Source organism: Podarcis muralis, chromosome 7 (genome assembly GCF_964188315.1).
Source record: "Podarcis muralis chromosome 7, rPodMur119.hap1.1, whole genome shotgun sequence".
Classification (NCBI taxonomy): Eukaryota; Metazoa; Chordata; class Lepidosauria; order Squamata; family Lacertidae; genus Podarcis; species Podarcis muralis.
Genome location: NC_135661.1, coordinates 3352099 through 3493109, shown reverse-complemented (window position 1 = coordinate 3493109; position 141011 = coordinate 3352099). Strand labels below are relative to the sequence as shown.

Below are 141011 nucleotides of genomic sequence, written 5' to 3'. Positions count from 1 at the left end.
ATAGCAGCCTGCTGCCTGGCGGGTGGGGCGCCCTGAAGCAGAGCGCCCCTCGCGCCAGGCAGACATCCGCAGAGTGGGGAGGCTTGCAGGAGTTCCCGACAAGGCTCCCCACGCTGCGGATAGCAGCCTGCTGCCTGGCGGGTGGGGCGCCCTGAAGCAGAGCGCCCCTCGCGCCAGGCAGACATCCGCAGAGTGGGGAACCTTGCAGGAGTTCCCCACAGGGCTCCCCACGCTGCGGATAGCAGCCTGCTGCCTGGCGGGTGGGGCGCCCTGAAGCAGAGCTCCCCGCCCGCCAGACAGACATCGGCCAGCCCCACAAGCTTGGGGGACAGCAGGGAGGCGCAGCGCCACTATCCCGCTGTTCCTCGACCTGGTTCGGTTTCCCTGACCTGCTTTTGGGGGGGAAATAAAGGGGAAATTTTTTTCCTTTATTTCCCCCCAAAAAAACTAGGTGCGTCCTATGGTCCGGTGCGTCCAATCGTGCGAAAAATACGGTAATTCAGCAGAGATGTGAGGAAGTGCAAAGAAAGGGAAAGAGCCTGGCTTCCCTCCACCCTCAGCTAAGCAAGTAGCCTCTCCCAGGGCATGACTTTAAGAACAGCAGAAGCAGCTGGGAAGGGAGAAAAGAAGGGGCGAATAGTTTTATAAGTTGTGTGTTGTTTCTCAATTTGATCCTTTTACATGGTTTTGTATGTATTGTGGTATTTTATGCATTGTGACGCAGTTATTTCTATTGAATAATTTCTAGTAATTATTTATTGTACTTGTTAAGAGTGAATTTCTGTTCAATATTATTTGCTGATGCTTTGAGAGTTAATTTTATTGTGTACTATTATATTCCAATAGATTGTTGAATATTACTTTCTTTGATATGTCATTCCACTTTAAAGTTATGTTTTATGATGACTTTCTGTATTATTATAAGGTGTGCGTTCTTTGCTATATATTTTGTTGCTGTGTAAGCCACCTTCTACACACTAATGCAGAAAGGCAGTATACAAAATAAACGTGAAATGGAAAAATGAAAGGGAAATGTCCCTGAATATCAGTTGCCAGGAATCACAAGTGGGGGAAGTTGCTGTCTAATTCCTGCTTGTGGGCTTCTTAGAAGCATCTGGTTAGCCACTGTGAGAACAGGATACTGGACTAGAAGGGTCTTTAGCTTAACCTAGCAGGCTCTTCTTGTGCCCTCACCAGTTTGTCCTCATCAGTTTATTGCTCACTGAGCAACAGTATCCTGTTGCTCAGCTGTCATTCCAGTTGCACAAAGTGAACAAGAAATTGTCAGAAGTGTTGTCAATGATGAGTGTTATATTTGGACTGATACAGCAGGGCTCCTCTTACGTTCTTAATGTTTGAGGAAGGTGGACAAAAGCTTCAAACCTTTTTCCCTGTTTGAAAAGCCTTTTACAAGAATCTCCATACTGCTCTTTAAATCTACAAGACCTGGACATTCAAAGAGCAGCTTGAGACTGTTTGCAAAAGGGCTTTTAAACAGCCCCATGCTGTTCTTTGAACCTTTGAATAAAACGCAAGAACAAATCTGGGATAATATTGCTATGACAGAAATGCGACAGAAACAATTACATTTAAAATTCAGAGGAGTAGAGGAAGAGACAAATGAGAACATAAAGGAAAAGATGACCAAAGAGTTAGCAAAATGGTTAGATCTGAAAGAGGAAGATGTCGCATACACAATTGAAAACTCTTTTAGAATAAAAATGAGAATAGTCCAAAATAGGATAAAAAGACCTCTTGGAGACTGTTTAGTAATATTTAACTCAATTGAGATGAAGAATTTAATATTAAAAACGAGTTATCATAAAAAGCTAATAATTGGTGGCAGGCCAATAATTGTTCTGAAGGAAATCCCAGTTAGAATTTTACGCAAAAGAGAGGGATATAGACAAATAGTAGCAGTCCTGAAAAGAAACAGGATACGATACAGATGGGAATTTCCTGAAGGAATTGCTTTCTTCTTTAAGGATAAGAAATTCAAGTTGACAGACCAACAGGAAGTGGAAAAATTTATGAGGAGATATGAGAAAGAACTTGGCAAGGCAGAGGACAATACCAGAGACAGAGAAGGAGGTGGGGGTGGGAGGGGGGAAGGAGGGAGAGGGCGGGGGGGAGGGGAATGAAGAGGGACTAGAGAGCGGCGAAGAAGCGGAGGAAGCGGAGGAAGAAGGTTAGGAAGAGAAAGAGGAGCAACCAGAACTTAGTTTTAGTAATGTCTTTGAAGTTTTTGTCCTGGAATGTAAATGGCGTAAATGAAAAATCCAAAAGGAATAAAATAATGAAAGTTTTGAGGAACAAAAATTATGATGTGATATGCTACCAAGAGACTCATATAGCTAAAAAACATAAACATGTATTGATTAATAAAAAGTTGGGGGTGGAATTTATTAATTCTGATGTCAGCAAAAAAAGAGGACTGGTGGTTTATGTTAAAGAGAAATGGGAACCGACACTAATATGTAAGGATGAAGAGGGAAGAATTCTGGGAGTTCAAATTAATCATCAAGGAGAAAAATTTAATGTAATAACGGTCTATGCCCCCAATACAAAAAAAGCAGAATTCTTTAAAAAATTGGAACAAATGTTATTAGAATTAGAGAGCCACAAATTAATTCTTTTAGGAGACCTAAATGGAGTCCCCGACCCTGAAATGGATAGGAGTGAAAAAAAGAGAAAGACGAACCAAGGGAAACTCCCAAAATCTTTTAAAGATTTACAGGAAAATTTAGATCTGATTGATATTTGGAGGTACAAAAACCCAACAATAAGACAATTTACACACTTTTCAGATGTACATCAGAGTTGGGGCAGAATCGATCAGATTTGGATTTCAAGAGAGTTATCATTAAGAACAAGGAAATGTGAGATAGAACCTAGAACACTCTCCGATCACAACCCAATTATTTTGGAAATAAAAAGTAGATCACTGGGACAGTACAGGTGGAGAATGAACGAATACCTATTAGAAAACGAAGAGATTATTGAGAAAGCAAAAAACACCCTGAAAGAGTATTTTGAATGGAATTTAAACGAACCAAAATTGACATAGTCTGGGAAGCAAGTAAAGCAGTCCTCAGGGGATTCTTGATTCAGCAGAATAGTTATAGAAGGAAGTTAAGAGAATTAAAAAAGGAAGAAATAGTGAAACAACTGAAAGAATGTGAGGAAAAATTAATAATAAACCCAGAGGATGAAAAGATGAAACAAATAGCCAAAGTGCTGCAAACTCTATACTCAACATTATTAGGGCAAGAGGTAGAATGGAGGATAAAATCAATGAAACAAAAATACTTTGAGTCTGCAAACAAGACGGGGAGATTGTTAGCATGGCAATTAAGGAAAAGGAAAAAACAAATGGTGATTAATAAGATTAAAATAGAGGAACATATAATAGAAGACCCAAATGAAATAAAGGAAAAGTTTCTTCAGTTCTATGAAACCTTGTACAAAAGAAAGGAGGATGAAGATACAATAGAAATAGAAAGATATTTGGAGAAAAATGGGGGTGAGCGGCTGACAGACGATGAAAAATCCCATCTAAATAAACCAATAACGACGGATGAGGTTAAGGAGGCTATTAAAAAAATGAAACCAGGGAAAGCTCCAGGTCCAGATGGTCTGTCACAAAAATATTATAAAGTCCTGGAGGAATATGTAACACCTGTCTTATGTGACGTATTTAATAATATCTTACAGGGAGGGAGGATACCAGACTCGTGGAGAGAGGCCCATATTACCCTAATACCAAAACCGGAGGCGGATAAACTTGACGTAAAAAACTATAGGCCGAGATCACTACTCAATAACGATTATAAAATATTTGCTGAGATAATGGCAAAAAGACTGAAAAAATATTTGATAAAATCAATTCATAAAGACCAAGCCGGTTTTTTGCCAGGCAGACAGCTGAAGGACAACATAAGAAATATAATAAACATCATTGAATATTTAGAGTTTAAAAATGAAATTCCTGCAGCTCTGGTATTCGTCGACGCCGAAAAAGCTTTCGACAATGTATCCTGGTGTTTCCTTGTAAAGTGTATGGAAAGGGTAGGGATAGAGGGGCCCTTCTTGGAGGGTATCAAAGCAATTTATTCGAGCCAAAGAGCGAAATTAATTATTAATAATAATTTAACAGACTCATTTATGATATCAAAAGGTACAAGACAGGGGTGCCCTCTGTCCCCCCTCCTGTTTATTATGGTACTGGAGATAATTGCAAATAAAATAAGGGAAACACCGGAAATAAGAGGAATTAAACTTGGAGTGAAGGAATATAAATTAAAGGCATACGCCGATGATCTAGTGATATCATTAGAAGAGCCACTAAAAAGCGTGGAAAAAGTCTTGGAAGTGCTTGAGGAGTTTGGGAAGTTATCTGGGTTTAAGTTAAATAAAAATAAGACAAAAATACTGACTAAGAATTTGGCGGAAGACTTAAGAAATCAATTAGAACAACAAACAGGAATTAAGGTAGTGAAAAAGGTGAAGTATTTGGGTATTTGGGTAACTACAAAAAATATAAATTTAGTGGAAAATAATTACAAAAAAACCTGGAGTGAGATTAAAAAAGATTTAGACATCTGGAGTAGATTAACACTCTCCTGGGAGGAACGAATGGCAGCCATAAAAATGAACATCCTTCCAAAAATATTATTTTTATTTCAGAATATTCCAGTAATCAGAGGAACAACAATGTTTAAGGAATGGCAGAGGACCCTGTCCAGGTTTATCTGGCAGGGGAAGAGAGCAAGAATTAAGTTTAAACTGCTCACAGACAGGAGAGAAAGAGGGGGGTTTGCCGTCCCAAATTTGCAATTATATTATGAGGCTGCATGCCTATGTTGGGTTAAGGACTGGATAGTTCTGGAAAACTTAGATGTGTTAGACCTGGAAGGATTTGATGCTAGATTTGGCTGGCATGCCTATTTATGGCAAGATAAAGAAAGGGTGCATAAGGGTTTCTCCCACCACATTGTTAGAGGAGTGTTGTTAGAGGTTTGGAATAGAACTAAAAGACTGTTGGAAAAGGGTATACCTTGGTGGCTATCTCCAGTTAATATCTCATCCCTTAAAAATTTAAACACGAGAAGCCAAAGATGGACCTACGAAGATCTCCTGACCAAATCGGATAAGGGGTGGAGAATTAAATCATTTGAAGAACTAAAAGATAAATCAATAGGGTGGTTACAGGTTCACCAAATTAACGCCCTATGGAATGAACACAAAAAAATAGGGATGAATGAGAAAAAATCAAAATTCCAAGTGGAAATATTAGAAGGAAAGAGTAAGCTTCTATCCAAAATGTACAATCAATTACTGGAATGGGATACAAAAGACGAGGAGGTGAAGGAGGTCATGATAAAGTGGGCCATAGATTTGGGATATAGTTTAGAATATGAGAGATGGGTGAAACTTTGGACTAAGGACATGAAATTTACAGCATGCGTTAGCTTCCGTGAAAATATGGAAAAAATGATGTATCGTTGGCATATTACTCCTGTTAAGCTTGGAAAAATGTACAAGACTGGAGACAAAAGATGTTGGAAATGTAAAAAAAAAAAGAGGGCGACTTCCATCATATGTGGTGGTCGTGTGAAGAAGTGAAGAGGTTCTGGGGTTCTATCTATGATGAATTGAAAAAGATACTGAAATACACATTTCCTAAAAAACCAGAAGCATTTCTTCTGGGAATGGTCGGTGAGGAGATTAGAAAAGAAGACCAAACCATGTTCCAGTATGCAACGACAGCAGCAAGACTGCTGTTGGCACAGAACTGGAAATCATCTAAAATACCAACTATAAGTGAATGGCAAAACAAGCTATTTGAGTACTCTGAGCTAGCAAAAATGACACAGAAGATCAGGCATCAGAGTAATAAAATCTTTATTAATGATTGGAACAAATTTATATCATACATGGAGAAAAACTTAGGTAATATTAAAATAACAGTAGGTGAATTATAGAATCTGCGAAGTAAAGATAAAGGTAGAAAGAAGGAACTGCAAGAAGGGTATCAATGGGATATAGCTTAAATCGCGGTGGAGGGAAGTCAGAATGATGTTATGATAATTAATACTTTCGGAGAAATGTATTTACGTCTTGATATTTTATTGTCTACATCTGTTTATTTTGCGATGTCTTTTTTTTCTTTTCTATTGTGATTTTAAAAGAGTGAATATTGGAAATAAAAGTTATAAAAAAAAATAAAAAAAGAACCTCCAGCAAAGGAGCAGTTGGGACTTCACTTTAAGCTCCTGATTGTCCCTTTGAACACCCATGCTTACATGCTGCACACCTGATATCATGTATGCTGTCGGGTGTAATGTGGGTGGGCTTGACTTGCCCAAAATGGTCTTGTGGGCCTGGCAGACCAAGTTCAACAGGGAGGGGGCTTGGCTGACTGCAGCTGGAAGAGGGGTTCCTCAAAATTGGACTCACTAATGTGAATGGATATATGCCATGCATCTAAGCCATTGAAGACCCCTAACAGTGACTCCCTCAAGCATCTCAGTAATTGGGTAGGGATATAAGGAATTATGTAGTCCTAACCCTAGCCCCAACTCTGGAATCAAGTTGTTAAGGGCCTCATAAATGAATACAAGATCCTTGAACCTGGCCAGGTAATGTATGGGCAGACAGTATAAGCTTTTGAGCACCAGAGTTATGTGCTTGTGATAGTTTGCCCCATTTTGCACCAGCTGGAGTTGCCAGACCAGACCCAGGGGTAGCATACCCACCAACATTTCTTTGATAAAAATAGGGATGTCCTAGTCCATTATAATAATTTCATATGACTGGTTTGCCCCAGCCACTCTAGGTGGCTTCCAACATATATAAATACATAGTAAAACTATACAGGGCTGCCTTCAGATGTCTTCTAATGGTTGTATTGTTACTTATCTCTTTGGCTCGGGAGTCACACAACTCCATATCTGCCAACATTTCTCTAATGAAAATAGGGACGTCCTAAGGAAAATTGGGACATTCCAGGATCAAATCAGAAACTGGGACAGCTTCAGTAAATCTGGGACTGTCCCTGGAAAATAGGGACACTTGGAGTAATTAAGTTCTTACCCCGAGGTACTACTGTATACAAAACAGTTGGCACTCTATTTCTGAGTTAGCGGAGTCTGTAAACTGAAGCGTCTGTAACCTGAAGCGTCTGTAACCCGAGGTACCACTGTACCTTCTTATCATTCTAGTTGAAGACACTGGAGAGTGGTACCTCAGGGTTAGGGTTAGGGTTAGGGTTAGGGATCATGTAAAAGGATCAAATTCTTACCCCAAGGTACCACTGTAAACAAAACAGTTGGCACTCTTTAAAGCAGAGATAGTGAGCTCTGGCCCTCCAGATGTTGCTGGATAATAACTCCCATAATCCCTGACTATTAATGCTGACTGGGATAGATGTGAGTTGGAAGTCCAACAACATTTGGAGAGCCACAGGTTCCGCACACTTCATTCTTCCAAAACTAAAAAGCCTGTCCCAGGAGAGCCACGTACTATCGTTTTGCAAAAACATTGCTGGCCAACTATTTATTTCTTGCGTCACTGATACAAGTGGGCTGTGTGCGCCCCTGCTTGTGATGTTTGCCAGCTCTGCCTACCCCCATCACTAACCTCCCTTTACCCCAGCACCTTTCATTACCGTTCACCCCCATTATATTTTATTAAAGTTTTTTCATAATACAATAAAAGAAAAGAAACCACTATGTCTGAGCCTGGAGACCTCTCAGAGACTTAATCTAAATCCATTCCAGACTGCACTGACCCTTAACTGTCTAGTGTCTGATTGCCCTCATCCAGTCCAGACCACAGATAGGGAGCCTGTAACCTTCCAAATATGGTTGGACTCCCAACTCCTTACAGCCCTAGCCGAATAACCAATGGTCAAGAATGATGGGAGTTGGAGTCCAACAATCGTCTGAAGGACCAAAGGTTCTCCACCACTGGTCTAGACCTCTGAAGTTGATCTTCAAGTCAAATATACACAGCCTTAGTCATAGTCAGTTTAAAATGCTGCCACTCGCCCAGGACTCATCATGAAGTGGTATATCACAAAGGGCAAGGGAGGACGGATGCACTGTGCTCTTGAGCACTGACTCAGGCTGGCCTATAACCTGCTCTCTGAGGGGGAGGAAGAATCAAGGAAGTTTGGTTCATGGTTGCCTAGGAACCCCTCAAAAAACAAGCTTCAAGGAAGCAAACCAACCAGTTACACATTCCTCATCTTCTTTCTGTTAAGTTGTGGGTGAACATATCAGATGACACAGAGATTCTTCAAACAGCTCTTGTTTATTCACAGGTCAGAACTGAACTGAACTGAAGGGTTCAGCCAGCCTGCTTATATAGAACTCCACTACAACACAACAGTAACCACTTTCTGTAACTATCCAATCACTGAACGTCACTTTTAATCCCTTATTTGCATATGTGGACCTGAGTGAAAACTAACTACAGTATCCCCCTGCTGGCCCAGGGTGAGAACTTCAGTACATAACACCCCTCCCCACCGAGATAAGGCGTTAGTTGCAATCGTAATGGTTTCCTTATATACAGCACTACACGTAATGGTTCAATTAGGCACAAAAGCATATCGTTTCCATTTCACTTACTTCCATTAGACCGACAGTGTTACATGTCCAACAACATAGTCCTTTAAATAAGTTGGGCACTTGGAAACTCTGCCAGACCGCCGGGGTCCGGGGGGGCACCTGATTCTTGCTGAGGCTGTGGTGCAACCCTAAGTGGCGTTGAAACCAGGTCCCCTGGATCCACTGCTGTGGGTGGAACCTCCGCGAGTGGAGTTGGCGGAATGTCAGGCGGAATGTCTCAGTGGTCTGAGTCTGTGGGAAGCCTGGCAGACCCTCTAAAGCAACTTGGTTCGGCTCCACACCCGCAGTTTGCAAGAGAGGTATAGGTGGAGCCTCGCCATCTGTAAGTGTCTGTTCCGGAGCCACGAGCACAGTTGGGGGTACCATAGTAGTGTCCAAGTCCCCAACCCTGCACCTAAGCTGGTCTATGTGCCGGCGCCACAAACGTCCATTTTCAAGTGCCACCTGGTACGAGCGAGGTCCAGTGACTCCCAGTACTGTGGCTGGAACCCAAGGAATGTTCCCTACAAAGTTCCAGGCGAAGACCTGGTTGCCTGGAACAAATGACCGTGGCGCGTTGGCACAGCCCGGGGGTTCAGCCACAGCAAAGTCTGGGTGCAACCGGTCGAGCGGGGACCTGAGGCGGCGGCCCATAAGCAGATGTGGAGGCCACAGTGGCAGCCGATACAGGTGCTGCCAGAAGATCCTCAGTCAGGAGGAGCGATGAAGCAGGAGCCAGGTCTTCCACAAACACTGGAAGAGGGCAACGGCTGAGGGTGTCAGCATGGCCCATTGATTTTCCTGGGCGATGGACGAGCTGGTAGTGGTAGGCAGCCAGGAAAACAGTCCATCTCAGTATGCGCGGCGAGAGGACCGATGTAGTTGGTCGATCACCAGCAAGGAGGCCCAGGAGAGGCTTGCGGTCGGTGATGAGGTCGAAAGTCCTGCCGTAGAGGTATTCATGGAACCTCTTCACTCCAGCCACAAGTGCCAGTGCCTCCTTGTCGAGCTGGCTGTAACTCCATTCGGTTGGAGATAGCGTCCTGGAAAAGTAGGTGAGTGGTGCTTCTCTTCCGTCTGGAAAACGGCGACTGAGGACAGCGCCGATGCCAAAAGGTGAGGCGTCGCAGGCAAGGACCAGCGGCCTGGCTTCACTGTACTGTACCAGCACACGGTCCGATGAAAGGAGAACCTTGACCACGTTGAAGGCCGCCGTCTCCCAATGACCCCAGGACCAAGGCGTCTTCGTGCTGAGGAGTCTCCACTTCCATCGTTCTGCCCAGACACTGAGATCCAGTGCTGAGGGCCTTCTGGCGGTTCCCTCACTGTGAGAAGCCAAGTTACAGGGAACCAGGCAGAGGGCCTTCTCGGTAGTGGCGCCCGCCCTGTGGAACGCCCTCCCACCAGATATCAAAGAGAAAAATGACTATCAAACTTTTAGAAGACATCTAAAGGCATCCCTGTTTAGACAAGCTTTTAATGTTTAATAGGATATTGTATTTTACTGTTTTGTTGGAAGCCGCCCAACCTCAACCCACCCAGGTCGACTTGGCCTGCCACACCCACCCCTTCCCCCACACACCCAGGCCTGTCACCCACTGCCTGCCACCTTACATTCAGCACCCTGCCACTGCCACCACTGCAAGACTGCCTTGGCAAGGCCGCTGCCTCCTCCTCTGTGAAGCCCAAGGCTTTCTGCTCCATCTGCTTTGACAATCGCCAAAGTGATCCCAGAAGGCACTCTGGCACCAGTCTGCCAGTCTTAAATGGGACATTCTGGGATCCAGAAGCCACACTTAAAATGAAACAGCAATCCCTCATTTATCTCAGCTGTTTTGTTTCCTCTGTGAAATGTGTGGGGCTGGGGAGTTGGGCCAAGAGCCAAGTGTAAGCATAGCCCGAGGGTCCCTTGCTCTTTCCCAGGATCAGCTTCTGAGTCAGGAAGCAAATACTTGTGTCTTGTTTATGAGCTTCGATCCTGCTGGAACCAGAAACTGACATCGCAGAATGCCTACAAGCATCATTAACATTCAGTCTGTCTTGAAGTTAGACACGGGCCCTGTGTATCAACTCTTGGTGCCAAATCTCCCTAGGTAAAGGTAAAGGACCCCTGACAGTTAAGTCCAGTTGCGAACGACTCTGGGGTTGCGGTGCTCATCTCGCTTTACAGGCCAAGGGAAACTTCCCTGAACAGGGCTGCCTTCAGATGTCTTTTAAAAATAGGATAGCCACTTATTTCCTTCACATCTGAAGGGAGGGTGTTCCACAGGGTGGGCGCCACTACCGCCACTGTCTCATTTTCTCTCCAGTTCCAAATGTCTAATGTTGCATGCTGTTTCAGTTTATCGTGCAAAGTTATTTATGGTGTAGCTGTCAACGCACCATCACCTTATTGAGGAAGCATGGATAAAATTAGCTGGCCATGTGCAGGCAGCCCACACCCAGACGCAAGGAGATGTCCAGTGGAAAATAATTAATGGAAGCGTGCAGCAACTGCAAGCAGGAAGTATCCTGGACAGGTCTTTTCCTCTTTTTATTATATGACGCACCCTGACAAAAGACCCTGCATTGTTTCTGAAGACTTTCTGCCCTGCCTGATGCACACCCTGACAGACACAGAGTCTGGCCTTGCAAGCACTCAGGAAGAAATCAGCACAATACACGTAACTTGCCATTAAACCACTGGCAGTATTAAATTCTAAACATCTGGTTTCTTGGAGTAAAATAGGGCTTTTGTAAAGCTCTACATTCTTTTAGGGAGAGCCATGGTGCAGTGGCAGAGCAAACATTTTATATGCAGAAGGTCTCGGGGTTTAAGCCACAATATCTACATGTAGAGCTGAGAAATTTCTGGGCAGCCTCTGCCAATCAGTGTAGATGATGCTGAGATAGATGGACCACTTGTGTGGTTTGATACAAGACAGTTTCTTATCTTCATCTTATTCCACAGTGTGGTTTTGTTTGTGGTTGCTGTTTTAGTTTCAATATTAATTGAAATAACTGCTGGTTCTATTTACATTTTGATACATTTCACTCCTATTTGTTTGTTTTTATTGGTATTTTTAATGAGTATTTTATAATGTTTAGGTTTTTATTGATTAAGTGGCGTATAAATCTTGTCAAGTAATTACATTTTAAAAAGTTTTAAGTTGTTTAACTGTTGATGGGACACTACAATTTGAAGAGAAACCAAGAAACAGTTTATTCTGCAAATACAGTGGTACTTCAGGGTAAGTACAGTGGTGCCCCACAAGACGAATGCCTCGCAAGACGAAAAACTCACTAGACGAAAGGGTTTTCCGTTTTTTGAGTCGTTCCGCAAGACGAATTTCCCTATGGGCTTGCTTTGCAAGGCGAAACGTCTTGCGAGTTCGTTTCCTTTTTCTTAAAGCCGCTAAGCCGTTAATAGCCGCTAAGCCGTTAAGCCGTTAATAGCCGCTAAGCCGCTAATAGCCGTGCTTCGCAAGACGAAAAAACCGCAAGACGAAGAGACTCGCGGAATGGATTAATTTCGTCTTGCGAGGCACCACTGTACTTAATTCGTTCCGGAGGTCCATTCTTAACCTGAAACTGTTCTTAACCTGAAGCACCACTTTAGCTAATGGGACCTCCTGCTGCTGCCGTGCCGCCGGAGCATGATTTCTGTTCTCATCCTGAAGCAAAGTTCTTAACCCGAGGTAATATTTCTGGGTTAGTGGAGTCTGTAACCTGAAGCATATGTAACCTGAAGTGTATGTAACCCAAGGTACCACTGTAATTAGAATGAAATGAAAATGCACCGGTGGAGGCCAAGGCTCGAAAAAGACCCAACATGGAGGCCTACTGGCCGAAATATTGGGAAATAATTGAAAAAATTGGAGACAACTGGAGGTTGCAGAGCCAGGAGAAATTAAAAAATAAGGTGCGAGACTGGCTACACTATGCTCAAATTCAAGAGGTTTTTAAAATAGATAAGAAAGTTGGTTTCCAGGTGGAAAAATCGAAACTAGAGACGGAACTGTTAGAACTAAAAACTAAGACACTCTCGAGAATGTACAACTTGCTGCTTAAATGGAATACACAGGATGAGACAGTAAAATCCGCCATGATAAAGTGGGCACAGGACATTGGGCATAACATTATGTTTGAGGACTGGGAAAGGTTATGGAACACCGGAATGAAGTTCACGGCATGTAATGCCTTGAAGGAAAACATTATGAAAATGATATACCGGTGGTACATGACTCCAGTTAAGCTGGCTAAGATATATCACCTGTCTGATAACAAATGTTGGAAATGTAAGGAGGCGGAAGGGACATTCTTTCACCTCTGGTGGACCTGCCCAAAAGTGAAGGCCTTCTGGGAAGTGATTTACAATGAGTTAAAAAAGGTATTTAGATATACCTTTCCCAAGAAACCAGAGGCCTTCCTCCTGGGCATGGTGGACCAGAAGGTGTCAAAGAAGGATAGATCTTTGTTTATGTATGCTACTACAGCAGCAAGAATCCTCATCGCAAAGTACTGGAAGACACAAGATTTACCCACGCTGGAGGAATGGCAGTCGCAGTTGATGGACTACATGGAATTGGCTGAAATGACTGGCAGAATCCGAGATTTGGGAGAGGAAATAATGGAGGAGGACTGGAAAAAATTTAAGGACTATTTGCAAAAACATTATAAGCTGTATGAATGTTAAGAATGTGTACGATTAGGAAACTTTTGCTTCAGCAACCTGATTAGGTGAATTGGAAACTAAGTTATAAGAAAGACGAGGTGGACAACATGAAATAATTATACTATGTTTATTTTAAGGTACAAACAACTGAGATACAGTATTTTGAATTTAGAAACATGGTATTTGAAAGATACAGCAAGATATGAAATAAGGTAACAAATTGCTGATGCTTTAATTGCAAAGAACGCAGGGTTCGGAAGATGTGGGGAAGTTCAGTTGGAATGGTAAAAATATTCTGAAAGTTGGTTTTTATGTATTTCTTTTTCTTTTCTTTTTTATTCTTTTTTTTATTCTTTATTCTGTAAATTCCTGACTCTTTGAAAAGAAAATCTAATAAAATATTTAAAAAAAAATAGAATGAAATGAAAATGTACAAATGATTGGTCTCTACATGTGAAACCTTCTCTTTCAGCTGGTTTGTGCATACACATGGGGGGAAGGTATCTTTGTCACATTCTACCTTTACTACCAGAGGCAGGAAGCTTCTGAATGTCAGCTGCTGGGAATCACAGGAAAGGGGAGCGCTATAGCCCTCCAGTCCTCCTTGTGGTCTTCTTTCTTAGAGGCATCTGGTTGGCACTCTTGAGAACAGGATGGTAGAGTAGATGGGGGTTTGCCTTGATCCAGCAGGGCTCTTTTATGTCCTTGTTTTCTAATGTCCGGCACAAGATCTCCAACATGTATGAGCTTATTAATTCAAAGAACCAATTCATGCAGAATCTTGGGTCTGTGTGCAGCACATTCACCATTAGGTTTATGGTAGAGATGGTACATATTTTCACCTTAACCATGCAAATTAAGTGCTTAGGTACCCAACATGTTGCCTCCATATACTGTGGACTACAACTCCCATCACTCCTGACCACTGACCCTGCTGACAGTTGGAAGTCCATAACAAGTGAAGAACACTCTCATCTTACGCACATTTCAACCAGGTGTGGTTGAAGGCTGGCTGGCTAAAAAAAAGGTAAAGGTACCCCTGCCCGTACGGGCCAGTCTTGACAGACTCTAGGGTTGTGCGCTCATCTCACTCTATAGGCCGGGAGCCAGCGCTGTCCGGAGACACTTCCGGGTCACGTGGCCAGTGTGACGAAGCTGCTCTGGCGAGCCAGAGCCACACATGGAAACGCCGTTTACCTTCCCGCTAGTAAGCGGTCCCTATTTATCTACTTGCACCTGGGGGTGCTTTCGAGCTGCTAGGTTGGCAGGCGCTGGGACTGAGCAGCGGGAGCGCACCCCGCCGCGGGGATTCGAACTGCCGACCTTTCGATCGGCAAGCCCTAGGCGCTGAGGCTTTTACCCACAGCGCCGGCTAAAATGGCACAAATAAAGTCCCAAGCAAGGCAAATAATCCAAAAGCCCTTTTCATGCTGGGTCCACTTGGGTTTACCTGTCAGGGAAAGAGCTTTGAAGCTCTTGGCCTTGCTCGTGGGCCAAGGCCTCCTCAGCACAGCAGCTCCGGGAGCTCTGGGGATGAAGCAGACGGAGAAGCCAGTGCAGGGCACCCACTCCTGCCACCAGGGAAGCAGCAGAAGCTTCTGGCATGGTCTCACTCACTGCCACTATTGTCATTTCTCCTGTAGGGTTGCCAGCCGTCCCTTAGAAAAACGGGACAGTCCTGTTTGGGGGGTAAGAGTCCCCTGTCCTGTCTGGCCCCAAATTTGCCCTGTTTTTTTTAAGTCACACAAATAAAAAAAATTGTTTGGCACAAATTTGTTTGGCAAATTTGTTAGATGCTTGAGCATTTAATTTGTTGAGCCCACCCTCTCCTCCAAAGCTGGCTGATTGACGCTCCAGGCTAGCCAATAGTAGAGCAGCAGCCTTTTCAAAGAGAAACAGCACGGCCAGCTGAAGCAGGGAGGCAGAGCAGGGCGGAGCTTCCGTAAGGAGTCTGCTGATTTATTTTTGTTTGCAAGATGAAACACATGAAACGCATTTGTTTTGATGCACTACCTTTTTAATATTAGTGTTATTAATATTAGTGTTTTGTCCCAGAAGCTCTGGTGTGTGTGTGATCACTGATCAAATGTCCTCTATTAATCCTGCCAATTAATTGTTTTTTAAAGATTCTCTCCCCCCCCCCACCCTTCTGACACACAAAATTAAATGCATATTTTATTATGGCACATGCCACCTGCAATTGTTAGAATTGGTTGTGGGATTTTTTAAAAAGTCATTTCCCCCCAACACTTATTATACCCCTCTATTGCAGACCAATAGAGGGGACGCGGGTGGCGCTGTGGGTAAAAGCCTCAGCGCCTAGGGCTTGCCGATCGAAAGGTCGGTGGTTCGAATCCCCGCGGCGAGGTCCACTCCCGTTGTTTGGTCCCAGCGCCTGCCAACCTAGCAGTTCGAAAGCACCCCCGGGTGCAAGTAGATAAATAGGGACCGCTTACTAGCGGGAAGGTAAACGGTGTTTCCGTGTGCGGCTCTGGCTCGCCAGAGCAGCGATGTCACGCTGGCCACGTGACCCGGAATTGTCTCCGGACAGCGCTGGCCCCCGGCCTCTTGAGTGAGATGAGCGCACAACCCTAGAGTCTGTCAAGACTGGCCCGTTCGGGCAGGGGTACCTTTACCTTTACCTTTTATTGCAGACCAACCTTGTTACCCCCTATATTATGCAGGGGGTGGAAGCAGAAAGAATTGTTAGAACTTAGTGACTTTCCTCTAGCCAAATGCTGAAACCCCCAATGGTGACCTGCTATGGGAAGCCGTTCCTGTTTGTTTAAATAGGTTGGCATTTTGCTACCTGAGAAAGAACAGTGGTATAGCAATCAATCGTCCATCCCAGAGGTCTCTGTGTATTATATCTCTGGGAAATGAATGTGGGGAGGGGGTATCCAAACAAACTAGGATTCTTTAGGAGACTCCATGACTATTAATGTGGTATAAGAGTGCTTTAAATGATGCTTTAGCTGAGATCCCCGCATTGCAGGGGGTTGGACTAGATGACCCTCAGGGTTTCTTCCAACTCTACAATTCTATGATTCTATGAATGCCTATAGATAACAGATGAGGGTTTTTTTAAACACCAGGTGGTTGAACTTGACTGATAATGTGTGTGTGTGTGTGTGTGTGTGTGTGAGAGAGAGAGAGAGAGAGAGAGAGAGAGAGAGAGAGAGAGAGAATGAATTGGCATTATCAGCTATATGGAAAGGGATGTTGGAGGCAAAGCCCTGTTTGCAAGAGAAACAGAATTTCTCTTCCTTCCTCCCTCCCTCCCTTCCTTCCTTCCTTTCTTCCTTTCTTTCTTTCTTTCTTTCTTTCTTTCTTTCTTTCTTTCTTTCTTTCTTTCTTACTTTCGCTGGGTTTCCACATTTACCAGTATTTTTGGTCCCCCAATTCTCCCCTGACTCGTCCCATATTTTGCCTATCCCATCGCTTATTTTGCCCAACCAATGGTGGCAACCCTACCTGTGGCAGCCGGATGCCCACTGCCCACCTCACTACCACTGGAGAAGCAAAGAGAAGTGACTGTGACTTCTGAATGACCACAATATCTCGTGGACCCCTCATGAGATTTCGCTGGAAGACGCAGCCACGTGACCCCATAAGCAAGGCTGTTGCAGAGGAAGAATAGAGGGGGGTCAGCATCTTCACTCAGGTGGTGAAATGGGATGGGCAGCACGCCTGTGGTATATGTAAGATGGGGAATATTATTCCTGTTGTACAGAAATGAATCTATTTGCTGTTCCTTTACTGCTGGAAGAACAAATTTCACATTTAGACTAAGAAGTTCTAAGACAGAGGGCTGATATTTCAGTCAGCCTTGATGCTCTGCCGCTTCCCATTTAGCAAATGCATGGCCACCAGTTCCAGGCCTGCCTCCTTTATGCTCTGTAAAGCAGAGAGTTGCCCAGTCTCCACGAAGATGCAGAGAGCTGGCCTGGTGTTTGGCAGATCAGGAGGTGAAGCCTACTGGTGTGTAATTTTAGACATACAACATTCATCTAAAACTGGGCTCATCCAAGACTTGCTTTTGTGACACATTCCTAGGCACAGGTCTGTACTTCAAAACTTCCTGTCCGAATGTACTGTTTTTTGCCCTGGCACTTGCTCAACAGAAACCTGTTCTCTACCACTGAATCAGAGCAAATGGCAATCCATGGAAAACACAAATCAGCGTTAAATAGCAAGTTTTCCCGGGGAAAGCAGATGGGCAAAGAAAAAAGCACTCAGACATGGACCAGGAAAGCATGGACCTGTGCCTAGAAAGTGCAGGGCAAAAGGTGAGTGTGGATGAACCCTCAGAGTTAGTTCTACAGTTAGACTATGGGGCAATACTTAGGGTTACCACTCCACTCAGAGGGTCCAGCATCATTCAGGAGGGGAAGCAACCCCCCTTTTTTTAAAAAAAAAGGCTTTGGCATCTACCTTACTTTAAATAGGAAGCAACTGAAGGTTGTTGCACCACTGGTGCTGCTTAGGGATAGAAAGGAAATTTGATTCAGTTCACATTTAAAAGCAAATCTAACTGATTTGCACTTTCTGGAACGATATGTGAACCGAAAAACAACCATCCTTAAAAATTCACATTTCTTAGAATTTTGCAATGCAGTTCTCCAGACAAGTAACGTGTTCTAAAATGCATCTACTAAGGTAACTTGTATGCATAGGTTAGTTTTTTTTAAGATTTTCACAAATATTAGAGAATAAATTTTATAGAAAATATGCTTTGCATACAAAATGTGTGAATTTGCACTAAAAGGTGTAGGCTACAGCTTAGGGTCAATTGGTATGTTATGTTGGGGGTTTTAGGTCTACACCTAATAATTGTCTATGTATAGCTAAGAATGTGAAGTTTGAGTACAACCAAGCACATGAATCAGTGTACACTCACCTGGAAGCCAGGATTGGGTATGACTCCCACACTGTACCTACTTTCTGGTCCCTGATAAATCACTTGCCTAATTTTTGCTTTTGTGGGGATCCTGATCATAATTCTGAATTTCAGTTGCTAGAGCTTTCATTTGCTAAGCTTTCTTTCCCCCCCAGCCCCAGTTAAATTTCAGAATTGGGGGAGTAGATGTATATTGTCTCTCAACATAAATGGATCTAGATGTATGTGTAAATGAATACCAAGGCACTATGCATTTTACAGTCTGCCATTACTGTCTGTGAACTGTCCTGAGACCTCCAGGAGTAGGGCAGTATATAAATTTAATAAATAATAATTACAATAATTACACCCAATGCAGTTGCTGAAATATGCTCAGAAATGGCCACCTGGAGCTCAACAGAGCTAATCTGAAAACAAAAGGTGAGCTTTAGCAAGCCCCAAAACTCTCAGGAGATTGCCCTTCTCTCTGCAGGGGCAGATTTGGAGAGTGGGAATAACTCCTGTGGGTCCTCCTCATTCACCCTCTGCAGTCCATTTCTAACCTCCCCCATAGGTGAAACAACAGTAAAGAGCCTGCAGATGTATAATTAGGGAGTAGGAGCAGAAGGACAATTCTATGGGTCATCAGTGGAGAGGGGGTAGATTTCTGCTTTCACCTACCCAATTTTGCCCATCTCACCCCTTTGAAAATGAGACTGCTGAGATGAGCACAATTTTTCAAAGACCCTCCTTTGGCTCAGAGAAAAATTCTAAACTTTTCCAATTTACCTCTACTGTCAGAGGCAATATGCCTCTGGATATCAGTTGCAGGGAACCACAAGTGAGGAGGATGCTATTGAGCTTGAGTTCTGCTGCAGACTTCTCACACTTGGTTGGCCAGTGTGAGAACAGGAATTCTGGACTAAATTGGTTTTTAGCCTAATCCAGCAGGGTTATTTTTAGGATCTTTTTTGCTGTGGAAGAACTCGGGCAGTTTCCAACTTAATTTGAGGGAAGCATTGAGAATCTCACTCACTTCTTTAAACAAGAGCAAGACCAAAGTAATTGAGAAAAATCTGGATAATGAAGAAAGGAAACTACTACAAGAAAAACCGGGCCTAGATTTTGTGAAAAAGGTTAAATATTTGGGGGTGAACCTGTCTGGAAAAAAATTGAATTTATATAAAGATAACTATGAGAAATTATGGAATGAAATTAAAAGAGAATTGGAGGTATGGTCAAACCTAAAATTGTCATTAATGGGCCGGATTTCTGTGATTAAGATGAATGTGCTGCCAAAGATGCTCTTCTTGTTTCAAGCCCTCCCAGTTATAGATAATGCGAAATGCTTTAAATAATGGCAAAAAGCACTCTCTAGATTTATCTGGCAGGGGAGGAAACCCAGAATTAAATATAAATTACTTACGGATTCTAAAGAAAGAGGGGGATTCTCCCTGCCAGATTTAAAAATCTATTTTGAAGCTGCTGCACTTTGTTGGATTAAAGAATGGATGCAATTAGAAGATACAGATCTATTAGATTTGGAGGGATTTGATAACGTGTTTGGTTGGCATGCATATTTATGGTATGACAAGGTAAAAGCCCATAAAGCATTTAAAAACCATGTAATTAGGAAATCGTTGTATAATGTTTGGATAAAATACAAAGATCTTTTAGAAAGAAAGACGCCCAGATGGCTCTCACCAATGGAGGCAAAGGCCCAGAAAAAATTAAATATGGATACCAAATGGTTGAGATATTATGATTTATTAATAGAGGAAGAGGAAGGTTACAAATTAAAACCATTTGAGCAAGTTAAAGATAAGCTAAATTGGCTACATTACCACCAGATTAACGAATTGTATAAACTGGATAAGAAAAATGGTTTTGCTTTTGAAAAATCCAAGTTGGAGACGGAGTTGTGGGATACTAAAGGTAAAAATTTATCTAAAATGTACAAGCTTTTGTTGGAGTGGCATACAAAAGATGAAGGACTTTAGATACCTACTAGGTCCACAAAGTGACCTTTTGCTCCAAGATAGGAGTAGGAACAGGAATATCCTTTTATGGTCAGGAGTGCAGGAAGGAAGATCCTTTTATGGTTGAGAGTACCAGAGCAGGAACATATGTGATGTCAACCTGTGTACGTACGCCGACGTGGTTGGGCTCCTAGGGGAGGAGTGAGAGGGTGCCTGGAGGATATATATAAACTGCATGAAACCTGTCATTTCTTTGTACTTGCTGTGGACTTGATCACGCAAGTGCCTTCTGCTATCCGGAGAGCAGAATAAACTCTTTCTTTGAACCAACCTCGGTGTCATTTTGACTTCCTTCCTCCTGTCCCGGAGCAACGCAGACCCAATTGGTGAACTCCAATAAGGCTACACTTCTACCAACAGTAGAAGAATGGCAGATGAAGATGATGGATTTTTTGGAGCTAGCCGACCTGACCGGAAGAGTCCGTGACCAGAAGGAGGAGGAATATCAGGAAGAATGGAATAAATTTAATGATTATTTAGTTAAATTTGTTAAGTTAAACTAACCAGAAATAGCTTGCAGATACTTAATGGGCTTAGGATTTTATTTATGTTAAGTGATAAATTAATATGTTTATAAGGAGAAGATTTAAGGATGTTAATGTTTAAGTTAAATTTCAAAAAAATTGGGATTTGGAAAACCGTTACAAGGACATGCAATGAAATTCAACCAAGGGGAAGCGAGGAAGTCATTTAACAAAGTTAATAACTGTAATTTTCAATAAGGCTATGATTTATGTTTGTTATTTTTGTTTGTCTAGTGTGTTTGTTTGTTTATAATATTGTAAAAACCAATAACAAAAAAAATTTTTGGGGGGGAGAGAGAGAATCTCACTCACTTCTACTGATAATATACAGTACTGTAGGAAATCATCTCCCCTTAGCATATGTTTAACCTGAAGAACACCCATGCACTTATCTTTTAAATCAGTGGGAGAAAGGCTCTTACAACATACGTGGACTCAATATAGAGCAGAGAAGATAGCAACAGGGGTGGGGGTGGGGTGATCCTTGGCATGAGAAGAGGGATGGCACAAGCATGTCCCTATCATGTTTGGAAATGTTGGAGGATATGGACTCCCAGTCAAGCATACATTTAACTTCCAAAGCTGGGTTTGCTGCCACATAAAGAGTGAAAAATCTCTCTGTTTCAGGTATGATTAGTGGCAAAAACTAGTTATGTACACTGTTAAATGGTCCCCAAAAGAAAAAAGAATGAGAGATTGCTCAGTTGGTAGAAGACAAGAATCTTAATCTCAGGGTGGTGGGTTTGAGCCCCACATGGGGCAAAAGATTACTGCATTACAGGGGTTGGACTGCATTACAGTGGTATCTCGTTACAGATGCTTCAGGTTACAGACGCTTAAGGTTACAAACTCTGCTAACCCAGAAAAAGGTTAAGAACTTTGCTTCAGGATGAGAACAGAAATCGTGTCTGATTACATTTGTAGGTTTGCAGGAAGTTTTGTAAGGGGAATAATTTGAATTATTGCCTTATTGAATGAAAAGGTTGGTATTGGTTATGATTTTTAAAGGTAATATAAATTTAAGAAATGCAGGAGAAACTATAAAGACGGAAGAGGAGCTGATGGAAGTCCAAAAGATTGTATAAGAGATGGAAATTTGTAAAATGTATGACAATATAAATGTTTTTAAATGAATAAAAATTATTTTAAAAAAGAGAGAGAACAGGGGGGATTGGGAAATATGGACAAATCTGAAGTTGTTATTGTTGGGCCAAGTTGTTGTGGTGGGGATGAGGGTTGCTGTGTTGCCGGGGATGTTGCTTTTGTTTCAAAAAGTGCAAGTTTTGGATGGGATGGATTGTTTCAGGAGGTGGCAGAGGGATGTTTCTGGATTTGTTTGGCAGGGCAGGAAACCATTCAAGATATTGACGGATGCCAAAGAAGGAGGTGGACCTGCCCTGCCAGACCCCTAAACCTTGTTGTGAATCATCTGCTTTTTGCTGGCTGAGAGAATGGCTGCTTCTTGAAAGCACTGAAGTGTTGGATAATGGCAGATGAAGTTGATGGACTAGATGGAATTGGTGGAAAAGACTGGCAAGATCCGAGACCAGGGAGAAGAGTCAGTGGAAGAAGACTGGGAAAAGTTTAAAGACTATTTATAGAAATATTGTAAAATTAATGAATGTTAGAAGAATGTTGGAATGAAGTTATATGGCTTTAGTAGAAATGTTATAAGGAATTAAGTATAAATAGATTAATAGAGTATTAAAGGGAAAATAAGGTTAAAATGTGTTAAGATAATTATAGGATAGAAAACAGGGGAAGATGGAAAGGAATTGCTGAAATAATTAATAGAAGTGGAATACAAAAAGGGAGGTGTGAGGAAGCTGTGGAAATATGTGAAAGAAAGATAAGATATTGGGGGGGGGATTTCTTCTTTTGATGTGTTTTCAAAGTGTTTTTGTTTTGTTTTGTTAATTTTTATGTAGTGTTTTTGTATTGTAATGTACTGTTTTTTCTTTGTTTGTTTTTTTTTTTGGTAAGTGTTTAAATTGTTGTAAAAGTAATAAATATTATTAATAAAATAAAATTAAAAAAAGAGAGAACAGAAATCGTGCCGCGGCAGGAGGCCCCATCAGCTAAAGTGGTGCTTCAGGTTAAGAACAGTTTCAGGTTAAGAACGGACCTCCAGAACAAATTAAGTTCTTAACCCGAAGTACAGTACTGTACAACAAAGGAGGTTGCTCTGTGCTAGAGGGCAAATGGGTGTGCCCCTTTCCTCGCCTGGCTGGGAGTGAGAAATACAAAAAGCTAGAGTTGTGTGTGATAGCTGGAAACAGGCTGCAGGCAGAAGCAGAGAGTGAGAACCGTGCTTGATTTCTGTTTGAATCCTAGACTGTGGCTATGGGAGAAGCAAGACCTTTAACACACCAGTTAATGCTGGTTAAAGCCCCTCCATTGTAGGCTCAAGTTGTACTGTTGTTGTTGTTGTTTAGTCGTTTAGTCGTGTCCGACTCTTCGTGACCCCATGGACCAGAGCACGCCAGGCACCTCTGTCCTCCACTACCTCCCGCAGTTTGGTCAAACTCATGCTGGTAACCTCGAAAACACTGTCCAACCATCTCGTCCTCTGTTGCCCCCTTCTCCTTGCGCCCTCCATCTTTCCCAGCATCAGTGTCTTCTCCAGGGAGTCTTCTCTTCTCATGAGGTGGCCAAAGTACTGGAGCCTCAGCTTCACAAACTGTACATATGTGCAAATAAACCATATATCCCAGAGACACTGAGGTCTCCCCTGTGCCTCATTCTAAGGGAACCAGGCCCTGGGTAAGTAGCTGGAACCTCTGGAAACCCTCAGCACTTAGAGACTGGGGTGGCAGGTAGATACTACATTAACTACGGTACTTTGTACAATAAAAGCTGAAAAGATCCACTGATAAAATTCTGCCTCTGGGGCCAATTACCTGAATGCATGGTCACCTGGAAGAGTCTGCAAACTAGAAACTTTTGCCCCTAACCTCTGGTGCACTAAAGTTCCTGATGCTTCTCAATAGTAAACAGAATGTGCTTTGCACATGCTCAGAGGCACTCCTAGCTCTGTTCTACACAGTATTTCAGAGCTGAGCCCTAGCACTGTAAATAAATTCTAGGATTAAGCCCTGGTCCTAGATGGGAAACCTGTGACCCTCCAGATATTGTGAGACTTTAGCATTCATCACCCCTAGCAAGCATGGACAACAGTTGAGGGAGTAAGTAAAAAGGGGGTGGAGAATGTAGGTGCCATGGATATGCCATCCCTATTTTTGGTTGCAGTAAAGCATTTCAAGCCAAGCGCACTTATACCAACTTTATAATTTATTTGCTCTGAATGTGCAATAAATCAATGGGAGCATTACTTACAGCATTATTATAAAATATCACCATAGCTGGTTGCCAGTTAAATTCTTTACAAAAAGTAAAAAAAGTAAAAAATGCCATTGATGCAAAAAAAGAACTCAATGTTCCAAAGAGAATTTAAGTCTGTTCAATCAGTTCAGGACAAAACTTTACATTTAAACAACAACAACAACAAAAACATATTTCGTGCAATTAGTTGAACAACCCACTTCTGCTTGTAAAAGTCATTGTAAGACTAACAGAGTTGCTTCATGCATCCTGAAACAAAGTTTGCTCTGTGAACTGCACGTAGTGTGAACTGCACGTAAACAAAAGAAAGCACGTACTTTAAACACTAAGATGGTGTGTCTTTTCAACAAAAGCAAACGGGCAGTTACTGATCATTCCCCATTCCCTTTTGTTCCAGAAGAAAGCAGGGAGCTCTTCTGGCTTATGGAAGGCTTTGCACATTCAATAAAGAAGTGTCAGGACAGATTGCCAAACAGACAGCTAAAGAAGGAAAATAATCTAGTCTCTCATTAGCCAGGAAAAGTTGAGTCTGAACCAGTGACTGTTTCACCGCCTGCTCCATCCCCGTGACTTGTGGCTGGATTTCTCAGTTGTTCACAGGCCGATTCCCTTACTCACTCCAGCATGCAAGTTTGAGTCAACCAAGGAAGTCTTTTGCTGTGAACTTTGAAGTGTGCAAAAATGGGGCTGAATGCCAGCATCTCTTGCCACACCAGTTTCAAAGCAGCCGGAGGTGCTCTTGTTCAAAAGTGAGGAGTCTGGCTGAATAACTTTGCTCCTTTCATCCCGTCCTCTCTTTTAAAGGAGCCTCAGTGGACTTTGATGGTGTGTTTCCCAAACTTCAGGAACTGGAAGAGTTTCTCTCTTGTCCTCTGCTTCAAAGCCATGAGCGACCTTGCTTTCTCCTCCAGGTCCTGGTCGGTGGCCAGGATGATCTTGGCCCTTTCCTCTGCTTTCTGGTCCCCGGAGTCCCTGAAGAGCTTCTGCAGTGACTCTTGATCCAGGCTTTCAAAGATGTCGGCCACCCCTTTCTTGCGCAAGGCCGTGTCAAATCGATAGCCGTGGACAGAAGGACTCACCCGCAAGGAGCTGGACATGCTGCCCACCTGAGGGTTCCTCGTTGCTTTCGCAGATGTCACAGGGCAGCAACGGGATTTGCCTTGGAGTCTTTCCCTGGAGCTCCTGCAGAGAACTCTCAGTCTGGGCAGGGCTATTTAAAGGCAATTCTGAGCAAAACCTGGAAGCAACGCTGAAGGCTCAAGTTACACCAATGACATCAGACTGTGAGCACAACGCCCAGTAACCACAGAGGCCAGATTAACAGTGAAATTGCCGGGGTCTCTTGTGTTGTGACTGCTCCTTCTGCAATGAGGCATTGCTTATCAAATATAGGTACAGTATTTGGTCTGAAGGGTTTGGTCATTTTTCCCCAGAGTATTTAGTTAAGAGGCACTAAATCAAGGCAGGCTTGTGAAAGTGATTTAAAAAACAAATCTATTTTATCCAAATGTTAACATGAAACATGGGCATAGCCAGGGGGGCAGCTGCCCCATCAAGTAAATAAATAAAAATAACTAACTGACCATTTGCATTGAAGATAATTTGGTTCTGCCCCCCCCCCCCCAATGCCTACCTCTCCTAAAATAAATCCTGGCTATGGCCATGACATGAAATGTGTTATCACCATGCCAAATGAAGGCTAGGCATTTTAATCTGCATCACCCCCATGTCCTGTTCAAGCTGCATGAAGGTTTATAGTTAAACACAGATTTCATAATATATTTTATTTATAAATGTGCTTTTTAAAGCATGCTTTGATTATTTGTGTGTGCCAGTAACTGCATGAGAACCAGTGGTGGCACCAGAAAATATTTTTGTGCATTGGGGAGGCACAGAAGAGTCAAGGTAAATTTCTAGGTCCGTGAGATGTTCTCTGAAAGAAAAAGATTAGTATGACTTACCGTAAGTCTGGCAAGTGTGGGGGGAGAACTTGTCCCCTGCCTTCCCCCTGATGTTGCTCATAATAAGAACATTTAGGAAGTGTGAAAACCAGCTGATAATTGTGTTCCAACGTGCATATTATGAAGGATGCACACATCATGTCATTTTATACAGTTAGCGACCGATTTGCATGGGGATTACGTTCCTGACTCCCGTGCATGTCGGAAAACATGGGCATAGCCAGGATTTTTGTGGGGGGGGGGGAGCAGAACCTTAGATTTGTATTGATTTTTATTGATTTAGGGGGGGCAGCTGCTTGGCTATGCTCATGTTGAAAGGGCCAGTGTAAGGCTGCCCCATCCTGCTCCTGTCCAACCCCTTTTTGTGATGTTTTGGGGTCATTTCCGGGTTCAGTGCAATGCAGTCGCTCACATATCAGATGCTCCCCAAACAGTTGCTGCCTGTATAGGAGTTCATGGTTAGTTGATACTTCAGCATCCAGGGACATATTTTGATTCTATATACATTAAATCCTGTTGGGATGAGCAGACATGCCCAGAAGATTCCCTGGTACACTGGGAATAACTGCTGCTTGTGCATATATATTGTGCATATATACCTCACAGGGCTGTTGCAAAGATATAAAGGGGGATGGGGAGGATAATGTTCACAACTTTGAGCTCCTGGGAGGAAAAGCAAGATAAAAACATGCAACAACATACAACAAATACTCGAAGAGCATGTGCAGTTTCACAACTCTCAGTAAAACACATACTATCAATTTGGAAACCTTTATAAGCAAAGTAAGTGTCCTTGTGGGACGCGGGTGGCGCTGTGGGTAAAAGCCTCAGTGCCTAGGGCTTGCCGATCAAAAGGTCGGCGGTTGGAATCCCCGCGGCGGGGTGCGCTCCCGTCGTTCGGTCCCAGCGCCTGCCAACCTGGCAGTTCGAAAGCAGTCCCGGGTGCAAGTAGATAAATAGGGACTGCTTACTAGCGGGAAGGTAAACGGCGTTTCCGTGTGCGGCTCTGGCTCGCCAGATGCAGCTTGTCACGCTGGCCACGTGACCTGGAAGTGTCTCCGGACAGCGCTGGCCCCAGGCCTCTTAAGCGAGATGGGCGCACAACCCTAGAGTCTGTCAAGACTGGCCCGTATGGGCAGGGGTACCTTTACCTTTACCTTTAAGTGTCCTTGTATTGAACTCTGGTCTATAGGAGTCATAACTTACTCCTGTTATAGCGTGTTTGATGATTTTATGATTGTATTTGCTGATTTTGTATTTTATATTTTTATTTTATGGTTATTATTATTACTGTGTATTAATAACTAACAGCCCAGTGGTGACAAACAGACCAGTGGGCAGGGAGAGAGACATGGAAAAAATAGGGGACATTGCATTTTTACCATTTTTTTCAGTAGGAAGGAAGCCTCATCTATTTAAAGGAAGGTATGCTGAGTATAACATACCAAAGCCAGCTGGTTGTGTTTTATACTTAGAGGCAGCACTCTTGGGGAGTGAATGAAACAATGTCGGCAAGGAGCAGTGCTGTGTGGGTTGCCAGTACCCAGGTTCACATGGGGGGGGGGGGAGCGGATGGAGTATGCATGCACATTCAACTGCCTAACAGCATCTGTGTCACCCAGGAGATCGCAGACATGGAGATAAGAAAAGAAGGGTTATTCCATTGTCTGGAGAGATCACTTCCTGGTTTCACATGCAGAAGCCATTTTCAATGGAGCCCAGCAACAGAAGCATGCAGCTGTATTGAGGCAGCACCAGGTGTTGAATTTTTGCATCCCTAACAATTTTGTGCCCAGGGCAGCTGCCCCTGTGTCCCCCCCACCTTACCCTCCAACATTTCTCTGATAGGGATTATTATTATTATTATTATTATTATTATTATTATTATTATTATTCCCCCCATATCTGACTGGGTTGCCCCGGCCACTCTGGGTGGCTTCCAACATAAGTAAAAACTTAATAAAACATTAAACATTCATAAACTTCCCTATACAGGGCTGCCTTCAGATGTCTTCTAAAGATAGTATAGTTACTTAGCCCCTTGGCTCGGGGACTACATAACTCCATGATCGAAGAAAATAGGGATGTCCTACCATTTCCTCAATGAAAATAGGGATGTCCTAAGGAAAAGTGGGACATTCTGGGATCAAATCAGAAACCGGGACAGCTTATGTAAATCTGGGACTGTCCTTGGGGGGTCTGCAAGGAGAAAAATACTTACGCAAACATGCCCCAACTCCTCTTTTTCTTCTCCATGTCAGGATCAGTGAGGGAAAGGCTAAAGGGGGCAAGGGATAATGTTTGCCTTACCTTACAGGACTGCCTCCTGATCCCACAACTATCCTCAGCAGCTGCTGCCCATGATCCAACCACTGGTAGCAGCCTCTTGCTCTCTCCCTCCCTGCCCAGATTCAGGGCATGATTTAGGACAAGGAAGGAGTTCCCACCACCCTAGAACCTGCCTGGGTTGTCTAGTGGTGGTGGCTAGAGTGCCCTCAAACAAAATAAACCCTTATATGGCAAAGGGACCAGAGCTTATATGTCAACCTGCCCAACCTGGAGCTATATCACAGCTACATCTGAGGGGGTACAAGTTCCTCACCCCCGGGCAAGGCTAGAAATTTGTTCTCTGTCAAGCCAAAAGCTTGGGACCCAGCTCCTGACTTAGAGTTCCAGCAATAAGCTATTCCAAGAAGAAATTCACAGTACTTGTGGCAACATGGGCATTTCCACTGACTCAGCACATCAGGAGTTTGCTATGCTTCCCCTACATTTCAACGAAACATCCCAAAATGATTTAACAGACCAAGACGCCACTCTGGCTGGCTCCTTTGCAAGGATACTAGAAGGACACACGGAGGGCCTGGCAGGCAGAGGGGTGGGTAATGCAGACTGGCGGTGGACCACTGTGACCGACATCTGTGTCTGCTTCCTGCTATTCATATTATGACGCTAGCAGAGAGCTGCTAACAATGAAAGCCAGGCAGTTGGATTCCCTGGCTCTGCAGCCAAGCATTTTGACTTCCTCCAACACCCAGGTTTGGCCTCTTTGTTTGTCTTTCTACCTCATGAAGAGGATCACGTTGTTTGCTCAATCAGAAGATGCTCTTTTACTAGCCACTGTGCAACCCCTCCAGGTTTATATCTTTTTATTTCTTTATGGAACACAGGAAGCCTCCTTATGCCAAGTCAGACCATGAGAAAGCCTCACTGGGGTTTCAGAAAGACTTTCTCCAGGCCCACCTAGATATGTCAGAGACTAAACTGGCTGCCCCACTCTTCCCAGATTTATCTCCCTATATCATTATTTAATGTTTTTACATTCTGCTTTTCATCAAAGTGGTTTACATAAATAAATCATAGCACTGCAAATAACAAAACCCTCTTATTTTGGCATAAGAATCTGTAGATCTGGCTATTGCAGAGAAAATAACTCACAAATTATGTGTTTATAAGAAGACATTTCTATGCCATTTGGGGGGGATTTCATTTCTTATGTGTCAGATACAAAAAACTCTATTCCCCCACCAAATCATGAGATATGGCTTTCCTGATGTATCTTATTTATTTATTAAACTTTCATACTGCCCTATACCCGTAGATCTCAGGGTAGTTCACAACATAAAATTACAACATAAAATTGCATACTTTTATTTTTCTACATTATCTACTGTCTGTGAGTTCCAGCTGAAAAAAGCCCTGCCTTGTGTAATTATTATTATTATTATTATTATTATTATTATTATTATTATTTACCACTTATGCCCCACCCATCTGGCCGGGCCTCCCCAGCCACTATGGGCAGCTTCCAACAGAATATTAAAAACATGATAAAACATCAAACATTAAAAACTTCCCAAAACAGGGCTGCCTTCAGATATTTTCTAAAAGCCAGGTAGTTGCTTATTTTCTTGACATCTGATCGGAGGGTGTTCCACAGGACAGACGCCACTATCATGAAGGCCTTTTGCCTGGTTCCCTGCAACCTCACTTCTTGTAGTGAGGGAACAACCAGAAGACCCTTGGCGCTGGACCTCAGTGTCCGGGCTGAATGATGAGGGTGGAGACGTTCCTTCAGGTATACTGGGCCGAGGCCATTTAGGGCTTTAAAGGTCAGCAGCACCAACATTTTAAATTGTGCTCGGAAATGTACTAGGAGCCAATGTAGGTCTTTCAGGACTGGTATTATATGGTCTCGGCGGCCACTCCCAGTCACCAGTATAGCTGCCACATTCTGGATTAGTTGTAGTTTCCGGGTCACCTTCAAAGGTATCCCCACATAGAGTGCATTGCAGTAGTCCAAGCAGGAGATAACTAGAGCATGCACCACTCTGGTGAGACAGTCTGCAAGCAGGTAGGGTCTCAGCCGGTCTACCAGATGGAGCTGGTAGACAGCTGCCCTGACACAGAAGTGACCTGTCCATAGGCAGCTGTGAGTCCAAAATGACTCCCAGGCTGCGCACCTGGTCTTTCAGGGGCACAGTTACCCCATACAGGACCAGGGAGTCCCCCATACCTGCCCAACCCCATCTCCCAAAAACAGTACTTCTGTCTTGTCAGGATTCAACCTCAATCTGTTAGCCACCATCCATCCTCCAACTGCCTCCAGGCACTCACACAGGACCTCCACCACCTTCACTGGTTCCAATTTGAAAGAGTATTATCTGCATACTGGTGGACACCCAGCCCAAACCCCATGATGATCTCTCCCAGCGGATTCATGTAGATGTTAAAAAGCATGGAGGAGAGGACAGAACCTTGAGGCACCCCACTAGTGAGAGCCCAGGGGTCTGAACACTCATCCCCCACCACCACTTTCTGGACACAGCCCAGGAGGAAGGAGAGGAACCACTGTATAACAGTGCCCCCAGCTCCTAGCTTCCCTAGAGTATGCCCCACGGAGTATGCCCCACGGAGGACCTTAAGGTCCATAAATAGCAACACCTTAGAGGTCCTGGGCCCTAAGGAAGTTAGATTAGCCTCAACCAGAGCCAGGGCTTTTTCAACACTGGCTCCGGCCTGGTGGAACGCTCTGTCTCATGAGACCAGGGCCCTGCAGGATCTGATTTCTTTCCGCAGGGCCTGTAAGACAGAGTTGTTCCGCCTGGCCTTTGGCTTGGAGTCAATTGGATTCCCTCCCCCCTCTTTCTTTGTTCCTTTCTCCTCCTGTGATGAGGCTGCATTTTAATGTTTTAATGTTGTTTTTAATTTTGTTTTTTAAGTTGTATTCATTCAACTTGTTTTTATTATGGGTTGTTAGCCGCCCTGAGCCCGGCCTTGGCTGGGGAGGGCGGGGTATAAATAAAATTTTTTATTATTATTATTATTATTATTATTATTATTATTATTATTATTAGAGTCTAGACGGTCCAGAAGGATGGCATGGTCGATGGTATCAAAGGCCGCTGAGAGATCCAGCAGAACTAGGAAACAGCTTTCACCCTTGTCCCTAGCCTGCCAGAGATCATCGACCAGTGCAATCAGGGCAGTTTCAGTCCCATTAGGAGGCCTGAATCTTGATTGGAAGGGATCCAAATGGTCCACACCTTCCAGGCATGCCTGGAGTTGTTCAGCAACCACTTTGTCCAAGAATGGAAGATTTAAGACTGGGCAATAGTTGGCCATATTGTAATCCACTGAGAGCAGTCAAGTACAACATTCCTTGTTTTCCTAGAGTGGACGTACAAAGGAATGTTTGGTCCAGCCAGTTGAAACTTCCTGTTCCTCCTGGCCTGGAGCATCCTTCCTTGCATGTGACTAGTGGGTGGGTGTGACCTTTCCAGACCTGGTAAAAGGACAAGGCATGCTGCCACTCTCTCTCCTGTGGTGTCTTTATTCTTTTAGGAGGGATTTAAAAGGGGATCTTACCAGGAACATACAATTCAATCTGAGGCAGACTGAATTGCTTAATAGTTCTAATGAGCCTGCAACAAGTTTTCTACTATGTAAAGGGGAATGCACTCTGCTAAGTAAAGGAACTTTCTAGCGCAAGTTAGGTAAAGGTACCCCTGCCCGTACGGGCCAGTCGTGTCCGACTCTAGGGTTGTGCGCCCATCTCACTTAAGAGGCCGGGGGCCAGCGCTGTCCGGAGACACTTCCGGGTCACGTGGCCAGCGTGACATCGCTGCTCTGGCGAGCCAGAGCCGCACACGGAAATGCCGTTTACCTTCCCGCTAGTAAGCGGTCCCTATTTATCTACTTGCACTTAAGAGTGCTTTCGAACTGCTAGGTGGGCAGGAGCTGGGACCGAACGACGGGAGCTCACCCTGCCACGGGGATTCGAACCGCCGACCATACGATTGGCAAATCCTAGGCGCTGAGGTTTTACCCACAGCGCCACCCACGTCCCTAGCGCAAGTTAGGAAGGATATTAATAAACAATATATCCTTTCCTGCCACTCTGAACATTCCCACAAAGGGTTATTGGACCAGCTTTGCATTATTTTTGAAGGACTGAAAAGGATTGAGATCCTAAACTAAAGAGTATTTTTCTGAATGTACTTCCTGGTAAGCACATGGTCTTTTGTTCCATTGTGTAGAGGAGATTAAGCAACACCCCCCCCCCCCTTCCCACAGTGCCCAAGGCAGTGAAGAGCTGTTTGTTTGTTTTTTACTTTTGAGATTTAGATTTTGAAATTTTGGCAAATTTTTGAAATTTTGATTTTTTTCAAATTTTCAAATTTTGAGATGGCTAGTGTAGCTTTTGTCAGAGATGCAGGGTGAGGAATGCCTGTGCTGAATGAACACAATTTTGTTCACTGGAAGCAACGTCTGATAGCACTCATAGAATCAAGGGAAGTTTTGGGTGCTATTGAAAATCCTAAGCCTACTGGCTCAAGTGAAGAGGATTTTGCAAAAATTTGTTTATGGAAGCTACAAAAGAGCAATGCCAAGACTATTATTTTTAATGGACTCCGAGATAAGCAGCTAACAATGATTCTGCAGAGGTGATACATCTCAAATTTTAAAGGATTTAGAGCACATGTATGGAAACACTAATTACGGGTCTAGGCAGTTTACAAGGCCCAAAGATACACCCAAGAGGGTCGTTTGTTTTAATTGCAGTAAAGAGGGCCACGTTGCAAGGAACTAAGGCTCCAAAGGCGCAGAAACCCCTCCCCTCCCTTTTCAGCCAAAAGGAGAAAAGAAGGGGAAATTTGAACACACCATGCTGTTGCAAGAAGAGTTTAACTGTTCAGAATTATGAAAATAAATCCAACAAGTGGATTCTAGATTCTGGAGCATCTTCCCACTTTGCGTATAAAAGGGAATATTTAAATGATATTAATGATATTGTAGAGTCTCATATTAAAATTGCAGATGGCAATGTTGTTAAAGCTAAAGGTGCAGTTTCAGTAACTTTCAAGTGTAATGTAATGCAATGTAATGTAAAGTGTAATGTAAACAACTGTACAAAGAGTTTTATATGTTCCACAGCTGAGCTGTAACATGCTTAGTGTATCCAGTTTAGACAGAAAAGGTTTTCAGATTATGTTTGGCAACAGAGAATGTAACGTGACAAAGAATGGTGCAAGGTGAAGCCAAGTTAATAAATGGCATATATGAGGTTGATCTTTCAGAGAAAGAGTCTGCTAAGGTGGAAAGATGAGGCGGACCTGGAGCTGTGGCACAGAAGGCTGGGACACAGAGACACCAGCGCCATTCTGGATCTACAGAGAATTGAGCTTGCAAGGGGACTGCAGGTAACAAAGAGCAACACAGCACCAACAAAATGCATAAGTTGTGTTACTCAGAAAGCCATTAAGCCTTCATTTCCTCCTTACACAGAGCAGAGAAGCACAAAGTGCTTGACATAGTCTACAGTGACTTATGTGGACATGTGAATGTTCCCTCAATGGGGAAAAACAGGTACATTCTTGGCGATTTCTCAAAGTATTGTGTAGCATATTTCAACAAGGAAAACAGTGAAACGCTGGAAATGTTAAAGGACTACCTTACTATGGTGAAGAACAAATTCCACAGAGCTCCAATTATGCTAATGACTGACAATGGGGGTGAGTATTGCTCACATGACATGTAATCTCTGCTAGTGAAGGAAGGAATTGAACATGTGACCACAATTCCTTACACCCCACAACAGAACTCTATAGCTGAAAGAAAGTTTATGTCCATTATGGAGATGACAAGGTGCATGTTAAAGGATGCATTCCTACCCCAAAAGTTGTGGGCAGATGCAGCAAGCAATGCAGTATATACCGTATTTTTCGCTCTGTAGGACACAATTTTTCCCCTCCAAAAATGAAGAGGAAATGTGTGTGCGTCCTATGGAGCGAATGCAGGCTTTCGCTGAAGCCTGGAGAGCGAGAGGGGTCGGTGTGCACCGACCCCTCTCGTTCTCCAGGCAGCTATCCGCAAGCTCCAGGAGTGGCAGCGAGGTTGCGTGCAATCTTGCCGCCACTCCTGGACCTGTTTTAGGGGCTGGGGTCCCCCCAATGAAGCCAAGACAGAAAGCGGGATCCATCCTGCTCGGTGTCTTAGAATCATAGAATCATAGAATACTGCCAAAGCCGTGCGCAGCCTCTCCCGGCTGGAGAGGTTGCGTGCGGCTAAAGAGGAAGCCAAGACAGCCAGCCCCCTTTATTCCCCCCCCCCTAAAAACTAGGTGCGCCCTATGGTCCGGTGCGCCCTATGGAGCGAAAAATACAGTATACAGAACAGAGTGCCAACCAAGGGAGCTAAACGTACACCTTTTCAGTTTTGGCATGGGAGAATTCCCAACCTGTCACACATTCATGTATTTGAAAGTCTATGTTACAACCCCGTTTCCAGAGAACATAGACACATGCTTGATCCAGAGCGCAAGCAGGTATTCTTATGGGATATGCCACTGGAGGAAAGGTATACAGAATAATGGACTTACAAACAGGTAAAGTAAGTGCACATAATGCAATTTATTTTGATGAGCAAAATAAGGCTTACAGTAAAAATAGTGTGCTGGGTTTTTCTGAGGAATCGGAAGAAGTCCAAGAACTTGTGTATTTTCCTTCTGTAAAAGTAAAGTCCTGATCTGCCTTCCAGTGTCATAGCCCTCTCTACAGGCGATGCTCAAGAAGACTCAGACGACCAGACTCCTGGCGGCAGCAGAGTCGAAGAGGAGGATGCATTTGGAGACATGCCAGAGTTGGATGAGGATGCTGATGCGGTCCCATAACCACAGGTCAGACGCTCATCCAGAACCAACAGAGGTGCTTCGCAGGGTCAGCACTACCTCAAGAACCTTCTACATGGGAGGAGATAGAGCAGATGCCAGCTGCAGAAGAAGCCAGTCTCTGGAAGAAGGCCACACAGGAGGAGATGGATGCACTGCATCAAAACATGGTGCACTGCATCAAGACATGGACACTTACTAACCTACCTCCTGGAAAGAAGGCCATAGGAAGTAAGTGGGTCTTTAAGAAAGGAACAGAAGGGGAAGTGCAGCGCTACAAAGCCAGACTTGTAGCACAATACTTTTCTCAACACTATGGCAAAGATTATGATGAAGTCTTTGAGCCAACTGTGAGGTGCAGCAGCGTACAAATGCTTTTGAGCATTGCAGCCTCCAAGCAAATGGAAGTTAGGCACACTGGCATTGCCTTTCTTCACAGGCAAATTTCATAATTTACATTACACACTTTTGTTCCACCAAAAGTCAATTTATCAGGGGGAAGACGCTTGGTAGTCCGTGTGGCCCTCCTAGGAATAACCACTGGGCTTTCCTTCTCCCCCCCCCCCCCCCGGTTCATCATTTTGTTATTCCTCTGATTCACTGTTTGTGGCACTTTGCAAGTCAGAGTCTGAAAACAAATCTTCCCCACTTTCTGGCATACATCCCTCAGTTCTGCATCTAGGCATGGCAAATAGCATGTACTTATACCTGAGATTGGGCAATGCCACCCATCAGCAAGACAAATGCTGCCTTTGCCTTTTGGCAATTTTGTGAGTGTTGTAAAACAGTCAGGGCTGTTCATTATGATCCTGGCAGAGCCAGAATCCAAAATGTAGCTGTCTGTGCAATTTGTCCTTTACAGGCATCAGCTTGGGGACTATTAAGACATCCATTGCTATGGCACTCAGTGTCTGTAGCTACATCAAATGCTTTTTTAAAGAAGAGAGGCCAAGCAACACTTGTTAATGTTCCAAGTTGCTAGATGTGTTGTTTTTCCCAGAGAAGAAGCCAGAAATAGGTCAACGGCAAATACTTCAGTTGCGTTTGCCACTGAGGTGATGGTGTGTCACACTTTTCTCGTGCTCACAGTCTCTTGTTAACTTCAGTGCTGTACCAACCAAAGGCAATCCACACTAAGGGCTCACCTGCTGACCACATTAATAAATAATAATACCAGGGGCATTGTTACATATTTTTGTATTTTTATATTGTATACTGCCCTGTGATCTTCAGATGAAAGGTGGTATAGAAATTTAATAAATAAATAATAGGAAGGAAACAGTTAGGGAGCTGGGACCCTGCCTGAAACAGATTTAAGTGAGTAGAAATGATTCATCTACTTCCCACAGCTTCCATGGCCAATGAACCCCTGTTTAGTGATCTACAAGGACCAAAGAGCTTGCAGGGCAGCAGCTGAAGGAGGAGCAAAAGGGTCCCTCTGTCTCTCTCTCCTTCCTTCCTTTTATTTTATTTTTTAACTATCAATTTTTAAGCTTTGTTTTCGCTTATTTCACTTCACCCAAAAAAACATGAAACGAAATATTCTCAGCGGCAATAGGTTGGACTCTTCGTTGCTTTTGGCCAATCACAGGCTTAGGGTTGGGTTAGGGTTAGAGTTGTGTTAGGGGTAGGGGTAGGGAACTCTGAGAATTGTAGCTTTGGGAGGGAAACTCTCTTAACAACTCTCGGCACCGTTTTCAAACTATAGCTCCCAGATTCTTTGGGGAAGTCCTGTGTGAGTGCCTGGAGGCAGTTGGAGTTTTTAAAAGATGATTTTGCAAGTTGCCTTCCCGCATTGGGGCAGAAATACAGCTAATATGTGAATCGCAAAGATACGGCTCAAAGGTGCAAATGGCTACACATAACACAGGTTCCCAACACGCATACTAACACAATGTAACAGCGCTGGGAATCAGAGCTGAATCAACGGAAATTGCTAACGCTTATTGTGAATGTTTTAAACATGAAATGAGGTTATGATGTACATGATTGATGAAAATTGAAATCATTTGTTTGAAATGTTATAAATACCACCGCCCTTGGGCGGGGTCAGTGGCGTAGCGTGGGGGGTGCGGGGGGGGGCGGCCGCACTGGGCGCGACATCTGGGGTTAGGGCAAGTCCACGGGTTAGGGGGCGCAAATTACTTGCCTTGCCCCGGGTGCTGACAACCCACGCTACGCCACTGGGCGGGGTTGCAGTTTTGCAAAACAATTTAGCCTATTGCCTTGCAATAAACAACAATGGACCCCTAACACCTCTTGTCTCTGAGTTTTATTGGCGTAAACTCAGAAGTTAAGCCATTTTTTACTTACAACAAATCCATGTCTCAAAACAAGGATTGGTGATGCCTCCCCAGATGCTGCCATTGTCTGTGGGTTGACTGTGATGCCACAAAAACATTTGGCAGTTTCTTAGCACCCACACTGTAAATTGTAAAATAAAACATTAAAAATGGCACCCTCAGAAACCCTCCTTAGCACCAAGGCCCCCTGACCCTCCCATTTTTAAAAAGTTTCCTCAAAATCTGTTAGTTTTTACAGTGCTGCAACACCCTTTAAAAATGGGTCAGGGGGCCTTGGTGCTAAGGAGGGTTTCTGAGGGTGCCATGGAGTCCACGTGCCACACTGGGAACCTCAGTCTGGACCCTTAAGTTGAAGCGAATCACCAGTCTCTACATAATGGGAACACCACATTAACCCCACAAGAGAGGTTGGTCTTTGTTCTCGGCTGGGAGCAGAGGTAGCAATTGGGAGAGTGAGGAGCTGCAGGCACAGCAGGTGAGAGATGCTCTCAGGTTGTCCTTGTTGCAATCCAAAGGGCTGGGACATGCCTCCTCATCCAGCTCCCCAATGCCACCTGCATGACACATACCTCCCAAAGAAGAGAATTCCATTTTGGGAGAAGCTTCTCAAAGGAATATTTGCTCCCTTACGGGTGATGGCTTACCTCTCTCTTCTGTTTTAGCTGATTCTGGAAAAACAAAACACCGTGGGTACAAAAAATTGGATTGTTGATATTCTCCTGTGTTTTCGCAGGTGAGTTCATCGGAGTGTTAAATAAATTTATCTCAACAACACAAATGAGGGATGTGGTTATTTAGCAAATGCAGGGGAAGGCTAAGTGGACAAGAGTTTTCCTATTTGTTCTTTGACTGTTTGTGCATTAAATTGTGTAGAGTTGTGATGGAAGTTTATAAAATGAGACATGGCCTGGAGAACGTGGATAGAGGAAAGTTTTTCTCCCTCTCTCATAATGCTAGAACTCACAGAGCTGAACGGTGGAAGATTCAGGACACATCAAAGAAAGGAAGTCCTTCTTTATGAAGTGCACACTATGGAACTCCCTGCCACAAGAGGCCACCAATTTGCAACTTCCACTCAGGATTTTCCCAAGGCTAAGCCCACTTCAGAGAGCATACTCTGCACCCACCTCAAATGCTTTGGCCTGGTTGGGAGGTTTCCTTGAATGGCGATTCTCCATCTTGCCCTGTGTTATGATTCCATGCTTCCCCCCACTCTTCCGGTGGTGCTAACGTCCCCCTGGCCTCAAATGCCCCCTGACTGCTCACCACAACCCCGTACGTCTCCGCCGTCACCTCAGCCACGCAGCCACTCGGCAGGCACTCGCCTGGGGTGCAGCTCCGGGGACCTGGAAATGTTGGGACGGTTAATGGGGAGCCTCCAAGCCCTGGGGCAGTCTATCTGGTCGGCCGGGTTTCGGGGAGGGGAAAAGAAAGCCTTACTTTGGGGGTCACAGTTCCTAAACTGCATGTTGTCCAATGCCACGCCTGGCACTGAGGTCACCTTTGGAGGGGGAGGCAGTGCTCTTGACATCCTCCGGATAAGCAGCCGTCCAGGGAGGACGAGGAGTCCAAGACCCACCTGGAAAGGGCCACCAACTCTTCCGGTGTAGGCCAGCTTGCGTGTTACGTTTCTGGTGATTTCTTCTTTTCCTTGTGTTTGTTCAGTTTGGAGTGGTTCTGCTTCTATTCATGATTTTGACGTTTTTTCTTTGTTTTGGCTTATTTTTCTTCGTTTCGTGTTTTTGGGTGAACATGCTGTCATGGTTTTCCATTGTTTGTGTTTGGGTACTGCTTCATTTCGCGGGGGGTGGGGAAATGTTCTATTGTGTTATTGTCAATATTGTGTCAATTTCATGTCAGTGATAATTTTGAAAAGCAAGCAGACCACCCCAAACCAAGGAAACACCAGAAATGCAGAAAATTCACTAGAAATGCCCACTGTATAGTAAAATGCTATGTATTGCTTGTGTGTTATGTTTCTACTGAATTTATTTTCAGTATTTAACTTGTTTTTTGGGTGGTTCTTTTCAAATAATTTATGCGTTTCTGGTGGTTTCCTTGGTTTGAGGTGGTTTCCTTCCTTTTTAAAATTATGAATAACTTATAAATGACACGATATCACCAGAAACACAAAAATTGGAACCCCCTCCCAGAAATGACAAAACACCAGAGGAGACACAAAAACAATGAAAAACCACCACCACAATGCTGAATTCACCACAAAACATGAAAGAAACAAATAATTCAAACCAAAGTAATCATGAAAGCCAATTGGGGAGAAGCAGAATCACCCTAATCTGAAGACGCAACACAGGGAGAAGCAAAATCTCTAGAAACGTAACATGAATGCAACACATAGCATATCAGTTTAGCCTGGTTTGGGGGTTGCTAGTGAATTTGTTTTTCAGTACAGTATTTTGCTTGGTGTTCACAGGACCACAAGGTGACTGTTAGGTGTCGCACTCCAGTGGCACCTTTAAAGATATTTATGTATAGGCACTGGATCGAGGCCTCTACTGCACCTGCAAGCATACTTTGCAATCAATTTTTGCTGACTGGAAACAGAAGAATTACAGCTGACACAGCTTCCCCGGGATAATTTCCCTCCCACGAAAGGGTGCTGGCGGCGCTTTCTGCCCTCTTCCAACATGGAGGCCGTTCCGCTGCCCTCTCCTAAAATGGCGCCGGCGGCGCTTGCTGCCCTCTTCTATTATGTCCCGTCCCTCACAGCCTGGCTTGAAGCAGGGACCGCCCAGGCGCTGGGCTTCCTTCCATCTTCTTCATGTCCCCGGGGGCTCTCTTCAAAAACCTCTTTCCCCAGCCCCAAGGAGCGTGGCAGGCTGCATTGGCCCTTCAAGGCGCTGGGGCTGCCTTGGGCTGCCAGGTGGGACTGGCTCCAGGGAACCTTGGCTTCCTTTTTTGGGGTGGGTGGGGGGGTTGCAATCGTCTCTGGGATCCGAGGTGCCACCTTCTCTCCGTCCTGCCCCTGCAACTCCGTGCACCAGGCATCAGACTCGGGGCAGCAAGTCTTTCCGTTTCGCATCTCCCCGGAAGGTAGTACTTTGGTTGCGATAAGGTCGTATTTCCAGAGCAAATATTCAAAGTACAAATTCTTTAACCTGAGAAGATTGGCTAGAATGTAGGTGACACATCCCCCCCCATATGATTTTATGGTTTTTACATAGTAATTTGGGGGAGGTGTTTACTATTGATATTTGTGAAGTAATGTGCTGTATGCAAGGTCTCTTCCTGGTACAATGTATAATTTCTTAAGATCACTCCCTTTCTTGGTCCCAAAATAATCTGCCAGGTGGTCATGGCCAGTGATAATGCTAATGACCTACTGTGCTAAATTTTACCAAGACTAAAGAAAAATGCATTTTAAGAACAGGGGGGGCTAATTTGGAAGCTCTCTGGCAAATGGAAAGCTTGCCTTTTCCAGACTTTAGAACTTTCTCTCTCTCACACACACACACATATTTAAAAATGGTATTTGATGGTTAAAAAGATAATCATACGGAGCTTTAAAAGCAGGGTGTTTTTTTCTTTAAAAAATGAACAGCCCATATTAAGTATGGGGAATGGCTAAGGCCAGCAACTGAACCAAATTTCAATTTTCCGGTAATTTTAACAGTCATTCAAATTGCTGAACTAGGATTCTGCAACAACAGCTCGTGCCACAGCTTTGGAATCCATTATCCGTTCTCAGAATATAGGAAGCTGCATTTCAGAATTATTAGTCAACCCAAATAAAAATTGCCAACACTGACTTGCTCTTCAGGCAAAAAAGATTCCCATAGAGATGCTGGGGATTGAATCTGGGATCTTTAGCTTGCAAACACAGTGAGCTACAACACTTCTGCCTCTTTTTATATCCTCACTGTGGTAGGTATCTGAATCCTCCCCCCCCCCCTTAAAATAAACAACTTATTAATATTGAACAAAACTATTAAACTTGTTTGCCCAGTACTCTGGATACAAATATTGTAAGCAGAACTGACAATAAGCTGCTTGAAGTAGATTAAAAAAAGAGAGAACAAGAGCAGGAGGCAGCTTTCTTTCTTTTTATATGTTCCCCCTTCCCTATTTTGTATGCATAAAGATGTCCATACTCCCCCAATTCCTGTTCTTGTTTCAGACCTTACTTGTACTTATCCTAAGGTTACCAGATGTCCCTGTTTTCCAGGGACAGTCCCCGGATTTACAAATCAGTCCCCTGACAAAATCCATCTATTTAATAGGAAGTTGAAAAGTGTCCCCGGATTCATTGAAAAAATCTGGTAACCTTAACTTATCCCCCTTTCCCAACTGTCTCACTGGCGCAGCTTACTTCACAATTTTATTTCAGAAAGAAGCAGAAGCAGAGTGACAGGTCAGACTTTATTGTCCCCAGACCATATAGGAGGTCTCAGGACCCCAGGTCTTAGGCAATTAAAGCAAATGGTGCACAAATGGTTCAGTCTCAGTTCCCTGTTAGAATTGATCAGGAACCCTAAATGCCCTCCCTCCAACTGGCCTTTAGAATATTTGAGAAAACACAAAACTCTTTTCTCTATGCGTGCAAATATCCATGTCAATTTATAATAAAATATCTGTTTTTCTGTAACTAGTTTCAATACCCAGGATGAGTTATAACTCTTCCTTCTTGAGTCTTGTACAGAATGTGGATCTTTCCAAAATGTGTTCATGAGAAATTGTGGGGAAATTTTACGATTTTGAACAGCATTTGCATATCCTCTTGTATTTGATCCACTGCAAGTAGATAGCTCCCTTTCATGATGCTGCTTTTAACTGTTCTGTGGAGGCAGATTTTCATATTTCCTAAAACTAGAATTAGGGAAAGAGCCCCTAAAATAAATAAGAAGAAAATGAGAATAGAAATGACTGGACAAGTAAGTAAGTAAGTAGTAGCAGCAGCAGTAATCATCATCATCATCATCATCATCATCATCATCATCATATACCCCACCCATCTGGCTGGGTTTCCCCAGCCACTGTGGGGCGGCTTACAGCACATAAAAAATTGTAAAACACTAGACAATAATTTTTTTTTTATACAGGGTTGCCTTCAGGTTTTGGTTAACCAAGGTGGTTCCCTCCAAATGTTGTTGGACTATCCCATGATAACTGAGGCTGACAGTCCAACATCATCTGGAGTGAACCACACTGGCTACCCCCGTCCTATGCTGTATTTTGCTATGGTTATTGGGCATGTGGGGGAAAGGGTGTTTCTTATACCTTGAAATACTCTCACAATAGGTTTATACAGCTCTGGGATCTTCCTCTCAATCATTGGTCTGAGGTTCTCTTTCAACTTGTTGTAGTTCTTTTTCAGTTCTTGTTGATATTCCCTTTGGTCAGCAGTAATCAGGTATTTATTCTTCTCCACTGCTTCACCACATCTGTTCCCCAAAAATGAAGAAAACAATTTTGTTGATTAATATAACCGCACAGTATTGGACCATGTGCATCTTGTAATTAAGTTTGGCTGGGACTGAACTTGAAGTTCAGTCAAGACTTTTTAGTCTTGTTACTAGGATCAATTTAGTGTTCAATGGGACAATAATTTCACCAGAGGCTGCATTACATGCTACAGTGGGGATTGTGTGATTTGTTTATATCTTTGCTGTGAAGCCAGCTAACGCCTAAGAATGTGCCGACATAGATTTAGTGTAATTGCAATTTTAACAGATTTTACTTTGCCACTTTACTCACCTCATTTACTCACCTTAACTTGCTGTGATGTCGATAAAGTTTTAGATCCTCTGGAATTTCAGCCAGGAGCACTTGAGCTACTTCTAGTGGTCCCTTATAGAAGAACATAAAATTGTATTACATAAAGCATATTTCTTGAGGAAAGGATGATCAGGTATCAACCAGATCAGGCATCAACCAGAATTACTATCATGTGAAACCCAATAAATGGCAAAACAGTAATCTAGTCAGATATCAGGAAGACACAACTTTCAGGGCAACTCAGTTGCAACAGGAGGGAGTAGGAGAGGAATTCAGTGGGACAGTACAGTGGTACCTCGGGTTACATACGCTTCAGGTTAAATACGCTTCAGGTTACTGACTCCACTAACCCAGAAATAGTACCTCAGGTTAAGAATTTTGCTTTAGGATGAGAACAGAAATCAGCGGGAGGCCCCATTAGCTAAAGTGGTGCATCTGCACATGCCATTTTAATGTTTTGCTTTTGCTGCTAACATGCAGAGAGAAGAAAAGAAGAGGAATCAACAGTATTCTGACAATATATCTGATTTACTGTGGCCCCCACAGAACCTTGAAGCACCATCTGCAGCATTTTGGGATCTGGTAGCACCTGTCTGGTAGCAACAGCCAGTTCAAGCGTTTTCTCTTGCATGTATTCAATAGCTACTTCAGCTGGCATCAAAACAAACTGTAATTACAGAGGGACAGGTAGGTTGCAACTCTTTAACATAGAAACTTCAGTTGGCACAAGGATGATAAGCTGTTTTTATGTGGTCATCTTCTGAGGGTTGTTTTTTAGCCAAAAGTAGATAGCATGGTCTTGCCACTCTCTGCCACTTGATAAAAGACTGGCAAAAAAGTGAGAGGAAGTTAAATGAACCACTCCCATCAGATAACATAAATGAAACAGGAGGGGAAGAAGGGTAGGGAAAGCAGAAATGACAATGTTAAGAGTGTCCAGTCCCGCATGCTGTAGCTCAGTTTTTTGAGATTTAATATTCATTTGGTCTCAACGTGGATGATCCCATTGAATCTTGTATGATTCCTGCACATTTTGTTTTAGTTCTATTACTTTGGAAGCAGACATTACTTTTGAATGACATTGATTCTAGTTTTGATGGGGAAAGCATGCATTGTAGTCAATATGGTCCCCCTCTTATACTGCTCACTCGGTTTTCCTCGTGGGCGTCCATCCTGAGTTAAAGTACATACATAAATCGTCAGAGGTTGAAATTTTTCTCAAAATTGGTCACTCTGTCTTTTATCTCATAGTTATCAAAATAGAGTTCCACAAAGGTAATTTGTATGTAGGCCTGGAAAGACGGGGAAGTGGAAAAATCTTTTATATGTAAGCTTATGTCAATAAAAATTATTTAAGCATGAAGCTGAACCTGCAACTGAGAAACACATTATGCTGCTCACACAACAAACTTGATCTGTTTAGATGGAAGAATGAAGGTGCCCTTCTACAAACAGTCCCTATAAGCAAAGAAGCTTGAAGTGCTGGCTTGCCGCTTGATTTTCCCTATGACACCCTAGTCATTTGTGCCCCAAACTGAGAGCAAGCAAGGCAACTGCTTCCAGTGGGAGCTTGTCTTTCCATAGCCAAACCGAACTGCAACTGCCAGGGCTAAATGCTCTAAAGCTGATTTGCACAAGCTCTGCTTATTGGAGGAGTTTGGAGGACTACCTATCTGAGGACAGCAGCCTACACTGCAACCCTGGTTTCTTCTCCCCCTCATTATAAAAATCTTGTGTGGTTAAGTGAAGATAAGGAGTTTGAGGCAAACAACAGAAGATAAAAGGTTTTGCCAGGAATGACTGGACAATAACCTCTGTCAGCTGGGACAGTTTATAGAAGGAACCAGGACTTCTTTATTATATACAAGCAGAGAAGAACGAGTGTAGCCAGGACGTGTGCACTGCACTGGGCATCCAAGAGGCTAGCTACTCCGCTGCCTCTGACAAGTGTGATATACATGTAAACCATGAGCTATATGTGGGAACTAAGACATGTACCCAGTCCATACATGCAACAGATGCAACAGACACTGGCACACATGTCTGTGACCTATTGTCTCATTTTCTTGTCATTTGAACTATGCTGCATATGCCTTTCACATATGTATAAGTGTGTTGCAATTGTGTTTATAGTATGCTTTTGTCACACACATTACAAACATGATAGTGTGATGGATTATATTTCACCCATGCTCCTTTGAAATCTTGCATCTATGCATAAGAAATTCAAATAATTTTGCCTTTGGTTGATAAAATCTTTTGCAAGTTTTTCAGGGGGAAATTGTTGCAGTGAAACATTGTTGAGCTTTGTGGAAAATGTCTATTTCCCTAAGAACTTGCCAACACGAACCAAAATTGACCTACTGAATATCCCAGGAGCTTTGGCTGACAACTGATGTGGTAAAATGTGAAAAGCAAGTGATGTTTTTCTGTGAGTTTAGCTGGCAGCTTAATTTTCACTACTTCATAGAAATCAGGAGATCTACATTTGAAAACATAAAATAAAACAAACATATGTAGCAGTATTAAGGCCAAGTAGTGGAATTCCAACTTGATCAAGGAGGTGGAGAGGAGCCTGTGAACCTGCAGCCTTCTCCTGGCTTTTTAAGCACTATGCAGTCATGGTACCTACACTGTACCTTCATCAGCCACCTCTGAGGATTTCAGTGTCACTATTTTGTTCAAAAAATCTTTGGTGGATCAGAAGAAGAACTTTATTGGATCAATTTCACCACTCCTTTTGCAGAAATATTTGCTATTCAGGAAGACAGATTCATGCACCTTGTTCACCAACACAACCAGCTCCACCAAACTACTCAATATCCATCACGAAGATTCTCCATCAAGCAGTTTCCAAGTGCCCCTGCCTGCCTTTGCGATGGCACTGAGGACTGCAGCGATGTGAGCGCCTGCAGTCGGGGGGGGGGGCATTTGAGGCTGGGGTGAAGTTGGTGGCATTCGGGAAGGGCAGCTTCCCTCTCTCACTCCCGCTCCCCTTCGTTGTGGGCAGGCCCAATCTGCAGCAGCAGGCAGTCTTCCTTCCCTCTGTTTCTCACAGAGCGAGGGCAGGAGGACTGGAAGGGGAAGAAAGGGTGGAAGAGCTGCCACTGCCATGTTGGGTGAGGACCGGACAGAGGCACCACCGGAGGAGAGGCAGGCGCACCTGAAGGGGGTGGAGGGCGGAAGTGACGCCAGCACTGCCATGTTGGACGAGGATAGGGGGCAGTTTCTGTAAGTTCCTTGTGGCTCAAACAGTTTTCTCTGCAGATTTAAGACAGCTATTAGGTTTTAAGGCATCTTAGTTTCTATACTCCTGTGCATGGAAAGCACTAAGATGCAACACACGGACTAAGCTGCATCCTCATGTCTGTGGATGCAGATTCCAAATCACAGCCTGCTAGATTTGTAACCTCATTTTTTAACTTCAGCAGCTCTATTTCCTTCCTGTTCCATGGTATTTTTCTTCCTCATCTTCAACTGCATTTGTATTTGTTGATGCCTCTCCTTCCTTTTCCTTACTCTTAACTAAAAGGGCATTTCAATTTCTCCCCCTCAAAAAGAAAACATAACTTTTCTGTTTCACTGTTGCCTCCTCACTTCAAATACTTTTTACACAGGGTTTCTCTTTGTCGGCAACCATGACAAAACAGGGACGCACAAGAAGTTGTCACACTTCTTCACCAACTCAGTCCTGCAGTGCTGTAGTTGCTGCCACCACCTCTCCACTTATTCCTGCAGCCACAGATGGGAGGGAACCAGGTATGCAGGAAAACAATTACTTTTTAAAAGGTCCCCAAATCAATGCCTCGGCACTTCTCAATGCAAGTTGCACCTTTGGAGTGTAAAGGCGCCATGTATTTTCTCTGAACTTCTCCCAGTCGCCAAAAGAGTGCGCTGGTCACTTACAACACCAACCCTAAACTCCCAGGAGCCCAAATGCCAACCATCTAGGCATGTGGGGGATCCTCAAACCCAGAGGTGGGCAACCACACACACTCCATGGTCCAATTGGGAATAAAAGGTAGGGAGAAAGAATACAAAACAAAAACAAAAAACCTGGGCACTATAAACACAATCGGCCCTAAACTCAACACTCACTGTTCCAGTTTACTCACATAAAATCAGAAAAGCTGGTCAGCTCCGTCATGGCTCCGTGGCTTGTTGGGAGGGGAATGGAGCTGCAAGAAGTAGCTGAGCATTTTAAAGGCTCTTTTCCCACTCATGGGAGGGGAGAGCCTTGGTTCTTTCTCCTCGCCTTCCTCAGTTGTTGTTGTTTAGTTGTTTAGTCGTGTCCGACTCTTCATGACCCCCTGGACCAGAGCACGCCAGGCACTTCTGTCTTCCACTGCCTCCCGCAGCCTCGGTCAAACTCATGCTGGTAGCTTCACAAACATTATCCAACCATCTCGTCCTCTGTCGTCCCCTTCTCCTTGTGCCCTCCATCTTTCCCAACATCAGGGTCTTTTCCAGGGAGTCTTCTCTTCTCATGAGGTGGCCAAAGTATTGGAGCCTCAGCTTCACGATCTGTCCTTCCAGTTAAGTACCCACTTTGCTTATGAATAGACTTGGCAGGAGATGGTGGGCAGCTCAGCCCCCTCCTTCACCATCTTTGCCAAAACAGAAGAATTGAGGAGGGGTCTTTCAGGAGAGCTTGAGAACAAGAGGGGTATGCCTGGCTGGGGGGTGGGCGGGAGACGCAGAGTTCCCCCTCCACGCTTGCCACGCAGGGGCTCTTGTTAAACGGACCTTTGGAAAGCCCTCAAGGGCTGTTTCTGTACAGCTGCTTTGCTGTACAGCCTCTGGGCGCGGAGGCTCCACTCTGCTCTCCTAACTTATACCGATGGACAGAACTCTTCTCTGCCGGTTTTCTGGAACTCTCTTTGCTGCCATGGAGCCTGAGGGCTTCGAGCTTTCTGGACGGGGCGAGAGCGACAATGGGTGCTAGTGCCGCCTGGAGCTCGTTGGAGACGAATTGAGAAGTCGCAGTGGAAGGCTCGCCTTGAACGTCTGTGCAAGTGTATCTATTTTTCTCTTTTTCACATTAAAAATCCATTGTGGAAAAAACAAGGGGACTAGAACAGCAGGTCTGTGTGCAACTGTATTTGTATTTTGTTACTACTTTTTTTTTATATGCCTGTTGTCTTTGTCCATGGAGTTTTCTTGGCAAGGATACTGGAGTGGCTTGCCGGTTCCTCCTCCAGGTGGATCACGTTTGGTCAAAACTCTCCACTATGACCTGTTCATCTTGTGTGCCCTGCTCGGTGTAGTTCATAGCTTCTCTGAGTTCTTCAAGCCCCTTCGCCACGGCAAGGCAGTGATCCATGAAGGCTCCAGTACTTTGGCCACCTCATGAGAAGAGAAGACTCCCTGGAGAAGACACTGATGCTGGGAAAGATGGAGGGCACAAGGAGAAGGGGATGACAGAGGCCGAGATGGTGGGATAGTGTTCTTGAAGCTACCAACATCAGTTTGATCAAACTGCAGGAGGCAGTGGAAGACAGGAGTGCCTGGCGTGCTCTGGTCCAGGGGGTCACGAAGAGTCAGACACGACTAAACGACTAAACAACAACTACTTTTTTGGGGGGCCTCGGGAAGCGCAGCGCCTCCTTCCCCCCCCACAGCTGAGGGAAAAGCAAGGCGAATAGAGGCGCCTCAAACTCTTATCGATCCACACACCCGACACCCTCCCGCCGCCCACCTCCCGGGTCTCGCCCAGGCAGCTGGCGGAGGAGGAGAGCCGGTTGGGACGGAGGGAGGGAGACCGGGGCCCGGGCAGCGACGGCACACGTCGAGTCTGGCGGCCGTGCTGAAGAGACCCACCACGCAGCCCAGCCTCGAGCGAGGGAGCGCCCAGGCCTTCTCTCGCCCCACCCCCTCCGGCCGCCGTTTGCCTCCATGGCTGCTGCTTCCCTATCTCCCCTCACAAACCCGGTTTCCGCTTCAGCACTGCCCACCAAGGGGGGATTGAAAGGAAGAAGGGCCGCCTTTCTCGGCGCTCCCTCGTGGATATGGCGGGGTTGGGAGGGGGAGAAGCAGCCGGGTCTCCCAACAGCCAGAACATGGAAAGGCCTCCCCAAAATTTTTAGTTTGGAATGTATAATTGGCTTTATTGTTTGTATTATGATGTGGCAAGAATTGATTTGATTTGTTATCATTAGAATGTTACTAATGGAGAATTAATTTAAAAAATATTCAATCCATTAAGAAGTTCTTAGTTCATCTTCAGTGAAGGTTTGCTGGATCATAAATCAGCAAATAGTATGTAAATAGAAAAAGAGATGAGCAAGAGGTCTCTTTTCCACTGACATCATCATTCCATCATGTTGTCATAGTGCTGTGACATCATGTCTCCAGGGGCTCGGGGGCCCTTAGCAACGCTGGTACACAGCGACCTCCATAGAGAGTGAGTGTGTTTTCTTTTTCTCCTCAAAGTCAGTGTGGTATATTTAGTTTTAATTTGGCATTTGTGTTCCCTTTTAATAAGAATAAGAATAAGAATTAGAATTTTTTATTTGTATCCTGCCCTCCCCGGCTGAGGCCGGGCTCAGAGCGGCTAACATAAAAAACCCCCAGGAAGGACCTTTTAGGCAGAATTTTGTTCCAAAGCCAGAACCATTCAGCTCTTTCAGGGGCTGGCCAGGGTAAAATGTAGAAATTGGAGACAGAGGCCTGTTCAGAGCTATTTGTGGTGGTGTCATTACAACCCATGGAATTCCTTACTAATTAAACGTCTCCCTGATTTCACAAGAGGAATAACCATGCTCTATATAGCTCATGTCTGGGAAAAGGTGGCATTTTCCCAAGGTCTTACCATGAGGGTGCAGTAAATGAGAATTGGTCCCTAACAGCTTGCTTGGTTCCCTCCCCTGTACGTTTTAGGCTCACGCACCCTTTTTCTCTGGGATGCGGTGCAGGCCGTGATTTGGGCTGACTTCCCAGAGAGCCTCTGTTGTAAATAAAAATTGCCCTTTCCCCTTATGGGGTATCCAAGAGCCCATATAGAGTCCTTACATAGGTTCCCTATTGGTAGGAGAAGATAACAGAGGCCAACCAGAGAATATTGAGAAGCAAGGCAGCTAGTAAGCTTGATCTTTACTGATCTGTTGCAACAGGGTGCTCCCCTCACAAGCAGGAGAGGAGGAGGGACCCAGAACAATGGTGTGCAAGGCCTTATATGGACTCTTGAAATTGCCACCCTGTAGACCAAGACCACCCCCTGGAACATCATACATACATCACAGAAGGGGTGTAACCTAAGACCACCCCTCAGATACATCACACCTACATCACAGAAAAGGCGGTCTAAACAGAAATTTAATGTTTTTGTCCTTGTTTATCTCCTGTCTGGCAGGTTACTTGATTGGATTGCCTGGGGAGCCTGACCAGTCTTTTGTAATGATAAATACTTAGTTCCTGGGCCAGGTCACAGGCTCATACCCTATTCAAACACAGACATGCCCTTAAGACAGGGTTTGTGAAGGAAAAGACAGTGGGAAGGCTTTTCCAGTTTGACCTTGCAGAGAAAACATTTGCTCAGTTTAGGAATCAAAATGGCTTCAGGTCGGTCTTCCTGTGCTGATCTATGTACGTGCGCCTATCACACCATCACATGAGCGGTGTGAGTTTTTCAACCGCATTCTAAATGACATACAGCATTACCAAACCAATAAACAGAATATCTAGTCAATCTTCAGTACCTATAAAAGAACTTCAGGGATAGGACCAGAAGCATTAGCCTCATCCTTAGGATCAGAAGCTGAGGCTCCCACAGAGAGTTGTTGTTTTCAACACAACAAAGCCACTTCCGAACCTGGCGAGAAGTTGGGGTTGCGGGCTTCATGCCCACTCCATGTGCGCGGGGGCTGGTTCCAGCCCCCGTGAGACCGAGGGAATCCCGGCCGTGTCGTCAACCCAGCCAGCCAGTTGGGTGGCTGGGGGGCATAGCCTGCCCTGTTTAGGGCCAGCGCGGCCGGGACTCGCCCTCTTCGCCTCGCCAGCCATCCCGCTTTGGTTTGTATTAAGGTTGTTTTGTCTCTTGCTTACCTTTTCTTTAGGCTGTGTATCTCAATTCCTTCGGTGATCGATTTTCACTTGGATTTACCCGCGCATCGGTGTTGTGCCTCCCATTGGATTGCCTGCCTCAAGCCCGCCCGTGTTCCAGGCAGCCGCTTCAGCAGCCAGAGCCATTTAGCTCCGGAACAGCAGGGCTGAAACCGCGCTGGAAAACCCCATCGACCGGGTGTTCCCTTCTCTCTGGGTGGCTTCTCTGCAGTGGAGCTTTGCGGAATGCGGTTTGCACGTTCAGCGCCAGCCCATCACCGTTTAGTCCTTTTATTTGGAAGCGCACAGCTTGCCCGACGGATCAGGTTTGGCTGGGGGTTCTTATTTCTAGCCGCATTCGCAGGGTGGTGGGGCACCTTTAACGTTTGTGGGGGGCTTGGTGAAGCAAAAGGAGGGAGGCTTAAAAGGACACGTCTTTGTCGCTACCCCTTTGCATTAGGTACTGGCCGCGTTGCCTTTGCGTTCCAACGGTTGCTTCTTCACCATTATACCTTTCCAAGAACTTCAGCCAGACTTCCAGATCGGATTTTACCTCTTTAGATAGGCGAACCCTGTGATGGGGTGACCGCAAGCCTGCTGACAACCTTGCGAGGCGGCCGCAAAATGGGCGGCCTGGGGAAACCACTCAACAAGCAAAGTTCAAATGGCCTAACAACGACTGAATCTGCCTGAGCGTAACTTTTATAGAGGGAGAAGTTGCTGAATGAGGTCCCTAAGCGCAACCAATTTTTCACTAGGAAGTTTTGAGGTTTGGGCGACTGTGTCCAACTCAATGCCTAGGTAAACCATAGTTGTAGCTGGGCCCTCCATTTTATCTGCAGCCAAAGGTACTCCCAGCTCTCCTGCTAAAGATGTGAAGGCTTCCAGAAGGGCCGAGCACTTATGCCTACTATCAGCTACGAGAATAAAGTTGTCCAAGTACTGCGACACACCCTCAGAGCCTGTTCTAAAACGAAGCGCCCAGTCCAAAAAGGTACTAAATGCCTCAAAGGCTGCACAGGCTACTGAGCAACCCATAGGCATTGCTTTGTCTACAAAGTAAGTAAAGGTACCCCTGCCCGTACGGGCCAGTTGTGTCCGACTCTGGGGTTGCGCGCCCATCTCGCTTAAGAGGCCTGGGGCCAGTGCTGTCCGGAGACACTTCCAGGGCACGTGGCCAGCGTGACGAAGCTGCTCTGGCGAGCCAGCACCAGCAAAGCACACAGAAACGCCGTTTACCTTCCCGCTATAAAGTGGTGCCTATTTATCTACTTGCACTTAAGAGTGCTTTTGAACTGCTAGGTGGGCAGGTGCTGGGACCGAATGACGGGAGCTCACCCTGCCACGGGGATTCGAACCGCCGACCATACAATCGGCAAGTCCTAGGCGCTGAGGTTTTACCCACAGCGCCACCCACGTCCTGTGTCTACAAAGTATGCCCCGTCAAATTTAAAACCCAGCCACCGGAAATCTTCCGGGTGGACTGGCAGGAGTCAGAAAGCAGACTCTATATCACATTTTGCCAGCAACACGCCTTTTCCAAATTTGCGAATAAGTTTAACCGCTTGGTCAAAGGAGGCATACCTCACAGAGCAAAGTTCCTGAGGTATCGCATCATTGACGGACCCTCCCTTTGGGTAGGATAGGTTGTGAATCATGCGAAACTCACCGGGTGCCTTTTTGGTGATGATGCCTAATGGGGATATATGCAAACTCTCTATGGGAGGGACGGAAAAGGGGCCGGCTACCCTCCCTGCCTTAAATTCTTTAAGTATTTTCTTGCTTTGGGCATCTCTCTAACTGATTTCTGATTTGGTGGGTCACCTGAATTGGGGGGGACAGCAGCTGGGATCCTAAAACCTAAACTAAAACCTTCCCAGAGAAATAATGCAGCTGTTCTGTTCGGACAGAGATCCAAAAGGGTTTTTAAGGCTCACGTACCCTTTTTCTCTGGGATGCGGTGCATGCCATGATTTGGGCTGACTTCCCAGAGAGCCATCACATGAGCGGTGTGAGTTGTTCAACCGCATTCTAAATGACACACAGCATTACCAAACCAATAAACAGAATATCCAGTCAATCTTCAGTACCTATAAAAGAACTTCAGGGATAGGACCAGAAGCATTAGCCTCATCCTTAGGATCAGAAGCTGAGGCTCCCACAGATGAGAGTTGTTGTTTTCAACACAACAAAAGGGATGGCGTTTCACTCCTGCATCTGCTGGAGAACCGCCCCCCCCCCTTTCCCAACTAACTGAAAGTACAACCTGGGAATATACACAGAAGCCCAAATGATTATTTGGAGGCGGAACAGGTACTGCTCGCAGCTGATGGGGTGCGGCTCTTCCCATGCGTCGGCTTCTTGAGAGCGGATCGGTGTCCTGAAGCGACTGTCTGTTGTCCATGCCTTCCCCTTTCTCCGGGGGGGGGGGGGCGGGGAGAAGCCAGGGAATGAAGGAGGTGAGGACAGGTGACCCCCCCCCCCAGGCCCAAAGTCACCCCAGGCCTCAAAACCAAATTTCCCCTTTCTCTCGTCTACAACAGCTTTTCTCTGCTCTTCTCTGCTTTCTCACAAGATGCTGCTGCATAAGCAAAAGGTTATTTTTTATCAGTACAAGAAGGCTTCAAAAAGCTAATGAATAGGCTCTGTCAATGCCAGGAATAAACAGGCCTGGGAACTGAGTCTTATCTCATCCAGTTGCAACACATATTGGACCCGCTGAACGCAAGGCTTCTTCAACCCCCTTGGCTTCTCATCCCCCTTTCCTGGGAAGGGCACCAAGAGTCCCAAGAGTCCCAGGACAGGAGCTTTCTGTTCATGCTCAGGGAAACTCATGAGGCAGGACTCCTGAGGAGGGGGAGAAGGTGGAGGGAACTGGAGGGGAATATATGCTCTGTGCAAATGGCTGTGAACTTGTGCTTGTTTGTGAAGTTATCACACTAGCTCCTTCTACCAACCCCGGATGGCAGAAATAAAGCTTTTTCTCTGAAATTATCCCTTGAGTGCCTGTTTGACTCCCCTTTCCCTCTCCCGGGTGCAATGCTCTTCCCATCCGAGGGCAAAGCCTGAAAAGGCCACAGGAGTTGTGGCGTCCTCAGGCACAGAGGTTTTCCAGGTAGCTAGTCCCAGGGTCCACTTCTGCAGGCAGCGCGCCTCCACCCGCACACAAGAGAAGCCGCCTGCAGGAGTCGACTCCTGCAAAGTGGCACAGCAATGGGAGATCCTTCCAGCAAAGGTTTCAGGGCAGACCTTCAGCCAGACCTAGTCTGTCCTGGGATCCACCCATAAGGAGAAAACGAAAACAAAACTGTTCACACAAAAGGCAGGCCTTACATCCAGGCTTTTACTGACCGTACATTAAAAGACCTTTTCACAAGAGATATTGAAGTTAATAAAACACAACACCCAGAATTAGGAAGAGATAACCAGGCTGGAATAGTAGATCATGTCAGATCATTTTCCTCCACAAATTTTACAATATTCTTCCGCGGTATCCACTTCCTCCCCCCTTGGATCTACATGACCTTGCTATTTCAAGGTCTGTCAAATATTTGGTCATCCTTCTCACTCTGAGTAAAAAGACTTCCTCATTTCAATGTTTACAAATAAAAATACAATACCAAGTACTTTGAATCATTCCCAGATTCTGTCAATATCCAGGATAATATTTCCCAATTGCTAAATTTCCAGCAATCAAAACTGGAATATCATATTCCAGTCAATGACATTTTCTTATCCAGAGATTCTATTTATTTTTAAAAAATAATTTTTTATTGATTTTTCCATGGATTCTACTTCTAACACTATATCTTTAACAAGTTTTCATATTTCGACCCTCCTCCCCTGGACTTCCCTCGTACTCATATTTTATTTCCCTATTGTTCTCCTTGCGTATTTGATGTTTCCCCAAAATTTCCTCAATACATATAGTTCTTATTTTTTGTTGTAGACAGTTGTGATTGTCCACTCAAACCCTGCCAATGAGTCCATTTCTTTATGTTGCCTCTTCATATACGTTGTAAATGGTTCCCATTCTCTTTTAAAGTCTTTGTTGTCCTTTTCATGTAATTTTTCTGTTAGTTTTGCCGGTTTTGCATATTCCATAAGTTTCCATTGCCATTGTTCTTTCGTTGGTAATTTCTTCTGTCTTCCAAGTTTGTGCTAATAAAATTCTTTCCGCTGTTGTTGCATACATAAATAATTTCCAATTTTCTTTTGCAGGATGGCTTTTTTTCTAAAAAGAAAAAAGAAAAACAAGATCTACCCCTCATACGAGGATGAGGCCCCTGCCCTACTGCCGCCATTGGCGAAGCCTTCAACATCAGCCACAGAGGGCAGGAGGAAAAATCAAGTTGCACCCAAAAACAAGATCTACCCCTCATATGAGGACGAGGCCCCTGTCCTACTGCCAGCATTGGCAAAGCCTACACCATCAGCGGCAGAGGTCAGGGCGGCAGAGGCCAGACCCCTAGTCTTGCCAGGGCTGGTGAAGCCCCAGACCAGCAAGCAAGACCCAAGCCAGCAGCGGCCCTCAAAAAAGAAGAGCCTTGAGGACTCTGGGCCAGCGTTCCCAGGTGAGTAGGCAGAACCAGATCCCTTTTGGGTTCCCCTTGGCCTTAGACTTGGTGTTTACCTCTACGGATGTTGGTGATCTGACACTAACTAAAAGCGAAACCAAAGAAGTGCCATGGTCGGATCACTTCCTGGTGCAACTGGACTTCTCCGCGACCCTTCCCCTCTGCAGGGAGGTGGGACCGATTCGGATGGTCCGCCCCCGCCACTTAATGGATCCAACTGGCTTCCAGAGAGTGGTAGGGGATGTTTTATCCCAAGTTGATGGCCTCTCGGCTGATTCCCCGGTGGCCCGTTGGAATGTGGAGTTAACCAGGGCTATTGACTGTCTGGCTCCGAAGCGCCCTCTCCGATTGCATGGAGCCCGGACAGCCCCGTGGTTTTCCACAGATCTGAGGGCAATGAAACTTCAGCAGCAGCTGAAGAAGGAACAAAAAGGGTTTTCTTGTGTGAGTTTCTTGTGGCTGATTAGCAGTTTGATCCATATTTTAGATTTAGGGGAGCTAGTCTCAAACATTTGTTGGGGGAGACCTAGGTTTTTTTGGGGGGATTTATTTGTCCTGTCTCCACACTTTTTATGATAGAGGACCACTGTAGTCACCCCCAACGACAAGTTCTCAAGATGGAGGGTGAGGGAACAGCTGCAGTCGCCTGTGGTTCCTGCGCAATGTTTGCCATCTTGCCAAAGGTTGCAGGCAGCTTTACCTGCAGCAATTGCATGTTGATTGCCCTCTTAAAAGACAAAGTCCAGCAACTGGAGGAACGTGTAGCTACGCTCCAAAGAATTAGAGACCTGGAACTCTTCTTGGAAGCAACAGAGCACACCGTTTCCACCAAGGAAGAGACAGGGGACTCCCCTGAGAAGGTGGCTAGTTCACCAACACAGGAGCCAGATATATGGAGAAACGTGACTCAAAGAAGTAGGAGGCCCAGGGTTCGCTCTGATTGTTTAGAAATACGCAATCGCTTTGAGGTCCTTTCCCCTACCATGGAAGACGAAGAGCAGACTCCATTTGAGGATCTCTCCCTCATTACAGTCGATCAGGTATATGAAGATGAGCAGCAACGGCAGTCCTCAGGGAATGTCCAGGCGACCTTGGAACGGACAGCTCACAGAAGAACCCCGACCAGACCTAAGAGGAGGCATGTGGTGGTGATAGGGGATTCCCTACTGAGGGGAACAGAAGCAGTGATCTGTGGGCCTGACAAGATGTCTCGGGAAGTGTGCTGTCTCCCCGGGGCTAAGATCCAAGATGTAACTGAACGACTGCAAAGAATCATAAAACCCACTGACAAATACCCCTTCCTCTTGGTTCATGTGGGAACCAATGACACTGCAAGCAATAGCCTCCAGAAGATCAAAAGAGATTACGAGGCTCTGGGCAGGAAATTGAAGCAATTAAATGCACAGATTGTCATCTCATCTGTCCTCCCAGTTGAACGACGTGGCCCAGGGAGAGAGGGAAAAATAGTGGAAGTGAACAACTGGCTTCGCAAATGGTGCAAACAGGAACGGTTTGGATTCTTAGATCACGGACTGCAGTTTCTTGAAGATGGACTTCTGGCAAGCGATGGGCTGCACCTCACAACGGTTGGGAGGAATGTTTTTGCAAAAAATCTCAGAAACCTCATCAGGAGGGCTTTAAACTGACTAATGTGGGGGAGGGAGACAGTGCTCCTGAAGGTAGGAGTCTATCAATTGATGAAGATGATCATCCAAATGTCATAGACCGAATGGAGCAAAGAGCATGCAGACCTAGTGGTGGGAGGAAAAAATCCTTAAATAAGAGACACGGGGGAATGATTAATGGACTTCAATGTCTGTACACTAATGCGCAAAGCATGGGAAATAAACAAGATGAGCTTGAGCTCCTGGTACAGCAAACTAAATATGACATAATAGGAATCACTGAAACCTGGTGGGATAAATCCCACGATTGGAATGTAATAATGGAGGGATACAATCTATTTCAAAGAAACAGACCAGACAAGAAAGGAGGAGGAGTGGCGTTATATGTCAGGGATGTGTATACCTGTGAAGAGATCCAAGATTTAGAACCTCAAAGCCAAAGTGAGAGCATTTGGGTGAAAATTAAGGGAGAGAAGAATAACAGTGACCTCGTTGTGGGAGTTTACTATAGATCCCCAAGCCAAACGGAGGACATAGATGATGCCTTCCTGGAACAGATGGCCAAGCATGCAAAAGGAAGGGAGATAGTAGTAATGGGGGACTTCAATTACCCGGATATTTGTTGGATGTCAAACTCAGCCAAGAGCATAAGGTCAAACAGATTCCTCACTGCCCTTGCAGACAACTTCATTGTCCAGAAAGTGGGAGAAGCAACAAGAGGAACAGCCATTTTAGATCTGGTCCTAACCAATGTTGAGGACCTGGTTAGTGGGGTAGAAGTGGAAGGATCATTAGGCGCGAGTGATCATGCTCTTCTGAAGTTTACTATACAGCGGAAAGGAGCAGCCAAGCATACTAGGACTCAATTTCTCGACTTTAAGAAAGCCGACTTCATAAAGCTTAGGGAAGTGCTGGGTGAGATCCCATGGACAGTAATACTAAAAGGAAAGGGAGTTCAAGATGGCTGGGAGTTTGTTAAGAGGGAGATAGTAAAAGCACAACTTCAGGCAATACCAATGAGACGGAAACATGGAAGGTGCCTAAAGAAGCCAGGGTGGCTATCTAAAGAACTTTTAACTGAGTTAAGATTAAAAAAGGATGTGTACAAAAAATGGAAAAGGGGGGAAACCACCAAAGAGGAATTCAAACAAATAGCCAGCACGTGTAGACACAAAGTCAGAAAAGCTAAAGCACAAAATGAACTCAGGCTTGCTAGAGAGGTTAAAAGCAACAAAAAAGGCTTTTATGGGTATGTTCGTAGCAAAAGGAAGAACAAAGAAACCGTGGGGTCACTCAGAGGAGAAGATGGTGAAATGCAAACAGGGGACACAGAAAGGGCTGAACTCCTCAATGCTTTCTTTGCCTCAGTCTTCTCCGATAAAGAAAACAATGCCCGACCTGAAGAATTTGGAGCAAATGATTCAGCAGAGGAAACACAACCCAGAATAACTAAGGAGATAGTACAAGAATACTTGGCTAGTTTAGATGTATTCAAGTCTCCAGGGCCAGATGAACTGCATCCAAGAGTATTAAAAGAACTGGCAGATGTGATTTCAGAACCACTGGCAGTCATCTTTGAGAATTCCTGGAGAACAGGCGAAGTCCCCGCAGACTGGAGGAGGGCAAATGTTGTCCCTATTTTCAAAAAGGGGAAAAGAGAGGACCCAAATAATTACCGCCCAGTCAGTCTGACATCAATACCAGGGAAGATTCTGGAGCAGATCATTAAGCAAACAGTCTGTGAGCACCTAGAAAGGAATGCTGTGATCACCAATAGTCAGCATGGATTTCTGAAAAATAAGTCATGTCAGACTAACCTGATCTCGTTTTTTGACAGAATTACAAGCCTGGTAGATGAAGGGAACACAGTGGATGTAGTCTACCTTGATTTCAGCAAGGCATTTGACAAGGTGCCCCATGATATTCTTGTAAAGAAGCTGGTAAAATGCGGTCTTGACTATGCTACCACTCAGTGGATTTGTAACTGGCTGACTGACCGAACCCAAAGGGTGCTCATCAATGGTTCCTCTTCATCCTGGAGAAGAGTGACTAGTGGGGTGCCACAGGGTTCTGTCTTGGGCCCGGTCTTATTCAACATCTTTATCAACGACTTGGATGATGGACTCAAGGGCATCCTGATCAAATTTGCAGATGACACCAAACTGGGAGGGGTGACTAACACCCCAGAGGACAGGATCACACTTCAAAACGACCTTGACAGATTAGAGAACTGGGCCAAAACAAACAAGATGAATTTTAACAGGGAGAAATGTAAAGTATTGCACTTGGGCAAAAAAAATGAGAGGCACAAATACAAGATGGGGGACACCTGGCTTGAGAGCAGTACATGTGAAAAGGATCTAGGAGTCTTGGTTGACCACAAACTTGACATGAGCCAACAATGTGACGCGGCAGCTAAAAAAGCCAATGCAATTCTGGGCCTCATCAATAGGAGTATAGCATCTAGATCAAGGGAAGTAATAGTGCCACTGTATTCTGCTCTGGTCAGACCTCACCTGGAGTACTGTGTCCAGTTCTGGGCACCACAGTTCAAGAAGGACACTGACAAACTCGAACGTGTCCAGAGGAGGGCAACCAAAATGGTCAAAGGCCTGGAAACGATGCCTTATGAGGAACGGCTAAGGGAGCTGGGCATGTTTAGCCTGGAGAAGAGGAGGTTACGGGGTGATATGATAGCCATGTACAAATATATAAAAGGATGTCACATAGAGGAGGGAGAAAGGCTGTTTTCTGCTGCTCCAGAGAAGCGGACACGGAGCAATGGATCCAAACTACAAGAAAGAAGATTCCACCTAAACATTAGGAAGAACTTCCTGACAGTAAGAGCTGTTCGACAGTGGAATTTGCTGCCAAGGAGTGTGGTGGAGTCTCCTTCTTTGGAGGTCTTTAAGCAGAGGCTTGACAACCATATGTCAGGAGTGCTCTGATGGTGTTTCCTGCTTGGCAGGGGGTTGGACTCGATGGCCCCTGTGGTCTCTTCCAACTCTATGATTCTATGATTCTATGATTCTATGAAACAATCGTTGAGACGACTAGAGCGCTGGTGGTGGAAAACTCACTCTGAATCAGACCGGACACGGGCTAGAGCTCAACGTCGAGCCTACCAAGTGGCAATGGCAACGGCGAAGAGGGCCTTCTTCGTCGCCTCCATTGCATCTGCAGAAAACAGCAGCAGGAGACTTTTTCAGGTGGTTCGCAATCTATCGGAACCACCTGCACCACCGGGGCCTGGTAGGGATCCCAAGATCTCCTGCAATGCTTTTGCAAAGTTTTATGCAGATAAAGTCACTCAGGTTCAGAAGGAGGTAGACTCCACCATGGGAGCAGGGCCAGGGCGGGAGAGTGCTAGAGTTCTGTCTAGTCCTGTTACATGGGATCAATTCCAATCTGTTACCTCCGAGGATGTGGACAGGCTGCTTGGACAAGTGAAACCGACCACCTGTCTCCTTGATCCTTGCCCATCCTGGCTGATAAAAGCAAGCCGGGAAGGGCTGGGCAATGGGCTCTGCGGGGTGCTGAATGCTTCTCTCTGTGAGGGAGCCTTCCCAGACCCGCAGAAAAAGGCGGTCATTAAACCACTTCTTAAAAAAACATCTTTAGACCCAGCCAGTTTGGCCAACTATCGCCCTGTCTCAAATTTACCATTCTTGGGCAAGGTGATTGAGCAGGTGGTTGCCGAACAACTCCAAGCACGCCTGGAGGATGCAGACCATTTGGATCCCTTCCAGTCGGGATTCAGGCCTCACCATGGGACTGAAACTGCCTTGGTCGCGCTGGTTGATGATCTGCAGCGGGCTAGGGACAAAGGTGAAAGCTGTTTCCTAGTTCTGCTGGATCTCTCAGCGGCCTTTGACACCATCGACCATAACATCCTTCTGGACCGTCTTGAGGGGCTGGGAGCTGGAGGCACTGTTATACGGTGGTTCCGCTCCTTTCTCCTGGGCCGTGTTCAGAAAGTGGTTTGGGGGATGAGTGTTCAGATCCCTGGGCTCTCACTTGTGGGGTGCCTCAGGGTTCCGTCCTCTCGCCCATGCTTTTTAATATCTATATGAAGCCGCTGGGAGAGATCATCAGGGGGTTTGGGCTGGGTGTTCATCAGTATGCGGATGACACCCAGCTCTACCTCTCCTTTAAATCAGAACCAGTGAAGGCGGTGAAGGTCCTGTGTGAGTGCCTGGAGGCGGTTGGAGGATGGATGGTGGCTAACAGATTGAGGTTGAATCCTGACAAGACAGAAGTACTTTTTTTGTGGGACAGGGGGCGGGCAGATGTGGGGGATTCCCTGATCCTGAATGGGGTAACTGTGCCCCTGAAGGACCAGGTGCGCAGCCTGGGAGTCATTTTGGACTCACAGCTGTCCATGGAGGTGCAGGTTAATTCTGTATCCAGGGCAGCTGTCTACCAACTCCACCTGGTACGCAGGCTGAGACCCTCCCTGCCCACGGACTGTCTCACCAGAGTGGTGCATGCTCTAGTTATCTCCCGCTTGGACTACTGCAACACACTCTACGTGAGGCTACCTTTGAAGGTGACCCGGAAACTGCAATTAATCCAGAATGCAGAAGGTAGACTGGTGACTGGGAGCGGCCGCCGGGACCACATAACACTGGTTCTGAGAGATCTGCATTGGCTCCCAGTACGTTTCCGGGCACAATTCAAAGTGTTAAAGCCCTAAACGGCCTCAGACCAGTATACCTGAAGGAGCCTCTCCACCCCCATCGTTCAGCCTGGACACTGAGATCCAGCGCCGAGGGCCTTCTGGTGGTTATTGGTGTTATTGGTGGCTGCGGCAAGGGGTGGTGTTGACTGGCTGTCGCTGCGGAAATTGGGAAGGCGATTGGCGGTTTCTGCCGGCAAGGGACAGACAATAGGTGGGTTTTGCGACGTGTGTGAGTGGCAGCATAGGTCCAGCGGGTGAGCAATTTTTGGAATCCCCTCCCCCAAATAGCTGAACAACTGTGGCTAATCCTCCCCCCCCCAAAAAAATCTCAGCAACTCTGGGCAATCCTTACCCCATTTTCTTAATTTGGAGTCCCCCAAAATAGGGGGTGTCTTATACACGAAAAAATACGGTATATCCTGCCTTTCTCCTGTCATACGCCTCCAGGAGGTGTGCAACCATTTCCCCCGTGGTCACCATCCAGGCACTGAGCAGACCTCCTGAGCTCCGTCAAGGTCCTTGCACCACATGCCTTCAGACTGTGCCCTAGGGCAGGGTCTCTGGCTTCATCCACCGAAGGGTTGTAGACTGGGGTGTATACTGGCTCCACACTTAGGACCAAATGGGGCATTACAGTGGTACCTTGGTTCTCAAACTTAATCCATTCTGAAACCAAAGCGTTCCAAACCAAGGCACGCTTTCCCATAGAAAGTAATGCAAAATGGGTTAATCCGTTCCAGACCTTTTTAAAAGAAACCCTAAAACAGCAATTTAACATGAATTTAACTATCTAACAAGACCATTTCTGGGTTAGGGTTAATTTTTGGATTGGGTTAGTGTTAGGGAAGGATTAGAATTAGGGTTAGGGTCAGTGTGGCTTTATGTTTCCTTGTGATTTTGATTCAAACTCAATTTTATAAAATCCTTTCTTCTTTCAGAACCAGACTTTGAAGAAGAGCTTTATGGAGGCAGCAACTCTAACAACCAAGGCGCTTGTGCAATCGAATGTGGGATATGTCACCTTCCCCCACAAAGAGGAGCTCACCTTCTGCATCATAGTGAGTATAAAAGAAAAAAAGAGGGGGATCTCCTGGGGTTTCTTTTCAGAGCGTTTTTTCCTTAAAAATAGCTGTGTAGGTCTAGCTCTGGGTTGCATGTTCTGAGCATCTGGCCCCAAACCATTTCTGGGTGGTCACGTTCTGCTCCAGCTCAAGTTTCCAAACCCTCTTGAAAGGCAGCCCTACACTGTGGCAACCTCAGCAGGATGTCACCAGCACCTAAGTAAAAGCGGCTAGGCTCTCCCAGGAGGAGAGGGCTGTCGATGGCTCCCAGCCATGATTGCTATGTTCAACCTCCACAGAGGAAGGAAGCAATGTTTCTGAATATAGTTGCTGGAAGCCACAGGCGGGGAGAGGGCTCTTGGGCTCATGGTCTGCTCCCTGGTTTCTCACAGACGTCTGGTTGGCCACAGTGAGAGTGCTGAGGATGCTGGACTTGATGGGCCCTTGGCCTGGTCCAGAAGGCTGATCTTATGCTGTTCTTATGCGGTAGAGCTCTGCCCAGGAGAAAAAGGGATCTGATTCCCAGATCCAGAAAGCCCACTCTTCTCCCCTAGGAGGACCCACTTGCCAATTGCAAAGAAGTTGTCAAGTGGGCTGGATAGAGAGCACACCTCAGGGCTTGGTGTGGTGGTGGCAGGGATGGCGCCTCCAGTTCCCTGACATGCTGTGTGCTTCCCCACCACAGGAGGTTATCAAAGAGGAACCGCTGGCATCGCTCACCATCGTACATCAAGCGATGGAAACCATCATTCTTATGACGTAAGTACGGCCAGACACAGTACATATTTCTTCACCAGGTTTAGGGACTGCTGGGTGCTGATCCTTTCCTCTCCCCTTCTTTCTCTTTTCAGTGCCTTGAGACCACGCATGGACCCCCTGCTCCGGTCTCAGCCACTACAGAAAACCATCAGGAAGGTCTTCCAATTGCCATCATTGCAGGTTACGAAGGTCAAAGCCGGGAGCTCCGTGCCAGCAACAGAGCCAGGTGACTGGACCTTCTGCTTCTGGAGGAAAATGGGGTTGCCGGGTTAAAGGATTTGAGGGCAAAGAGTCTGAGCCGTGTAAGCTGCAAAGAATGCTGCCCGAGACACTTGACCCATCACAATGATGTAACAGCCAGAGACTTGGGGTGTATATTTTTGATTTTAATCATGTTTCCATATTTATTGCATTTCACCTTTGGCTAGAATGCATCCACGAATGATTCCTGCATGCCTGCATTTTGTGACTCTCATGCCTCCCTCCTACGCTGCATTTAATTTTATTTGTTTGCTAGTTTGTTTATATGCTGCCCATCTGACTGGGTTACTCTAGCCACTCTGGGCGGCTTCCAACAAATTAAAACACAGCCAGACATCAAATATTTAAAACTTCCCTATGCAGGGCTGCCTTCAGATGTCTTCAGACGGAAGTATAATGATGTATCTCTCTGACATCTGATAGGAGGGTGTTCCACAGGGTGGGCCCCACCACCAAGAAGGCCCTCTGCCTTGGAACACCCTGAGGAAGTTGAGCCCAGTGTGGAGTCCTGTATCTTTATATCGCATGACCTGTAACCTTACATATATCAAGAAACATTTGCTGTTTATGACTCTTTGTGTGCCTTGCTTGAACCCCTGCATAAGCTTTGTTACGAATTTGGACTAGAAGGCTCCAGAGCATGTGGGATTTCCATGGGGGTCTTCAGCTTCTAAGTGCTTTTGCTTCTCTCCTTCCAGGACTGCTTTCAAGAGACCATCTACATCTGGCTCAACATGCTCACCAGGTTGCTGTCGGAGGCCCCCTCTCTGGAGATGCTGCAGGAGATATTAGTGGTAAGGGAGCCCCCAAGGTGTCAGAGCAGGGGGAAGCAGCAGCTCCCATGCCGGAGGACAGACCCTCTTGAAATGATTGCACGGGGGGCATCTGTGGCCAACTCGCTGGTTGTGGGTGCTGATGGTCAAGTGGGCCTCTGTTCTGCTAGCAATGCTTGTGCAAGGCACACAAGATATGTCCTCTGCTGATGGCGTATGGGGAAGGGCCGTGGCTCGGGGCAGAGCATCTGTCTTGCATGCCCAAGTTCCCCGGTTCAGTCCTCAGCATCTCCAGGTGGGGCTGGGAAAAGGCTCTCTGCCCGAAAGGCCAAAGGGCCAACTGCCAGTCCTCAGTACCTGTGGATCAATGGCTGGGCTTGGTCTAAGGATGCTTCCTGCATTCCATTGCTATGGCTGTGGTGAGGTGTATGTTGCATTGTTGTAATTATCACACACACAAACACACAAATGACAGATTGCAGGGCGGTTCACAACATAAAAATACAAAATCAGAACAGAAAATGCATAATAAAACAAAAGCAACCCAAGAGCCAATTAATATCTAATTCTACTAATGCGTTTTTTTTTAATGGCTTCTTTTTTCTGTGTCTTTAGTTGTTCTTGTTTTGTTTGTAAGCTGCCTCGAGTCCCTGTCTGGGAAAAAGGTGGGGTATTATTAATAAATAATAATAATAATAATAATAATAATAATAATAATAATAATAATAAAAAAAAACAAATTGCAGCAAACTTTCTCCTTTACAAAACAACCCCTTTTTGCAATTTGTCCCCTCTATGAACCTTTGTGAATTTGCAAACCTGGATTAAGGGTTGTCCTTCCATGTGATGATGATGATTTCTCTCTCGCAGGACACAAATGGCTGGATTGACTCCACAAAAATCAGTGAGAGGCAAAGAGCAGTCAAGACCACCAACGTACTCATGAAATATGTCTCCGAGCATTTGGACTTTGATGTGAGTGACCAAGGCTTAACGCTGCAATTTCAAATCGTATTGTGTTGGAAAGTTCAGGTGTGAACTAGATGAAAGCTGTATGGCATGGCCATCCCAGGGGAAGGTGCCAGCCAGTGCTATTTTTCTAGAAAAAGAGGTGCCAGGACTCACCATGAAGTCACCTCCCCACCTGAGAGGTGCCAGTGTTAGCTATTTGCAGTATAGTAGCACTGCAGAGAGCTTGCTGGGGAGACCATGCATTAAAATGGGACTCAAAAATAATTTAACAAGGTTTTAATAACAAACACAAAAACTCCTTATACACTAAATACACCAACAACAAACCAGACCCAACCACCAACCCATCCCCCAGGGTAATGGGAGAGCTAGGTGCTGCTCCTTATATACTATACCCAAATGCTGACACAGCTTAATCAAAACAACTCGGCACCTGCTATGTTTCACAGCTGTAAAGCTGGGTCTCGTTATTTTGCTCTGGCCCCTTAAAGACATACACAACTGGTGGAACAATGATGAACCTTTACATTTAAAGAAACCATTCAACATTTCCCCTGCGGTTCATCATTGTGGAACAAAAACATAAAGCATATCTTGTACATGTCTTTCATGTGTAACCTTTGGAAGTGCTTTAGTAAAAATGTCTGCAGTTTGATTTTCACCTGGAACATATTGAAATACAATCATTTCATCAGCAATTAGTTTTTTTACAAACTGTAAACGTAACCTTAAGACTCTAGTGCGCTGCGTATTGGTCTCTGAAAACAGGATAGCGAATCCGCTCTGGGAATCAAGGTAAACTCTTACTGGTAGTGTTACTTTCATCTGTAGGTCTGCAAATACTTGCAGATACCATTCCACATCACGAGTGTCCTGAATGCATCCACATAATTCACTCTCTGTTGTGGAGAGACAAATAATGGTTTGTGTCTGGGACTTCCATTCAAATGGACAACCATTATAACAAAACACCATACCAGACACACCCCTGCAATTATTTTGATCCACCTAGAATCATAGAATCATAGAGTTGGAATAGACCACAAGGGCCATCGAGTCCAACCCCCTGCCAAGCAGGAAACACCATCAGAGCACTCCTGACATATGGTTGTCAAGCCTCTGCTTAAAGACCTCCAAAGAAGGAGACCCCACCACACTCCTTGGCAGCAAATTCCACTGTCGAACAGCTTTTACTGTCAGGAAGTTCTTCCTAATGTTTAGGTGGAATCTTCTTTCTTGTAGTTTGGATCCATGGCTCCGTGTCCGCTTCTCTGGAGCAGCAGAAAACAACCTTTCTCCCTCCTCTATATGACATCCTTTTATATATTTGAACATGGCTATCATATCACCCCTTAACCTCCTCTTCTCCAGGCTAAACATGCCCAGCTCCCTTAGCCGTTCCTCATAAGGCATCGTTTCCAGGCCTTTGACCATTTTGGTTGCCCTCCTCTGGACACGTTCCAGTTTGTCAGTGTCCTTCTTGAACTGTGGTGCCCAGAACTGGACACAGTACTCCAGGTGAGGTCTGACCAGAGCAGAATACAGTGGCACTATTACTTCCCTTGATCTAGATGCTATACTCCTATTGATGCAGCCCAGAATTGCATTGGCTTTTTTAGCTGCCGCGTCACACTGTTGGCTCATGTCAAGTTTGTGGTCAACCAAGACTCCTAGATCCTTTTCACATGTACTGCTCTCAAGCCAGGTGTCCCCCATCTTGTATTTGTGCCTCTCATTTTTTTTGCCCAAGTGCAATACTTTACATTTCTCCTTGTTAAAGTTCATCTTGTTTGTTTTGGCCCAGTTCTCTAATCTGTCAAGGTCGTTTTGAAGTGTGATCCTGTCCTCTGGGGTGTTAGCCACCCCTCCCAGTTTGGTGTCATCTGCAAATTTGATCAGGATGCCCTTGAGTCCATCATCCAAGTCATTGATAAAGATGTTGAATAAGATCGGGCCCAAGACAGAACCCTGTGGCACCCCACTAGTCACTCTTCTCCAGGATGAAGAGGAACCATTGATGAGCACCCTTTGGGTTCGGTCAGTCAGCCAGTTACAAATCCACTGAGTGGTAGCATAGTCAAGACCGCATTTTACCAGCTTCTTTACAAGAATATCATGGGGCACCTTGTCAAATGCCTTGCTGAAATCAAGGTAGGCTACATCCACTGCGTTCCCTTCATCTACCAGGGTTGTAATTCTGTCAAAAAACAAGATCAGCTTAGTCTGACATGACTTATTTTTCAGAAATCCATGCTGACTATTGGTGATCACAGCATTCCTTTCTAGGTGCTCACAGACTGTTTGCTTAATGATCTGCTCCAGAATCTTCCCTGGTATTGATGTCAGACTGACTGGGTGGTAATTATTTGGGTCCTCTCTTTTCCCCTTTTTGACAATTTGCCCTCCTCCAGTCTGCCGGGACTTCACCTGTTCTCCAGGAATTCTCAAAGATGACTGCCAGTGGTTCTGAGATCACATCTGCCAGTTCTTTTAATACTCTTGGATGCAGTTCATCTGGCCCTGGAGACTTGAATACATCTAAACTAGCCAAGTATTCTTGTACTATCTCCTTAGTTATTCTGGGCTGTGTTTCCTCTGCTGAATCATTTGCTCCAAATTCTTCAGGTCGGGCATTGTTTTCTTTATCGGAGAAGACTGAGGCAAAGAAGGCATTGAGGAGTTCAGCCCTTTCTGTGTCCCCTCTTTGCATTTCACCATCTTCTCCTCTGAGTGACCCCACTGTTTCTTTGTTCTTCCTTTTGCTACGAACATACCCATAAAAGCCTTTTTTGTTGCTTTTAACCTCTCTAGCAAGCCTGAGTTCATTCTGTGCTTTAGCTTTTCTGACTTTGTGTCTACACGTGCTGGCTATTTGTTTGAATTCCTCTTTGGTGGTTTCCCCCCTTTTCCATTTTTTGTACACATCCTTTTTTAATCTTAACTCAGTTAAAAGTTCTTTAGATAGCCACCCTGGCTTCTTTAGGCACCTTCCATGTTTCCGTCTCATTGGTATTGCCTGAAGTTGTGCTTTTACTATCTCCCTCTTAACAAACTCCCAGCCATCATGAACTCCCTTTCCTTTCAGTATTACTGTCCATGGGATCTCACCCAGCACTTCCCTAAGTTTTATGAAGTCGGCTTTCTTAAAGTCAAGAAATTGAGTCCCAGTATGCTTGGCTGCTCCTTTCCGCTGTATAGTAAACTTCATAAGAGCATGATCACTCGCGCCTAATGATCCTTCCATATATGCAAACTCTCTATGGGAGGGACGGAAAAGGGGCCGGCTACCCTCCCTGCCTTAATTTCTTTAAGTATTTTCTTGCTTTGGGCATCTCTCTAACTGATTTCTGATTTGGTGGGTCACCTGAATTGGGGGGGGAAAGCAGCTGGGATCCTAAAACCTAAACTAAAACCTTCCCAGAGAAATAATGCAGCTGTTCTGTTCGGACAGAGATCCAAAAGGGTTTTTAAGGCTCATGTACCCTTTTTCTCTGGGATGCGGTGCATGCCGTGATTTGGGCTGACTTCCCAGAGAGCCATCACATGAGCGGTGTGAGTTGTTCAACCACATTCTAAATGACACACAGCATTACCAAACCAATAAACAGAATATCCAGTCAATCTTCAGTACCTACAAAAGAACTTCAGGGATAGGACCAGAAGCATTAGCCTCATCCTTAGGATCAGAAGCTGAGGCTCCCACAGATGAGAGTTGTTGTTTTCAACACAACAAAAGGGATGGCGTTTCACTCCTGCATCTGCTGGAGAACCGCCCCCCCCTTTCCCAACTAACTGAAAGTACAACCTGGGAATATACACAGAAGCCCAAATGATTATTTGGAGGCGGAACAGGTACTGCTCGCAGCTGATGGGGTGCGGCTCTTCCCATGCGTCGGCTTCTTGAGAGCGGATCGGTGTCCTGAAGCGACTGTCTGTTGTCCATGCCTTCCCCTTTCTCCGGGGGGGGGGGGGGGAGAGAAGCCAGGGAATGAAGGAGGTGAGGACAGGTGACCCCCCCCCAGGCCCAAAGTCACCCCAGGCCTCAAAACCAAATTTCCCCTTTCTCTCGTCTACAACAGCTTTTCTCTGCTCTTCTCTGCTTTCTCACAAGATGCTGCTGCATAAGCAAAAGGTTATTTTTTATCAGTACAAGAAGGCTTCAAAAAGCTAATGAATAGGCTCTGTCAATGCCAGGAATAAACAGGCCTGGGAACTGAGTCTTATCTCATCCAGTTGCAACACATATTGGACCCGCTGAACGCAAGGCTTCTTCAACCCCCTTGGCTTCTCATCCCCCTTTCCTGGGAAGGGCACCAAGAGTCCCAAGAGTCCCAGGACAGGAGCTTTCTGTTCATGCTCAGGGAAACTCATGAGGCAGGACTCCTGAGGAGGGGGAGAAGGTGGAGGGAACTGGAGGGGAATATATGCTCTGTGCAAATGGCTGTGAACTTGTGCTTGTTTGTGAAGTTATCACACTAGCTCCTTCTACCAACCCCGGATGGCAGAAATAAAGCTTTTTCTCTGAAATTATCCCTTGAGTGCCTGTTTGACTCCCCTTTCCCTCTCCCGGGTGCAATGCTCTTCCCATCCGAGGGCAAAGCCTGAAAAGGCTACAGGAGTTGTGGCGTCCTCAGGCACAGAGGTTTTCCAGGTAGCTAGTCCCAGGGTCCACTTCTGCAGGCAGCGCGCCTCCACCCGCACACAAGAGAAGCCGCCTGCAGGAGTCGACTCCTGCAAAGTGGCACAGCAATGGGAGATCCTTCCAGCAAAGGTTTCAGGGCAGACCTTCAGCCAGACCTAGTCTGTCCTGGGATCCACCCATAAGGAGAAAACGAAAACAAAACTGTTCACGCAAAAGGCAGGCCTTACATCCAGGCTTTTACTGACCGTACATTAAAAGACCTTTTCACAAGAGATATTGAAGTTAATAAAACACAGCACCCAGAATTAGGAAGAGATAACCAGGCTGGAATAGTAGATCATGTCAGATCATTTTCCTCCACAAATTTTACAATATTCTTCCGCGGTATCCACTTCCTCCCCCCTTGGATCTACATGACCTTGCTATTTCAAGGTCTGTCAAATATTTGGTCATCCTTCTCACTCTGAGTAAAAAGACTTCCTCATTTCAATGTTTACAAATAAAAATACAATACCAAGTACTTTGAATCATTCCCAGATTCTGTCAATATCCAGGATAATATTTCCCAATTGCTAAATTTCCAGCAATCAAAACTGGAATATCATATTCCAGTCAATGACATTTTCTTATCCAGAGATTCTATTTATTTTTTAAAAATAATTTTTTATTGATTTTTCCATGGATTCTACTTCTAACACTATATCTTTAACAAGTTTTCATATTTCGACCCTCCTCCCCTGGACTTCCCTCGTACTCATATTTTGTTTTATTTCCCTATTGTTCTCCTTGCGTATTTGATGTTTCCCCAAAATTTCCTCAATACATATAGTCTTATTTTTTGTTGTAGACAGTTGTGATTGTTCACTCAAACCCTGCCAATGAGTCCATTTCTTTATGTTGCCTCTTCATATATGTTGTAAATGGTTCCCATTCTCTTTTAAAGTCTTTGTTGTCCTTTTCATGTAATTTTCCTGTTAGTTTTGCCGGTTCTGCATATTCCATAAGTTTCCCTTGCCATTGTTCTTTCGTTGGTAATTTCTTCTGTCTTCCAAGTTTGTGCTAATAAAATTCTTGCCGCTGTTGTTGCATACATAAATAATTTCCAATTTTCTTTTTTTACATCTTGGTCTAAAATTCCTAGAAGGAATGCTTCTGGTTTCTTAACAAAAGTCTTTTTAAACATTTTTTTCCAATTCATTATATATCATTTCCCAATAATTCCTAATCTTTTTGCATCTTGCAGGATGGCTTTTTTTCTAAAAAGAAAAAAGAAAAACAAGATCTACCCCTCATACGAGGATGAGGCCCCTGCCCTACTGCCGCGATTGGCGAAGCCTTCAATATCAGCCACAGAGGGCAGGAGGAAAAACCAAGTTGCACCCAAAAACAAGATCTACCCCTCATATGAGGACGAGGCCCCTGTCCTACTGCCAGCATTGGCAAAGCCTACACCATCAGCGGCAGAGGCCAGGGCGGCAGAGGCCAGACCCCTAGTCTTGCCAGGGCTGGTGAAGCCCCAGACCAGCAAGCAAAACCCAAGCCAGCAGCGGCCCTCAAAAAAGAAGAGCCTTGAGGACTCTGGGCCAGCGTTCCCAGGTGAGTAAGCAGAACCAGATCCCTTTTGGGTTCCCCTTGGCCTTAGACTTGGTGTTTACCTCTACGGATGTTGGTGATCTGACACTAACTAAAAGTGAAACCAAAGAAGTGCCATGGTCGGATCACTTCCTGGTGCAACTGGACTTCTCCGCGACCCTTCCCCTCTGCAGGGAGGTGGGACCGATTCGGATGGTCCGCCCCCGCCACTTAATGGATCCAACTGAGGATCCAGAGAGTGGTAGGGGATGCTTTATCCCAAGTTGATGGCCTTTCAGCTGATTCCCTGGTGGCACGCTGGAATGCGGAGTTAACCAGGGCTATTGACTGTCTGGCTCCGAAGCGCCCTCTCCGATTGCATGGAGCCCGGACAGCCCCGTGGTTTTCCACGGATCTGAGGGCAATGAAACAATCGTTGAGACGGCTAGAGCGCTGGTGGCGGAAAACTCACTCTGAATCAGACCGGACAAGGGCTAGAGCTCAACGTCGAGCCTACCAAGTGGCAATGGCAACGGCGAAGAGGGCCTTCTTCGCTGCCTCCATTGCATCTGCAGAAAACAGCAGCAGGAGACTTTTTCAGGTGGTTCGCAATCTATCGGAACCACCTGCACCACCGGGGCCTGGTAGGGATCCCAAGATCTCCTGCAATGCTTTTGCAAAGTTTTATGCAGATAAAGTCACTCAGATTCAGAAGGAGGTAGACTCCACCGTGGGAGCAGGGCCGGGGCGGGAGAGTGCTAGAGTTCTGTCTAGTCCTGTTACATGGGATCAATTCCAATCTGTTACCTCTGAGGATGTGGACAGGCTGCTTGGACAAGTGAAACCGACCACCTGTCTCCTTGATCCTTGCCCATCCTGGCTGATAAAAGCGAGCCGGGAAGGGCTGGGCGATGGGCTTTGCGGGGTGGTGAATGCTTCTCTCTGTGAGGGAGCCATCCCAGACCCGCTGAAAGAGGCGGCCATTAAACCGCTTCTTAAAAAAACATCTTTAGACCCAGCCAGTTTGGCCAACTATCGCCCTGTCTCAAATTTACCATTCTTGGGCAAGGTGATTGAGCAGGTGGTTGCCGAACAACTCCAAGCACGCCTGGAGGATGCAGACCATTTGGATCCCTTCGAATCGGGATTCAGGCCTCACCATGGGACTGAAACTGCCTTGGTCGCGCTGGTTGATGATCTCCGGCGGGCTAGGGACAAAGGTGAGAGCTGTTTCCTAGTTCTGCTGGATCTGTCAGCGGCCTTTGACACCATCGACCATAACATCCTTCTGGACCGTCTAGAGGGGCTGGGAGCTGGGGCCACTGTTATACGGTGGTTCCGCTCCTTTCTCCTGGGCCGTGTTCAGAAAGTGGTGTTGGGGAATGATTGTTCAGATCCCTGGGCTCTCACTTGTGGGGTGCCTCAGGGTTCCGTCCTCTCCCCCATGCTTTTTAATATCTATATGAAGCCGCTGGGAGAGATCATCAGGGGGTTTGGGCTGGGTGTTCATCAGTATGCAGATGACACCCAGCTCTACCTCTCCTTTAAATCAGAACCAGTGAAGGCGGTGAAGGTCCTGTGTGAGTGCCTGGAGGCGGTTGGAGGATGGATGGTGGCTAACAGATTGAGGTTGAATCCTGACAAGACAGAAGTACTTTTTTTGTGGGACGGGGCGGGCAGATGTGGGGGATTCCCTGGTCCTGAATGGGGTAACTGTGCCCCTGAAGGACCAGGTGCGCAGCCTGGGAGTCATTTTGGACTCACAGCTGTCCATGGAGGTGCAGGTTAATTCTGTATCCAGGGCAGCTGTCTACCAACTCCACCTGGTACGCAGGCTGAGACCCTCCCTGCCCACGGACTGTCTCACCAGAGTGGTGCATGCTCTAGTTATCTCCCGCTTGGACTACTGCAACACGCTCTACGTGAGGCTACCTTTGAAGGTGACCCGGAAACTGCAATTAATCCAGAATGCAGCAGGTAGACTGGTGACTGGGAGCGGCCGCCGGGACCACATAACACTGGTTCTGAGAGATCTGCATTGGCTCCCAGTACGTTTCCGGGCACAATTCAAAGTGTTAAAGCCCTAAACGGCCTCAGACCAGTATACCTGAAGGAGCCTCTCCACCCCCATCGTTCAGCCTGGACACTGAGATCCAGCGCCGAGGGCCTTCTGGTGGTTATTGGTGTTATTGGTGGCTGCGGCAAGGGGTGGTGTTGACTGGCTGTTGCTGCGGAAATTGGGAAGGCGATTGGCGGTTTCTGCCGGCAAGGTACAGACAATAGGTGGGTTTTGCGACGTGTGTGAGTGGCAGCATAGGTCCAGCGGGTGAGCAATTTTTGGAATCCCCTCCCCCAAATAGCTGAACAACTGTGGCTAATCCTCCCCCCCCCCAAAAGCTCAGCAACTCTGGGCAATCCTTCCCCCATTTTCTTAATTTGGAGTCCCCCAAAATAGGGGGTGTCTTATACACGAAAAAATACGGTATATCCTGCCTTTCTCCTGTCATACGCCTCCAGGAGGTGTGCAACCATTTCCCCCGTGGTCACCATCCAGGCACTGAGCAGACCTCCTGAGCTCCGTCAAGGTCCTTGCACCACATGCCTTCAGACTGTGCCCTAGGGCAGGGTCTCTGGCTTCATCCACCGAAGGGTTGTAGACTGGGGTGTATACTGGCTCCACACTTAGGACCAAATGGGGCATTACAGTGGTACCTTGGTTCTCAAACTTAATCCATTCTGAAACCAAAGCGTTCCAAACCAAGGCACGCTTTCCCATAGAAAGTAATGCAAAATGGATTAATCCGTTCCAGACCTTTTTAAAAGAAACCCTAAAACAGCAATTTAACATGAATTTAACTATCTAACAAGACCATTTCTGGGTTAGGGTTAATTTTTGGATTGGGTTAGTGTTAGGGAAGGATTAGAATTAGGGTTAGGGTCAGTGTGGCTTTATGTTTCCTTGTGATTTTGATTCAAACTCAATTTTATAAAATCCTTTCTTCTTTCAGAACCAGGCTTTGAAGAAGAGCTTTATGAAGGCAACAACTCGTAACAACCAAGGCGCTTGTGCAATCGAATGTGGGATATGTCACCTTCCCCCACAAAGAGGAGCTCACCTTCTGCATCATAGTGAGTATAAAAGAAAAAAAGAGGGGGATCTCCTGGGGTTTCTTTTCAGAGCGTTTTTTTTCCTTAAAAATAGCTGTGTAGGTCTAGCTCTGGGTTGCATGTTCTGAGCATCTGGCCCCAAACCATTTCTGGGTGGTCACGTTCTGCTCCAGCTCAAGTTTCCAAACCCTCTTGAAAGGCAGCCCTACACTGTGGCAACCTCAGCAGGATGTCACCAGCACCTAAGTAAAAGCGGCTAGGCTCTCCCAGGAGGAGAGGGCTGCCGATGGCTCCCAGCCATGATTGCTATGTTCAACCTCCACAGAGGAAGGAAGCAATGTTTCTGAATATAGTTGCTGGAAGCCACAGGCGGGGAGAGGGCTCTTGGGCTCATGGTCTGCTCCCTGGTTTCTCACAGACGTCTGGTTGGCCACAGTGAGAGTGCTGAGGATGCTGGACTTGATGGGCCCTTGGCCTGGTCCAGAAGGCTGATCTTATGCTGTTCTTATGCGGTAGAGCTCTGCCCAGGAGAAAAAGGGATCTTATTCCCAGATCCAGGAAGCCCACTCTTCTCCCCTAGGAGGACCCACTTGCCAATTGCAAAGAAGTTGTCAAGTGGGCTGGATAGAGAGCACACCTCAGGGCTTGGTGTGGTGGTGGCAGGGATGGCGCCTCCAGTTCCCTGACATGCTGTGTGCTTCCCCACCACAGGAGGTTATCAAAGAGGAACCGCTGGCATCGCTCACCATCGTACATCAAGCGATGGAAACCATCATTTGCATGACGTAAGTACGGCCAGACACAGTACATATTTCTTCACCAGGTTTAGGGACTGCTGGGTGCTGATCCTTTCCTCTCCCCTTCTTTCTCTTTTCAGTGCCTTGAGAACATGCATGGACCCCCTGCTCCGGTCTCAGCCGCTACAGAAAACCATCAGGAAGGTCTTCCAATTGCCATCATTGCAGGTTACGAAGGTCAAAGCCGGGAGCTCCGTGCCAGCAACACAGAGCCAGGTGACTGGACCTTCTGCTTCTGGAGGAAAATGGGGTTGCCGGGTTAAAGGATTTGAGGGCAAAGAGTCTGAGCCGTGTAAGCTGCAAAGAATGCTGCCCGAGACACTTGACCCATCACAATGATGTAACAGCCAGAGACTTGGGGTGTATATTTTTGATTTTAATCATGTTTCCATATTTATTGCATTTCACCTTTGGCTAGAATGCATCCACGAATGATTCCTGCATTCCTGAATTTTGTGACTCTCATCCCTCCCTCCTACGCTGCATTTAATTTTATTTGTTTGCTAGTTTGTTTATATGCTGCCCATCTGACTGGGTTACTCCAGCCACTCTGGGCGGCTTCCAACAAATTAAAACACAGCCAGACATCAAATATTTAAAACTTCCCTATGCAGGGCTGCCTTCAGATGTCTTCAGACGGAAGTATAATGATGTATCTCTCTGACATCTGATAGGAGGGTGTTCCACATGGTGGGCCCCACCACCAAGAAGGCCCTCTGCCTTGGAACACCCCGAGGAAGTTGAGCCCAGTGTGGAGTCCTGTATCTTTATATCGCATGACCTGTAACCTTACATACATCAAGAAACGTTTGCTGTTTATGACTCTTTGTGTGCCTTGCTTGAACCCCTGCATAAGCTTTGTTACGAATTTGGACTAGAAGGCTCCAGAGCATGTGGGATTTCCATGGGGGTCTTCAGCTTCTAAGTGCTTTTGCTTCTCTCCTTCCAGGACTGTTATCAAGAGACCATCTACATCTGGCTCAACATGCTCACCAGCTTGCTGTCGGAGGCCCCCTCTCTGGAGATGCTGCAGGAGATATTAGTGGTAAGGGAGCCCCCAAGGTGTCAGAGCAGGGGGAAGCAGCAGCTCCCATGCCGGAGGACAGACCCTCTTGAAATGATTGCACGGGGGGCATCTGTGGCCAACTCGCTGGTTGTGGGTGCTGATGGTCAAGTGGGCCTCTGTTCTGCTAGCAATGCTTGTGCAAGGCACACAAGATATGTCCTCTGCTGATGGCGTATGGGGAAGGGCCGTGGCTCGGGGCAGAGCATCTGTCTTGCATGCCCAAGTTCCCCGGTTCAGCCCTCAGCATCTCCAGGTGGGGCTGGGAAAAGGCTCTCTGCCTGAAAGGCCAAAGGGCCAACTGCCAGTCCTCAGTACCTGTGGATCAATGGCTGGGCTTGGTCTAAGGATGCTTCCTGCATTCCATTGCTATGGCTGTGGTGAGGTGTATGTTGCATTGTTGTAATTATCACACACACAAACACACAAACACACAATGACCGCTCCCTGCTTAAAACGGGGGGCGCCCTTTGCGTGGACGCGTGCAGCCCTGGATCTGGAGTGGCCCCATCAGCATAGGCTTTGCCTTCCCTCAGGTGGGATACCTGGAGGTCCCCGCCTACCTCAGTGAGTTGTCCAATCCCACCTGGGGGAAGCGTTGCCAGGGAAACCAGGCCAGGTAGGGGGAGGGATTACCTGCCCACACAATAGAGGGAGGATCTTACCTGGTAATCCTCACTTGGCTCCAGAGCTTCTCCCACCCTACCCACCCTCAGTTAATGTCTTCTTTTGCAGGTTAACTTTTTTTTTTTCATAGGTTTTGCAGGTTAAGCATTCTCCACAGGTATGCGGCGCTGCTACGATAAGGTCGCTGTTAAAGGGCCGGAAAGGAATTTCCCTGCATTGGCAGGTTTCGCCTTTCCCGTAGCAAAACGTCACAACGGTATCAGGCCTTGGGCGGAAGAAGCTGGTAAAATGCGGACTTGACTATGCTACCACTCAGTGGATTTGTAACTGGCTGACTGACCGAACCCAAAGGGTGCTCATCAATGGTTCCTATTCATCCTGGAGAAGAGTAACTAGTGGGGTGCCACAGGGTTCTGTCTTGGGCCCGGTCTTATTCAACATCTTTATCAACGACTTGGATGATGGACTCAAGGGCATCCTGATCAAATTTGCAGATGACACCAAACTGGGAGGGGTGTCTAACACCCCAGAGGACAGGATCACACTTCAAAACGACCTTGACAGATTAGAGAACTGGGCCAAAACAAACAAGATGAATTTTAACAGGGAGAAATGTAAAGTATTGCACTTGGGCAAAAAAAATGAGAGGCACAAATACAAGATGGGTGACACCTGGCTTGAGAGCAGTACATGTGAAAAGGATCTAGGAGTCTTGGTGGACCACAAACTTGACATGAGCCAACAGTGTGACGCGGCAGCTAAAAAAGCCAATGCAATTCTGGGCTGCATCAATAGGAGTATAGCATCTAGATCAAGGGAAGTAATAGTGCCACTGTATTCTGCTCTGGTTAGACCTCACCTGGAGTACTGTGTCCAGTTCTGGGCACCACAGTTCAAGAAGGACACTGACAAACTGGAACGTGTCCAGAGGAGGGCAACCAAAATGGTCAAAGGCCTGGAAATGATGCCTTATGAGGAACGGCTAAGGGAGCTGGGCATGTTTAGCCTGGAGAAGAGGAGGTTAAGGGGTGATATGATAGCCATGTTCAAATATATAAAAGGATGTCACATAGAGGAGGGAGAAAGGTTGTTTTCTGCTGCTCCAGAGAAGCGGACACGGAGCAATGGATCCAAACTACAAGAAAGAAGATTCCACCTAAACATTAGGAAGAACTTCCTGACAGTAAGAGCTGTTCAACAGTGGAATTTGCTGCCAAGGAGTGTGGTGGAGTCTCCTTCTTTGGAGGTCTTTAAGCAGAGGCTTGACAACCATATGTCAGGAGTGCTCTGATGGTGTTTCCTGCTTGGCAGGGGGTTGGACTCGATGGCCCTTGTGGTCTCTTCCAACTCTATGATTCTATGATTCTATGATTCTATTTATTTTTTAAAAATAATTTTTTATTGATTTTTCCATGGATTCTACTTCTAACACTATATCTTTAACAAGTTTTCATATTTCGACCCTCCTCCCCTGGACTTCCCTCGTACTCATATTTTGTTTTATTTCCCTATTGTTCTCCTTGCGTATTTGATGTTTCCCCAAAATTTCCTCAATACATATAGTTCTTATTTTTTGTTGTAGACAGTTGTGATTGTCCACTCAAACCCTGCCAATGAGTCCATTTCTTTATGTTGCCTCTTCATATATGTTGTAAATGGTTCCCATTCTCTTTTAAAGTCTTTGTTGTCCTTTTCATGTAACTTTCCTGTTAGTTTTGCCGGTTCTGCATATTCCATAAGTTTCCCTTGCCATTGTTCTTTCGTTGGTAATTTCTTCTGTCTTCCAAGTTTGTGCTAATAAAATTCTTGCCGCTGTTGTTGCATACATAAATAATTTCCAATTTTCTTTTTTTACATCTTGGTCTAAAATTCCTAGAAGGAATGCTTCTGGTTTCTTAACAAAAGTCTTTTTAAACATTTTTTTCAATTCATTATATATCATTTCCCAATAATTCCTAATCTTTTTGCATCTTGCAGGATGGCTTTTTTTCTAAAAAGAAAAAAGAAAAACAAGATCTACCCCTCATACGAGGATGAGGCCCCTGCCCTACTGCCGCCATTGGCGAAGCCTTCAACATCAGCCACAGAGGGCAGGAGGAAAAATCAAGTTGCACCCAAAAACAAGATCTACCCCTCATATGAGGACGAGGCCCCTGTCCGACTGCCAGCATTGGCAAAGCCTACACCATCAGCGGCAGAGGCCAGGGCGGCAGAGGCCAGACCCCTAGTCTTGCCAGGGCTGGTGAAGCCCCAGACCAGCAAGCAAGACCCAAGCCAGCAGCGGCCCTCAAAAAAGAAGAGCCATGAGGACTCTGGGCCAGCGTTCCCAGGTGAGTAGGCAGAACCAGATCCCTTTTGGGTTCCCCTTGGCCTTAGACTTGGTGTTTACCTCTACGGATGTTGGTGATCTGACACTAACTAAAAGCGAAACCAAAGAAGTGCCATGGTCAGATCACTTCCTGGTGATCACTTCCTCTGCAGGGAGGTGGTACCGATTCGGATGGTCCGCCCCCGCCACTTAATGGATCCAACTGGTTTCCAGAGAGTGGTAGGGGATGCTTTATCCCAAGTTGATGGCCTTTCAGCTGATTCCCTGGTGGCACGCTGGAATGCGGAGTTAACCAGGGCTATTGACTGTCTGGCTCCGAAGCACCCTCTCCGATTGCATGGAGCCCGGACAGCCCCGTGGTTTTCCACGGATCTGAGGGCAATGAAACAATCGTTGAGACGGCTAGAGCGCTGGTGGCGGAAAACTCACTCTGAATCAGACCGGACAAGGGCTAGAGCTCAACGTCGAGCCTACCAAGTGGCAATGGCAACGGCGAAGAGGGCCTTCTTCGCTGCCTCCATTGCATCTGCAGAAAACAGCAGCAGGAGACTTTTTCAGGTGGTTCGCAATCTATCGGAACCACCTGCACCACCGGGGCCTGGTAGGGATCCCAAGATCTCCTGCAATGCTTTTGCAAAGTTTTATGCAGATAAAGTCACTCAGATTCAGAAGGAGGTAGACTCCACTGTGGGAGCAGGGCCAGGGCGGGAGAGTGCTAGAGTTCTGTCTAGTCCTGTTACATGGGATCAATTCCAATCTGTTACCTCTGAGGATGTGGACAGGCTGCTTGGACAAGTGAAACCGACCACCTGTCTCCTTGATCCTTGCCCATCCTGGCTGATAAAAGCAAGCCGGGAAGGGCTGGCCAATGGGCTCTGCGGGGTGGTGAATGCTTCTCTCTGTGAGGGAGCCTTCCCAGACCCGCAGAAAAAGGCGGTCATTAAACCGCTTCTTAAAAAAACATCTTTAGACCCAGCCAGTTTGGCCAACTATCGCCCTGTCTCAAATTTACCATTCTTGGGCAAGGTGATTGAGCAGGTGGTTGCCGAACAACTCCAAGCACGCCTGGAGGATGCAGACCATTTGGATCCCTTCGAATCGGGATTCAGGCCTCACCACGGGACTGAAACTGCCTTGGTCGCGCTGGTTGATGATCTCCGGCGGGCTAGGGACAAAGGTGAGAGCTGTTTCCTAGTTCTGCTGGATCTGTCAGCGGCCTTTGACACCATCGACCATAACATCCTTCTGGACCGTCTAGAGGGGCTGGGAGCTGGGGCCACTGTTATACGGTGGTTCCGCTCCTTTCTCCTGGGCCGTGTTCAGAAAGTGGTGTTGGGGAATGATTGTTCAGATCCCTGGGCTCTCACTTGTGGGGTGCCTCAGGGTTCCGTCCTCTCCCCCATGCTTTTTAATATCTATATGAAGCCGCTGGGAGAGATCATCAGGGGGTTTGGGCTGGGTGTTTATCAGTATGCAGATGACACCCAGCTCTACCTCTCCTTTAAATCAGAACCAGTGAAGGCGGTGAAGGTCCTGTGTGAGTGCCTGGAGGCGGTTGGAGGATGGATGGTGGCTAACAGATTGAGGTTGAATCCTGACAAGACAGAAGTACTTTTTTTGTGGGACGGGGCGGGCAGATGTGGGGGATTCCCTGGTCCTGAATGGGGTAACTGTGCCCCTGAAGGACCAGGTGCGCAGCCTGGGAGTCATTTTGGACTCACAGCTGTCCATGGAGGTGCAGGTTAATTCTGTGTCCAGGGCAGCTGTCTACCAACTCCACCTGGTACGCAGGCTGAGACCCTCCCTGCCCACGGACTGTCTCACTAGAGTGGTGCATGCTCTAGTTATCTCCCGCTTGGACTACTGCAACACGCTCTACGTGAGGCTACCTTTGAAGGTGACCCGGAAACTGCAATTAATCCAGAATGCAGCAGGTAGACTGGTGACTGGGAGCGGCCGCCGGGACCACATAACACTGGTTCTGAGAGATCTGCATTGGCTCCCAGTACGTTTCCGGGCACAATTCAAAGTGTTAAAGCCCTAAACGGCCTCAGACCAGTATACCTGAAGGAGCCTCTCCACCCCCATCGTTCAGCCTGGACACTGAGATCCAGCGCCGAGGGCCTTCTGGTGGTTATTGGTGTTATTGGTGGCTGCGGCAAGGGGTGGTGTTGACTGGCTGTTGCTGCGGAAATTGGGAAGGCGATTGGCGGTTTCTGCCAGCGAGGGACAGACAATAGGTGGGTTTTGCGACGTGTGTGAGTGGCAGCATAGGTCCAGCGGGTGAGCAATTTTTGGAATCCCCTCCCCCAAATAGCTGAACAACTGTGGGTAATCCTCCCCCCCAAAAAAGCTCAGCAACTCTGGGCAATCCTTCCCCCATTTTCTTAATTTGGAGTCCCCCAAAATAGGGGGTGTCTTATACACGAAAAAATACGGTATATCCTGCCTTTCTCCTGTCATACGCCTCCAGGAGGTGTGCAACCATTTCCCCCGTGGTCACCATCCAGGCACTGAGCAGACCTCCTGAGCTCCGTCAAGGTCCTTGCACCACATGCCTTCAGACTGTGCCCTAGGGCAGGGTCTCTGGCTTCATCCACCGAAGGGTTGTAGACTGGGGTGTATACTGGCTCCACACTTAGGACCAAATGGGGCATTACAGTGGTACCTTGGTTCTCAAACTTAATCCATTCTGAAACCAAAGCGTTCCAAACCAAGGCACGCTTTCCCATAGAAAGTAATGCAAAATGGATTAATCCGTTCCAATATTTATTAATCCGGCTACAATATTTATTACGAAGAATGGGAGAAATTATGGGAAAAAAATCTTAAATTCACTGCATGTGTAACATTGAAGGAAAATTTAATGAAGATGTTATATCGTTGGTATATTACCCCTGCGAAATTAGCAAAAATGTATAAAACATGTATTAAATGCTGGAAATGCAGGGAGGAAGAGGGAACCTTCTACCACATGTGGTGGGATTGTAAAAGGGTCAAGGGTTTCTGGGAAGAGGTATATACGGAAATGAAAAAAAATTTAAAATGTTCTTTTGGGAAAAAACCAGAGGCCCTTCTACTAGGTTTAGCAGGAAATGAGATTAAGAGCAAAGACTGCAAATTCTTCCAATATGCTACAACTGCAGCAAGAGTTTTACTTGCACAAAATTGGAAACAACAGAAGATACCGACAATTGAGGAGTGGAGAGAGAAATTACTAAATTACGCGGAACTAGACAGATTGACATGAGCCTGACCAAACTGCGGGAGGCAGTGGAAAACAGGAGTGCCTGGCGTGCTCTGGTCCATGGGGTCACGAAGAGTCGGACACGACTAAACGACTAAACAACAACAACAGACAGATTGACGGGAAAAATTAGATACTTAAAAGATCAAAGGTTTATAGAAGATTGGGGAAAATTTGTGGAGTATCTGGATAAATTAAGTGAGGGACAAATAATGCTAGTAGGGTTTAAAAGAACTCTGTGAGAACAGCAAGTCTATTGTCAAAAGGAAAAGGGTGGAAAGGAATGAAACAATGTCAATAGAAAGTAGGAGATGCGAAAATAGGTGTTAGATAGACGACGAAAGATTTGCGGAGAGGTCGAAGGAAGTCTTAAGAATGAATTTGTAAAATTATATGAAACTGTTTGTTTAATTTTGTTTGTTTATGTCGAAATAATAATAAAAAAAATTATGTTGGATTAATCCGTTCCAGACCTTTTTAAAAGAAACCCTAAAACAGCAATTTAACATGATTTTAACTATCTAACAAGACCAATTCTGGGTTAGGGTTAATTTTTGGATTGGGTTAGTGTTAGGAAAGGATTAGAATTAGGGTTAGGGTCAGTGTGGCTTTATGTTTCCTTGTGATTTTGATTCAAACTCAATTTTATAAAATCCTTTCTTCTTTCAGCACCAGGCTTTGAAGAAGAGCCAAGGCGCTTGTGCAATCGAATGCGGGATATGTCACCTTCCCCCACAAAGAGGAGCTCACCTTCTGCATCATAGTGAGTATAAAAGAAAAAAAGAGGGGGATCTCCTGGGGTTTCTTTTCAGAGCGTTTTTTTCTTAAAAATAGCTGTGTAGGTCTAGCTCTGGGTTGCATGTTCTGAGCATCTGGCCCCAAACCATTTCTGGGTGGTCACGTTCTGCTCCAGCTCAAGTTTCCAAACCCTCTTGAAAGGCAGCCCTACATTGTGGCAACCTCAGCAGGATGTCACCAGCACCTAAGTAAAAGCGGCTAGGCTCTCCCAGGAGGAGAGGGCTGTCGATGGCTCCCAGCCATGATTGCTATGTTCAACCTCCACAGAGGAAGGAAGCAATGTTTCTGAATATAGTTGCTGGAAGCCACAGGCGGGGAGAGGGCTCTTGGGCTCATGGTCTGCTCCCTGGTTTCTCACAGACGTCTGGTTGGCCACAGTGAGAGTGCTGAGGATGCTGGACTTGATGGGCCCTTGGCCTGGTCCAGAAGGCTGATCTTATGCTGTTCTTATGCGGTAGAGCTCTGCCCAGGAGAAAAAGGGATCTTATTCCCAGATCCAGGAAGCCCACTCTTCTCCCCTAGGAGGACCCACTTGCCAATTGCAAAGAAGTTGTCAAGTGGGCTGGATAGAGAGCACACCTCAGGGCTTGGTGTGGTGGTGGCAGGGATGGCGCCTCCAGTTCCCTGACATGCTGTGTGCTTCCCCACCACAGGAGGTTATCAAAGAGGAGCCGCTGGCATCGCTCACCATCGTACATCAAGCGATGGAAACCATCATTCTTTTGACGTAAGTACGGCCAGACACAGTACATATTTCTTCACCAGGTTTAGGGACTGCTGGGTGCTGATCCTTTCCTCTCCCCTTCTTTCTCTTTTCAGTGCCTTGAGACCATGCATGGACCCCCTGCTCCGGTCTCAGCCGCTACAGAAAACCATCAGGAAGGTCTTCCAATTGCCATCATTGCAGGTTACGAAGGTCAAAGCCGGGAGCTCCGTGCCAGCAACACAGAGCCAGGTGACTGGACCTTCTGCTTCTGGAGGAAAATGGGGTTGCCGGGTTAAAGGATTTGAGGGCAAAGAGTCTGAGCCGTGTAAGCTGCAAAGAATGCTGCCCGAGACACTTGACCCATCACAATGATGTAACAGCCAGAGACTTGGGGTGTATATTTTTGATTTTAATCATGTTTCCATATTTATTGCATTTCACCTTTGGCTAGAATGCATCCACGAATGATTCCTGCATGCCTGCATTTTGTGACTCTCATGCCTCCCTCCTACGCTGCATTTAATTTTATTTGTTTGCTAGTTTGTTTATATGCTGCCCATCTGACTGGGTTACTCCAGCCACTCTGGGCGGCTTCCAACAAATTAAAACACAGCCAGACATCAAATATTTAAAACTTCCCTATGCAGGGCTGCCTTCAGATGTCTTCAGACGGAAGTATAATGATGTATCTCTCTGACATCTGACAGGAGGGTGTTCCACGTGGTGGGCCCCACCACCAAGAAGGCCCTCTGCCTTGGAACACCCCAAGGAAGTTGAGCCCAGTGTGGAGTCCTGTATCTTTATATCGCATGACCTGTAACCTTACATATATCAAGAAACGTTTGCTGTTTATGACTCTTTGTGTGCCTTGCTTGAACCCCTGCATAAGCTTTGTTACGAATTTGGACTAGAAGGCTCCAGAGCATGTGGGATTTCCATGGGGGTCTTCAGCTTCTAAGTGCTTTTGCTTCTCTCCTTCCAGGACTGTTATCAAGAGACCATCTACATCTGGCTCAACATGCTCACCAGCTTGCTGTCGGAGGCCCCCTCTCTGGAGACACTGCAGGAGATATTAGTGGTAAGGGAGCGCCCAAGGTGTCAGAGCAGGGGGAAGCAGCAGCTCCCATGCCGGAGGACAGACCCTCTTGAAATGATTGCACGGGGGGCATCTGTGGCCAACTCGCTGGTTGTGGGTGCTGATGGTCAAGTGGGCCTCTGTTCTGCTAGCAATGCTTGTGCAAGGCACACAAGATATGTCCTCTGCTGATGGTGTATGGGGAAGGGCCGTGGCTCGGGGCAGAGCATCTGTCTTGCATGCCCAAATTCCCCGGTTCAGTCCCCAGCATCTCCAGGTGGGGCTGGGAAAAGGCTCTCTGCCTGAAAGGCCAAAGGGCCAACTGCCAGTCCTCAGTACCTGTGGATCAATGGCTGGGCTTGGTCTAAGGATGCTTCCTGCATTCCATTGCTATGGCTGTGGTGAGGTGTATGTTGTATTGTTGTAATTATCACACACACAAACACACAAACACACAATGACCGCTCCCCGCTTAAAACGGGGGGCGCCCTTTGCGTGGACGCGTGCAGCCCTGGATCTGGAGTGGCCCCATCAGCATAGGCTTTGCCTTCCCTCAGGTGGGATACCTGGAGGTCCCCGCCTACCTCAGTGAGTTGTCCAATCCCACCTGGGGGAAGCGTTGCCAGGGAAACCAGGCCAGGTAGGGGGAGGGATTACCTGCCCACACAATAGAGGGAGGATCTTACCTGGTAATCCTCACTTGGCTCCAGAGCTTCTCCCACCCTACCCACCCTCAGTTAATGTCTTTTTTTGCAGGTTAACTTTTTTTTTTTCCATAGGTTTTGCAGGTTAACCTTTCTCCACAGGTATGCGGGCGCTGCTACGATAAGGTCGCTGTTAAAGGGCCGGAAAGGAATTTCCCTGCATTGGCAGGTTTCGCCTTTCCCGTAGCAAAACGTCACAATGGTATCAGGCCTTGGGCAGAAGAAGCTGGTAAAATGCGGTCTTGACTATGCTACCACTCAGTGGATTTGTAACTGGCTGACTGACCGAACCCAAAGGGTGCTCATCAATGGTTCCTCTTCATCCTGGAGAAGAGTGACTAGTGGGGTGCCACAGGGTTCTGTCTTGGGCCCGGTCTTATTCAACATCTTTAACAACGACTTGGATGATGGACTCAAGGGCATCCTGATCAAATTTGCAGATGACACCAAACTGGGAGGGGTGTCTAACACCCCAGAGGACAGGATCACACTTCAAAACGACCTTGACAGATTAGAGAACTGGGCCAAAACAAACAAGATGAATTTTAACAGGGAGAAATGTAAAGTATTGCACTTGGGCAAAAAAAGTGAGAGGCACAAATACAAGATGGGTGACACCTGGCTTGAGAGCAGTACATGTGAAAAGGATCTAGGAGTCTTGGTGGACCACAAACTTGACATGAGCCAACAGTGTGACGCGGCAGCTAAAAAAGCCAATGCAATTCTGGGCTGCATCAATAGGAGTATAGCATCTAGATCAAGGGAAGTAATAGTGCCACTGTATTCTGCTCTGGTTAGACCTCACCTGGAGTACTGTGTCCAGTTCTGGGCACCACAGTTCAAGAAGGACACTGACAAACTGGAACATCTCCAGAGGAGGGCAACCAAAATGGTCAAAGGTCTGGAAACGATGCCTTATGAGGAACGGCTAAGGGAGCTGGGCATGTTTAGCCTGGAGAAGAGGAGGTTAAGGGGTGATATGATAGCCATGTTCAAATATATAAAAGGATGTCACATAGAGGAGGGAGAAAGGTTGTTTTCTGCTGCTCCAGAGAAGCGGACACGGAGCAATGGATCCAAACTAAAAGAAAGAAGATTCCACCTCAACATTAGGAAGAACTTCCTGACAGTAAGAGCTGTTCGACAGTGGAATTTGCTGCCAAGGAGTGTGGTGGAGTCTCCTTCTTTGGAGGTCTTTAAGCAGAGGCTTGACAACCATATGTCAGGAGTGCTCTGATGGTGTTTCCTGCTTGGCAGGGGGTTGGACTCGATGGCCCTTGTGGTCTCTTCCAACTCTATGATTCTATGATTCTATGATTCTATTTATTTTTAAAAAATAATTTTTTATTGATTTTTCCATGGATTCTACTTCTAACACTATATCTTTAACAAGTTTTCATATTTCGACCCTCCTCCCCTGGACTTCCCTCGTACTCATATTTTGTTTTATTTCCCTATTGTTCACCTTGCGTATTTGATGTTTCCCCAAAATTTCCTCAATACATATAGTTCTTATTTTTTGTTGTAGACAGTTGTGATTGTCCACTCAAACCCTGCCAATGAGTCCATTTCTTTATGTTGCCTCTTCATATATGTTGTAAATGGTTCCCATTCTCTTTTAAAGTCTTTGTTGTCCTTTTCATGTAATTTTCCTGTTAGTTTTGCCGGTTCTGCATATTCCATAAGTTCCCCTTGCCATTGTTCTTTCGTTGGTATTTCTTCTGTCTTCCAAGTTTGTGCTAATAAAATTCTTGCCGCTGTTGTTGCATACATAAATAATTTCCAATTTTCTTTTTTTACATCTTGGTCTAAAATTCCTAGAAGGAATGCTTCTGGTTTCTTAACAAAAGTCTTTTTAAACATTTTTTTCAATTCATTATATATCATTTCCCAATAATTCCTAATCTTTTTGCATCTTGCAGGATGGCTTTTTTTCTAAAAAGAAAAAAGAAAAACAAGATCTACCCCTCATACGAGGATGAGGCCCCTGCCCTACTGCCGCCATTGGCGAAGCCTTCAACATCAGCCACAGAGGGCAGGAGGAAAAATCAAGTTGCACCCAAAAACAAGATCTACCCCTCATATGAGGACGAGGCCCCTGTCCTACTGCCAGCATTGGCAAAGCCTACACCATCAGCGGCAGAGGCCAGGGCGGCAGAGGCCAGACCCCTAGTCTTGCCAGGGCTGGTGAAGCCCCAGACCAGCAAGCAAGACCCAAGCCAGCAGCGGCCCTCAAAAAAGAAGAGCCTTGAGGACTCTGGGCCAACGTTCCCAGGTGAGTAGGCAGAACCAGATCCCTTTTGGGTTCCCCTTGGCCTTAGACTTGGTGTTTACCTCTACGGATGTTGGTGATCTGACACTAACTAAAAGCGAAACCAAAGAAGTGCCATGGTCAGATCACTTCCTGGTGATCACTTCCTCTGCAGGGAGGTGGGACCGATTCGGATGGTCCGCCCCCGCCACTTAATGGATCCAACTGGTTTCCAGAGAGTGGTAGGGGATGCTTTATCCCAAGTTGATGGCCTTTCAGCTGATTCCCTGGTGGCACGCTGGAATGCGGAGTTAACCAGGGCTATTGACTGTCTGGCTCCGAAGCGCCCTCTCCGATTGCATGGAGCCCGGACAGCCCCGTGGTTTTCCACGGATCTGAGGGCAATGAAACAATCGTTGAGACGGCTAGAGCGCTGGTGGCGGAAAACTCACTCTGAATCAGACCGGACACGGGCTAGAGCTCAACGTCGAGCCTACCAAGTGGCAATGGCAACGGCGAAGAGGGCCTTCTTCGCCGCCTCCATTGCATCTGCAGAAAACAGCAGCAGGAGACTTTTTCAGGTGGTTCGCAATCTATCGGAACCACCTGCACCACCGGGGCCTGGTAGGGATCCCAAGATCTCCTGCAATGCTTTTGCATAGTTTTATGCAGATAAAGTCACTCAGATTCAGAAGGAGGTAGACTCCACTGTGGGAGCAGGGCCAGGGCGGGAGAGTGCTAGAGTTCTGTCTAGTCCTGTTACATGGGATCAATTCCAATCTGTTACCTCTGAGGATGTGGACAGGCTGCTTGGACAAGTGAAACCGACCACCTGTCTCCTTGATCCTTGCCCATCCTGGCTGATAAAAGCAAGCCGGGAAGAGCTGGCCAATGGGCTCTGCGGGGTGGTGAATGCTTCTCTCTGTGAGGGAGCCTTCCCAGACCCGCAGAAAAAGGCGGTCATTAAACCGCTTCTTAAAAAAACATCTTTAGACCCAGCCAGTTTGGCCAACTATCGCCCTGTCTCAAATTTACCATTCTTGGGCAAGGTGATTGAGCAGGTGGTTGCCGAACAACTCCAAGCACGCCTGGAGGATGCAGACCATTTGGATCCCTTCGAATCGGGATTCAGGCCTCACCACGGGACTGAAACTGCCTTGGTCGCGCTGGTTGATGATCTCCGGCGGGCTAAAGACAAAGGTAAGAGCTGTTTCCTAGTTCTGCTGGATCTGTCAGCGGCCTTTGACACCATCGACCATAACATCCTTCTGGACCGTCTAGAGGGGCTGGGAGCTGGGGGCACTGTTATACGGTGGTTCCGCTCCTTTCTCCTGGGCCGTGTTCAGAAAGTGGTGTTGGGGAATGATTGTTCAGATCCCTGGGCTCTCACTTGTGGGGTGCCTCAGGGTTCCGTCCTCTCCCCCATGCTTTTTAATATCTATATGAAGCCGCTGGGAGAGATCATCAGGGGGTTTGGGCTGGGTGTTCATCAGTATGCAGATGACACCCAGCTCTACCTCTCCTTTAAATCAGAACCAGTGAAGGCGGTGAAGGTCCTGTGTGAGTGCCTGGAGGCGGTTGGAGGATGGATGGTGGCTAACAGATTGAGGTTGAATCCTGACAAGACAGAAGTACTTTTTTTGTGGGACAGGGGGCGGGCAGATGTGGGGGATTCCCTGGTCCTGAATGGGGTAACTGTGCCCCTGAAGGACCAGGTGCGCAGCCTGGGAGTCATTTTGGACTCACAGCTGTCCATGGAGGTGCAGGTTAATTCTGTATCCAGGGCAGCTGTCTACCAACTCCACCTGGTACGCAGGCTGAGACCCTCCCTGCCCACGGACTGTCTCACTAGAGTGGTGCATGCTCTAGTTATCTCCCGCTTGGACTACTGCAACACGCTCTACGTGAGGCTACCTTTGAAGGTGACCCAGAAACTGCAATTAATCCAGAATGCAGCAGGTAGACTGGTGACTGGGAGCGGCCGCCGGGACCACATAACACTGGTTCTGAGAGATCTGCATTGGCTCCCAGTACGTTTCCGGGCACAATTCAAAGTGTTAAAGCCCTAAACGGCCTCAGACCAGTATACCTGAAGGAGCCTCTCCACCCCCATCGTTCAGCCTGGACACTGAGATCCAGCGCCGAGGGCCTTCTGGTGGTTATTGGTGTTATTGGTGGCTGCGGCAAGGGGTGGTGTTGACTGGCTGTCGCTGCGGAAATTGGGAAGGCGATTGGCGGTTTCTGCCGGCAAGGGACAGACAATAGGTGGGTTTTGCGACGTGTGTGAGTGGCAGCATAGGTCCAGCGGGTGAGCAATTTTTGGAATCCCCTCCCCCAAATAGCTGAACAACTGTGGCTAATCCTCCCCCCCCCAAAAGCTCAGCAACTCTGGGCAATCCTTCCCCCATTTTCTTAATTTGGAGTCCCCCAAAATAGGGGGTGTCTTATACACAAAAAAATACGGTATATCCTGCCTTTCTCCTGTCATACGCCTCCAGGAGGTGTGCAACCATTTCCCCCGTGGTCACCATCCAGGCACTGAGCAGACCTCCTGAGCTCCGTCAAGGTCCTTGCACCACATGCCTTCAGACTGTGCCTTAGGGCAGGGTCTCTGGCTTCATCCACCGAAGGGTTGTAGACTGGGGTGTATACTGGCTCCACACTTAGGACCAAATGGGGCATTACAGTGGTACCTTGGTTCTCAAACTTAATCCATTCTGAAACCAAAGCGTTCCAAACCAAGGCACGCTTTCCCATAGAAAGTAATGCAAAATGGATTAATCCGTTCCAGACCTTTTTAAAAGAAACCCTAAAACAGCAATTTAACATGAATTTAACTATCTAACAAGAACATTTATGGGTTAGGGTTAATTTTTGGATTGGGTTAGTGTTAGGGAAGGATTAGAATTAGGGTTAGGGTCAGTGTGGCTTTATGTTTCCTTGTGATTTTGATTCAAACTCAATTTTATAAAATCCTTTCTCCTTTCAGAACCAGACTTTGAAGAAGAGCTTTATGAAGGCAGCAACTCTAACAACCAAGGCGCTTGTGCAATCGAATGTGGGATATGTCACCTTCCCCCACAAAGAGGAGCTCACCTTCTGCATCATAGTGAGTATAAAAGAAAAAAAGAGGGGGATCTCCTGGGGTTTCTTTTCAGAGCGTTTTTTTCTTAAAAATAGCTGTGTAGGTCTAGCTCTGGGTTGCATGTTCTGAGCATCTGGCCCCAAACCATTTCTGGGTGGTCACGTTCTGCTCCAGCTCAAGTTTCCAAACCCTCTTGAAAGGCAGCCCTACACTGTGGCAACCTCAGCAGGATGTCACCAGCGCCTAAGTAAAAGCGGCTAGGCTCTCCCAGGAGGAGAGGGCTGTCGATGGCTCCCAGCCATGATTGCTATGTTCAACCTCCACAGAGGAAGGAAGCAATGTTTCTGAATATAGTTGCTGGAAGCCACAGGCGGGGAGAGGGCTCTTGGGCTCATGGTCTGCTCCCTGGTTTCTCACAGACGTCTGGTTGGCCACAGTGAGAGTGCTGAGGATGCTGGACTTGATGGGCCCTTGGCCTGGTCCAGAAGGCTGATCTTATGCTGTTCTTATGCGGTAGAGCTCTGCCCAGGAGAAAAAGGGATCTTATTCCCAGATCCAGAAAGCCCACTCTTCTCCCCTAGGAGGACCCACTTGCCAATTGCAAAGAAGTTGTCAAGTGGGCTGGATAGAGAGCACACCTCAGGGCTTGGTGTGGTGGTGGCAGGGATGGCGCCTCCAGTTCCCTGACATGCTGTGTGCTTCCCCACCACAGGAGGTTATCAAAGAGGAACCGCTGGCATCGCTCACCATCGTACATCAAGCGATGGAAACCATCATTTGCATGACGTAAGTACGGCCAGACACAGTACATATTTCTTCACCAGGTTTAGGGACTGCTGGGTGCTGATCCTTTCCTCTCCCCTTCTTTCTCTTTTCAGTGCCTTGAGACCACGCATGGACCCCCTGCTCCGGTCTCAGCCACTACAGAAAACCATCAGGAAGGTCTTCCAATTGCCATCATTGCAGGTTACGAAGGTCAAAGCCGGGAGCTCCGTGCCAGCAACACAGAGCCAGGTGACTGGACCTTCTGCTTCTGGAGGAAAATGGGGTTGCCGGGTTAAAGGATTTGAGGGCAAAGAGTCTGAGCTGTGTAAGCTGCAAAGAATGCTGCCCGAGACACTTGACCCATCACAATGATGTAACAGCCAGAGACTTGGGGTGTATATTTTTGATTTTAATCATGTTTCCATATTTATTGCATTTCACCTTTGGCTAGAATGCATCCACGAATGATTCCTGCATGCCTGCATTTTGTGACTCTCATGCCTCCCTCCTACGCTGCATTTAATTTTATTTGTTTCCTAGTTTGTTTATATGCTGCCCATCTGACTGGGTTACTCCAGCCACTCTGGGCGGCTTCCAACAAATTAAAACACAGCCAGACATCAAATATTTAAAACTTCCCTATGCAGGGCTGCCTTCAGATGTCTTCAGACGGAAGTATAATGATGTATCTCTCTGACATCTGATAGGAGGGTGTTCCACGTGGTGGGCCCCACCACCAAGAAGGCCCTCTGCCTTGGAACACCCCAAGGAAGTTGAGCCCACTGTGGAGTCCTGTATCTTTATATCGCATGACCTGTAACCTTACATACATAAAGAAACGTTTGCTGTTTATGACTCTTTGTGTGCCTTGCTTGAACCCCTGCATAAGCTTTGTTACGAATTTGGACTAGAAGGCTCCAGAGCATGTGGGATTTCCATGGGGGTCTTCAGCTTCTAAGTGCTTTTGCTTCTCTCCTTCCAGGACTGCTTTCAAGAGACCATCTACATCTGGCTCAACATGCTCACCAGCTTGCTGTCGGAGGCCCCCTCTCTGGAGACGCTGCAGGAGATATTAGTGGTAAGGGAGCGCCCAAGGTGTCAGAGCAGGGGGAAGCAGCAGCTCCCATGCCGGAGGACAGACCCTCTTGAAATGATTGCACGGGGGGCATCTGTGGCCAACTCGCTGGTTGTGGGTGCTGATGGTCAAGTGGGCCTCTGTTCTGCTAGCAATGCTTGTGCAAGGCACACAAGATATGTCCTCTGCTGATGGTGTATGGGGAAGGGCCGTGGCTCGGGGCAGAGCATCTGTCTTGCATGCCCAAATTCCCCGGTTCAGTCCCCAGCATCTCCAGGTGGGGCTGGGAAAAGGCTCTCTGCCTGAAAGGCCAAAGGGCCAACTGCCAGTCCTCAGTACCTGTGGATCAATGGCTGGGCTTGGTCTAAGGATGCTTCCTGCATTCCATTGCTATGGCTGTGGTGAGGTGTATGTTGTATTGTTGTAATTATCACACACACAAACACACAAATGACAGATTGCAGGGCGGTTCACAACATAAAAATACAAAATCAGAACAGAAAATGCATAATAAAACAAAAGCAACCCAAGAGCCAATTAATATCTAATTCTACTAATGCTTTTTTTTATGGCTTCTTTTTTCTGTGTCTTTAGTTGTTCTTGTTTTGTTTGTAAGCTGCCTCGAGTCCCTGTCTGGGAAAAAGGTGGGGTATTAATAAATAATAATAATAATAATAATAATAATAATAATAATAATAATAAACAAATTGCAGCAAACTTTCTCCTTTACAAAACAACCCCTTTTTGCAATTTGTCCCCTCTATGAAGCTTTGTGAATTTGCAAACCTGGATTAAGGGTTGTCCTTCCATGTGATGACGATGATTTCTCTCTCGCAGCACACAAATGGCTGGATTGACTCCACAAAAATCAGTGAGAGGCAAAGAGCAGTCAAGACCACCAACGTACTCATGAAATATGTCTCCGAGCATTTGGACTTTGATGTGAGTGACCAAGGCTTAACGCTGCAATTTCAAATTGTATTGTGTTGGAAAGTTCAGGTGTGAAATAGATGAAAGCTGTATGGCATGGCCATCCCAGGGGAAGGTGCCAGCCAGTGCTATTTTTCTAGAAAAAGAGGTGCCAGGACTCACCATGAAGTCACCTCCCCACCTGAGAGGTGCCAGTGTTAGCTATTTGCAGTATAGTAGCACTGCAGAGAGCTTGCTGGGGAGACCATGCATTAAAATGGGACTCAAAAATAACTTAAACAAGGTTTTAATAACAAAAACAAAAACTCCATTTACACTAAAGACAACAACAAACAACCATGACCCAACCACCAACCCATCCCCCAGGGTAATGGGAGAGCTAGGTGCTGCTCCTTATATACTATACCCAAATGCTGACACAGCTTAATCAAAACAACTCAGCACCTGCTATGTTTCACAGCTGTAAAGCTGGGTCTCGTTATTTTGCTCTGGCCCCTTAAAGACATACACAACTGGTGGAACAATGATGAACCTTTACATTTAAAGAAACCATTCAACATTTCCCCTGCGGTTCATCATTGTGGAACAAAAACATAAAGCATATTTTGTACATGTCTTTCATGTGTAACCTTTGGAAGTGCTTTAGTAAAAATGTCTGCAATTGGATTGTCACCTGGAACATATTCAAATACAATCATTTCGTCAGCAATTAGTTTCTTTACAAACTGTAAACGTAACCTTAAGACTCTAGTGCGCTGCGTATTGGTCTCTGAAAACAGGATAGCGAGTCCGCTCTGGGAATCAAGGTAAACTCTTACTGGTAGTGTTACTTTCATCTGTAGGTCTGCAAATACTTGCAGATACCATTCCACATCACGAGTGGCCTGAATGCATCCACGTAATTCACTCTCTGTTGTGGAGAGACAAATAATGGTTTGTGTCTGGGACTTCCATTCAAATGGACAACCATTATAACAAAACACCATACCAGACACACCCCTGCAATTATTTTGATCCACCTAGAATCATAGAATCCTAGAGTTGGAATAGACCACAAGGGCCATCGAGTCCAACCCCCTGCCAAGCAGGAAACACCATCAGAGCACTCCTGACATATGGTTGTCAAGCCTCTGCTTAAAGACCTCCAAAGAAGGAGACACCACCACACTCCTTGGCAGCAAATTCCACTGTTGAACAGCTCTTACTGTCAGGAAGTTCTTCCTAATGTTTAGGTGGAATCTTCTTTCTTGTAGTTTGGATCCATTGCTCCGTGTCCGCTTCTCTGGAGCAGCAGAAAACAACCTTTCTCCCTCCTCTATATGACATCCTTTTATATATTTGAACATGGCTATCATATCACCCCTTAACCTCCTCTTCTCCAGGCTAAACATGCCCAGCTCCCTTAGCCGTTCCTCATAAGGAATCGTTTCCAGGCCTTTGACCATTTTGGTTGCCCTCCTCTGGACACGTTCCAGTTTGTCAGTGTCCTTCTTGAACTGTGGTGCCCAGAACTGGACACAGTACTCCAGGTGAGGTCTGACCAGAGCAGAATACAGTGGCACTATTACTTCCCTTGATCTAGATGCTATACTCCTATTGATGCAGCCCAGAATTGCATTGGCTTTTTTAGCTGCCGGCTCATGTCAAGTTTGTGGTCAACCAAGACTCCTAGATCCTTTTCACATGTACAGCTCTCAAGCCAGGTGTCCCCCATCTTGTATTTGTGCCTCTCATTTTTTTTGCCCAAGTGCAATACTTTACATTTCTCCCTGTTAAAGTTCATCTTGTTTGTTTTGGCCCAGTTCTCTAATCTGTCAAGGTCGTTTTGAAGTGTGATCCTGTCCTCTGGGGTGTTAGCCACCCCTCCCAGTTTGGTGTCATCTGCAAATTTGATCAGGATGCCCTTGAGTCCATCATCCAAGTCGTTGATAAAGATGTTGAATAAGACCGGGCCCAAGACAGAACCCTGTGGCACCCCACTAGTCACTCTTCTCCAGGATGAAGAGGAACCATTGATGAGCACCCTTTGGGTTCGTTCGGTCAGTCAGCCAGTTACAAATCCACTGAGTGGTAGCATAGTCAAGTCCGCATTTTACCAGCTTCTTTACAAGGATATCATGGGGCACCTTGTCAAATGCCTTGCTGAAATCAAGGCAGGCTGCTCTGCTGCCGCTGCCCCTTCTGGCTGTCAAAGCCTCGACAACCTGCGCTGCAGCCTCTGCTTCTTCTGGCTGTCAAAGCCTCGATGACCTGTGCTGCTGCCTCTGCCTCGTCTGGCTGTCAAAGACTCGACGACCTGCGCTGCTGCCTCTTCCTTTTCTGGCTGTCAAAGCATCCCCATAAGATGCAGCAGCGCAGGATGTCGAGGCTTTGACGGCCAGAAGGAGCAGCGGCAGCAGCGCAGGTCATCGAGGCTTTGACAGCCAGAAGAGGCAGAGGCTGCAGCGCAGGTCATCGAGGCTTTGACAGCCAGAAGGGGCAGAGACATCAGCGCAGGCCGTCGAGGCTTTGACAGCCAGAAGAAGCAGAGGCTGCAGCGCAGGTCGTCGAGGCTTTGACAGCCAGAAAAGGAAGAGGCAGCAGTGCAGGTTGGCCCCCAAAGCAGCTCACTTCAGTTCAATGGTCTCCAGCAAGAAGCACCCAGCCACGCATGACCCCTTCTGCCCCTTCTCATCCCAATCTGGCCGCAGCAGAAGCTAGGCAGGTGCTTCCATTTGGAACTATGGAGTTCTCCGCTGGTTTCTGGTGGGCCTGGACCCCGCATTCCAACCTCTAGGGCTGGGCATGGCCCTCCTAATCTAATTCGCCTCTGCTCTCACAGTCAGGTACATTTTGGTGGGAAAGGGAAGGAAGGAGTATGAGCTGGTTGGAATCATGCTGAACCAAACACATCCTAAGCTGGGTCTGAACTGCAGGAGGGTTTGGACTTGGCTCATAAAGAGCATGAAATGAGGCTTGAAACTGGAGAAATCTCTTCAGTTCAAAGACTTAGTGGCGTCAATAAATAAATGAAAAAAGCTTATTTGGACGAGCAAAGGATTATTATTATTATTATTATTATTATTATTATTATTATTATTATGTCTCCCCACCCTGATACATAGCGGAACAAAGAGAAAAAAGATATATAATAAACCAGCAGACACACAAAAATCAATATTTAAAGCAGGCAAAAATAAATACATGTGAACTTATACCAGCTTTAAGGTGTTTCCAATAGTACATTGTTGTTGTTTAGTCGTTTAGTCGTGTCCGACTCTTCGTGACCCCATGGACCAGAGCACACCAGGCACCTCTGTCCTCCACTACCTCCCGCAGTTTGGTCAAACTCATGCTGGTAACCTCGAAAACACTATCCAACCATCCTCTGTCGCCCCTTCTCCTTGTGCCCTCCATCTTTCCCAGCATCAGTGTCTTCTCCAGGGAGTCTTCTCTTCTCATCTCCAAAGTACTGGAGCCTCAGCTTCAGGATCTGTCCTTCCAGTGAGCACTCAGGGCTGATTTCCTTAAGAATGGATGCGTTTGATCTTCTTGCAGTCCATGGGACTCTCAAGAGTCTCCTCCAGCACCATAATTCAAAAGCATCAATTCTTCGGCGATCAGCCTTCTTTATGGTCCAGCTCTCACTTCCATACATCACTACTGGGAAAACCATGGCTTTTACTATACGGACCTTTGTTGGCAAGGTGATGTCTCTGCTTTTTAAGATGTTGTCGAGGTTTGCCATCGCCTTTCTCCCAAGGAGCAGGCGTCTTTTAATTTCGTGACTGCTGTCACCATCTGCAGTGATCATGGAGCCCAAGAAAGTAAAATCTCTCATTGCCTCCATTTCTTCCCCTTCTATTTGCCAGGAGGTGATGGGTCCAGTGGCCATGATCTTCGTTTTTTTGATGTTGAGCTTCAGACCATATTTTGCGCTCTCCTCTTTCACCCTCATTAAAAGGTTCTTTAATTCTTCCTCACTTTCTGCCATCAAGGTTGTGTCATCTGCATATCTGAGGTTGTTGATATTTCTTCCAGCAATCTTAATTCCGTCTTGGGATTCATCCAGCCCAGCCTTTCGCATGATGAATTCTGCATATAAGTTAAATAAGCAGGGAGACAATATACAGCCTTGCCGTACTCCTTTCCCAATTTTGAACCAATCAGTTGTTCCATATCCAGTTCTAACCGTAGCTTCTCGTCCCACATAGAGATTTCTCAGGAGACAGATGAGGTGATCAGGCACTCCCATTTCTTTAAGAACTTGCCATAGTTTGCTGTGGTCAACACAGTCAAAGGCTTTTGCATAGTCAATGAAGCAGAAGTAGATGTCTTTCTGGAACTCTCTAGCTTTCTCCATAATCCAGCGCATGTTTGCAATTTGGTCTCTGGTTCCTCTGCCCCTTCAAAATCCAGCTTGGACTTCTGGGAGTTCTCCGTCCACATATTGCTTAAGCCTGCCTTGTATAATTTTAAGCATAACCTTGCTAGTGTGTGAAATGAGTGCAATTGTGCGGTAGTTGGAGCATTCTTTGGCATTGCCCTTCTTTGGGATTGGGATGTAGACTGATCTTTTCCAATCCTCTGGCCACTGCTGAGTTTTCCAAACTTGCTGGCATATTGAGTGTAGCACCTTAACAGCATCATCTTTTAAAATTTTAAATAGTTCAGCTGGAATATCATCACTTCCACTGGCCTTGTTATTTGCAGTGCTTTCTAAGGCCCATTTGACTTCACTCTCCAGGATGTCTGGCTCAAGGTCAGCAACCACACTACCTGGGGTGTACGAGCCATCCATATCTTTCTGGTATAATTCTTCTGTGTATTCTTGCCACCTCTTCTTGATGTCTTCTGCTTCTGTTAGGTCCTTACCACTTTTGTCCTTTATTATGGTAATCTTTGTACAAAATGTTCCTTTCATATCTCCAATTTTCTTGAACAGATCTCTGGTTCTTCCCATTCTGTTGTTTTCCTCTATTTCTTTGCATTGCTCGTTTAAGAAGGCCTTCTTGTCTCTCCTTGCTATTCTTTGGAAATCTGCATTCAATTTCCTGTCTCTTTCACTATCTCCCTCGCATTTTGCTTGCCTTCTCTCCCCCGCTATTTGTAAGGCCTTGTTGGACAGCCACTTTGCTTTCTTGCATTTCTTTTTCATTGGGATGGTTTTAGTTGCTGCCTCCTGTATAATGTTGCGAGCCTCCATCCATAGTTCTTCAAGCACTCTGTCCAGCAAATCTAAATCCTTAAACCTGTTCCTCACTTCCACTGTGTATTAATAAGGGATTTGGTTTAGATTGTATCTTACCGGCCCAGTGGTTTTTCCTACTTTCTTCAGTTTAAGCTTGAATTTTGCTATAAGAAGCTGATGATCTGATCCACAGTCAGCTCCAGGTCTTGTTTTAGCTGACTGTATAGAGCTTCTCCATCTTTGGCTGCAGAGAATATAATCAATCTGATTTCGATGTTGCCCATCTGGTGATGTCCATGTGTAGAGTCGTCTCTTGTGTTGTTGGAAAAGCGTGTTTTTGATGACCAGCTTGTTCTCTTGACAGAACTCTATTAGCCTTTGCCCTGCTTCGTTTTGAACTCCAAGGCCAAACTTGCCAGTTGTTCCTTTTATCTCTTGACTCCCTACTTTAGCATTCCAATCCCCTATAATGAGAAGAACATCCTTCTTTGGTGTCACTTCTATAAGGTCTTGTAAGTCTTCATAGAATTGGTCAATTTCAGTTTCTTCAGCACCAGTAGTTGGTGCATAAACTTGGATTACTGTGATGTTAAAAGGTCTGCCCTGGATTCGTATCGAGATCATTCTATCATTTTTGAGATTGCATCCCAGTACAGCTTTCGCCACTCTTTTGTTGACTATGAGGGCCACTCCATTTCTTTTATGGGTTTCTTGCCCACAGTAGTAGATATGATAGTCATCCGAACTGAAATCGCCCATTCCCATCCATTTTAGCTCACTGATGCCCAGGATGTCAATATTTATTCTTGCCATCTCATTTTTGACCACATCCAACTTACCCAGGTTCATGGTTCTTATATTCCAGGTTCCTATGCAATATTTTTCTTTACAGCATTGGACTTTCCTTTCGCTTCCAGACATATCCACAACTGAGCGTCCTTTCGGCTTTGGCCCAGCCACTTCATCAGCTCTGGATCTACTTGTACTTGTCCTCCGCTCTTCCCCAGTAGCATGTTGGACGCCTTCCGACCTGAGGGGCTCATCTTCCAGCGTCATAACTTTTATATGCCTGTTGTCTTTGTCCATGGAGTTTTCTTGGCAGGGATACTGGAGTGGCTTGCCGGTTCCTCCTCCAGGTGGATCACGTTTGGTCAAAACTCTCCACTATGACCTGTTCATCTTGGGTGCCCTGCTCGGCATAGTTCATAGCTTCTCTGAGTTCTTCAAGCCCCTTCGCCACGGCAAGGCAGTGATCCATGAAGGGGCAATCGTACATATAAAAATGTAATTTTAATAAAAATCCTAGCCTTCCAAAGGTGAAGACTTGTCCATCCATTAACGGAATACCTGTATGATTGCTGCCTTCAGTAACTTGCGCGCTAGGTCATGGAAGTGTCAGAGTCGGACATTCCCTAAGTTGGAGCAAAGCCACTGTAAGTGCATCTTTTATTATGTATACATTCATCTTCTATCAAAAAAATATTGTCCATATATATTAGACATGATAGCAGTGAATGCAGCTGAAGTTGTACAATTAAATAAAAAATGTGTAAATGCTAAAGAACATTTGACAGTTAAATTGCGAGGAATAAAGAAACCACTAGAAACATTAGAACAGGCATTCCCTGTTTCCAGTTCCTACCTCCAAGTAAAACACCATGCCAATGGCTCTCTTCTTATTGTTCGGACAGCACATATATTCCCGTGCCAATCGGGCAATCCTCTTGTACTGTTCTGTTGAGGAGGTGAACAAGGTCCTGAAACATAAGAGTAAGAGACAAAGGATTCACAAGCCTGAAGCTGGCAGGAAGAACCGCTCAGCGTTCCTGCACAACAACAACCACCACCAGGTTACTTGAACGCTGAGCAGAGCCTCCCGCCTGCATTCGCTCCATAAGACGCACACACATTTCCCCTTACTTTTTAGGAGGGGGGAAGTGCGTCTTATAGAGTGAACAATATGGTACATTTTCTGAAGTAAATAAGAAGTTTATCCCCATTTCCCCAGAAAGCAGGCCTTGCTCTTCATGCCTCACCTGCCAGTCCTTTTCACCTTCTTACCTTGCCAGAAGACGAATGCCTTTGAAAAAGCTTTCTGGACTTGACAGCATATCCCAGCAGCTTTGCAACCCCAAAACCTCAAGTTCGTCAAGGTATTCAACACGCCCAATCAGTTGTTTCAGGGCCTGCACAGCGGTTCTGAGTCAAGTGAAGGAATTAAGAATATTATATTTTAAAAATTTGTATACTGCCCTTCACCCATAGATCTCCGGGCAGTTCACAGCAAAAAAAATGCAAGTTAAAAAGCACAAAATAGAGAATAAAAACAAGAACCAAAGCAAACCAATAACTCCTCTCCCTCCAACAAACACAGTTGAAAGGGCATAGGAGGTTAATCAGCCAATGGCCTGATTGAAGAGGACCATTTTTGCCTGGCATCTAAAGGCACCAGGCAAGCCCCTCTGGGGAGAGCAACCCACTAATGGGGAGCCACATCGGGCTTCCGATGATGAGCACAAGGTCTGGGTAGGTTCATCTGGGGAGTTTTAGGTCCTTGACATCTTGCAGTCCAACCCCAACCATCACCCCCTGCAGCCTCCCCCATGTTTCCAGCACAAGCGGCAACCTTTTGGCTGTGATGGAGACTTAAGGTTTCATGACACGTGAGTCCCACCACACCCAAATCAGCCCATCGTGCGGGAGAGTCTCCAACATCCTCTCCCATCCTAGTGTCCTTCAGATGTTTTGGGCTACAATAACTCCCATCTTCAGCCCAGTTGTGCTGGCTGGGGCTGGTGGGAGTTGTGGTCCAAAGCGACTGAAGAGCACAGGGGTTGGGGAAGCCTGGGTCTCCTAGCTATCTAACCTAAGCAGAACCTCCATGTCCAAATGAAGCCTATCTCTTGGGGGAGGGCTGAGCCATCACTGCTATGGGTCAGAGAGAGAAGGGAGCCCCCCCCCCCGAAGGCATTAGCAGGTCCCTTACGTCAGCGGATCGAGATGCAAAGAGGTCAGCGGATCGAGATGCAAAGAGGGCTCCGGGATTAGACTTGTCGCCCTCGAACCTCTTCTTCTCGCCTCATGGACAAAACAGATCTGAGTGCTAAGTGCAAACAGCAGGTGGTGAAACTTGCTCTTCAGTATACCTGTAGCCTCAGGGAACGACAGGATATGACACAGAGCGTTGGTAGCCTGGAGGGACAAGGACAGAAGAACGGCATTCAGCAGAGGTCGTCGCCCTCGAACCTCTTCTTCTCGCCTCATGGACAAAACAGATCTGAGTGCTAAGTGCAAACAGCAGGTGGTGAAACTTGCTCTTCAGTATACCTGTAGCCTCAGGGAACGACAGGATATGACACAGAGCGTTGGTAGCCTGGAGGGACAAGGACAGAAGAACGGCATTCAGCAGAGGTCATCGTCAGATCAAGATCTCAGACTCAGACGCGACTCAGAGCCCCGGTCAAAACAATCCAGGAGAGAGAAACTGAGTGGTTTCGTACCGCCATTGGCATTTGAGAAGTGCTGCGTCGCCTGGAAGTGACTTCCGCTTTGGGGTCTTCATCCTGCAGCCTTTTCAGGAGGGGTCTCAGCAGCTTGACGCTGGAATACGGATCGGTGACCAACGCCTTCCAGATCGCTGTGGCACTTCTGCAATTTTTCAAAACAGAATTTTTCCTTTTTCCTTTTCTTAAAAAAAGTCAGGCCTTTGATATTTTCTTTATATTGCACATACATTAGCAAAGAAAGAAACCACAACTTGGAGCACAATTTTTTGCAAGTAGGAAATTCAATATAAATAAATATAAATTAAGAAACCCCTTAAATCTAGCCCTCCCCATTTTCACATCACAAAAACTTACTCATCACACTCCATTGAGCAGTCCAACAGGCTGTCTATGACCGGCTGCAGGCGCTTTGGTGGCCAGGCTGACAATAGCCGAAAGCGTCTCTTCCTTAGTGCGGGTGTCGGGGATCCGGTGGAGATGGTTGTAAATCTCCTTCACAACCATAGGCAGCTGGAAGAAGGTAAAAGAAGACCAGGATGAGAAAGTGTGGTGAACCTGTTTCTATTTTGCTTAATGTATGTAGGGTTTGGTGTGAGCGTTGCTCGTGCTGTTCACTTGTGTTCCTTTGGTGGTGAGAGAGGTTGGGGTTGGCCTAGGGTGTGATTGTTTGTTTGTGATTGGCTGTGGTGATCTTTGTTTTCGTGTGAGAGTGGGGTGGGTGGGTGTTTTGGATCAGGTTAGCCATATTGATTTGTATGCTGTTGGTGGATTATTGTCATTGTCTTGTTGGGCTGTGTACGTGATAAAGGGGAGCCATACCAGGGTGAAGGTGTCCTCTTCTATTTGTCCCTGTGTCAGTTTCAGTTTATTGGTTAATTTTTCTAGTAGGGCTGTTTCCCATACTATTTGGTACCATTGGTCCATGCTTACTCCTGACAGGTCTCTCCAGTGTCTGGTCATGGTGTTTCTGGCTGCTGAAAGTAGGTGGGTTATGAGTTCTTTGTGGTGTAAGTGGGCATTGTTGTCTTGGAAGATGTTTAGTAGGGCCAGTTCTGGGGTGATGTCTAATACTTGCTTAGTTATTTTACATATTTCTCGTATGGCTGTTGTCCAGAATAGTTGGATTTTGGGGCACTCCCACCACATGTGGAGGTATGTGCCTGTGGAGGTGCACCCTCTCCAGCATTTTGGTAAGGTTCCTGGGCGTATTAGCGCTAGTTTTTTTGGTCTTAGGTACCACCTGTAGGTGAGTTTCAGAGTGAGTTCTTTTCGTTGATATGGATTTAAAGGGGGGTATAGACCACATTCTGATCCATTGAGTGGGGTTAATCTCATAGCCTATGTCATTCTCCCATTGTTTTTTGATTGCGTCTAGGGGGTTTGTGGGATTTTGGAGTAGTATTTTGTATACTGCGGATACCATCCCTTTACCGTTTCCCTTTGTTGTTAGGAGGAGGTTTTCAAAGGTTGTCAGGGGCCTAGTTGCTGCCGATTTTACTGTTGGATTGTTTAAGAGGGCATGTAATTGGTGTTGTGTCAACCAGGGCATTTGGATGTCTTCTAGTTTGTCTTGTATTTCTTGAGTTGACAAAGGTTTGTTATTTTTACAGAAGTCTATTAGGCGATATAAGCCTTTGGCTTGCCAGGTTTTTATCTGGAGGTTTTGTGCTGCATGGTGGAATAATGGGTGGTACGGCATGGGAATTAGTGGGGATGGGGTTGGTATTTTCAATTATGTCTCTCTCTAGGTGTACCCATTGTTTTGTCTCATCTTCTAGTATATATGGGATTATATGAAGTATTTGGCTGGCAATGTAATATGCTTCTATGTTGGGGAGGTGCAGGTATTTGGGGCTTATTTTTGGTTTTTTATGTGAGAAGATAAAAGAGTGTAGTTTTCTCTGCCATCTGTGGAGTTGTGTTGGGGGAATCCAGATTGGGAGGGTTTGGAATTGGTAGGTTAGTTTTGGGAGGGTAATAATAATAATAATAATAATAATAATAATAATAATAATAATAATAATTTATTATTTATACCCCGCCCATCTGGCTGAGTTTCCCCAGCCACTCTGGGCGGCTCCCAATCTTTTTCTGCCCAAGGTGGCACTGCATGGTTCTCTCTCCTCCCCATTTCATCCTCATGAGGTAGTTTACACCAAGAGACTGTGACTGACCCCATGAGTTTCCTGGCTGAGTGGGGATCTGAGCCCTAGGTCTCCCAGCGCCTGGTCAGACTCTCTAGCCACTGCACCACACTGCCTCTTCTCGATCCAGCAAAGGTCAGACATGCAGGGAAGCAGCTCTCCTCACCGCAGTGGCCCATCAGATGCACAGCTAGGGCTACTCCACAATTCTCCTGCAGGATCCATTGGCCTGGCAGGTTGCAGCTTGTAATGTATACAGATCTCACAGTTGTGGCAGTGCCTGAGTAGTTTGGGGTTGGGATCTATCTATCATCTATCTATCTAGCTAACGTTTTGTGTAATGTGACCTTTTAGAATACAGTCATACCTCGGTTTACAACCACTTCAGGTTGCGTTTTTTCAGGTTGCAGACCACCAAAACCCGGAAGTACCGCTTTGTGCATGCGCAGAAGTGCTGAATCGCAACCCGCACATGCGCAAACACGGGTTGCAAATGCTGCGGGTTGCAAACGTGCATCCTGCACGGATCACGTTCGCAACCCAAGCGTCCACTGTAAGTAGAATTTGGCATGCAGTTTAGACCAATGGGCGCTTGGCTTCAAAAGATTTATTCTAATACAATGCATTTCCATATGTTATTTACACTAATATATTCATTTTCTGGACACTTTTAGCTTGCACAATCCTTTTTGTAGACACTGTTTGGCCAGGAAATGGCACTGAAAAAATCAAGGATGTATGAATTTCAAAGGCAGCTTATGTTTCTGTTCTCATATTGTTTCAGGAAGCCTGGATTTGATAGCTTTGGCTTTAAATGTGAACTGCTTTGAATCTCTCCCTCATCTCCTAGAAGGCGTGGGCTGCTAACTGAGAGCTGGCTGCAGTCTTAGCAAGAAACAGTCCAAAAAGCCACACCTACCTTGGCCACTTTGGAGAGGTGGAGTGTGGTGGAGTCTCCGTCTTTGGAGGTCTTTAAGCAGAGGCTTGACAACCATATGTCAGGAGTGCTCTGATGGTGTTTCCTGCTTGGCAGGGGGTTGGACTCGATGGCCCTTGTGGTCTCTTCCAACTCTAGGATTCTATGATTCTGGGTCGGTGTAAAAGATGGCGGGCCCAGGGATGAAGACGTCTTCTCGGACCCATTTGACCACGTTGCTTTTCCTGTTCTTATGCCTCATCTCCACCTTCTTAGCTAAACGGGGATATGCAGGCAAAAGAACACAGCATTAGTGCTCCCTGCACAAACCCCCCCAGTTTCCCCACTGCGACCCACAAAAAGATTCTCTCTTTTTTTTTTATAAGATATTTATTGGCATTTTCACAAATTTATATAACATAAAAATCACCAAAAAAAAAAAAATACATACAAAAAACCACATGTATAACTTCATTCCCTTATGTTCTTGAAACTTACTTTCCCGACCTCCTCATACCTCCCCTTACTGCATTCCAATCTCTAATTAATTCTCTTCAACAAATCCTTCCCCTAATTTCTATTAAAATTTTGACCTTTCTTTTCATATTCACTTAATAATTACAGCTAACAACCACTTAATTCCAAAATCAACATCGTCTTAACATTCAGCAATTTTACAATATTTCTTAAGATAGTCTTTAAATTTCTTCCAGTCTTCTTCCGCCGTCTCTTTTCCCTGGTCTCGGATTCTGCCAGTCATCTCTGCCAGTCCCATGTAGTCTATTACTTTCATCTGCCATTCTTCCACGGTGGGTAATTCTTCTGTCTTCCAATACTTTGCAATAAGTATTCTTGCTGCTGTTGTAGCATACATAAAAAATGTTCTATCCTTCTTTAACACCAATTGGCCAACCATACCCAGGAGAAATGCCTCTGGTCTCTTCAGGAAGGTATATTTAAATACCTTTTTCATTTCATTATAAATCATCTCCCAGAAGGCCTTAATCCTTGGGCACGTCCACCAAAGGTGAAAGAATGTACCTTCAGTCTCTTTACATTTCCAACACTTATTATCAGACAAGTGGTAAATTTTTGCAAGCTTGACTGGGGTCATGTACCACCTATAAATCATTTTCATAATATTTTCTTTTAAGGCATTACATGCCGTGAATTTTATACCGGTGGTCCACAACCGTTCCCAGTCTTCAAACATGATGTTATAACCAATATCTTGTGCCCACTTAATCATAGCTGATTTAACTGTTTCATCCTGTGTATTCCATTCCAACAGCAAGTTATACATTTTTGACAAGTTCTTAGTTTTGGACTCTAACAATTCTGTCTCCAATTTCGATTTTTCCTATCTGTCTTAAAAACCTCCATTATTTGATAATAGTGAAGCCAGTCTCACACTTTATCTTTCAATTTCTCATAACTCTGCAATTTCAATTTATCCCCCTCTTGTTCCACAATTTCCCAATATTTCGGCCATTTCGACTCCATATTAAGTTTTTTCACGGCCTTCGCCTCCATTGGAGATAACCACCTGGGAGTTTTGTTTTCCCACAAAAAGATTCTCAATTTCACCTCAAAAATTATAATTCAGAACTGGGGGAAATTCAGAAGGGGGCAACCAAAACTCCGGGACATCCAATGAAACTGAAGTTTCAGGATGGTCGCAGCATTTGGGGGATTTTCCGTTTAGAAAAATGGTGAGGAAGAGGAGACACAATGTATGGCAAGGGGAAAGTGGAGAGAGAGAAAGCTTTCTCTCTCTCCCTCCTAACACGAGAACTCCTGGACCTCCAATGAAACTGAAGTTTCAGGATGCTCCTCCTTCTTGCAGTGCACAGCTCAACTTTGGAACTCCCTGCCACAGGAGGCATGATGGCCACGGACCAAGGTGGCTTTCAAATTCATGGAAGAGAAGGCTACCCATGGCTATTAGCCAGGATGGCTATGCTCGGCCTCCACGGTCAGAGGCAGCAAAGCACAGGAGGAGAAAGAGCTCTTGAGTTCGAATTCTGCTTGCTGGTTTCCCACAGGCACCTGGTCAACCCCTGGGGGAACAGGATGCTGGACTGGGCTGGGCCACTGGTCTGATCCAGGCGGCTTTTCTTGTCTTCTTCAGCAGTGAATCCCTCCCCTCAGACTGCCCTCTCATCTCTGGCCAACGGGGTGTTTGCGTCAGGCCAGGGCTGGCACGAATTCTGGCCCTCCTGAGCTCCCATCACCCCCAGCAGCAGCCAGCCTGGGCAACACTCAGGGATGATGGGAGTTGGAGCAGCCTCTGGAGGGCTGCAGATCTCCCACCCTGCGGCTTGCAAGAAACACCCCCTTTCCCAGCATCCCCCTCACCCATTTTGGCTTTCATTATGCAATGGAGATGGTACAAGGCCTCCGCTGACTGCAGGCCAATTTCCTCCACGTTGTCTGCAAGGTGAAGGGACAAGAGCGCCACCAGCTGTCCCAGAAGGGGGAAATCCTGGGGGTATCTAAGAGGTGGAGAGAGAGATGCACAGTCAGCCCTCGTCCCACAGAGCCCAGCAAGAGAAAACCGTCTGGCATGCTTTCAGGCGGCAAAGGTGGCAGAGGGGCGCAGGCAAGAGACCTGGGCTTAGGTGGCCCACCCAAGGCTTGCCCCAGGGCTTTCCCCCCAGCCAGAACTCACTGGAACTCAGTTCTGGCACCTCTCAGGTGGGCGCTATTGCCATTATAAGAGAATGAGGGAGGTGAGTTCATGTTGATTCCTGGCACCTCTTTTTCTAGAAAAATAGCACTGGCTGGCACCTTCCCCTGGGATGGACATGCCACACCGCTTTGGAGAGCAGGGGAAAATCCATCTAGTTCACACCTGAACTTTCCAAAGCAATACGCCAACCAAGACACAGGTTTTCCTTCAAAATCCTCGCTTCTACAAATTTGGCAATGCAGTTCTCCAAAGCACCACAACAAAACGCAGAGATTATGGGAGAAGGTATACAGAAATGCACAATTCATAAAAGCAACATGCTTGAATGCTGGGTAGACCAAGTCTCTTTTTACCTGTCTAGTTTCTGGTAACCCTGGATACATCTTGGCAGCTAGAGGCCCAAATATCCTCTAGGGCTAGGCGTGCCTTTTACCAGCTTTGTCTGGTTTGCAAACTGTGGCTCTTCCTAGATGGGGATAGCCTGACCACTGTAGTCCATATTTTGGGAACCTCGAGGCTAGATTACTGCAATGTATTCGGGGGGGGGGGGGGCTGCCCTTGGATCTGCTTCACAGGCTCCACCTCGTGCAGAGTGCTGCAGCCAGATTGCTGGTGGGGGCCTCAGGCTGAGAAAATGGGACACCATTGTTAAAACAGCTGCACTGGTGGCCCATCTATTTCTGAGGCAGCTTCAAGGTCCTTCTATTCATTGACAAAGCCCTGACCATCTGAGGTCCAGGCTGCCTCAGGATGTCAGGAACTCATATATCCCAGCTTGATCGCTGAGAACATCTATGGGAGTATTGTTAAACCAGAGGGAAAGGGGGAGAGATGCTAACTTGCTATGGTATTATATATCTCATGCACAGATGCAGACTCAATTTAACAGCCTGGCTGAAATTTCCCAAGAGGCATCCCTCTGTCTGAAGTTGGAGATAGCAAGATGAACTAAACGGGTTTCTTGGCGAACCCAGCAAAGTGATTCTTCTGTTCTTATGATCTACATAGGTCAGGAAGGGAATTTCCACACACAACCCTCATATTTGCTCGAGGGTTAGACCGGTTAGCCTGATTCTGCCCTGGATACACTTCCAGAAGGGTTTTTCCTGTGGGATCGGTGCTGATTAGTACCAGTTATTATTGTATTCACTAATGAATCACTTCCCTCGAGGCACGCAACATATGCAAGTTTTAATTTTATTATTTATTTATTTTATTGCATTTACCTCTCAGCTTTTCCTGCAGGGAGCTCAAGGTGGTCCTCCTCCTCCTCCTCCTCATTTAATCCCCACAACAATCTTGAGAGGTAGGTTAGGCCAAGAGGCAGTCACAGGCCCACAAGGTCACACCCAATGAGAGTCATTGCTGAGCAGGGGGATTTGAACCCGAGTCTCAGACCAACACTCTAACTACTACACCACAGTGTCTTACACAGCAGCCATAAAACATTATGTCAGTATAAATGCTAGCCTGTATCCCACCCTGCAACCTACCTCCATTGAATCCTTTCCGGAGAAAATCCGACAAGTTAAATACAAGTTAAAGCAAGTTAAAAACGAAAATGAAAAAAGACCCATTCACGTTATCTAATCGGAATGATCTGTTATTGTATTCCTGTGTATTTATATTGTAAACCACCCTGTGATCCTCAGATGAAGAGCAGTATGGAAATTTAATACATTAAAAAAAAAAACACATCTGAAATTGCAGCATTAAGCCTTGGTCACTCACATCAAAGTCGAAATGCTCGGAAACATATTTCATTAGAAAGCTGGTGCTCTTGACAGCTCTTTTGCGCCCAAAGATTTCTGTGGAGTCAATCCAGCCATTTGTGTGCTGTGGGAGAGAAATAATCATCATCACATGGAAGGACAACCATGAATCCAGGTTTGCAAATTCACAAAGCTTTGGCTACTGGCTGGATCAATCATGCCGGGACCATAGAGGGGACAAATTTCAAAAAGGGGTTGTTTTGTAAAGGAGAAAGTTTGCTGCAATTTGTTCTACTTCATCATCATCATCATTATTTTATACCCCACCTTTTTCCCTGACAGGGAGTCGAGGCAGCTTACAAGCAAAATAAGAACAACTTGAGATATAGAAAAAAGAAGCCATTAAATGAAACACATCGAACATTAATAGAATTAGAAATTAATTGGCCCTTGGTTTGTTTTTGTTTTATTGTGTATTTTGTGTTCTCATTTTGTTTTTTCATGTTGTGAACTGCCCTGTGATCTGTCATTTGTGTGTTTGTGATAATTGCAATAATACAACATACACCTCACCACATCCATAGCCATGGAATGCAGGAAACATCCTTAGACCAAGCCCAGCCATTGATCCGCCAACCTTGGTGTTGGCCACAGGTAATGATGACTGGCAGTTGGCCCTTCGGGGTTTTAGATAGAGAGTCTTTTCCCAGCCCCACCTGGAGATGCTGAGAACTGAACCTGGGACCTTGAGCATGCAAAACAGAAGCTCTGCCCCTGAGCCACGGCCCTTCCCCTAATGCCATCAGCAGCGGACATATCTTTGAAAGGAAACGGATGTGTGCCTTGCACAAACATTCCTAGCAGAACAGAGGCCCAGTTCACCATCAGCATTCACAACCTGTGAGTTGGGCACAGACGCCCCCCCATGCAATCATTTCAAAAGGATCTGCTGCTTCCCCCTGCTCTGACATCTTGGGGGCTCCCTTACCATTAATATATTACTACAATGTATTCTGGGGGGGGGGGGGGCTGCCCTTGGATCTGCTTCACAGGCTCCACCTCGTGCAGAGTGCATTGAGTGGGGTTAATCTCGTAGCCTATGTCATTCTCCCATTGTTTTTTGATTGCGTCTAGGGCAGTGTTTTTCAACCTTTTTTGGGCAAAGGCACACTTGTTTCATGAAAAAAATCACGAGGCACACCACCATTAGAAAATGTTTAAAAATTTAACTCTGTGCCTATATTGACTATATATAAACTTACCGGGCTGCTGCTGCTGCACAGGGCTGGACTCACTCGTCTCTCTTCCAACCCGACCGTGACTGACTGGTTCCAGATGACCTCCTCACCTCACGCTGCACCTGCGGCCTGGTCTGGATCCGGATGCGGTCTCTCTGCAGTGCCGACTCCCGCCAAGTCCTGGTCTCCGTCCGTCTCCTCCTGCTCCGGTCCTCCTGGTGACTCGAGTCGCGACGTCTTCTTCTCTCCGCTGCTGCGCACACTGAGCTCAGGCGGGAAGGAAGTCGGAAGATGATGTTCTACTGTGATAGGTCCAGGCTGGAGTCTGGACCAATCACAGCCCGGACATCAGAAAAGTGGAGGGTGTCCCCCTGAGGAGCGCCAATAGAAAAAAGAAGCCATTAAATGAAACACGTTGAACATTAATAGAATTAGAAATTAATTGGCCCTTGGTTTGTTTTTCTTTTATTGTGTATTTTGTGTTCTCATTTTGTGTTCTCATTAAAATCAATTTGATTTTAATTAATTTTTATAATGAAATATTTTTAGAATGTGTGATTATTTGACTGTTTGATTATTTAATTTATTTGATTGTTGTTAGCCACCCTGAGCCCGGCTTCAGCTGGGGAGGGCGTGATATAAATAAAATTTATTATTATTATTATTATTATTATTATTATTATTATTTTGTATTTTCATGTTGTGAGCTGCCCTGCGACCTGTCATTTGTGTGTTTGTGATAATTGCAATAATACAACATACACCTCACCACATCCATAGCCATGGAATGCAGGAAACATCCTTAGACCAAGCCCAGCCATTGATCCGCCAACCTTGGTGTTGGCCACAGGTAATGATGATTGGCAGTTGGCCCTTCGGGGTTTTAGATAGAGAGTCTTTTCCCAGCCCCACCTGGAGATGCTGAGAACTGAACCTGGGACCTTGAGCATGCAAAACAGAAGCTCTGCCCCTGAGCCACGGCCCTTCCCCTAATGCCATCAGCAGCGGACATATCTTTGAAAGGAAACGGATGTGTGCTTTGCACAAACATTCCTAGCAGAACAGAGGCCCAGTTCACCATCAGCATTCACAACCTGTGAGTTGGGCACAGACGCCCCCCATGCAATCATTTCAAAAGGATCTGCTGCTTCCCCCTGCTCTGACATCTTGGGGGCTCCCTTACCACTAATATATCCTGCAGCGCCTCCAGAGAGGGGGCCTCCGACAGCAAGCTGGTGAGCATGTTGAGGCAGGCGTTGACCGTCTGCTGATAAAAGTCCTGAAAGCAGAGAAGCAAAAGCGGTTAAAAGCTGAAGACCCCCGTGGAAATCCCATGTGCTCTGGAGCCTTCTAGTCCAGCATCCCCGTTCCACAGAGACTCTCCTCCCTGGAAGAGAGGGGAGTGGTTGTGGGCGGGAGCCCGAGCTCCGCCCCTGGCCGGGGGCCTTAGCCCCCGCCCCTCCTCACCTGGTTGGCACCCACGCCCACCGGAGGCAGCCAACCAGGTGTCTCCAGGGGGGCGTGTTTAGCAGCTTAATGCTGCGGCTCCAGCTCCGCCTCCTCCTCAGTCGTTGTCGTCCTGCAGCGAGTCACAGTAGCCAACCAGATGACCCAGTGGGAAACCTGCAAGCAAGACGTGAACTCCTTGGAGGTTTTTAAGCAGAGGTTGGGTGACCACCTGTCACGATTCTATGGTTCTATGCTGACTGGGGCCAATGGCAGCACATCTGGCGAAGCGCACATTCTTCAACTCTATTTCTTTTCAATGAAAGAAAAGTACTTTTGCAGCCTGAAGCCAGAATGAGAAAAGAGGGAAAGAGCCATGGGGGGGGGGGCTGTTGTGGTAAGACTTTATTTCTATACCACCTGTCCATTGCCCAGGTGAGGAAACACCTTTTGAATGGCACACAGAAACAAGAGAATCACAGCAAGCTTCAGTATATTAGGGCTATTGCAATAGGGCAGCCTTGCCCTCCAGCTGCTCAGCAAATTCGTAACAAAGCTTATGCAGGGGTTCAAACAGCGCTCAAAGAGTCATAAACATCAAACGTTCTTTGACATACATCAAGAAAGGTTACAGGTCATGGGATATAAAGATACAGGACTCCACACTGGGCTCAACTTCCTTGGGGTGTCCCAAACCATTTGGCCCTAACTATCGTACTTTAACCTCCATTGCAATAGCAATCAAATCTTCAGAGGGGGCTGTTGTTGTTTATTGAGAAGGCCTTGTGGCAGCTGCCTCACTGCAAGAAGGGAGCTTACAGGGAAGCAGGCAGAGGGCCTTCTCGGTGGTGGGGCCCACCCTGTAGAACACCCTCCTATCAGATATCAGAGAGATACATAATTATACTTCCTTCTGAGGACATCTGAAGGCAGCCCTGCATAGGGAAGTTTTAAATATTTGATGTCTTACTGTGTTTTAATTTGTTGGAAGCCGCCCAGAGTGGCTGGAGTAACCCAATCAGGTGGGCGGCGTATAAACAAGCAAACAAAATTAAATGCTGCATAGGAGGGAGGCATGAGAATCACAAAATGCAGGCATGCAGGAATCGTTCGTGGATGCATTCTAGCCAAAGGTTAAATGCAGTTAATATTGAAACATGATTAAAATAAAATAAAAACCACACCCAAAGTCTCTGGTTGTTACATCATTGTGATGGGCCAAGTGTCTGGGGCAGCATTATCTGTAGCTTACACGGCCCAGACTCTCTGCCCTCAAATCCTTTAACCTGGCAACTCCCTTTTCCTCCATTCATATCCCTAGAAGCAGAAGGTCCAGTTACCTGGCTCTGTGATGATTGCGTGAGACTCCCGGCTATGAGTTTTGTAAGTTTCAAGGAGGGCAACGAAAACACCTTCTTGATGCTTTTCTTAACTAGCTCAGACCGAAGCGTGGAGTCCATAGGTGGTCTCACGGCACTGAAGAGGAAAGAGAAAGGAGAGGAAATGCTCAGCACCCAGCAGTTCCTGGTGAGGAAATATGCAGTGTGTCTGGCCAAGGGTATGGCAAGGGAAGGACCAGGAATAGGTGGGGCAGTGAGAAGTACCTCCCTGTACTTACGTCATGCAGCTGACGGTGACGATGGCGTGGTGCAGGACAGAAATAGAGCAAGATCCCAACGGCTCCTCTTCAATGACTTCCTGTTGTGGGGAAGCACACAGCACGTCAGAGACCTGGAGGCACCATCGCTGCCACCACCACTCCAAGCCCTGACTTGTGCTCTCTCTCCAGCCCAGCCCACTGGACAGCACCTTTGCAACTGGCAAGTGGGTCCTCCTAGGGGAGAAGAGTGGGCTTCCTGGATCTGGGAATCAGATCCATCTTTCACCTGGACAGAGCTCTACCTCCTAAGAGCATAAGATCAGCCTTCTGGACCAGCATCCTGTTCTCACAGCGGTGAGAAACCAGGGAGCAGACCATGAGCCCAAGAGCCCTCTCCCCGCCTGTGGCTTCCAGCAACTGATGTTCAGAAACATTGCTTCCTTCCTCTGTGGAGGTTGAACATAGCAATCATGGCTGGGAGCCATCGACAGCCCTCTCCTCCTGGGAGAGCCTAGCCGCTTTTCCTTAGGCGCTGGTGACATCCTGCTGAGGTTGCCACAATGTAGGGCTGCCTTGCAAGAGGGTTTGGAAACTTGAGCTGGAGCAGAACGTGACCACCCAGAAATGGTTTGGGGCCAGATGCTCAGAACCTGCAACCCTGATATTTTACCAGAACTAGACCTACACAGCTATAAAAAAAAAACCGCTCTGGGGGAAAAAAAACCCCAGGAGATTCCCCTCCTTTTTTCTTTTTTCTTTACTCACAATGATGCAGATGGTGAGCTCCGCTTTGTGCGGAAAGATGACATGCCCCACATTCGTTTGCACAAGCGCCTTGGTTGTTAGAATGGCTGCCTTCATAAGGCCCCTTTTCAGAGCCTCGTCCTAAAAGGAGAAGGGATTTTATAAAATTGAGATTGAATCAAAATCACAAGGCAACATAAAGTCACACTGACCCTAACCCTAATTCTAATCCTTACCCTAACACGAACCCAAGCCCAAAATTAACCCTAAGCCTAACCCAGAAATGGTCTTGTTAGAGAGTAAAATTCATGTTAAATTGCTGTTTTAGCGGTTGTTTTTAAAAGTCTGGAGCGGATTAATCCATTTTGCATTACTTTCTATGGGAAAACACTCCTTGCTTTTGGAACACTTTGGTTTTAGAACAGACTTCCATAACAGATTAAGTTTGAGAACCAAGGTACCACTGTAATACCCCATTTGGACCTAAGTGTGGAGTCAGTCTACAACCCTTCAGTGGATGAAGCCAGAGACCCTGCCCTAGGGCACAGTCTGAAGGCATGTGGTGCAAGGACCTTGACGGAGCTCAGGAGGTCTGCTCAGTGCCAAGGGAACAAGCAACAGAAGTCCGTGGGAAAATGAGAGCCATACCTTCCTGGTGTTCTGGAATTGGAAGACGAGCTCTGCCACAATGAGCTCGATGAAGCGCAGGAGGTCTTCAGGCCGCGCCCCAAGAGCCATCTGCCCGTAGCAAAACATGATGGTGATACTGGCATTCCTCTCCCCTGTATTCTGGAGGGAAAGGGTGGGGAAAGTGAGTTTGGGGCAACACACGCCTGGGTTTCATTTTTCTTGGCTCCTTTGAACAAATCACAGTGAATATTAACCATCGTTTGGGGCGTTTGAAGTAACACTTGATGGAAGTTAACTGAAAATGGAAGGAAAAGGTTCTGATCTCCTTCCAGCTGGGTTGGAAGAGAAGTGGAGAGCCAGGGGCACATGACCCCAAGGCCCCCTCAGGTTATGGAACTGTTAGATGTGCACGCAGTTACTATGCCTTTGTAATAATTCGCCTTATTTGCAAATATATGGAGGTGAACACAGAGAGTGATACTCATCTATGCTTTGCTTCAAGTAGACCGGTTGAAATGAATGGGCCCAACTTAGTCATGTTCATTAAATTCAATGGGTCTACTCTAAAACATAGTGGAATGTGGCCAGCAGGCACTCCCATAAGACAGATGTACCCTTGTCCAAGAGCAACTTTGACAGCTCCCCTGCCCCAGGATGTACACCATTTTTTAAAGCTGATTGCAGCTGAAACCTCTCCCCTCTTTCTCTCTGCCTCTCCCAACCTGCCGACTGCCTTCTCTCTTGGGTTTTGCTCCCTCCCCTCAGTTGGAGAGGTGTCCCCCTCTTCTAAACTCTAAGAGGTTCTCCATTCAAAACTTTCTGACAGTGGAACACTCTCCATCAGGAGGTTCAGGACTCTCCTGAGTCGCAGGTTGGAGGACCATCTGTCAGGGATGCTTGAGCTGAGATTCCTGCATTGCAGGGGGTTGGACTAGATGACCCGTGGGGTCCCTTCCAACACTACAACTCTGTGATTCTATCTTCTATGGTAACCAGGGGACAACCTCCCTCCCACCAAAATTAGCTTCCACTATTGAAGAAATGCTAACCAACCGTCTGACAACCAACCTAAAAACATGAGTCAGTGCACTTTTGTATTGCTTGTACTTTGGGGATGACCAATGGTTTCTAACGAATCCGTTTGGCTGACTGACTGAGCAAAAGGATCAGATTAGATCTAGGATCTGGAGCCACAGAGACAGGACTGCTGGAGCCCACTTCAGAAGGATGGCTGAGACATACACCCAGAGGAAGTTTCTGGCCTTACATACTGAGAGCATTAGCAGATCTAATTCCTTTATTGGAGTGGTAAGGATCACATGCCTTGAAAAAGACCATATTTTGAAATGGAGGAGGATTCATTCTCTTCCAAAGCAGCTCTGTTTTTCTAGATCACTCTGTTTTTCCTGACCACCAGTCCTGTTAGCTAGGGATGATGGGAGCTGTAGTCCCAAAACATCTGGTGGGCCAACTTTGGGGATGCCTGTTCTAGATAATAGGAACCCAGAGGCTGTTTCGTATGCTTTGATGTGGATCTAAATAGCAGCTAAGGACCCAATAAATTGAGAGGAAAAGGGAAAAAGGAAATTTTAAAACAAATAATGGAGAATGAGAAGAGATTGGTTACGAGTCCTGAAGATAAAAAAACTAAAATGAATATTAAAGCGTTACAAGCACAATTTGCAATGATAATAAACAGAGAAGTAGAATGGAGATAAATAAGAAAGAAAAGAAGTTATTTTTATATGCAGTGACAGCAGCAAGAATACTGGTGGCCCAGAAATGGAAACAGGAGGAGCTACCTACGATAGAAGAATGGAGAACTAAAATGATGGACTATGCAGAACTGGATAGAATGACTGGAAGGATCCGGAATCGACGAGACCAAAGATTTAAAGAAGATTGGGAAAAGTTTATCCAATATATGCAAAAACTGAGTGATAATCAAATTACGTTTGTAAGTTTTAAGGAAGCTCTGTGAGGGGAAATGGTTAAAATGGCAGAAATGTGTTAAAAGTAATAAAGGGAAGGAATTGCAGACAAATTGAGGGAAGTCAAAAAGAGAAGTAAGATTTAATTAAGATGTATGGAGTGTATGAATTTGTTTTTTGTATTTGAAAACCAATAAAAATATAATATATTAAAAATAATAATAATAATAATAATAATAATAATAATAATAATAATAATAATAATAATAATAATAATTTATTATTTATACCCCGCCCATCTGGCTGGGCCTCCCCAGCCACTCTGGGCGGCTTCCATAAAAACCAAAAATACAGTAAAATCACATGTTAAAAACTTCCCTGAACAGGGCTGCCTTAAGATGTCTTCTGAATGTTAGGTAGTTGTTTATCGCTTTGACATCTGCTGGAAGGGCGTTCCACAGGGCGGGCGCCACTACCGAGAAGGCCCTCTGCCTGGTTCCCTGTAGCTTTGCTTCTCGCAATGAGGGAACCGCCAGAAGGCCCTCGGCGCTGGACCTCAGCGTCCGGGCAGAATGATGGGGGTGGAGACGCTCCTTCAGGTATACTGGACCTGAATCCCGACTGGAAGGGATCCAAATGGTCCGCTTCTTCCAGGCGTGCCTGGAGTTGTTCGGCAACCGCTCGCTCAATCACCTTGCCCAGGAATGGAAGATTTGAGACTGGGCGATAATTGGCCATCGTGGCCGCATCTAAAGATGGTTTTTTAAGAAGCGGTTTAATAACCGCCTCTTTCAGCGGGTCTGGGAAGGCTCCCTCACGGAGGGAAGCATTCACCACCCCACGAAGCCCATCGCCCAGTCCTTCCCGGCTAGCTTTTATAAGCCAGGATGGGCAAGGATCCAGGAGACAGGTGGTTGGTTTCACTCGTCCAAGCAGCCTGTCCACATCCTCGGAGGTAACAGATTGGAATTGATCCCACTCAACTTGACTAGACAGAACTCTAGCACTCTCCCGCCCCGGCCCTGCTCCCACGGTGGAGTCTACTTCTTCCCGAATCTGAGCGATTTTATCTGCAAAAAACTTTGCAAAATCATTGCAGGAGAACATGTGGCCCGTACTGGGCCCCGATGTTGCAGGTGGTTCCGCTAAATTGTGAACCACCTGAAAAAGTCTCCTGCTGCTGTTTTCTGCAGATGCAATAGAGGCGGTGAAGAAATTCTTCTTCGCCGTCGCTATCGCCACTTGGTAGGCTCGACGTTGAGCTCTAACCTGTGTCCGGTCAGATTCGGAATGAGTTATCCGCCACCGGCGCTCTAGCCGTCTCAACGATTGTTTCATTGCCCTCAGATCCGTGGAAAACCACGGGGCTGTCCGGGCTCCATGCAATCGGAGAGGGCGCTTCGGAGCCAAACAGTCAATAGCCCTGGTTAACTCCACATTCCAGCGGACCACCAGGGAATCGGCTGAAAGGCCATCAACATGGGATAAAGCATCCCCTACCACTCTCTGGAAACCATTTGGATCCATTAGGTGGCGGGGGCGGACCATCCGAATTGGTCCCACCTCCCTGCAGAGGGGATGGGTCGCAGAGAAGTCCAGTTGCACCAGGAAGTGATCTGACCATGGCACTTCTTTCGTTTCGCTTTTACTTAGTGTCAGACCACCAACATCCATAGAGGTAAACACCAGGTCCAAGGCATGTCCACGGCTATGGGTAGGGCCAGACTTATTCAGGGACAGCCCCATGGAGGCCATGCTTTCCACGAAGTCCCGAGCGGCCCCTTGTAAGGTCGTGTCGGCATGGATGTTAAAATCCCCTAGGACGACCAAGCTAGGTGTCTCCAGGAGAACATCCGCCACGACCTGAAGCAGCTCGGACAGGGAATCCTTGGTGCAGCGGGGAGGTCGGTACACCAAAAGGAATCCTGTACTGCCCCTATTGCCCAACTTCCAGAACATGCACTCAGAAAACTGGGTCTTCCCAATAGGACGCCTGGTGCAAACTAATGACTTCCTAAAAATCACTGCAACCCCCCCTCCCCGCCCACATGACCTGGGTTGCTGTGCGTAAGAGAAACCTGGTGGGCAAGCAGTGGCAAGGACAGGCCCATCTGCTTCATCCAACCAGGTCTCTGTCACACATGCCAGGTCAAGTCCTCCATCCATGATCACGTCATGGATGGCAGTGGTCTTATGAATCATTGACCTGGCATTGCACAGCAACACTTTCAGGTCATGTGGGTATCCCTTGCTGATTCTAGTATCCATCCGGTCAGGACCAGACCCGGAGGCAGGAATAGTCCTCAAACAACGACTAAACCTGCCCCCTCTGTAATGACATGGTCTAGTCTTAGCATAACTCCTCCTCCTACCCGTGATCACTGAGATCGGTTGTCCCAGTGCATCCCCCCCTGTGGAACATGCCCCAGCCATTTTGTGGGCTGGGGCCCACTCCCCGGCAGCCCTGACCCCTCCCCCTAAGAACAAAATAACACCTTAAACAAACAAACAAAATCAATAAAACAATACAAACAAAATAATGTAAAAATTACAAAAACATCAAAATAATAATAAAAAAATAATTCCCCAAACCCAACCACACATCCATCCCACCCCCACCCCCCACATACAAAAAATCCAAAGAAATTTTTTAAAAAACATTTTAAAAACACTCTGTGCCCCTCCGGCAATAACTGTCCTAGTGAGGCCTGTCAGGCCCCGCCCTGGGCCAGATGGTAAGTGGCAGGAAGGAGCAGGGCCCTCAAGCACTCACTCAGGGAGTCTTCCTGGGCAGCAGGCCGCAAGCAACACGCAGTCCTTATGAGGCTTCAGGCCCCGCCCTGGGCCAGATGGTAAGTGGCAGGAAGGAGCAGGGCCCTCAAGCACTCACTCAGGGGAGTCCTCCTGGGCAGCAGGCCGCAAGCCGCACGCAGTCCTTGTGAGGCTTCAGGCCCCGCCCCAAGCCAGATGGTAAGTGGCAAGAGCAGGGCCCTCAAGCACTCGCTCAGGGGAGTCCTCCTGGGCAGCCCCAGGACCCAATCTGCCAGGATCTTCTCAACCTGGTGCCCTTCAGATATTGTTGTGCTACAGCTCCCATCGTGTCTAACCATGGGCCATGCTGTCTGGGGCTGATGGGAGTTCCAGTTCAAAACACACAGATGGGGAAGGGGCACCAGGTTGGGGGTGGCTGAGCCACACTCTGGCAATGCTCCTTCCTCATTTGACCCCCTTACCTCAGAATGGCCGAAATCACAATGGCAGATGAAGGTTATAGACTATATGGGACTGGCAGAAATGACCGGCAGAATCCGAGACCAGGGAAAAGAGACGGCGGAAGAAGATTGGAAGAAATTTAAGGACTATCTTAAGAAACATTGTAAAATTACTGAATGTTAGAACGATGTTGATTCAGAAATTAAGTGGTTTTTAGCTGTAATGATTATGCAATTAAGAAAAGAAAGGTCAAAAAATTAAATAGAAATTAGGGGAGGGATTTGCTGAATTGAATTAATTAGAGATTGGAATACAGAAAGGGGAGGTATGAGGAGGTCGGGAAAGTAGGTTTTTACGAATATAAGGGTTTGAAATTATACATGTTGTTGTATGTGTTTTCTATGTATGTATTTTTGTTTTTTCTGTTTTTTGTTTTTCCTATTTTATACAAACTTTTAAAAAAACCTTAATAAATATCTTTTTTTTAAAAAAAGAAAAAAGAATGGCCGAAATCACGCAGTGCCATCAGCATCTGAGATAAATGGCAGTATGAAGCCACACCGACAGCTTCAGAAATTCCCTATGGAGAACGATGCACATGTTATGAGGAAAAAATGCTCCTTTTCCCTTATGGGGTACCCAAGAGCCCATAGAGTCCTTTTGCAGGTTCTCTATCGGTAGGAGAAAATAACATAGGCCAACCAGAGAATATTGAGAAGCAAAGCAGCTAGTAAGCCTGATCTTTATTAACTGTTGCAACAGGGTGCTCACAACCACACGCAGGAAGCAGGAGGGACCCCAAACAATGACACGCAAGCCCTTATATAGACATTTAAATTTGCCCACCCTGGAGCCCAAGACCTGCCCCCCCCCAATACATCATACATACATCAGAGAAGGGGCGATCTACAACAGAATCCTGTCTGACACAAAACCTGTTGGTGGGGTTACCTGGCTGCTAATGGGTTTACCTGGACAGCCTGGCTATTCTTTCGTGATGAAAACTACGGTACTTAATTCCTGAGTCCAGGCCACAGGCTCACCCTAATCATATCTTAAATGTGCCCTTATGGCAGGATTTGTGAGCAAAGAGACAATGGGGAAGTTTTTCTCATTTCCTCCCTCCTTGCAGAGAAACATTTGAGGTCAGTTTGGGAGAGACAAACTGGTTTCTGGACTTTTCCCTGTACTGTTTAAGACATGCGGTTTATATATTTATGTATGTGTTTGCTTGGTACACTTATTTTATATCTTAGACCTTATAATTCTCATAACACACGTCAATCTGCACTTTCAGAAACAATGTTTGAAACAAAACATTGCTATCTTTCAAAATTTGCACAGGTAATTTTGTGATGCAGTCATCCAACCAATGTTTGAATAAAAGTGCTGTATTAGTGGGATCTGCTGGCAAAAACGTGTACATTTGTCCAAACCGTGTAGCACTGCCTAGGACACAGGAATTCACTCACCTCTCTGACTGTTTCCTCTTCAAGAGGCAACTTTAGAAGTAAGTGCAAGTATTGGTGGACTGTATCTTTGTTCCTGGAATCCCGTAGTTTGAGTCCGTAGTATCTATAGAGGACAGTCTAAGGGGTTTGGAAGGTTTGGGTGAGTCACAGTGAGGAGACCCCACCAGTTACATAAACTTTTCGAAAACCAAAGAATTTCAATTTTACCTTCTGAAAATGTCAGGTAATGCTAAATATAATAATAATAATAATAATAATAATAATAATAATAATAATAATAATAATAGATTGCAAGTACTAGACAATTGTTTTAATGATTTGTATGCTATTTGACACACAGTTTACTTACCACACAAAGCTAAATTATATTAATTTAACCACAGTATCTTCTGAAATACCAAGTCATGCTACAACTCTTTAGTATCCCTCATTTGAGGAATTTGAAAGCTGAAAAGTTCAGCATGTCCTAATTGCTCTGCCTCCACAGCTGGAGGCAGGAATGCTTCTGAATACCAGTTGCTGGAAACCACAGGAGGGCGAAGGCCTCTGTGTTCGAATTCTGCTTTCAAATTTCCCATGGGCATCTGGTTGGCCACTGTGAGATAAGGATCCTGGACTGTGCGGGCTGCTGGTCTTACCCAGCAGGCTCCTCTTTCGTTCTTACGACACACTTTTGTCCTAGATAAACTGACCCTGGGTTCTTCCCGCGTTTTAAGAAAACTAGTACCTGCACCCGCAGCCTCTTATGGGTCTCCCCACCCACCCTGCATGACTGAAATTGGGAGAGGGTGGTCTCTTTTCTGGCACCCCACCTACGCCACAGTTGTTGGTTGCCAAGACAGAGAGAAAACCTGAGCAGCAGGTTGCGTTCAGACGATCTCCTTGTATTCCCTGCGGGGACAGCCAGAAGAGGCAGAGTTGGTCAGCTTGCTCAATGAGGAAGACTGCCAAACGCTCTGCCCCCTCTCTTTTCCCAAAGGGGGAAAGGGGGAGCCAACTGCTGTGGACCCTCGAGCTCAGAAGAAACCAGAGTTCCGTCTGCACCAGACATTAGAAGCACCCTCATGCCCCATGAATGATCTTGCTTCCCCCACAGAACCCTTGCTCAAAGCTCCTTAAACTATTAGCGTTAGATCAGGGTTTCCCAAACTTGGGTCTCCAGCTGTTTTTGGACTACAACTCCCATCACCCCTAGCTAGCAAGACCAGTGGTCAGGGACGATGGGAACTGTAGTTCAAAAGCAGCTGGAGACCAGATGTTTACGGCCCTCTCAGGGCCTGAGTGTGTGAAGCAGGAGTGGGGGGATGACCTCCCACGCTCCATGAAGAAAATGTTTTGCTGGAAGTTCACCCTTCCAACAGGAGGTCATTCTAGGTGAGTTGTGTTCATGTTCAAGCCAAATAACCAAAAGAGGGAAAGGGGGAGGTTTTGCTTGCTGACGCTTACTGAGGAAGCCTGCACTCTGATTGGCTTGGTAGTTCTGAGGGAGCTTTGCCTCTGAATGTTTTGTTCAGTGTCTCCCTGCTATGTACAAGGCCTGTGCTAAGAAAGAAAGTAAAACTTCTCTGTTCTTCTTTCCTCAGATTGTATGCTGCCCACCCCACCCGGTGTCATCTACAATACTCAGAACTTACCTTCTCTTTTTTATATATATATAAATTTTTATTGATTTTCCAACATAAATTAAAGACAGTACAATACACAATACATAGACAAACAAACATATAGACACGTATAATTTCAAAACCTCTTTTTCATAAATCTTACTTCCCCAACTTCCCCATGCCTCCCCTTTCTGCATCCCTGTTTTAAGATTTCTTCAGCAACCTCTCACTTCAATTAACTGATTACTCATTTTCTTTTTTCCCTTCTTTTCTTACTTAGTCATTTACAGCTGTAATTCTGTTTTTTTCATTACCCTTGACATTTTAGCACTCATTAATTTTATAACAGTTCTTAAGATGTACTTTAAATTTCTTCCAATCTTCTTCCACCGTCTCTTTTCCTTGGTCACGGATTCTGCCAGTCATCTCCGCCAATCCCATGTAGTCGATCACCTTCGTCTGCCATTCTTCCAGCGTGGGTAGTTCTTGTGTCTTCCAATACTTTGCTAAAAGAACCCTTGCTGCTGTGGTAGCATACATAAAAAACGTCCTATCTTTCCTTGACACCAATTGACCGACCATGCCCAGGAGAAAAGCCTCTGGTTTCTTATGAAAGGTACATTTAAGGACCTTCTTAATTTCATTATAGATCATTTCCCAGAAGGCCTTAATCCTCGGGCATGTCCACCAAAGGTGATAGAAAGTTCCTTCAGTCTCATTACATTTCCAACATTTGTTATTAGGCAAATGATAGATTTTTGCAAGCTTGACTGGGGTCATGTACCACCTATAAATCATTTTCATAATATTCTCTCTTAGGGCATTACATGCCGTAAACTTTATACCGGTGGTCCATAACTGTTCCCAGTCAGCAAACATAATGTCATGACCAATGTCTTGTGCCCACTTAATCATAGCTGATTTGACTGTTTCATCTTGTGTATTCCACTTCAACAGCAGGTTATACATTCTTGACAAATTCTTAGTATTGGGTTCTAACAATTCTGTTTCTAACTTTGATCTCTCCACCTGGAGGCCAATTTTCCTGTCTTGTTTAAAGAACTTACCTTCTCATGTCCTGACTTAGAGGTCTTCTGCTGGCCAGGGACTGCTGCTCTCAGGTTTGAGGCAGCTGAATCCTGGGACAAGATAGTCGATTTTCTGTGGACACTGGAGGTCTGCTTTTAAAGTCGGGGAAAAAAAGGAATAAAATTAAGAAAAGTGTCATTTTTTTTTTGTCTAGAGAACAGTTGCCATTTATTTGCCACTTGTCTTCTCTTTAAAAAATATGCATGCCTAGAAATAGACTAGACTAGAAATATCATAATTATCTGTCTATGCATTTCTAACAGTATAACCAAATCAGTAGTTTTTGATATAAGTGCAAAAAACAACTCTGAACATTTATTATTCCCAAAATCTTACTGGCTGGTGATTTGAGTCATGATTTTAAATTGATTTGATTTAAATCAACTCTACCCTGCATCATAAGGGACGCGGGTGGCGCTGTGGGTAAAACCTCAGCGCCTAGGGCTTGCCGATCGCATGGTCGGTGGTTTGAATCCCCGTGGCGGGGTGAGCTCCCGTCGTTCGGTCCCAGCTCCTGCCCACCTAGCAGTTCGAAAGCACTCTTAAGTGCAAGTAGATAAATAGGGACCGCTTTCTAGTGGGAAGGTAAACGGCGTTTCCGTGTGCTGCGCTGGTGCCGGCTCGCCAGAGCAGCTTCGTCATGCTGGCCACGTGACCCGGAAGTGTCTCCGGACAGCGCTGGCCCCCGGCCTCTTAAGTGAGATGGGCGCACAACCCTAGAGTCGGACACGACTGGCACGTACGGGCAGGGGTACCTTTACCTTTACCTTTACCCTGCATCACACGCACCTGGGGAGCTGGCTGGAGGTGTTGGAGGATGGTGTCCAAAATTTCCCGCTCATCCATCATCTCCAAAGTTTCTCTGAGCGATCTTCCTCTCAGCAGCTTCTTACCCGCCCACAAGTATCCAAATTTCTCATCTGAGAGTTCTTGAGAAAGAGAAAGAGAAAGAGAAAGAGAGAGGTGAGTAAGTGAGGCAGACGAGAGGAAAGGTCAGTTCTTTGTCAGGGGGCTTCCAGTTGCTCCTTCCAGATGGGATTCAATGGCACGTCGGCAGAGTCAAGTTGCTCGGTTGAAGCGATTTGCACAATGAACCTACTTCCCACTCCCCAACAGACTCCAAATCAGACATTTTTCGTGGTGGGAAAAGTGACAGGGAAACTAGAATGGAAAGTGGGAGCTAGCATTTTCTTGATGCAACATTGTCTCATCTCCCTGCGAATGAATTGGGACGAGCGCTCACTCGCTGACCTCATTCAACATCCCCACAAACTTTGGCAAATGGATCCGGACGAAGGTTCAGGAAGCAGGTCATGGGGAAGGGGCCACAGAACTGCCGCATCGGCTCAGTTCCTCGGACCGGCAATGGCAGCCCCAAAGGGTGGCCGCACCATGTCATCTCTGCACGCTTCAAATGGCACCACCTGGTGTCTATCATACTGGGGTAAACTTTCAGGGGAGGGGTCTTTCTGGGGTGGCGGAGGGTCATTTCCAGCCTTCATCAGGGACCTCCTAATGAAAGAGCTCCCCACAGCTCCTAGTACTACTTTGTCGTTGCTCTTCACTGTAAACTGCATATCCAGAATTACAAGACACTTCCCACATGTGTGTACGTTCCATGCACCCTGGACTTCTGCTAGCACAATTGGGCTTCCCCCACCCTCTCTTCTCCCCATATGCCCCCCAAGCACCCCCTAATTGGCTCAGGGGTAGGCAGGCGAACCCCCAGAACAAAGCATGCAGGGGGGGAAGGAGCGGGTAGGTTGTCCCACCAGGAAAGCAGAAATGTCTGAGCAAATGTGGCAATCTTAGCGCTGTGTTGAATTTGTCCCCTTTCACCAAACTGGGGAAATGGTTTCTGGAAAGTGCAGATAGCAGATGCAGGCCATAACTGAGAAGGGATCATAGAACTGTAGCGTTTGAAGGGACCTGCGGGGTCACCTTGTCCAACCCCCAGCAATTCAGAACAGAACAGGGGCAGCCACCTGGAAGTCCCTGCTCCATGTTACACGCCTCTTAAAAAGGAAGGGTGGGGTGGGTGGGACTTGCGCCCAGAGATCAAGGAAACCAAGAGAGACCCCGGCCTCGGATGACGCAGGCCTTGCCAAGGGGAACCCGAAAGGGATCTGGTTCTGTCTACTCACCTGGGAACACTGGCCCAGAATCCTCGGGGCTCTTCTTTCCCCCCAGGAACAAGTGCCGCTGCTGCCTGGAGTCCTGTCTGCTGCTGACTGGCTGAACAGTGCTGGTCTGACGCTGGACCAGCTCTGGGAAGACTACTACCGGAGGGGCCAGAGATTTCCTCCTGGCCTCCGCAGGTGACTGGGAAGCTTTCACCAGCATGGGCAAGAGCTGGGAGGTTCTCTGGCCAGCCGGGTCATGGGTGGCACTTTGTTGCAGACTAGATGACGGGGCCTCCAGCTTGTCCCGCTGCCCCTGGTTGCTCTCCTGGATGTTTTCATTACTTTCCTGGTCCTTCTTTTTCAGGCACCAGAATGTCTGCAGGAAGGGTTTCATCCTGCAAGAGAGGAAATGGCCCCCTGGTTGGTTTGCTCATTGGGAACCCCTTTGGACTCCCCTTCCTTTCACCACTTGAGGGGCAGCAAGCAATCCCTCCCTATTGCTGCACGCCAACCCCATCTCCGTGGTGCGAGAGTCCACAGGTTCCACCCAGGGTTTGTGTTTCCTTTTGGGATTGAGGGGCAGCGGAGATGGTGATCTCTTGAGGATCTATGGTTGATTTACACATCTATGCAACCTGAGCCTATGATGGAGGGGTTCACACCATCGACACCCCAAGAGGGTCTTGCGTCTCCCGTAGTTGCAGAGTGTCAGGCTGGAGCAGCAAGAAGAAGGTGATTGGGTTGCTGCAACTCAAGTGGTGAAAGGAAAGGCACTTTGCATATGTTCAGAGGCCTCCTTGCCTTCATTAGTTCTCCTGTCCTAAGACTGAGATTCTTTAGGGCTGAAAACACGCAGGAGTTATTTTACCTGATATTCTCCTTCGCCTCTTTGTGATCTGTAATCTGTAATCCTCAGGGGGCAAAAGGAAATAAAAACTCTCTGCTAATGTGGCTCCTCCTCACCAGCGTTGCTAGGGGCCCCCAAGCCCCTGGAGACATGAGGTCACAGCGTTATTTATGGCAACATCAGGAGTGCCATGGTGTCAGTGGAAAGGAGACCTCTTGCTCACCTGGCCTGGGACAATGGGCCAGGAGTGTGCAGGTGTGGCCTTGCAGTTTCACTGCGGTCCCCCTGGGTTTTGCTGAATCCAAAAGCCATGTGAGATTTTTTGGCCAAGCAGGTCAAGGCAATATCATTATTATATTTATTAAAGTAAAATAAATTCATCAAATTTCTATGACACGCTTCATCCGAGGATCATATGCTTGTTTCACCTCCGCACTCTAAGTTATGGGTGGCCTTCCTCTCTTGCCAGCATTGTATATAGGGATGAAAAAGGCCTGGCTTGAATTTATTATTAGAATGATCACATATTTATTTTCCTGACGGGGACTCAAGGCAGCTCACGGATGAAAATAAGACAAGCTAAAAATATTGGGGCCAGGCGGGAAAATCAACAATTAAAAAGCAATTAAACACTGGTTGAATTACAACTATGTGTTGTTGTTGTTGTTTAGTCGTTTAGTCGTGTCCAACTCTTCGTGACCCCCTGGACCAGAGCACGCCAGGCACTCCTGTCTTCCACTGCCTCCCGCAGTTTGGTCAAACTCATGCTGGTAGCTTCGAGAACACTGTCCAGCCATCTCGTCCTCTGTCGTCCCCTTCTTCTTGTGCCCTCCATCTTTCCCAACATCTGGGTCTTTTCCAGGGAGTCTTCTCTTCTCATGAGGTGGCCAAAGTCTTGGAGCCTCAGCTTCAGGATCTGTCCTTCCAGTGAGCACTTAGGGCTGATTTCCTTCAGAATGGATAGGTTTGATCTTCTTGCAGTCCATGGGACAAATTCACGCGGGACAACTGGCTATTGTGGTTTATTATTACGGGGCGAGTGCTTTGGAGCTTGTGTCCTGCTTGTGGGTTTTTCCTTGCTGCATCTGGTTTGCAACCATGGGATGCTGGACTAGATGGGCCTTTGAGCAGCTCAGTTGGTTAGAGCATGGTGCTGATAATGCCAAGGTTGCAGGTTCAATCCCCGTATGGGACAACTGCGTATTCCTGCATTGCAGAGAGTTGGACTAGATGATCCCCAGGGTCCCTTCCACCTCTATGATTCTTCTATGACTTCTGTTCCCCCCCATCCCTCAGCTGTTACAGCTCAAACCAAGAAGCGAGCCTAGCAGAAAGAAGCCACATGATCAAACTCAAGACTGAAACGTTTTATTAAAAGGGTTCTTTAATTTTCTCTAGGAAAACAATCATACATACAAAGAACAGGGGAAGAAAGGAAGGCTGTGTGTTTTCTCTAAGGCACAAAAGTGTTTTTGAGAGAGAAAAACGATCAGCACACCTACAGCAGTCATCAGAAGGTGTGTGCCTGCAGCAAATCATCGGCAGAAAAATGGCACAGTTGCAGCAACGGGCGAGGGCATGGATTGCTCTTTGGAAATAATATTAGCTGGCTCCTGTAAGCAGACAGATCCTCCAGCTAACAACTCTCTTGCTGAGTCTCTTAGTGAGGGGGGGGACTATTTTATTGGGGGGGGGGTACTCTTCCCAGGGTAGCCTTGAGAGGCTGAATCGATCAGCATCAATGTGGCTGGAAAAAAATACAGAGAACTTTGCTATTGCAGAAGGAAATTGCAGAGAGTTGTACATATGACATTTCTGGGATCGGGGGGGGGGGGGACGGACGGACTTTAAAACATCGTTGTCCAAGGTGCGCTCTGGATTCGCAGCAGAAACTATGACAAAACCCTCAAGTAGAAGCCACAGGCTGCTTTGTTGCCAAAGTTTTTTTCCTCCCCTCCTAGACTGGTCTTTAGAAACCACGCTTCCTCTGGTGGGGAGGAAGAAGTGGGGTTGGGGCTAAGTGGCGAAGACGGTTTTGTTCCCCAGCGCAGCAAGGAAAGGGCCCAGTGTTCTTTGGACGGTTCAAGGGACGCCTCAATAAGGAGGAGGTGGGGAGGCCTTGGTAGCCACGTCTGGGTAGGGGCGCGGCGGCTCCAGGTGGTCGATGGGCTGGTACGAGCTGCGGTCCTGCCCGACGTTGAGGACACCTGTGCAGAAGGAAAGGGGAAAGCGACAGCTTTTAGCCTTCGGATGCAGCACCCAGGGTTCAAGGTGTTCCCAGCAAGAATCTAAGTGCTGGGATGAGCTGCAACTGGAGAGCTAGCTGTAATTTTCTGAGCCGTGAATTAGACTATCACTTGCCTTTACAGCCCCCAATACCTTGCATCAATGGGACGCGGGTGGCGCTGCGGGTTAAACCACAGAGCCTAGGACTTGCCGATCAGAAGGTCGGCGGTTCGAATCCCCGTGACGGGGTGAGCTCCCGTTGCTCGGTCCCTGCTCCTGCCAACCTAGCAGTTCAAAAGCACGTCAAAGTGCAAGTAGATAAATAGGTACCGCTCCGGCGGGAAGGTAAACGGCGTTTCCGTGTGTTGCTCTGGTTTGCCAGAAGCGGCTTAGTCATGCTAGCCACATGACCCAGAAGCTGTACGCCAGCTCCCTCGGCCAATAAAGTGAGATGAGCGCCGCAACCCCAGAGTCGGTCACGACTGGACCTAATGGTCAGGAGTCCCTTTACCTTTATACCTTGCATCACAGCTCTGACCGCTGGCCATGTTGGCTGGAGGGCTACTGTTTCTCCACCTCTGAACTAGACCGTCACTTGTCTTCACTGCCCCTAGGGACCACTGACCATGGCAGCTGCGGCTGATGGGAAGTAGAATCTCATCTCAAATGCTGCAGGTTCCCCATCAATGAACCAGACCATCACTTGCCTTTACTGCCCCTGTTCCTTCTCAGTTCTGCCATCTTTTTTTTATGCATGGCCAGGCAGCCTGGTTGATGGACAACAAATCCCATCCTTGTCCCTATTGGCCATGCCGGCTGATGGGAGTTGGCAGTCCAACCATGTTTGGAGAGTCACAAGTTCCCATAACCATTGCACTTCTTTGTTCATTGCCAGTGATCAATTTCCAAAATGAGGGATAGGTGCTTTGTGTCCAGGAAACCTCGCCTCTCAGGTGGCACTTTTGGTTGCTGTGAGTGACTAGGTGGGGAAGCACTCTGCACATGCTCTTCCGCACCTTCTTTATGCAAAAACCCTAGAGTCCATTGGCCCAGTCTTTGCTGACTTTAAAAATAGTTTGGTAAACTCCGGGAGCTTGGGTCTATCTATGGAAAGGTAAAAGGTCAGGGCCCCCTTGACGGTTAAGTCCAGTCAAAGGCCACTATGGGGTGTGGCGCTCATCTCGCTTTCAGGCTGAGGGAGCCAGCATTTGTCCGCAGACAGCTTTCCGGGTCATGTGGCCAGCATGTCTAAATCGGACAGGACACCGTGACGGAAACCAGAGCGCATGGAAATGCTGTTTACCTTCCTGCCACAGCAGCACCTACCGTATTTTTTGCTCTATAAGACACACCCAACCATAAGACGCACCTAGTTTTTAGAGGAGGAAAACAAGAAACAAGAAAGCAATGCAAAGCCTCTTGAGTGAAGAGGGAGGAATGCTCCCACTGCGCTCATGAGGCTTTGCGTGGCTATCCCTGAAGCCAGAAGAGCAAGAGGGATCGCTGGGCACCAATCCCTCTTGCTCTTCTGGCTTCAGCGATAGCATTCACTCCATAAAATGAAGACACATTTCCCCATACTTTTTAGGAGGGGAAAAGTGCGTCTTATAGAGCAAACAACAACAACAACAACAACGGTATTTATCTACTTGCACTGGTGTGCTTTTGAACTGCAGAAATCCGTTCCGCGATTCTCTTCGTCTAGCGGTTTTTCCGTCTTGCGAGGCATTCGTCTTGCGGGGCACCACTGTAGTTGCTCTGGAAAAAAAGTGGGATTCTCTCTTCCCTCTTTTTATTTATTTGCACAGAGGTGCAAATTTATTTATTTGCACAGAGGTGTGTGTGTTTTATTACAAATATAGCAGAGGGGGGAAAGGGAGAAGGAAGAGGAAAAAACAAACACCACCAATTCCTACTGACATTAAGAATAATTCATCATCCAAAAAGAGAAGAATAACCCATCAAAAAGGCTGTTGATTTTTCATCAGGTCTTTTTTAAAAAAATACCCCATACATACACCCCCCCACCCCACCCCCACACCATTGATTTATTAACCTCCTTCTCAAGGCAATTTACACATAAGGTAATTTAAAACCGTTAATAACACTTGAGACAACAAAAACACCTAAAGCAAGACTAAAACTGCCACCAGATTCAGCAGTAAACAGTGAGTTTTCTGGGGAAAGCAGACGGGCAAACGAAAAACTTCTCGAACTTGTGCCCAGAAAGCACTGGCCAAACAGAAGTAATAGTGTGTGTGTGTGTGTGTGTGTGTGTGTGTGGAGAGGGGGGGGCAAACTTACTTGGAGACAAATCTTCTGCTCGGTATACAAAGAGCTGGAGCATGGCTCTGCGTACTGCTGGCATTACTGCTGCCTGCAGGAGGTTGGCTTCCAAATCGCCACTGTCTGGCAAATGGGCTGCATCCTTGGAGAAGAGAAAGGCGCAACATAAACCTGTGACCCAGATGCTGGTGGCCCTCTAGATGTTTTTGGCTCACAACCCCCATCAGCCCCAGCCTGCCCCAGCTGTGCTGGTGGGGATGGATGGGAACACAGGAAGCTGCCTTGTCATGGATCAGGCCATTGGCCTACCTGGCACAGTGCTGTCCACACTGACCAGCAATGGCTCCCAAGACTTTGGATGGGAGACATTCCCTGCCCCACCTGGAGATGCGGGGGGGGGGGCAGGACTTCCTGCAAGCAAAGCAGGTGCTCTGTCAGGGAGCTCCCTTCCCCATAATCCTTTTTCAGTCTCAAATATCGGGAGGGCCCTAGGTGGGTGAAAGCTGTCACAGACCATCTCTACAGAAGACGGAGGGAGTTTCAGATTCAAACAGGGCATTTTCTGTGTTCATTTCAGTGGCAGCTGCAAAAGAAGCACAAACGCTGTAGCAGGAACAAATGCAATGTTGGAACCAGCCCACAGTTATGCAAGGAAAGCTGTGGAAAACTCAACCCAGTTTAACAGGCATGCCGTCTCCCAAGAAAACAGTAGATCTGGCATGTGGGACCTGCTGTCCTGTAGCTTCTTCCTGTGGTGAGCCACACAGGAGGGCCACATGGGGGCAGGCAATGGTGTAAGGTGGGCCTTTTCGATTTAGCCAGGTACTCAGAGTAGAATTCATGGTTCTGTTTTCAAAACAACCTTATGAGGTAAGGTAATGAATTAATTATAGGTCTTTTCCCGCTGCTTGTTCATGTTCCTGGAAAAGTCTGCAACAGTTCAAATATAGGCACAAATAAAACTTAAATAAAGCTAAAGACCACAGAATTGCAAGAGCAATTAAAATTATCTGCAAAAGGTGAGAGAAGGAAAAGCAACAACAAAAGACAGGCTTCAGGCAAACTTCTCTGGGGAGGGTGTTCCATGGCTGGAGTGCTACTACCCGAAAGGCCCTTTAGATAGTGGGGGAACCCCAAGCAGCTTTCCTGTGAAGTTCTTAATGTAGGGGCAGGTGCAAATCGAGACAGGTGGTAAGGTCAAGATGGAGCAACTGGACCCCATTCACCCACTGAGCTTCAGGGCAAAATAGGAGTTTGAACCTTGTTCCCCACAGGAATAAGTCTAACACTCCATATCCACCATCCCAGTCTGGCATAGGAATTTGGGTGGGCAACCCACATAGTAGAATCATGGAATCATAGTTGGAACGGATCCTGAGGATCATCTAGTTCAGGAATATGCAGCTGTCCCTTACTGAACCCACAACCTTGATGTTCTCAACACCACACTCTAACTAACTGAGCTGATGTTGGCATCCTGTAGCAGGACCCAGGTATAGATAATATTTATCTTCTTAAAAATGTTGCTGCTAAAATCCCAAGTTCTTCCTATTTAGGCTGCTGGTACAAGGCCACCAAGAGTTCTGCTTGTCTAGTCAGCCTGTCCTGCTCTACTAAACCATTTAGCAAGTTGGCGTCTGACCTAGGTAAAGGTAAAGGTACCCCTGCCCGAAGGCCAGTCGTGACCGACTCTAGGGTTGTGCGCCCATCTCACTTAAGAGGCCGGGGGCCAGCGCTGTCCGGAGACACTTCTGGGTCACGTGGCCAGCGTGACGAAGCTGCTCTGGCGAGCCAGCACCAGCGCAGCACACGGAAACGCCGTTTACTTTCCCGCTATAAAGCGGTACCTATTTATCTACTTGCACTTAGGGGTGCTTTCGAACTGCTAGGTGGGCAGGAGCTGGGACCGAAAGACGGGAGCTCACCCCGCCGCGGGGATTCGAACCGCCGACCATGCGATCGGCAAGCCCTAGGCGCTGAGGATTTACCCACAGCGCCACCCGCGTCCCACAGGCGTCTGACCTACCAGTCTTGAAAAATGATGCTTTATTCCATTATCCAAACAAGGCACCCCATCATTTTAATAGCTGCCAATGGCATCACATGAACTTGAATGCCCGTGACAAGCCTCTGTTGAGGTGGTGAAGATGTTGTAATGTAAAGATTTTTACCGGCGCCTGATCTCCAGCTCCAAGGACACAGAGGTGAACTTTCACATAGCCCCTTAGTCCGGCATTGAGATTAGCTGGGTCATAGAGGCTCAGCCATTTGCCCATCAGAGCATGACCTAGGGAAAAGAACAAGAGCCAACATTCACACCATCCAGAAGGGCCATCTAATTGTGGACAGACATTCATTTGAAAAACATTCGAAGATCCTGCTGGATCAGGCTTGGCCAGCATCCTCTTCTCACCAGGGCCTGTCAGATCCCTTTGGGACCCGAGCCCAAGAGCCCTCTCTCCCCCGAGGGGGTTTCCAGCAGCTGGTCTTCAGAAGCCTTGCTGCCTCCAGCCATGGAGGCAGAGCATAGTCATCATGGCCAGCAGCCATTGATTGCCAAGGACAGCCTTTTCCTCCATCCTTTTTTAACGCCATCCTCGATGGCGGCCATCACTGCCTCCTGTGGCAGTGAGTTCCACAGTTCAATATTTTAACTGTTTAACTGCTTTGTGAAGAAGGGCTTTCTTTTATCTGTCCTGAATCTTCCAACATCATTGGTTGTTCATGAGTTCAGGTGTTATGAGAGAGGGAGAAAAACATTTCTCTGTCCACTTTCTCCAGGCCAGGCATCATTTTAGACACCTCTGTCATTTCACCTCTTGCCCACCTTTTCTCTTAACTAAAAAGTCCTCGCAGGGGAGTTGCTATGAGTAACAGTATCACAAGGATGCTTCCTTTTTGTCAAACGTCAATATAAAACTGTGTGACCTGGTCAGAGTCCCTCTTTCCTTACTCTGTAGGTAATAGAAGCTGTCAAGCCCTAAATCTGAGGTCTGAGCTGAAACTTTTCACAAGTTTCCATGAATGGTTTTGGCCCTGTTGATGAGGGCTTCCTTTTCCAATTCTTTGAGGCACTCCTTGTGAAAAGGTTAATCCGATTGCTTACATTGCCTCACTAGCTCTCACTCTCAATTGCCTTCAATTGCCATCACCATATACTCAAATCTGACGGGCTCTATAGCGTAGTAATACCATCCCATGTCCTACAATAGCCGGTTTACATTTCATTTCCCACCAATATACATAGAAAATAGGCAATTTAAATATAGTAGCATGTAATACAAATATAATGCACTACAATATAAAAAGCATATTAGCACAAAACAACCAGTAGGACAATTAACAGGATCTGACACCAAAAACATCCATGGAGCTTGTGATGTGAGGATGGAGCACAAAGCCCAATGGAGGGCGGAGGAAGGGAACAGTGGCTGAAGGGTCTTGGACACCCTGCCTCCCAAGAGCCCTCAAACTCGCCACTGGCTCAAGACAAAAGTACCTGGAGATTCATACACAAGCTCGATCTCAATCTGCAGAGAGAGAAAAACAGAAGGAGTTACAGGAATTGTCAAGGAAAGGAAAAATTGAGCGGTGGGGAAATTTCAGGGCAATTCAGAGTATTGCAAAGAGTTTGTGGTTAGACTAAATTGTGGTGGTTTTTCCTTTTTGCGGGAGGTGGGGTTCCCTTCCAATCCTGTGATTTTATAACTAAAATGGGGTTCCACAGGAATAGGGGAGATTGCTTAAATGGTTAAATGCTTCTTTATTAAGGAAATAGCATAGGCAGGTCTATTAAGTATCTGTATTGTAATGTATGCTAATGTGTTGTCACAGAAACTCTAAATCTCTGGAGGCTCTTCTGGGTGGTCAGTGGAAGAGGGTGTGTCTCCCTCCCTCTCCCTGGCTAAAGGGGACGTCTTCAAGACCTTTTCTGTGTGGAAAAGGACACAGGAGAATGGCCGTCTGGGGGCTGGAGCTACAGAAGAGACACAGAGGCCTGACTTGCTCTCTGCAAGAATCCAAAGCTATGCCTTTGGTGACCCACCCCAGGAACCTAAAGTAGGAGGAAGAGATGATCAGCTGGAAGATTAATGCTGTAAACCTTCCAGAACATGCTCAGCCTGTGTTTATAAACCTTCTACCACAGAAATCACCATCAGCCTTCCGTGGCCTTCACTCCAAGGAAACCAACCCAAGGTATGAGCTGGGACTAGGGATTTACAAATTCTGGTTTTCTAAGTTTCTCCTTTTTCCAATCTTAAATTCAGTTCTTCACATTTCTGCAGCAATTTGGTTTTCTTAGTGTGAATTTCCCCTAATTCTTAAATGCAGTTTTGACAAATATAGACATGTTTGCAAGCACTCTCCCCTATGATCATGCATTTTTGTATGGCATTTTCACTGATGTATGCCTGTACAGGCAAACGTTACCCTAATATAACATTGCATTTAGTAGTTGTTGCTCTAATGTAATTAGCTGCCATAAATAGAGCCTGTTTAAGTGTTGGATGTTGCCAGATGTTGAGTGCTACCAGTGGTAAAACAACAAACAAACAATGAATGAATGAATGAATGAATGAATGTCAAAAGCTTGGCTGAGAGATCAGAACTTCTGAAAAAGACTCTTTCCCTTGTCTTGGGGGCCAGCCCAGGGCAGCTCAAGGCCCAGTCCTGAGTTCAGGCCCACTGAGCAGCACCAGCAGGGAGGCACCTCTTGATTTCTGCCTCTCTGTAGATATCAGCCCAAATTGCACCCTGGAGACCCCAATGAGGGAATCGGCCCGTATTGCCTTGGAGTTCAGCACCTAAAAAAGAAACACACATAAATTCCCCTCCCCTCCCACAAAGCTGCCTTGTTCGTCTAGTATAGGGGTTGGCAATGCAGTGCCTCCAGATGTTGAGGACTACAATTCCTATCACCCTTGATCACTGATTCAGCTGATGGGAGCTGAATTCCAAAATACTGTATGTGGAGCCCCCCCCCCCCACCACACTGGTTGTGTCTGGTCTGAGTAAGAGGCAATTGTGGCCTCAGTCGCAACTCCACTCTGCCCCAGGCAGTGACTAAAACAAGGAGTGATAAAATAAACTCAACCAGACAACAATCTGGATTAAAAATGGCCACAGCTTTATTGACTGCAGAAGTAGGTGGAATTTTGGCGCAGGCATCGGGTGTCTATTTGTCCTAGCCTGCTGCCGGAGGGCTGAAACATTTTCAGGGTTATGCCAAGGACTTTGGCCTCTTCGAGACCCCAAGCTACTGAGGTGGCCATGCTAAGGCCATTTGCTGGAAGCTCTAAGGCCCGCCTGCCCCATGCTTGGCTTCTGGACAGAGACTTCCACCCTCTAATGGGGTGCCCTGAATACGCTGCTGGTACTGGACTGGGCAATGCACCTTCACCCAAAAGATATGGAGGGCACCACACCACATGGGTTGCCCCTAGTCTAAGTGAGATCCATTTAGCAGCTGCCTTATCCTTTTACCACTTGCATTGGGGCTTCTTTTGTATCTCTGAGGAAAAGGAACAGATTTAAGAGTTTAAAATTCAAAACAGGCAACCCAGCAACAACCAACTGTCTGCACAGAGGGTGCGGAAGAATGGAAAACATAATCAATGGAAGCTGGAGGAAGGTGACTCAAGAGCCACCAGCCCACACCACTTCTTCTGGTGTACACACCACACTTGCCTACCGTCAGGCTAGGCGGGGAAAGGGCCACAGTCCAGAGGGAGACTACCTGCTTTGCCTGCTGAAAGTCCCAGGTAAAGCTGAGAAAGACATCTGTTTGAAACCCTGGAGAGCTGCTGCCAGCCAGTGTATAACAAATACACCAGCAGCCTGATTTGATACAAGACAACTTCCTGATTTGAAAGAGCTAAGAAAAAGTGTCAGGGTCAAGCTTGGACTTCACTTGGGCAATGGTGCGTTGGTTTTCTATCCTTATTTCTGGTTCCCCTGCCTGATGGCATCTTCTTAGGCCTCATTCCCAGGAAAGGGTGTCTCCTGCTTTTGCCCTGCTAGCTCTCTCAGCCCACATCCACATCATAAAGTGCCATGATACCACTTTAAACAGTCCTGGCTTCCCCCAGAGGGTTCTGGGAGCTGTCGTTTGTTAAGAGTGCCAAGAGTTGTCAGGAGACCCCCATTCCCCTCCTAAAGCTACAGTTCCTACAGTGCTTTAACAATCCCTCTCCTCCTCAGGGACATCTGGGAATTATAGCTCTGTGAAGGGGAGAGGGGCCTCCTTAATGGCACCCTTCATGGTACAGCTCCCAGAACCCTTTGGGGAAAGTCAGGACTGTTTAAAGTGGTATTGGAGTGCTTTCAATGTATGGAGGATGCCCCGTGCTTCGCGCAGGTGTCCGCAAGCCTTGCGCGCCTGGGGGAACTCCCCTGGGCACGCAAGGCTTGCGGGCGGCAACCTGCAGCGCGGAGCATGGGGCGTCCTACGGATGGAGCCCCGTGCTCCGCGCTGCAGGCTCCCGCCTCTGCAAGCCTTGCACGCCTAGGGGAACTCCCCCCGGGCGTGCAAGGCTTGCGGATAGCTTCCTGGAGCCTGGAGAGCGAGAGGCGTCGGTGCGCACCGACGCCTCTCGCTCTCCAGGCTTCAGCGAAACCCTGCATACGCCCTATAGGACGCACACACATTTCCCCTTCATTTTTGGAGGGGGAAAAGTGCGTCCCATAGGGCGAAAAATACGGTGCCACAGAAATAAGAGCAGACTTAGTACAAACGGGAGGACAGAGTACATCAGAACAAATCCAGTCTCTCTCTCGTGTCCAGTCTCTCTCTCTCTCTCAACGGAAGGTTGGCTCACTCTCCAGGTATGCTGTCGTCTTGGTTACCTCCAGTTCTTCTTACAGTAATAATAACTGTTCTCCTTCTTATCTTCTTTTACTACCCAGGAGGAATTGTTGATATCCTTGTGCTCCTTGAACCCAAAGAAAATGTTTTTGTCAAGAATGCTAAGCAGATGTTTCAAATATATGGAGAAAATGTCACCCTTTATTATGAACACCCTAGAAAGGTAGCTGACATGTCCCTCATCCCAGGACTAATCAGGGACCCTGACATTGTCTTGGCAGGCCTGCTGTATAATCAAAGTGGCCTTTTCGCGACACCTCCTTCTGAAATGAATGATACCTCCTACCGATATTTCCGGTTCTCCAGAACCACCCAGGGCTTGTGCTTTTGTTGTTATGCCTCTGGATCATGGAACACCAAATGCAAAGGTTGGCCGCATGTCCAGCACCACCAACATAAAGGTTGGCTGGGAAATTACACACAGTGCACTGCTAAGTTTTGGTTGTGGGGTTGCTTCAACGCCTCTTACCAAAGCAACACCACATCCTCAGATCTGTATCCATACTTTCCCCAATATACAGTCAACTTCACCGGACAGGGATCCATCTGTTCTGGCTGGCTGATCAAGGACCCCAATCTTTGGTTCTTGTATAATGGACTAACCACTAATTACCACCCTGGTAATTATCAGTGTGTGGGAATAGGTGCCTTTACTTTCCCTGTGACTGTGGAGGCTTTTCTTCCTCTACCCTCTCTTAGAAACAGAAAGAGGAGAGAAGTCCAAGGGGAACAGTGCAGTGATGAGATTTTCCTGGCCCGCTCTGTGGGTGCTGTTGGTGGAGGCTTCGTTAGCATCCTCACCATCGGCATAC

The 141011-nt window shown here is 46.4% G+C and overlaps 7 protein-coding genes and 1 long non-coding RNA gene across 9 annotated transcripts; 5 read left to right on the top strand and 3 right to left on the bottom strand.

Annotated features, from left to right (window-relative positions):
- Window positions 1–23984: 23984 nt before the first annotated feature.
- Window positions 23985–25278, bottom strand: TCIM (transcriptional and immune response regulator). The gene has a single exon (XM_028741511.2). It carries the CDS (start codon window positions 25148–25150, stop codon window positions 24863–24865), a length of 288 nt encoding a protein of 95 aa, XP_028597344.2. The 5' UTR covers window positions 25151–25278; the 3' UTR covers window positions 23985–24862.
- A 15196-nt stretch (window positions 25279–40474) lies between these two features.
- On the top strand, window positions 40475–48199 carry LOC144328348 (uncharacterized). The gene is made up of 3 exons (XR_013393526.1): window positions 40475–40540; window positions 43703–43909; window positions 46840–48199. It is a non-coding gene; the product is annotated as an uncharacterized LOC144328348 (long non-coding RNA).
- A 7287-nt stretch (window positions 48200–55486) lies between these two features.
- On the top strand, window positions 55487–77584 carry LOC114590187 (uncharacterized). Of its 2 annotated transcripts, XM_077931038.1 has the most exons (7): window positions 64921–65020; window positions 65870–65974; window positions 71857–72209; window positions 75194–75314; window positions 76005–76078; window positions 76171–76306; window positions 77040–77584. In XM_077931038.1, the coding sequence occupies exons 5-7, from the start codon at window positions 76056–76058 to the stop codon at window positions 77322–77324; spliced, it is 444 nt and encodes a 147-aa protein (XP_077787164.1). In that variant the 5' UTR covers window positions 64921–65020; window positions 65870–65974; window positions 71857–72209; window positions 75194–75314; window positions 76005–76055; the 3' UTR covers window positions 77325–77584. The 2 variants fall into 2 exon arrangements, with proteins under 2 accessions (XP_077787163.1, XP_077787164.1); XM_077931037.1 differs by lacking the exons at window positions 64921–65020; window positions 65870–65974; window positions 71857–72209 and adding an exon at window positions 55487–55836.
- On the top strand, window positions 62903–65091 carry LOC144328293 (uncharacterized). Its single transcript, XM_077930942.1, has 4 exons — window positions 62903–63203; window positions 63892–63965; window positions 64058–64191; window positions 64925–65091. The coding sequence occupies exons 1-4, from the start codon at window positions 63108–63110 to the stop codon at window positions 65089–65091; spliced, it is 471 nt and encodes a 156-aa protein (XP_077787068.1). The 5' UTR covers window positions 62903–63107.
- A 6462-nt stretch (window positions 77585–84046) lies between the features above and the next one.
- LOC144328347 (uncharacterized) lies at window positions 84047–86676 on the top strand. The gene is made up of 4 exons (XM_077931040.1): window positions 84047–84119; window positions 84808–84881; window positions 84974–85109; window positions 85843–86676. The coding sequence occupies exons 2-4, from the start codon at window positions 84859–84861 to the stop codon at window positions 86125–86127; spliced, it is 444 nt and encodes a 147-aa protein (XP_077787166.1). The 5' UTR covers window positions 84047–84119; window positions 84808–84858; the 3' UTR covers window positions 86128–86676.
- A 5189-nt stretch (window positions 86677–91865) lies between these two features.
- On the top strand, window positions 91866–95912 carry LOC144328346 (maestro heat-like repeat-containing protein family member 7). The gene is made up of 5 exons (XM_077931036.1): window positions 91866–91999; window positions 92688–92761; window positions 92854–92989; window positions 93723–93818; window positions 94653–95912. The coding sequence occupies exons 1-5, from the start codon at window positions 91904–91906 to the stop codon at window positions 94818–94820; spliced, it is 570 nt and encodes a 189-aa protein (XP_077787162.1). The 5' UTR covers window positions 91866–91903; the 3' UTR covers window positions 94821–95912.
- A 6985-nt stretch (window positions 95913–102897) lies between these two features.
- Window positions 102898–129134, bottom strand: LOC114590271 (maestro heat-like repeat-containing protein family member 1). The gene is given in 15 exon segments (XM_077930941.1): window positions 102898–103107; window positions 103416–103563; window positions 103776–103831; window positions 103833–103982; window positions 110863–111009; window positions 113307–113402; window positions 114910–115045; window positions 115188–115267; window positions 115935–116054; window positions 116562–116702; window positions 123160–123276; window positions 125831–125941; window positions 126642–126781; window positions 127997–128370; window positions 129046–129134. Coding segments are annotated over 15 exon segments (2115 nt in total).
- Window positions 129135–130188: 1054 nt separating this feature from the next.
- LOC114589768 (dysferlin-like) lies at window positions 130189–136933 on the bottom strand. The gene is made up of 4 exons (XM_028716191.2): window positions 136834–136933; window positions 135506–135621; window positions 133353–133476; window positions 130189–131029 (listed from the first exon to the last, which is right to left on the bottom strand). Exons 2-4 carry the CDS (start codon window positions 135608–135610, stop codon window positions 130917–130919), a joined length of 342 nt encoding a protein of 113 aa, XP_028572024.2. The 5' UTR covers window positions 135611–135621; window positions 136834–136933; the 3' UTR covers window positions 130189–130916.
- Window positions 136934–141011: the final 4078 nt, after the last annotated feature.

What these genes read in the sequence shown, in the direction of transcription:
- TCIM (XM_028741511.2), bottom strand. Translation starts at nt 25,150, where the DNA reads ATGTCCAGCTCCTTGCGGGTGAGTCCTTCTGTCCACGGCTATCGATTT.
- LOC144328293 (XM_077930942.1), top strand. Translation starts at nt 63,108, where the DNA reads ATGGAGGCAGCAACTCTAACAACCAAGGCGCTTGTGCAATCGAATGTG. An exon ending in AGCTCACCTTCTGCATCATA is followed by an intron (nt 63,204 to 63,891) that starts GTGAGTATAAAA and finishes TCCCCACCACAG; the next exon opens with GAGGTTATCAAAGAGGAACC. An exon ending in GAAACCATCATTCTTATGAC is followed by an intron (nt 63,966 to 64,057) that starts GTAAGTACGGCC and finishes TTCTCTTTTCAG; the next exon opens with TGCCTTGAGACCACGCATGG.
- LOC114590187 (XM_077931037.1), top strand. Translation starts at nt 75,218, where the DNA reads ATGAAGGCAACAACTCGTAACAACCAAGGCGCTTGTGCAATCGAATGT. An exon ending in AGCTCACCTTCTGCATCATA is followed by an intron (nt 75,315 to 76,004) that starts GTGAGTATAAAA and finishes TCCCCACCACAG; the next exon opens with GAGGTTATCAAAGAGGAACC. An exon ending in TGCCAGCAACACAGAGCCAG is followed by an intron (nt 76,307 to 77,039) that starts GTGACTGGACCT and finishes CTCTCCTTCCAG; the next exon opens with GACTGTTATCAAGAGACCAT.
- LOC144328347 (XM_077931040.1), top strand. Translation starts at nt 84,859, where the DNA reads ATGGAAACCATCATTCTTTTGAC. An exon ending in GAAACCATCATTCTTTTGAC is followed by an intron (nt 84,882 to 84,973) that starts GTAAGTACGGCC and finishes TTCTCTTTTCAG; the next exon opens with TGCCTTGAGACCATGCATGG. An exon ending in TGCCAGCAACACAGAGCCAG is followed by an intron (nt 85,110 to 85,842) that starts GTGACTGGACCT and finishes CTCTCCTTCCAG; the next exon opens with GACTGTTATCAAGAGACCAT.
- LOC144328346 (XM_077931036.1), top strand. Translation starts at nt 91,904, where the DNA reads ATGAAGGCAGCAACTCTAACAACCAAGGCGCTTGTGCAATCGAATGTG. An exon ending in AGCTCACCTTCTGCATCATA is followed by an intron (nt 92,000 to 92,687) that starts GTGAGTATAAAA and finishes TCCCCACCACAG; the next exon opens with GAGGTTATCAAAGAGGAACC. An exon ending in TGCCAGCAACACAGAGCCAG is followed by an intron (nt 92,990 to 93,722) that starts GTGACTGGACCT and finishes CTCTCCTTCCAG; the next exon opens with GACTGCTTTCAAGAGACCAT.
- LOC114589768 (XM_028716191.2), bottom strand. Translation starts at nt 135,610, where the DNA reads ATGGGCAAATGGCTGAGCCTCTATGACCCAGCTAATCTCAATGCCGGA. An exon ending in GAGCTGGAGATCAGGCGCCG is followed by an intron (nt 133,477 to 135,505) that starts GTAAAAATCTTT and finishes CTCTTCTCCAAG; the next exon opens with GATGCAGCCCATTTGCCAGA. An exon ending in AGCAGAAGATTTGTCTCCAA is followed by an intron (nt 131,030 to 133,352) that starts GTAAGTTTGCCC and finishes CCTTCTGCACAG; the next exon opens with GTGTCCTCAACGTCGGGCAG.